The following is a 131976-nucleotide window of genomic DNA, read 5'->3' as shown; positions in this document are numbered from 1 at the left end:
TAAAGATAGCATTGGCAATGACATTAGATGCTGTCTACTGAAGATAGCATTGGTAATGACATCAGATGCTGTCTACTGAAGATAGCATTGGTAATGACATCAGATGCAGTCCACTGAAGATAGCATTGGAAATGACATCAGATGCTGTCTACTGATTAAAGGATTGTGATATATTCTACCCTAAAACCACCATTATTTTGGTAGTTGAGTGGCTCGATTTTTAGCAGTGGTGCATTAAACATGATGTAAACCATACCAAAACCTACATCTCAGCGCCTCTATGCTGTGACGTCATTTTTTGCATGGAACTAAAAAATCTTCCTAAAATGTCAGAATTGTAATATTTTTTATTATTTTATGCTTGGATGATAAGAAAAACATCCAAAGAGCACAACTATCACCAAAAAATAGGCACATCAGCCTTCATTTTAAACTTGTTTTCCCATTAAAATGCACCTGGTATGGTCAGCGAATAAAAACACTGGTTGTTATATCTGCAGTCAGATTGGGTTGAAACTGATTTAGTGGTGTGATCTCTTAAGGGAGCAAAAATTGTTTAAAAAGACCATTTTACATGATATTCAGTCTTTCGTAGCATATCTTGACCAATTAAAAGTGAAATAATTCAAGTTTAAATATAATTCTGAGTCAAATTAATGCAGTATGTGCATTGCTAATCATGCGCTATCTACTGAAGATAGCAACATTAAGATATGATAATCAGGCAGGGCCTAAGTTTTTGCTTCTCAACCTTTCAGATGTTTTTAATTTAGTCACAGGACGCATGTAAAAGTTGAGACAAATGCTTATATATCCAGATCTATTGTCAAGTAGGCAATGCCATGTAGTTGAAATTACTAATGAAACCCAGCATCCCTTTTAAAGGCTTTTCTTGTTTGCTGTTTTCTTGATTAATCTTGCTTGTAAATAGTCAAAAATGCTTGAAGGGTGCCTTCTTTTACTCCATCCATGATACCATGATGGTCAGACAACTGAAAGAAAACCCACAAAATTGAAATCAGACGTTACTGCAACTGCCACGCCTAACCGAACTCGGTCTTAAGGTGTCACACCACTAAATCAAGTTCCTATTGTTTTATGTGTTAAGAGGTACCTAAGAAATCGTCATTTTCTCATTGTTAGAACGTGCTAGGGCATTCAAAACCAAAAATGTCTAAAAGATTGTGATATATTCTACCCTAAAACAACCATTATTTTGGTAGTTGAGTGGCTCGATTTTTAGCAGTGGTGCATTGAACATGATGTGAACCATACCAAAACCTACATCTCAGCGCGTCTATGCTGTGACGTCATTTGGTGCATGGAACTAAAAAATCTTCCTAAAATGTCAGAATTGTAATATTTTTTATTATTTTATGCTTGGATGATAAGAAAAACATCCAAAGAGCACAACTATCACCAAAAAATAGGCACATCAGCCTTCATTTTAAACTTTTTTCCCATTAAAATGCACCTGGTATGGTCAGCGAATAAAAACACTGGTTGTTATTTCTGCAGTCAGATAGGGTTGAAACTGATTTAGTGGTGTGATCTCTTAAGGAGCAAAAATTGTTTAAAAGACCATTTTACATGATATTCAGTCTTTCTCAGCATATCTTGACCAATTAAAAGTGAAATAATTCATGTTTAAATATAATTCTGAGTCAAATTAATGCAGTATGTGCATTGTTAATCATGCGCTATCTACTGAAGATAGCAACATTAAGATATGATAATCAGGCAGGGCCTAAGTTTTTGCTTCTCAACCTTTCAGATGTTTTTAATTTAATCACAGGACGCATGTAAAAGTTGAGACAAATGTTTATATATCCAGATCTATTATCAAGTAGGCAATGCCATGTAATTGAAATTACTAATGAAACCCCGCATCCCTTTTTAAAGGCTTTTCTTGTTTGCTGTTTTCTTGATTAATCTTGCTTGTAAATAGTCAAAAATGCTTGAAGGGTGCCTTCTTTTACTCCATCCATGATACCATGATGGTCAGACAACTGAAAAAAAACCCCACAAAATTGAAATCAGACGTTACTGCAACAACTGCCACGCCTAACCGAACTCGGTCTTAAGGGGTCACACCACTAAATCAAGTTCCTATTCTTTTATGTGTTAAGAGGTACCTAAGAAATCGTCATTTTCTCATGGTTAGAACGTGCTATAGGCATTCAAAACAAAAATTTTCTAAAAGATTGTGATATATTCTACCCTAAAACTATCATTATTTTGGTAGTTGAGTGGCTCGATTTTTAGCAGTGGTGCATTGAACATGATGTAAACCATACCAAAACCTACATCTCAGCGCCTCTATGCTGTGACGTCATTAGGTGCATGGAACTAAAAAATCTTCCTAAAATGTCAGAATTGTAATATTTTTTATTATTTTATGCTTGGATGATAAGAAAAACATCCAAAGAGCACAACTATCACCAAAAAATAAGCACATCAGCCTTCATTTTAAACTTTTTTCCCATTAAAATGCACCTGGTATGGTCAGCGAATAAAATCACTGGTTGTTATTTCTGCAGTCAGATAGGGTTGAAACTGATTTAGTGGTGTGATCTCTTAGGGAGCAAAAATTGTTTAAAAAACCATTTTACATGATATTCAGTCTTTCTTAGCATATCTTGACCAATTAAAAGTGAAATAATTCAAGTTTAAATATAATTCTGAGTCAAATTAATGCAGTATGTGCATTGCTAATCATGCGCTATCTACTGAAGATAGCAACATTAAGATATGATAATCAGGCAGGGCCTAAGTTTTTGCTTCTCAACCTTTCAGATGTTTTTAATTTAGTCACAGGACGCATGTAAAAGTTGAGACAAATGTTTATATATCCAGATCTATTGTCAAGTAGGCAATGCCATGTAGTTGAAATTACTAATGAAACCCAGGATCCCTTTTTAAAGGCTTTTCTTGTTTGCTGTTTTCTTGATTAATCTTGCTTGTAAATAGTCAAAAATGCTTGAAGGGTGCCATCTTTTACTCCATCCATGATACCATGATGGTCAGACAACTGAAAAAAAAACCCACAAAATTGAAATCAGACGTTACTGCAACTGCCACGCCTAACCGAACTCGGTCTTAAGGGGTCACACCACTAAATCAAGTTCTTATTCTTTGTTTATGTGTTAAGAGGTACCTAAGAAATCGTCATTTTCTCATGGTTAGAACGTGCTAGGGCATTCAAAACAAAATTTTTCTAAAAGATTGTGATATATTCTACCCTAAAACCACCATTATTTTGGTAGTTGAGTGGCTCGATTTTTAGCAGTGGTGCATTGAACATGATGTAAACCATACCAAAACCTACATCTCAACGCCTCTATGCTGTGACGTCATTTGGTGCATGGAACTAAAAAATCTTCCTAAAATGTCAGAATTGTAATATTTTTTTATTATTTTATGCTTGGATGATAAGAAAAACATCCAAAGAGCACAACTATCACCAAAAAATAAGCACATCAGCCTTCATTTTAAACTTTTTCCCATTAAAATGCACCTGGTATGGTCAGCGAATAAAATCACTGGTTGTTATTTCTGCAGTCAGATAGGGTTGAAACTGATTTAGTGGTGTGATCTCTTAAGGGAGCAAAAATTGTTTAAAAAAACATTTTACATGATATTTAGTCTTTCTTAGCATATCTTGACCAATTAAAAGTGAAATAATTCAAGTTTAAATATAATTCTGAGTCAAATTAATGCAGTATGTGCATTGCTAATCATGCGCTATCTACTGAAGATAGCAACATTAAGATATGATAATCAGGCAGGGCCAAAGTTTTTGCTTCTCAACCTTTCAGATGTTTTTAATCTAGTCACAGGACGCATGTAAAAGTTGAGACAAATGTTTATATATCCAGATCTATAATTGTCAAGTAGGCAATGCCATGTAGTTGAAATTACTAATGAAACCCAGCATCCCTTTTTAATGGCTTTTCTTGTTTGCTGTTTTCTTGATTAATCTTGCTTGTAAATAATCAAAAATGCTTGAAGGGTGCCTTCTTTTACTCCATCCATGATACCATGATGGTCAGACAACTGAAAAGAAACCCCGCAAAATTGAAATCAGACGTTACTGCAACTGCCACGCCTAACCGAACTCGGTCTTAAGGGGTCACACCACTAAATCAAGTTCCTATTGTTTTATGCGTTAAGAGGTACCTAAGAAATCGTCATTTTCTCATGGTTAGAACGTGCTAGGGCATTCAAAACAAAAATTTCTAAAAGATTGTGATATATTCTACCCTAAAACCACCATTATTTTGGTAGTTGAGTGGCTCGATTTTTCGCAGTGGTGCATTGAACATGATGTAAACCATACCAAAACCTACATCTCAACGCCTCTATGCTGTGACGTCATTTGGTGCATGGAACTAAAAATTTTTCCTAAAATGTCAGAATTGTAATATTTTTTATTATTTTATGCTTGGATGATAAGAAAAACATCCAATGAGCACAACTATCAGCAAAAAATAAGCACATCAGCCTTCATTTTAAACTTTTTTCCCATTAAAATGCACCTGGTATGGTCAGCGAATAAAATCACTGGTTGTTATTTCTGCAGTCAGATAGGGTTGAAACTGATTTAGTGGTGTGATCTCTTAAGGGAGCAAAAATTGTTAAAAAAACCATTTTACATGATATTCAGTCTTTCTTAGCATATCTTGACCAATTAAAAGTGAAATAATTCAAGTTTAAATATAATTCTGAGTCAAATTAATGCAGTATGTGCATTGCTAATCATGCGCTATCTACTGAAGATAGCAACATTAAGATATGATAATCAGGCAGGGCCTAAGTGTTTGCTTCTCAACCTTTCAGATGTTTTTCATTTAGTCACAGGACGCATGTAAAAGTTGAGACAAATGTTTATATATCCAGATCTATTGTCAAGTAGGCAATGCCATGTAGTTGAAATTAGTAATGAAACCCAGCATCCCTTTTTAAAGGCTTTTCTTGTTTGCTGTTTTCTTGATTAATCTTGCTTGTAAATAGTCAAAAATGCTTGAAGGGTGCCTTCTTTTACTCCATCCATGATACCATGATGGTCAGACAACTGAAAAAACCCCCCACAAAATTGAAATCAGACGTTACTGCAACTGCCACGCCTAACCGAACTCGGTCTTAAGGGGTCACACCACTAAATCAAGTTCCTATTGTTTTATGCGTTAAGAGGTACCTAAGAAATCGTCATTTTCTCATGGTTAGAACGTGCTAGGGCATTCAAAACAAAAATGTTCTAAAAGATTGTGATATATTCTACCCTAAAACCACCATTATTTTGGTAGTTAAGTGGCTCGATTTTTAGCAGTGGTGCATTGAACATGATGTAAACCATACCAAAACCTACATCTCAACGCCTCTATGCTGTGACGTCATTTGGTGCATGGAACTAAAAAAATCTTCCTAAAATGTCAGAATTGTAATATTTTTTATTATTTTATGCTTGGATGATAAGAAAAACATCCAAAGAGCACAACTATCACCAAAAAATAAGCACATCAGCCTTCATTTTAAACTTTTTTTTTTTTAAAATGCACCTGGTATGGTCAGCGAATAAAATCACTGGTTGTTATTTCTGCAGTCAGATAGGGTTGAAACTGATTTAGTGGTGTGATCTCTTAAGGGAGCAAAAATTGTTTAAAAAAACATTTTACATGATATTCAGTCTTTCTTAGCATATCTTGACTAATTAAAAGTGAAATAATTCAAGTTTAAATATAATTCTGAGTCAAATTAATGCAGTATGTGCATTGCTAATCATGCGCTATCTACTGAAGATAGCAACATTAAGATATGATAATCAGGCAGGCCCTAAGTTTTTGCTTCTCAACCTTTCAGCTGTTTTTAATTTAGTCACAGGACGCATGTAAAAGTTGAGACAAATGTTTATATATCCAGATCTATTGTCAAGTAGGCAATGTCATGTAGTTGAAATTACTAATGAAACCCAGCATCCCTTTTTAAAGGCTTTTCTTGTTTGCTGTTTTCTTGATTAATCTTGCTTGTAAATAGTCAAAAATGCTTGAAGGTTGCCTTCTTTTACTCCATCCATGATACCATGATGGTCAGACAACTGAAAAGAAACCCCACACAATTGAAATCAGACGTTACTGCAACTGCCACGCCTAACCGAACTCGGTCTTAAGGGGTCACACCACTAAATCAAGTTCCTATTGTTTTATGCGTTAAGAGGTACCTAAGAAATCGTCATTTTCTCATGGTTAGAACGTGCTAGGGCATTCAAAACAAAAATTTTCTAAAAGATTGTGATATATTCTACCCTAAAACCACCATCATTTTGGTAGTTGAGTTTCTCGATTTTTAGCAGTGGTGCATTGAACATGATGTAAACCATACCAAAACCTACATCTCAGCGCCTCTATGCTGTGACGTCATTTGGTGCGTGGAACTAAAATATCTTCCTAAAATGTCAGAATTGTAATATTTTTTATTATTTTATGCTTGGATGATAAGAAAAAACATCCAAAGAGCACAACTATCACCAAAAAATAAGCACATAAGCCTTCATTTTAAACTTTTTTCCCATTAAAATGCACCTGGTATGGTCAGCGAATAAAATCACTGGCTGTTATTTCTGCAGTCAGATAGGGTTGAAACTGATTTAGTGGTGTGATCTCTTAAGGGAGCAAAAATTGTTAAAAAAACCCATTTTACATGATATTCAGTCTTTCTTAGCATATCTTGACCAATTAAAAGTGAAATAATTCAAGTTTAAATATAATTCTGAGTCAATTTAATGCAGTATGTGCATTGCTAATCATGCGCTATCTACTGAAGATAGCAACATTAAGATATGATAATCAGGCAGGGCCTAAGTTTTTGCTTCTCAACCTTTCAGATGTTTTTAATTTAGTCACAGGACGCATGTAAAAGTTGAGACAAATGTTTATACATCCAGTTCTATTGTCAAGTAGGCAATGCCATGTAGTTGAAATTACTAATGAAACCCAGCATCCCTTTTTAAAGGCTTTTCTTGTTTGCTGTTTTCTTGATTAATCTTACTTGTAAATAGTCAAAAATGCTTGAAGGGTGCCTTCTTTTACTCCATCCATGATACCATGATGGTCAGACAACTGAAAAAAAAAACCCACAAAATTGAAATCAGACGTTACTGCAACAACTGCCACGCCTAACCGAACTCGGTCTTAAGGGGTCACACCACTAAATCAAGTTCCTATTCTTTTATGTGTTAAGAGGTACCTAAGAAATCGTCATTTTCTCATGGTTAGAACGTGCTATAGGCATTCAAAACAAAAAATTTCTAAAAGATTGTGATATATTCTACCCTAAAACCATCATTATTTTGGTAGTTGAGTGGCTCGATTTTTAGCAGTGGTGCATTGAACATGATGTAAACCATACCAAAACCTACATCTCAGCGCCTCTATGCTGTGACGTAATTTTTTGCATGGAACTAAAAAATCTTCCTAAAATGTCAGAATTGTAATATTTTTTATTATTTTATGCTTGGATGATAAGAAAAACATCCAAAGAGCACAACTATCACCAAAAAATAAGCACATCAGCCTTCATTTTAAACTTTTTCCCATTAAAATGCACCTGGTATGGTCAGCGAATAAAATCACTGGTTGTTATTTCTGCAGTCAGATAGGGTTGAAACTGATTTAGTGGTGTGATCTCTTAAGGGAGCAAAAATTGTTTAAAAAACCATTTTACATGATATTCAGTCTTTCTTAGCATATCTTGACCAATTAAAAGTGAAATAATTCAAGTTTAAATATAATTCTGAGTCAATTTAATGCAGTATGTGCATTGCTAATCATGCGCTATCTACTGAAGATAGCAACATTAAGATATGATAATCAGGCAGGGCCTAAGTGTTTGCTTCTCAACCTTTCAGATGTTTTTAATTTAGTCACAGGACGCATGTAAAAGTTGAGACAAATGTTTATATATCCAGATCTATTGTCAAGTAGGCAATGCCATGTAGTTGAAATTACTAATGAAACCCAGCATCCCTTTTAAAGGCTTTTCTTGTTTGCTGTTTTCTTGATTAATCTTACTTATAAATAAGAAAAAATGCTTGAAGCGTGCCTTCTTTTCCTCCATCCATAAAACCATGACGGTCAAACAACTGAAAAAAACCCCACAAAATTGAAATCAGACGTTACTGCAACTGCCACGCCTAACCGAACTCGGTCTTAAGGGGTCACACCACTAAATCAAGTTCCTATTCTTTGTTTATGTGTTAAGAGGTACCTAAGAAATCGTCATTTTCTCATGGTTAGAACGTGCTAGGGCATTCAAAACAAAATTTTTCTAAAAGATTGTGATATATTCTACCCTAAAACCACCATTATTTTGGTAGTTGAGTGGCTCGATTTTTAGCAGTGGTGCATTGAACATGATGTAAACCATACCAAAACCTACATCTCAACGCCTCTATGCTGTGACGTCATTTGGTGCATGGAACTAAAAAAAACCTTCCTAAAATGTCAGAATTGTAATATTTTTTATTATTTTATGCTTGGATGATAAGAAAAACATCCAAAGAGCACAACTATCACCAAAAAATAAGCACATCAGCCTTCATTTTAAACTTTGTTCCCATTAAAATGCACCTGGTATGGTCAGCGAATAAAATCACTGGTTGTTATTTCTGCAGTCAGATAGGGTTGAAACTGATTTAGTGGTGTGATCTCTTAAGGGAGCCAAAATTGTTTAAAAAAACATTTTACATGATATTCAGTCTTTCTTAGCATATCATGACCAATTAAAAGTGAAATAATTCAAGTTTAAATATAATTCTGAGTCAAATTAATGCAGTATGTGCATTGCTAATCATGCGCTATCTACTGAAGATAGCAACATTAAGATATGATAATCAGGCAGGGCCTAAGTTTTTGCTTCTCAACCTTTCAGATGTTTTTAATTTAGTCACAGGACGCATGTAAAAGTTGAGACAAATGTTTATATATCCAGATCTATTGTCAAGTAGGCAATGTCATGTAGTTGAAATTACTAATAAAACCCAGCATCCCTTTTTAAAGGCTTATCTTGTTTGCTGTTTTCTTGATTAATCTTGCTTGTAAATAGTCAAAAATGCTTGAAGGGTGCCTTCTTTTACTCCATCCATGATACCATGATGGTCAGACAACTGAAAAGAAACCCCACAAAATTGAAATCAGACGTTACTGCAACTGCCACGCCTAACCGAACTCGGTCTTAAGGGGTCACACCACTAAATCAAGTTCCTATTGTTTTATGCGTTAAGAGGTACCTAAGAAATCGTCATTTTCTCATGGTTAGAACGTGCTAGGGCATTCAAAACAAAAATTTTCTAAAAGATTGTGATATATTCTACCCTAAAACCACCATTATTTTGGTAGTTGAGTTTCTCGATTTTTAGCAGTGGTGCATTGAACATGATGTAAACCATACCAAAACCTACATCTCAGCGCCTCTATGCTGTGACGTCATTTGGTGCGTGGAACTAAAAATCTTCCTAAAATGTCAGAATTGTAATATTTTTTATTATTTTATGCTTGGATGATAAGAAAAAACATCCAAAGAGCACAACTATATCACCAAAAAATAAGCACATCAGCCTTCATTTTAAACTTTTTTCCCATTAAAATGCACCTGGTATGGTCAGCGAATAAAATCACTGGCTGTTATTGCTGCAGTCAGATAGGGTTGAAACTGATTTAGTGGTGTGATCTCTTAAGGGAGCAAAAATTGTTTAAAAAACCCATTTTACATGATATTCAGTCTTTCTTAGCATATCTTGACCAATTAAAAGTGAAATAATTCAAGTTTAAATATAATTCTGAGTCAAATTAATGCAGTATGTGCATTGTTAATCATGCGCTATCTACTGAAGATAGCAACATTAAGATATGATAATCAGGCAGGGCCTAAGTTTTTGCTTCTCAACCTTTCAGATGTTTTTAATTTAGTCACAGGACGCATGTAAAAGTTGAGACAAATGTTTATACATCCAGATCTATTGTCAAGTAGGCAATGCCATGTAGTTGAAATTACTAATGAAACCCAGCATCCCTTTTTAAAGGCTTTTCTTGTTTGCTGTTTTCTTGATTAATCTTACTTGTAAATAGTCAAAAATGCTTGAAGGGTGCCTTCTTTTACTCCATCCATGATACCATGATGGTCACACAACTGAAAAAAAACCCCACAAAATTGAAATCAGACGTTACTGCAACTGCCACGCCTAACCGAACTCGGTCTTAAGGGGTCACACCACTAAATCAAGTTCCTATTCTTTGTTTATGTGTTAAGAGGTACCTAAGAAATCGTCATTTTCTCATGGTTAGAACGTGCTAGGGCATTCAAAACAAAAATTTTCTAAAAGATTGTGATATATTCTACCCTAAAACCACCATTATTTTGGTAGTTGAGTGGCTCGATTTTTAGCAGTGGTGCATTGAACATGATGTAAACCATACCAAAACCTACATCTCAACGCCTCTATGCTGTGACGTCATTTGGTGCATGGAACTAAAAAATCTTCCTAAAATGTCAGAATTGTAATATTTTTTATTATTTTATGCTTGGATGATAAGAAAAACATCCAAAGAGCACAACTAGCTATCACCAAAAAATAAGCACATCAGCCTTCATTTTAAACTTTGTTCCCATTAAAATGCACCTGGTATGGTCAGCGAATAAAATCACTGGTTGTTATTTCTGCAGTCAGATAGGGTTGAAACTGATTTAGTGGTGTGATCTCTTAAGGGAGCAAAAATTGTTTAAAAAAACATTTTACATGATATTCAGTCTTTCTTAGCATATCTTGACCAATTAAAAGTGAAATAATTCAAGTTTAAATATAATTCTGAGTCAAATTAATGCAGTATGTGCATTGCTAATCATGCGCTAACTACTGAAGATAGCAACATTAAGATATGATAATCAGGCAGGGCCTAAGTTTTTGCTTCTCAACCTTTCAGATGTTTTTAATTTAGTCACAGGACGCATGTAAAAGTTGAGACAAATGTTTATACATCCAGATCTATTGTCAAGTAGGCAATGCCATGTAGTTGAAATTACTAATGAAACCCAGCATCCCTTTTTAAAGGCTTTTCTTGTTTGCTGTTTTCTTGATTAATCTTGCTTGTAAATAGTCAAAAATGCTTGAAGGGTGCCTTCTTTTACTCCATCCATGATACCATGATGGTCACACAACTGAAAAAAAACCCCACAAAATTGAAATCAGACGTTACTGCAACTGCCACGCCTACACCAGCTACCAGCTACATTGGCTTCCGATCAGAGAGAGAATAGCCTACAAAATACTGCTATTGACTTTCAAAATCCTTCATAGTCAGGCGCCGGTCTATCTCTCTGATCTAATTGTCGCGTACACTCCAAGTCGGGTTTTAAGATCATCCTCACAGAACTTGCTTCGCGAGCATTCCAGCCACACAACTACTTATGGAAGGAGTTTCTCTGTGATTGCACCCAAGCTGTGGAACAGTCTTCCTTCTCATATTAAAAACTCCGGCACAATTTACCAGTTCAAAACACATCTCAAAACTCATCTTTTCAACCAGGCTTACCACGCTTACTGCTGAACTGCTCGCGAACCATGTTATTTCACATTATTTCTGATTTCTGATTATGTATTATATGATTGATTCGTGTGTTTTAAATGACCTCAGCATGTGTATATTTGGCTGATTTTAGTCGTTTTTAGCTTTAAGTGTAAATTGGCTCAGCATTATTGATGTTTGTGTATTATTATGATTGCTGGTTTCATCCTGTTGTAGATTAAGAATTGATATTGATTTTGATGGGTTTTTATGCTTCTGTAGTTTTTAAGATGTTTGTAGTTCACGGTATTTTTCCTTTTGTGCAGCGCCTAGAGACCTCTTTGTTTTGTGCGCTTTATAAATGTCCATTATTATTATTATTATTATTAACCGAACTCGGTCTTAAGGGGTCACACCACTAAATCAAGTTCCTATTCTTTGTTTATGTGTTAAGAGGTACCTAAGAAATCGTCATTTTCTCATGGTTAGAACGTGCTAGGGCATTCAAAACAAAAATTTTCTAAAAGATTGTGATATATTCTACCCTAAAACCACCATTATTTTGGTAGTTGAGTGGCTCGATTTTTAGCAGTGGTGCATTGAACATGATGTAAACCATACCAAAACCTACATCTCAGCGCCTCTATGCTGTGACGTCATTTGGTGCATGGAACTAAAAAATCTTCCTAAAATGTCAGAATTGTAATATTTGTTTTATTATTTTATGCTTGGATGATAAGAAAAACATCCAAAGAGCACAACTATTACCAAAAAATAAGCACATCAGCCTTCATTTTAAACTTTTTTCCCATTAAAATGCACCTGGTATGGTCAGCGAATAAAAACATTGGTTGTTATTTCTGCAGTCAGATAGGGTTGAAACTGATTTAGTGGTGTGATCTCTTAAGGGAGCAAAAATTGTTTAAAAAGACCATTTTACATGATATTCAGTCTTTCTTAGCATATCTTGACCAATTAAAAGTGAAATAATTCAAGTTTAAATATAATTCTGAGTCAAATTAATGCAGTATGTGCATTGCTAATCATGCGCTATCTACTGAAGATAGCAACATTAAGATATGATAATCAGGCAGGCCTAAGTTTTTGCTTCTCAACCTTTCAGGTTAAATACCACTAATTATGTATTACACGGGTTTCAATGGGAAAATGCCTAATTTCGGGTGGAATTTTCTCATATTCAGAACTCTCACAGTTCAATGCCACCAATATCAGGTGAAACTATATGATTTAGATGCCAAATGATCAAAAATTCAACATAGGTTGACCTGAGACTTTTCTTGTTTTAACGCACTGAACCGTAAACACCTTAAAATGACAGTGCGCCCTCGAAGCTGAAAGTTACAATATGATAGGGCGACTATTTACTAAAAACCGAAGCCGTGCGTATGAATATTGATATTACATCAACATATAATGAGAGAAAATGTACCATTTTGAAGCATCAAACTCTAAAAAGTATTTTTTGGCTATATAACTTGATCAATTTCAGCGATTTTAATGCAGTCTTTTCGAATGCCATGAAAACAAATAGTTACTCATCGTATTTCAATGTATCGCCCAGGCCTATTAGTGGTCTTTGGTCTTTAACCTTCAGATGTTTTTATTTTAGTCACAGGACGCAGATCTATTGCAATGTCAAGTAGGCAATGCCATGTAGTTGAAATTACTAATGAAACCCAGCATCCCTTTTTAAAGGCTTTTCTTGTTTGCTGTTTTCTTGATTAATCTTGCTTGTAAATAGTCAAAAATGCTTGAAGGGTGCCTTCTTTTACTCCATCCATGATACCATGATGGCCACACAACTGAAAAAAAACCCACAAAATTGAAATCAGACGTTACTGCAACTGCCACGCCTAACCGAACTCGGTCTTAAGGGGTCACACCACTAAATCAAGTTCCTATTCTTTTATGTGTTAAGAGGTACCTAAGAAATCGTCATTTTCTCATGGTTAGAACGTGCTAGGGCATTCAAAACAAAAAATTTCTAAAAGATTGTGATATATTCTACCCTAAAATTTCAAACTTTTTTCCCCATTATTGGGGACTTGGTCGCGTTTGGAAGAGGAGTGCCACCAAACCGTAATAGGTACAAATTTAGTACTTTTTGTCAATTAAGTACCGTTTATTGTCTACATGTCAATCTTTAAATTATTAGCATAGTCCTTATAATAACGGTGAAGTGCCTTGATGAGTAAATTATAGCAAACCAGTGAAAAATCCCCAAAACTCAGTCAGTGAAGCTCCACCCCGTACATGTCAATAGCGTCATTATCGATTGGATTAGTAATTCCAGAACTCCAAAAGTAAAAATTATTTTTTAGGAAGTTGGTCCTGGATGGACGAAGTTGCATTTTGAGGGCCCTGTAGCTTTTAAAGTAAAGAAGACAAACGTTTCCTGATGCCAGAATTGAATTCTACACAAAAAAGTACTCCAGGATACATACTTTTCAAAGTTGTTGGGGGTTCCCTTTATACATATATGGACCTCCAAACATCGTCTTTCGCGTTGCGACACATTTTTTACGCTGACCCCCCTAAATTTCAAATTGATGCCACGGGAAAACAAAATGGAGTATGAAGCTCAAATTTTTAGGATTTTACTTTCTCATTAATATCTACCACAACACAGAAAAAGAAAAAAATTGAAGAGCTGCTGCGGTGCACATCCCTGGAGTTGACATGGAATGGCTCTATAGATATTATTTTTTTACATCGAATACATCAAAATTTGCTAACTATACGGTCCTTCGAGTTCGAATAGGCCTGGGCTTGCAACTCGTTGATGGTTGAGAAAGCGAAATGTATATTGATTGCCAGCACGGTTTTACGACAAACATGACAAATGAATGACGTCATTTGGAAGTTCAATGTGTTAATATACTGCATGAATGGATCTATATAATGTAACTGATTCGATTCGGCATTCAAGTGCTGTCCCAATACAGTTAGTCTATTGCTACTGCGTAGTTTGCTCGTCAACTCATTTTACAGAAGTTGGTTCTCCGAACTACACCAGAACAGCTTCTGCATACTATCACCATCCATCAGAGATTGCACACTGCGATATCAGGACAACTACCAGACAATAATAATTACACTATATACTTTCATCCCAGCTGACCATTTTACTCAGCTGGTCGAGAATTGGACACAATGGCTCACCAAAGTCTTAATTTTAGCTTCAGACTTGCTTGCCTGCTGAGTCTTTCAACTCTAACTATTCGAGCTCAACCAGTAGTTAGAGTAGAACAGGGCCTGTTGATGGGTAAGACGGTTATGTTCTCGGAACATGAGTATATAAATCTCAACAGAGAGTTAGATGTGTATGAAGGAGTACCGTTTGCTGAGTCACCAGTAAGATTAGAACATCCAGTGAAGAAGGTGGCGTGGAATGGAACTTACAATGCAACTTATGTGAGACCTTCGTGTTATCAAGCTTGGCCATCCATAGAACGAGAAGGATTGGAAGTTGGTGAGGATTGCTTGTACATGAATATTTATGTTCCGCGTGGCGTAAGTAAAGATATTTGTACTTACTTCTTTATAATGAAAAAGAACAAAACTTTCCCATGAAACCAGGAAAGTTACCGATATTTTTAAAACGATTGCCCTTGTGATACCGCTAATTTCCAAAGAACCCTGGGCAATTCGAACCACATCTTCAATGCATGGTAAAAACAAAAAACTAATTGGTGTTATAGTAAAGCTCATTTTCAAAAATGTGACATGCTCTAGGTTCATAATTATGGGAACGGGTCACATTTTTTCTAAGCGGAATTATTGCAGGTATTGTACAGTGCAACTTATGTGGAATTATTGCAGGTATTGTACAGAAACCCAAGGTTGAAAACACAAAAGTAATACAGAGCTATGACACGGTAAATGCTTCTTTTGTTGTTTTCATTACCAGGTAAATATACATACTTCAGGGTCTGATTTGCTTTCACCTCAGGTCCACAAATGACATTATTATTATTATTATTATTATTATTATTATTATTATTATTATTACTATTACTATTATTATTATTATTATTATTATTATTATTATTATTATTATTATTATTATTATTATTATTATTATTATTATAAATAGCGAGTTAGGGCATTCAAAAATGCCCCAACTCGCGATTTGTAAGTTGACTAGCAGTTAAGGCATATGCCCTAATTTTCACTTCCGTGTATCTCACGTAATCTCTATTATTTTTCAGTCATGTTACTTCTGCCAACTAATGTCATTATATTCGAAGATTTTATATTGTATTTGTAAGGTTTTTTTTTTTTTTTTAGGGAGAAAGAATGTTTTATTAGAAAATGCGTATTAAATACTATTTACGTTCAAAGTATAGATGGCGACTTAGGGCATTCATATGAAATTCGATGATATCATTAAAAGTGGCCTTTATTATTCAGAAACTACGATACAATATATTAACTTGAGCGACTGCAAATACTAATTGTGTGTAAAAATGTCACAAAAATATCAAATTTGATTATAAAACAGTATTATTTGTCTGTCTTTGGGATGATGTTGTTATCAATAACTCCCGATATTTTGTGTCGCCAAATTGATGATTTCGAAATTCCCCGTACTGCCGTAATATTTTCATGGGGCCTAATTTTTATGTTTTTGTACAAACATTTTTTTTTTTTTCAATCATTTATGAAATTTATTTTTTTTTTTTTTTTTTTGTAGAATTTTAAACATATGCAATGGCTGTAAAAGCATCTAGAATTCATTTCAAATTAAACAGCTTAATCCTCAATCAATTAAGAACGTATACAATAGTCAACCCGCACCCGCCATGTTATTTGGATAGATCCGTTCGACGTCACGTTCTGAATCAGAAGTTGCTGCTCAGTGGCAAAAATATCTCCAGGATACATCCATATATGCATGTATGTACGGACATGGCGACTTCAAATCTGTAACCATGTACTGACAGTCGATGCACAAAACAGATTTGATTTAAGCACAGTAAGTATACACCTTGTATATTTTAGCCTATTTACACAGTAACACATGCATGACATGAACTGCACATTCTGTGCAGTGTGTACAGTCATGACAGTATACTATAAAATACAAAATAATATTGATTGTTTTCATCATTCATGGACATGGTTTTAGTTTCACCATGCATGCGTGACACTATCTATAGTCTATCTACCTCGAGACACTGGCACTAGCTTTGAAGTTAAGCGTGTTCCGGACAGAGCGTTACTTGGTGCATGTACATACTTTTTTATGCGGGCGATCAATGTGCCGCATAAAATTATGTGCACACAAGAAACCACGCTAAAGCTGGTTTCATACTACCCTGCCGCTGAGCGGCGTGGCGCACGCGCATTGCAGACAAACAGACACAATCAAGGCTTGTCATTGGTTGAAACGCCCTGCCGCTTGCCAAAGCGGCAGGAAAGTATGCTGGGGGCATAAGCCAACATAACATACGCTGAACTTCAATTTCAAAGCTAGTGCCGATGCAGTTGGCAAGCTATTTGTTTGAGGGAGTTGAGATTAAGTCAAATATCTCAAATTATTCCACTTGTTCATGTTATTGTTTACATTGGGAATTAGGCCGCGCCGCGCCGTCAGCCTTTCGCAGGGCGCAGCTTGCCATGCAACTGTTATCATGCATCATCACACATGGAGATCGAAGGACAATCGCAGCGTGTACCCACAATATGGCGGCATATGACGTCACACTGACAGCCTCTATCTAATTGAATGAATGCAGCTTTCAACAGCTGTACACAATGCAACTGCGATCATCATCCTATATTGCGTATTTCAAACTACAACACGAGCGGTCGAGCGCACAATGGATACCGGTACCATACAATAAGCCCAATCGGCATTGGAAGTTTGCAATGCATTGTGGGACAGTTTTTGCAGTTTTAGGACACTTTGTCCTTTGACCTATCGGGAAAATTGCTGTAATTATTAATAATTTATTTATTATTGTCATAATGTTATCATTAAAAATATTTAAATAATTAATTCATTTAATAATAATGTTTTTTAAGTTTGTTTTTATTCTAGTAACAAGTTTTAAATTATATTTTGTACGCACAAAACCCGAATTTTCCAGATAGGTCAAAGGGCAAAGTGTCCTAAAAAAACCGGAAGTTACAATAGCGATTTGGCTTATACCAACCAATCATGAGTGCATTGGCATGGATGGGTCCGTGTTAGGCCTGCATGAACAGTCGTACACGGTGGCGTATATCGCGCAGTGTACGCCCAAATTTGTCATTCTATGCCTATGTCAGGCTGTGTTCATTCAATTGGAATAATCTGTAAAGCACATGAAGGCCTGGGGAGGGTAAAATTGGGTGGGCAAGAAATTTTTGGCGAGTCGAAAGGGGGCAAGCAATTTTTGGCAAGCTGAGAGGGGGGCAAAGAGATTTTTGGCACGCGTTCTTGGGGGGCCTTTTAAATAAAACGCTCTAAAAAGGCGTAGCCTCCGTAGGGAAACCGTACGGAAATGCTTAAATATGCAAATTTTCCTGCTCGCTGCGCTCGCAGTTTGCAAATTGGGATCCTAAAGTTTGCAAATTGGCATGTTCAAGGGGGGGGGGGGGGCAAAAAATTTTTGGCAGGCCGAGGGGGGGGGGCAAGCAATTTTTGGCAGGCCGAGAGAGGGGGCAAGCGATTTTTGGCACGCCGTTTGGAAATCATAATTATTATACACCCGGGATTGCACAGCCCCATATGTACCAAAAAGTTCTTGCAGATTAATTTGTTTAGCCAAAATATCACCAAATTTGAATTTCCTTCGGACTGGTATACCAGAACGAAATTACAACAGTGGCCTATGGAGCAGTGCAGTATAATACACTAAATCATGCATAACTCGCAAACGCAAAATTGGAAGCAACTGAAATTTTTTCGTAGATATCTATTGCAAAATGTCATAAAAAGATCGAGGATGCTAGGATCACGAAATCCTCCTTTAATGTAAGTTGACACGCACAGTGACAATTATAAAAGACAAATATTTTTTTGCTAATTATAAGCTCTCAAATTTTGGAAGATTAAAAAAATAAATTAATTAAAAAGGCACTCATAAAGTTAGATAAAAAAAATATATAATTATTTATGTAATGGGTTTGAGCACTCTAAATTCCAAAGTTATAGTCACTTGTAAAGTAAACTTGTTATAATTATTTATAGCAATATTGTAAAATATGATGAGTTAGCCCCCCCCATTTTAAGAGTGAAAATTCCGATTTTTACATGATTTACATTATAGCAAGTTGGTGGTGCGCGCCCTTAGACATTTGGCTACGGGCTGCGGATAGCAAGGACAATTTTCAGAAAAAAAAACCATCATGTTGTCATCGAAGTTTCACCAGTTTTTCACCAGTTTTCTATAACATGGCTAAAAAGAAATTGCCCCATTTTGCACTGCAGAAGAAGAAGAGCTGAACCACTGCCCTTGTGAAGTAATTTTGTGATCTAAGATTACCGGTAATACCCAGTTATGTGAGTAAAGAACAAGAAAGACACGAGAATTCATCTGGTTTAGTTCTGACAATTCAACTTGTAAATAGGCTGAAAATAAAAAATCTGGTACATGTATCTAATGAATAGTATTAGTTTACACTTTACATCCAATTGCAACGATATGAGAGCTTGCATGTAATGGTGGTATTCAAGGTCACATATACTAAGGTCAAAGGTCATTTCAGGTCAATTTGTAAATAGTCTGAAAAGGATGATTATTAGTTGTGTTCACGTTGTCGGACGTACGCCCGGCGGACCTTGGCCGGCGCCGGGGGGGGGCTCCCATTGTGGCCTGTACACCATCCGCGATAATCAACTTTTGAATTTAAGCACCCTAAACAAGGATTTAACCCTTGGCTAAAACAATAACCTAAACAAGTGTTTTCACACCCTAACAGGGATTTTATTCCTTGCATCAAATTTCATACCCTAAATTTCATTTCCGCGTATGGGTTGTTTTACAATCAGGGTACACAGATTGTCTCACTGGGGGTGAAAAATGAAGTGTCTAGTTTGTCCTCAATTTATTTGTTTTTGTGTTGTACATGTAGATGGGTCAAATAGGAAATCTGTAAAAATTTTAGGCGTCAAGTGTTCAGAGTTTCAAGTTATGCCAGAAACATGTTTCTGATACACATGTTTCTGTATATACCGGTACCTAATTTTTCGGAGAGGACACATTTTGACGGAAACCTGACGTCCAACTTTCAAACATGTGATACATGGAAACTAAGTGTAAGTGGACTTAGTGTTTATTATGAGTTTGTAGGATATCTATATTAAAGTGTTTTTCAAGAAAATATAATTTTAGTCTTGGGTCAATTTTAACTATGGATTACGAGCTTGTATTCGGAGAGGACATTTTTTGACGGAATTTTCAACATAAATTTGAAGAAATGGTACAATTAAGGAAACAGTCGCAATCTTATGTGGTTCTCAATTTTGAACAATCATGTTTCAAACATTACTTCTGAACTGTCAAAATATGTTTTTATGTTATTGCTGGCAGTGATCATTTGCAGTGATCATTTGCAAAGTTCACAAAGGTCAAATGAGACGGTTATTTTGTCCCAAAATCATACAGAAATGTATATTTTCATCATTTGCTAAGCATTTCAAACAGTTTCTTTGTGGCTGTAGGTGGAACTAATAGGGGCCAATAATTAGGCATGGCAACTTTTAATCATAAGTTAATCTAATATTTGAAACGGGGCACAATATGGTGCTCAGCCCAAATGTACCCAGATTGTAAAACAACCCGTATTAGCAATTGCAATTTTGCTACTCGCTTATTGTGCTTACCCACAAAAACTACCCTTTTACGCGTTTTCATTATCGCGGATGGTGTACAGGCCACAATGGGAGTGACCCCCAGGGGCCCGCGAAGTTGCTGGGAGTAGCGGTAGGCGTTGCCAGGAGTACTGGCAGTGTGAACGATGGTCAGCGTAAGTTCCGCCAGGCGTACATTTTTGTACTTCCAACGATTTACTCCTGACAAAAGTCAGGAGTAGCAAGCTGGGTGTACCCTCCGCCAGGTGTAAGTTGCAATGTGAACGCTGCTACTCCTGACACCCGGTGTAAGTTTCACCTTTTGTTGGTTGGAACTAAGACATTACATATTGCATTGCATGGTTGAAAAGGTCACAGAAACACTGGAAGTGGTAGTCGATGTTTACACCGACCAGAAGTGAATGCTTGGTGGATCTGGTCGGTGTAGTGCTAGGAGTAGGCTAGGTGTGGACACGCGGTAGGAGTACCAAGGTCTTAGCCAGCCATGCGTCTACACGTCTTTAAGACGGCCTAATCTAATTTTAGACGGGTGGATTTAATGGATTTTACAGATGTGATAGCTCTAAAACAGATGATTTTAAGGTTATATGAACTTGAGACTAATTCAGAGTGACATGTAAAGGCCAAATCAGGGCATATTTGACCCCAGTGACCCTTCCATGGGTATAGACAAGTTGTTTTATATTTGAGGGTCAAATTTTGGTATCTGCTTGGACGGGTGGTTTCTGATTTCTGGCTAAGACTCTGAGGAGTACCGTAGCGAAAAAATTTGTGGAATTTTTATCAATGTTAGCGTAACTTTACGCCGGGTGTAACTCAAAATGTGAACACGACTATTGTTGAATTAGTGGACATGCTTGTAAATCCTTGTCAACTTATCAGTACAGTCCAACCTCTCTTATCTGGACCTCTTTTATCCGGATCTCTCTGTTTATATCCGGCTTAGAAATCTTCACTAGAGAACATGTTTTTGATAATTTGACACCTTAATTCCATGCTCTGAATGCCAGGAATGACATATCTATTAGTGTTGAAACAATCTTTTGTTTTCCCAATTTCAGTACTTGGTCAGTCAATGCAGAATTAGGCCTGCATGTAATTCACTTATCCGGATTTTTCACTTATCCGGACAATGCTTGGTCCCATCATGGCCGGATAAAAGAGGTTGGACTGTATAGGGATCAGCAGGAGTATTTCCTTTTTCGTAGCAGAATTGGGACTAGGATCATATGCATAGGCTCTTAAAACCTGTGACTAAAACCGTTGAACATTGCTTTAATTGCCAAGTAATAGGAATAAATCTTATTTTATTACACAGGAGTGTAAAATTTAATTCTTCATTATTCTTTGTTAATTTGTATTTTTTGATTTTACAGCTAGAAGAACCTTAATGTAGAAGGAAAGTATATAGAAATGGCGGTATATCGATCACAAGTTACAGACTTCAAGGTTTCCAGAGGTAAGAAATTGAAAAGCAAGCCAGTAATGCAGGGGGGCAATCTCTCCCCGGGCAATCTCTGTGCTCTCTCTGATACTGATATAGATTCCATATCATGTTGGAGCAATGGGAAAAGGTTAAAGGTCATTGGACCTCGACAAGGGCCTCAACCATTGTCCCAAATAGGGGACGATTGGTCATTAAGACTATTGGTCATTAAGATTTATATTATGAATTTCTGATTCGCGTCTCAAAGAAACTTGCCATGAAAGAAAAAGGAGTTAGAAAAAAATTATGTTGTTCGTACAATCAACTATAATAGTGTTGACATAATTATAGGCCTAAATCATGTACTTCACCATGTTAAAAACTTCACCATGTTATTTGAATTTTATATTGATTTGGGCAATGATAAATCAAAATTGTGCTTAGTTTATTATTTTACTATATGACTATTTTTACTTCACTACTCTATGTGCGTGTTTATAGTGAGCCAGATTATCCAGTATTTAGCGTATAAAACATAAATCAATTGTTAGGTAGGCACCCCCAAAAATAAATGTTTGTTTGTCCTCCACAGGTTTTAAAGAGAACGTGCGGGCGGGCAGATTTTTTTGTTTCTTCCAGATTTGGCGTATTCCTGGACCTAGCTAGAGCTAAATGCTACAATCATTCATGGTGACTTAAAAAAAACAAACATTTTGTGTATTTAATATGCAGTTAAAGTTATAATTTGTGTTCATGTCATAGTCTTTTAATGATTTCATATCCAATGTATTTTGAAGTCACTAAAAGTTATAACTTTGCATATTGAAGACACAAAATGTTTTAGGGGCTTTTTTACTTTCAACCATGAAAGATCTTAGTATTTAGCTCTAGCTAGGTCCAGAGATACTCCAAATCTGAAAAAATGTTGACTTTTACTTATTTTTATAAAAAATAAATTTAAAAAAAAATGGTCAGGCCTTGATCTGAGGAGCGGGCACTGGAGGACAAACAAACAACTTTTTTTTTGGCCTTATTGCAGTATAATAAATCCACTACAATTTTAACATTATTGAGCCCCTGCATTCAACAGGCTATTGAACTAGATATTGAACGTATTATAGACCGTATTTACACTATTTTTGCCCCCCACCCATCAATGCCCCATCAGTTGTTTCAACGAAACATTTGAACGGAAGTCCAAATATAGTTAGTCATTTTGGTGTGATTTTTAAGCTTACCTATTTTTTCTTGAATTACCGTTGTGAAAAAGACCTAATAATTGCCCCCTCTTTGAAAATGCAACATCACCACGAGTAAATACTGTAGTGGCTACAGCTTACAGACCCGGCCAGACCAAACACTAGAAACCCACAAAGACAAGAAAGTGCTCATATTTGGCGAGGCTAGGCGAGAAAAGGTAAAAGGCAAGGAAGCATATTAAAAAAGGCGAGGAATGGCTCAGATTAAATCTTGGCCAGATCCTGGGCAAGGAAAGGCAAGGTACATCCAGCACATCCATACCTGCCACAGACACTTGTCTGGAATATAAGATTCCACACCACCAAATCACACCATAAAGGTAAATGGCTGGTAAAAAAAATCAGTGTTTTTATTGTAAGAACCACACCGGGATTGATTTAATGGAAAAAAAGTTTCAAAAGAAGGCTCATGTGCCTATCTTTGTGATAGCTGTACTTTGTGGATGGTTTTCTCAATATCTAAGCATAAAAAGATTACATTTGTTACAATTATGAAATTTGAGGCACGTTTTTTGTTCTTCTTCACCAGATGACGTCACTACATATAATCAGTGTGCTGTAAGATTGACAGGATGTACATATTTTTCAACACGTCACTGCGAAAAATCAAGCTGGCAGCTGCTGCTTACCTACCCAATATTTGTTGGTTAATGGAAGAACATATCATAAACATTAGGTAACATGGTGTTTTGAATGAACCCACGGTTGTTTGATGGGATCATTTATTAATTTTTCAAACAAAACATCATGTACAACCAAATTTTAGGCTTTCAGCCACAAGCATTTTTGACTATTTACAAGAAAACCGCCGCAAACAAGAAAAGCCATTAAAAGGGGATGCTGTGTTTCATGGGTAAGTCCAACTCACTGAACTATTGCTTTGCCTACTTAACAATAGGTATGGCTGTATTAATGTTTGTTTCAATTTGTTCTGTGACTCAATTAAAAATATCTGAAAGGCTGAGAAACAAAAAATTAGGCCCTGCCTGATTATCATAATTATCTTAATGTTGCTATCTTCAGTAGATCATAGCACATGGTTAGCAATACACGTGCTGCATTAATTTGAGTCGGCATCAATACTAAAACTGGAATAATTTCACTTTTAATCAGGGTTTTCTTTAAGCATTTTGCTGAAGGGGTATTTTCAAATTTTTTTGACCCTTTCAATTGTGAATTTTTGTGAATGAAACATTGCCCAAGGGGTACTTTTATAATATTATTTTTGAAGACATTTTTAACAATATGTGTGTTTTTGGAGCCATAGGCGTAGATCCGGATTGGGGTGGTGGGGGAATCTCCCCAATATTTTGCCAGGGGGTGGTCCATACAATCATCCCCCAATGTTGACGCCTGTATGTGGGTTTCTGACCAAATTAACCTCATATTTGGCCATTTAGCCCCAAAAGTGCACATTTTTGCGCGCTTCTCGCGAATTTATTCCACTTTTGCACCATATTTCAAAAGTTTAGGTTGAAAATGGTAAAAATTGTTGTACCATAAACTTATTCTTTCTCCAAAAGGTGCTGGATTCACTATACTTCAAGACACACCCCACACCCCCACACCCTCCGAGAAAAAAAAAGAAATCTACACCACTGTTTGGAGCAGTGGCGGATCTAGAGCAGTCAGAAGGGGATGGGGCAATTTTGCAATTTGGTGGATTATTTTGGCAATATAATGTGTAAAATTTTAGTTGAAAAAAGCCGAACATTTGTGAAATGAGCAGTCCATGGAGTCTTTCGTGGACGGCAAGTTTTCCCTATTATGGTAGGCATTACATAAATTGGCAAATGTCGAAAGCAGAAGTGAAAGTGGCCATTTGTTTATCAACTACATGAGGGTGATGTTCCCCCTTAGAACTTGGAAAATTTTGCAAAATGAAGACCTAATTGAAGCGATTTGGTGGACCATTTTGGCACTTTTACTGTGTAAAATTTAAATTTGAACAGTTGAAAAGCTGCAAATTGTGAAATGCCGGTCCATAAAGCCTTCGTTGTCCTACATATCGGGAGTATAGGTCCTAAATGCCAAAAGCCGAGAATAAATACACAATATCAGGTGTTTCTCTATTCAATTCTTGCAATATCTGAATGCGACGTTTTCAAGATTTTATACGCATTGGACTTTGGGACTAGAGATTTGAAGGAGTCAGAAAAGTGCCTGAGCAGCGTAAATATGCGTGTTTTGTGCGTTAAAGAAAACCCTGCTTTTAATGGTCGAGATATGTTAAGAAAGGCTGCAGATCATGTAAAATGGGGTTTTAAGCAAATTTTAACCCTGTATTTGACATGTATGACAGATACTCTAGAAACACTGTGTGGGGATGCACTATATTTAGATCACCGAGCAAGATGAGATACAAATTGTGGAAGAGGATATAACCAGATTTGTCTGTTTTGGGGTAAACTTTTGCTAATTTGCAATTTGCATTACATGGGGGGGGGGGGCTAGGGATTTGGAAATATGCTCAAAAATGGCTTCAGATTGAATTTTGAAAGTTAAAAGATTTCCTTCAAATTTAAAATTTAGAAGGAAATCGTACATTAAGGCTTTAAGCTTACCTGAAAAAGTATTCTTACCATGCCCAAGTACATGTAATTATTTATCAGCTAGTCAAGACCATTCTTCTTGCACAAGATATCAATTAAGGCCTATAAGCCTAACCTGAAAAATTGGGGTTTTGTCAAGTAGGCTAGGTACTAGTTACTGACTCTGAGACATGACTGAGTTTGGTTTAATTAATGCAGTTGCAGTAATCTGTCTGATTTCAATTTTGTTTTTGTTCAGATATGACCATGTATGTGACCATCTGTGATGCTGTGTTTCATGGGTAAGTCCAACTCACTGAACTATCGCTTTGCCTACTTGACAATAGGTACGGCTATATTAATCTTTGTTTCAACTTTAACATATGTGTTCTGTGACTCAATTAAAAACATCTGAAAGGCTGAGAAGCCAAAAATTAGGCCCTGTAGTCGGGCAGCAAACTACCCAGTTTTTAAGGCCTGTGGCCTTTTGATGAAGACAATGTGCCACCTATCCTAGCATGTTGTTTGGGTCCCAAGTAACATATTTATACAAAATGTTTACAAAAATCCAAATCCAGATTTTGTTTTTCAAAATGGCGCCCATTTTGGCAAAATATTTCCAATATTTGTTAAACTGCCCCTTCCCAATGTGATTTTATTGGCACAGTAGTGATTGTTTTAGGCTTGTTATAGTAGTTTTGTCATGTTGGCATGCAGTAGCACCAATATTAATGATTTAAAAATTCAAAATGGCCTTAAAAAATTCAAAATGGCCACAGAAATCAATTTATCTCCTTCAAACATACAACAAGCCTACATCAATCTGGTAACATATGAGATTGGACACATGACATGAATATTAAAATAATAACACACACAAATCCCATACTAAATGCACACCCCACCCCACACCCTTACCCACCCCTCCACCCCCGTATATTTCGTTTATTATTTTAAAGTGCCACAAAAAATGTATCAAAAACATTTTCTTGGCTCATAATGGGTATCCTTTATACAAGAACAGTTGGTGGTGCTAGTTTGGGCTACAGGCTGTACTACTACATCCATAAGTACATGGCAGCAGGGGGTACATGGTTCTTCAAAAAAATTTGAACCATTTAAGGACAATTTTGCCCAAATGTGCCCAGTTGGTTGCACTGGTCTCCACTGAAAACCCACCCATCGATATACCAAAATCGCTGAAAAAGGTACCCCAAAACCGTGGCACCTTCCTGTACACCTTCAAACAGGAAGACCCCCCAGGGATATGGCATTGGCCAGACATTGAGAGGTATTGAGGGGTATTGAGAACAGGGTAAAAGGTACAGAGTGGTCCCAGAAATAGTTTATGGGTCCCGGGGGATGGAATTTTCAATGGTTTCTATAGGGATGGAGTTGGGATACCAGGGATGGGGTACCGTAGGTCCCAGGGACAATAGTTTATGGATCCAGGTGAAGGTTCTAGGTTCCAGGGGTGACATTAGGGGTGTCAGCAATGGGGTTTGGGGTACCAATGACAGGGTTAGGGGTTCGGGGGGATGAGGTTAGGGGTTCCAGGAATGGGGAGAGTCCCATGGTCGGTGTTAGGGCACCTAAAACAATGCCTACTGTACCAATAAATTCACAATGGGAAGGGTCAATTTGAAAAATATTGGATAGGGTGAGGGGTATTGGGATGGAGTAAAGGGTCCCAGGGTTTGGATAATGGGTACCGGGGACAGCGTTAGGTGCACTGAGGAAGTGCTAGGGGTACTGAGGACAGGGTAACGGGTTATGGGTCCCGGTGAAGGGGCTAGGGGTTTCAGAGATGACCGGTCATGGGTCCAGGAATGGGTCGCATGATCGTGAGGCGTGTTTGAGGTCCAAGGGATAGGATATGGGTGACTGGGGATTGAGTGAGGGGTACCAGGGTTGGAGAAATGGGTACCAGGAACAGAATAAGGGGTACTGGGCATTGGGTATGGTGAACCAGATGTGGGCCAACAGGTTCCGAAGATGGTATTAGGGTCCCAGGGATGTTTCATGGCCGGGTCTCAGGGACAGAGTTTGGTGTTCCATGAATTGAGTTTAAGGTCACATAGTTTGTGTTAGAGGTCCCCGGGAATAGGGTAATGGGGATGGAGGCCAAGAGTTATGGATATGAGTACCAGGAACAGGGTAAGGGGTGTAAGGCATTGAATATGGGGAACCAATCAACCAAATGTGGGGTTACAGGAGTCAAAGATGGGATATATAATTTATAATGTATTTAATTATCTGTATTTAATAATAATTTGTATATGGTCATTTTCACGGTAAAGGGTGTAACTTTGGATTTTTAACATTTTAATCCGTAGTGTTCTAATAAAGCCACAGAATTCCATGATTTTTGGCCACATAAGTCATCTAGTTAGCAGCTACCTTGGGTAGCATAATCAGCTTTGGGAGTTACTGCGTTCAGTTTTAGCAGGCTTAAATGTACTTAATATTGCCATTTTGAAAAACTATAAAAAACAGTAACATTTTTGTAAAACCCTATGTTTTCTTCAGTTAGTTCATGGATAATTTTTCTTATCCTGAAAGTACAGTCATATGTTCAGTAAACACTGCCACATTAGATTTAATTGTGAACAGCCCTGTATTTTTGAGAACCGGACTTGATATTTGTCGTTTTGGAGGCTTCATTTTCCGTTAACAATTGTTAACAAACTTTGTGGGTGTAGCTTTGGTTCATAATTCTTGGTTATTTCTTCACTTCTTCTTGATTCATAACAGTTGTTATCTTAACTTGAAATGGGTAACAAAAATTAGTAGATTTGCAAGCTTTTAAAATTTTTATAAAATCTTGACTTCAAAGAGCCGTTTTCCGTTAACTTTTTGAAGCCTCCGAAACAAACTGTTCAGCAAGCTTGTACAAATATAAATAAAAGAGCTCATCAAATCTATTTATCAAAATGTAGCAAAGTAGATCCTCAAGTCACATGTTTTTAAATCGTGGAGATATATATCACCGTTTGAAAATGGGACCCAATACAAACTTTCCGTTAACACTTGAAGCCTCCGAAACAAATGAAGCCTCCGAAACAACAATAAGATTAATTATCATCTATGCATATCTAAATTGGTGTGTTTCATACTGATATCTGCATTGTAATTATTACTTGATATGTGCAGAATGTCATAAATTAAAAAAAATTTTGACATTATGGTTAAAAGTTTGAAAAATATACTGATATCCAAAAAAGCCTGTTTCGGAGGCTTCACATGCAAAAAACACCATGCTTTTAAACAAATGGGTGAAAAAATTAACATGTGATAAATCTACAATATCTGCCGCATAGAATCATTGATTCAATATACACAAGAAAATAACAGCTTGGATGATCCCAACACTGTTGTTTTCAAAAAAACTACTTCTGCAATGTTTAACAATTGTTAACATGAAGCCTCCGAAACAAAAAAAAATGACATGCTGTGATAATTTAATTTTTGTCACAACTGAAATTCAATACTTAGAAGCAAAGCATGAAAATTGGTAATTGTGATATTTTTTACCTATTTTTTTATGTCAACTTGTAGTGGTTAGCCAAATATTTTACTTTTATGATCACCGGTGTTGTTAACTGAAGCCTCCGAAACACAAATCGCTTGAATTGCCAATTCTAAAAAATAACTCCAATTTCTGTGAAACTTAGCTGGGAGGTTCCTTTCATCAAGTAGTATTTGTACATGAAGTTAGACATTCAAATTATTTTAGGAACCCAATTAAAACTTAAAAAATATGTTTAAGGTTTGGAAATTTCCATTGTAAATGACACTTGATGTTAAAAATTTTCAAAACTGCAATTACAAACATAGCAAAACATGGTATAAAATTTAACTTATATCTGTTGACTTACTTTGGAATGGGATTTCACATGTATTCCAGCTTTCATGTCATAATTTTCTGAGGTTATGTAAAATACATTTTTTCTTAGATTTTAACCAAAATGTTATGGAAATGTCAATTTTTTTATTAGAAATCAAAAGGTTTAAGCCTTGAACATTATTTTACTGGAATTTAAGTTGCTTCTATGCATGATTTCAGTAAACAGAAACATATTTAAGTGGTTTGAAATTTTGACCCAAAAAATCAAAAGTTACACCCTTTACTGTGAAAATGACCATATATTTGAGAAGAAACCAGATAAACTTGAATTAAATTGAAAAATTAGGGTCCCAGGGATGGGTCATGGGTCTCGGGGATGGAGTTACGGGTTCCAGGAATAGAGTTAAAAGTCCCATAGTTGGTGTTAGAGGTTCCAGGGAACAGGGTAAGGGGTAATGGTGATAGAATTAGGGGTCCCAGGGTTGGGGTAGGTCATTAAATGGGTACCAAGAACAGAGTAAGGGGTGCCGGGCATTGGTTAAGGGTAAACAGGTTGTGGGGTTGCATGTACCAAAGGTGGGATTAGGATCCCAGGGACGGGTTATGGGCAGACCTGCCAACCTAGCGCAGTAAGAAAGAGAGACATTGAGGCTAAAATTGTGTACATGTACACAAACCAGGTACCGACAAATTCAAAGACTTGAGGTGTGCAATATTTTCAGAATTCAGGGAAGGTTTTGCAGGTCTAAATTTATCACAATAGACTAAAGAGAATGCTATAGCAAAATTTTAAAGTGACATTTGCATAATTTTCTTCTGTTCTTACATTTAAATTTGCCATCACTGAAATTTTCAGAAAGCAGGACTGTCCCTCTTTTTTTCTTTTGAAAACCCCAAATGAGGGACAGTCCCTCAAAATGAGGGACAGTTGGCAGGTCTGTATGGGTCTTATGAGAATTCCAGGTTCCAGGAACGGAGTTTAAAAGTCCCAAAGTTGGTGTTAGAGGTCCCAGGGAATAAGGTTAGGGGTAATGGAGATGAAGTTAGCCTAGGGGGCCCCGCGTTGAGGAACTTGCGGTAATGGGTACCAGGAAAGGGGTTAAGGGGTACCGGATGTGGGGTTACCGGTACCAAAGATGGGATTAGACTAGAGGTTCTAGGAAGAATGGAGTTAAAGGTCCCATAGTTGTTGTTAGGTGTCCTGGGAATAGGGTTAGGGGTACTGGGGATGGAGTTCCGGGTTTCCAGGTTTGGCTTTAGGAGTCCCAGGGATGGCGTTAGGGGTACCGAGGACTGTGTAAGGGTACTGGAGTAAGAGACTTAGGGTAATAAGGATATGGGTAGGGTGCCAAGGGTGTGGTTATGGGCTGGTCCGAATACATCAAATTTAGCTATAGAACATATCAGGTTATGGGCCACTGGGCAGTGGATTATGGGTTCCAGTGTTGTGTTAAGGGGTCCCTTGGCTGGGTCTATGGGCCCCAGGGATGGGTAGTGCTACTGGCCAGGGATGGGGTTAGGGGTACCAAGAATACAGGGTTATGTGAACCGAGGAGGGTATTTGGGTAGGACATTCGGGTACTAGTACGGGATACATGTTATTGGGTATAGATATCAGAGTACGATACGTTTAACAGGGTAGGCCTACAGGGTTAGGGCCTATGAGTTAGATACCAAGTTAGGGGTGATCGGGGTAAAGATTAGGCTTAAGGGTTCGGGTATGAGTATGGGCTGGCCCCGGTACATCAAACTTAGCGGGAACATAATTATTATTATCATATCCAGATGAGGAGGCATGAAGACATTTAAGGTGGAAGTTACAGATTTTAAATTCAGGAACTATTTTAAAATAAAATGTTATCATAGAGAGTGAATTATAGGTAAGCATTTGAATGGGGGGGTGGGTGGGTGGGGGGTGGGTGGTGTGTATTTGCAGTGTAGTGGAGTTTGTGTATCTGTTGGTATATTAATTAACATGTTACTTGCTTAAACTTATATTTTATAATGCTCATTGTATGTATAGAGGAAACAAGTTGAATTTGGCGGCCATTTTGAATATCAAAATCGTCAATATTAGTGCATACATGTCATAAATAATATCCTAGGCCTAAAACAATTGCTATTGTATCAATAAATTCACAATGGGAAGGTCAGTTTGAAATATATTGGAAAATTATTGAAAAAATGGCGCAATTTAGAAAAACAAGATGGCCGCCATCTGCTGCATCTGGATTTTTGTAAACATGCATAAATATGTTACTTGGGACCCAAACAACATGTTAGGATAGGTGGCACATTGTCTTAAAAAAAAGGCCACAGAATTTAGTTTGCTGCTTGACTACTGCCTGATTATCATATCTTAATGTTACTATCTTCAGTAGATAGCACATGGTTAGCAATACACATGCTGCATTAATTTGAGTCGGCATAAATACTTGAATAATTTCGCTTTTAATGGTCAAGATATGTTGAGAAAGGCTGCAGATCATGTAAAATGGGGTTTTAAGAAAAAAAATTAACCCTGTAGATTCCACACCACCAAATCACACCACCAAGGTAAATGGCTGGTAAAAAAATCAGTGTTTTTATTGTAAGAACCATTGAGCTGCTTACCTACCCAATATTTGTTGGTTATATTGTAGAAGATATCATAAACATTAGGTAAAAGGGTGTTTTGAATGAACCAGGGAGGGTTAACAATGAGAAAATGATCAATTCCTCCATACCTTTTAACACATAAATGAATAGGAAATCTATTTGGTGGTGTGCACCCATAAGTAGCACCCAATTAACACCATTGTTATCATGTTGACTCAATTGGTCATTAACAATTTTAATTTTTATAACAGTAATTCCTGCCAGACAGCCCAGGAAGGTTATGACCAATTGAGTGTGCTGGAATTAAGTACCTCACCATTTCTTGCCACTTGCCCAGGATGCCATTCCTCACCTTTTTTAAATTTAAAGAATATGTGACCCGTCACATCAATAGTTACTGATTGCTACATGTACCCGTCCCTATTTAGTATGGGGCTTGTTTGAAACAAGTTTGTTGATGTTCAAATGCCAAATTGACTGCTCAGTGCCAGAAGTGGGTAAGTGCAATAGCTGCCATGTGAAGTATGAGTACAATACTGTGTGTAAACTGCCAAAATGGTCACAGGGCAGCTATTGCGCTTACCTACTTATGGCACAGAGCAGTCAAAATACTGATGCCCTTGCACATTATTTTTTTCCATCACAATGCACTCCACCTTTGGGGTTGTATCATATAGGAAAAAATAAACAGCATTTGCATTGATATTTGTCATTTGAACTACAATAAAAATCATATCTAGTCATTAATCTCAAATCAAGAACTTAATTTTGTTAATTAAATGCAAGTTTAAACAAACAACATTACTTAAACTCTTAACGAGAGTAACAAGAGTAAAAAACCTATATTATGTATTGTGTTATTTGTGTTAAACTTGAACTGAAAGCCTGATGATTCCAAGAAAGATGGGTTAACCACTGAGCTGTTATTTTATTAATTTTAATTTCCATAAATCTTCATTTTATCACAGGTGATCATGCATATTCGCCATACCAAAATCACAATGCGTCGAACAGAAGAGGTGCAGCTGTTTGTCTCAAAAGAGGAGAATTCCATAGAGGTGATGGGCGCTTGATGACATCCACTTGCTAGCCAACCTTATACCGGAAGAAAGGAAGCGTTCCTTACGAATATTCATATAGGGCTGCTTGGTAGTTTGGTATTAATAGTCTCATGGAATTGAGACTAAAATAGTCTATAGAGAACAGAACTATAATCACTGCAAGCTCCTGTAAACTCATCTCCTCAAAATTGATTCACAATAACTTTTATCCCACTAAAAGTAGCACTTAGATAGTCTGCATGCTGTCTACTGAAGCTAATGCTAAGTATGTTTCATATGCTATCAAGATAGTCTGTATGCTATCTACTGAAGCTATGCCAAGTAGTTCATTCCACACATGCTGTCAACTGAAGATCATAGCAATATTGTAATTTGTTATTAATATGTGATGTGATCAAGCAAAATCAGTTGGAACTCGGAAATATTAAATTTTCTGTTTCTTATAGGATAGTAAAAACATTTACAAATCTGGATTTTGCAGAAAACAGCATTGAAATTGAACAACCAATTCCAAAGATATGAGCAACTAAAGAGTTTCCAAAGCAACTAGAAACAAAAGGAAATATTTACTTTGTGTGGCTATATCGCAAAATCAATATTTCCGAGTTCCGACTGATTTTGCTTGATCGCATCACATATGTTATTATTTTAACAGATTCTACCTACTTGATTGTTTTGTATTACACAGGTGCTACTGAATATAGTCCATTTTGTTTAGAGGTTAATGACAGTGCATCATTTGTCTTGAGGGTATTGTAAAATAATTTTATTTAAAACATTGTGCTTTGGAATCAAGGAATATCAGGAGCAGTGCAAAGCACAATGTTTAGATATTTTACAATACCCTCAAAATACCTGATGCAAAGTCATTAACCACATTCATAACTGCCACTTTTCACTTTGCATCATATTTTCTTCTTTTAAATTTGAAAACAAAATAAAGTTTTAACTTTATCACAAAGTTGTCACAAAGTAGCTTCTCATCAAAAATATGTAGCATCAAAACCATAGCACCTATCAAAAACAACCTTATTGGTGCAAAGTGGGGGCAATGGCTCATCTGAAATTGTAAACTTTGATAAGGTTGCACCAAGTTGATGTATCGTTATGATACACAAAATTTTCATTAGAGATGAGGACTGTACAAGAATACTGCTTGGACTGCTTAAGACTTGCCCCTACTACTGTATGTAGATACCATTTTTCCTTCCAGAAAATGTATAATCATATTATTAGTTCATGACACATGGCCTTATAGTAAACATTTCACTTGAATGAACATATCCCCGATCTTATTTCAAAACACAATGCAAATGCACAACCTTGCATACTTAATGAAAAACACTAGCTAATCACGAGTGAGTTCGATTCTCTTCCCTGTTAGACACATGCAATAATTAATCACACAGTATGCGTGGACAATCATCGCACTGTTGGCAGCTTTGTTCATTCAAATGAAATTTTTACTCTAAAGATAAGATGTTTTGTATTTAAGGTTGGTCTGAACCCTGGAATTATGGAAACTTTCGGGCCTCATAACTTCTAAATTGTTGGTCTAAAGTATATAAAAGTATACTTATTTAGAATGGCAAAGACTTGATAATTTCATCTGTGAGGTCAAATTTGGGCCAAAATGCCATTTTTGGCCCAAAATCCCCAAAATAACGGTTTTTGGCCCACTTCTTTTTCGTGAAAAAAAAAAAAAAAAAATTTGGGCCAAATTTTTTTTAAATTAATTTTAAAAACTAGATCAAAATATCTAGGACCCTTTTTTTTATTTTATTTAATTTTGACCAATTTCACCAAAAATATTTGAAATTTGGGCCAAAATCTGGCTTTTTTATGATTTTTCTTTGAAAAATCAGCATTTTTGACCATTTTTGGTGCAAATTTCTCAAAGTTGGCCCATGGTTCAGCTATGGTGTGGTAACCGCTCTAGTTACTCCATATTTTTTTTTTTTTTTTTGAAAGAAAATGTATAATTTTTGCTATTATTAGTTTTATTAGTTAGTGCTTTCTACTGAAGATACACTTCCGGGTTTTGTGGTGCAGTAGCTAGAGCATTGGACTCATGATCGTAAGGTTGTGGGTTCGAACCCCATTCTACATGTTATACAAGGATGCATTTGCTAAAGATATCACTTATCATACAAAACAATATAATTATCTACTGAAGATAACATTTTGATTGTTTTGTATTACACAGATGCCATATACTGAAGATAGCACATAGATTGTTTTGTATTAAACAGGTATTATCTACTGAAGATAGTACAGGTGCTAGCTATATAAATAGATTCATCAAGGTTATTGGTAGACAATATGAAAGGTTTCTTTTAAACAAAACCAAAACTTTCACTTGCCATTGATGGTTTCACCTATCATGGTCAGTGACAAATTTTATTGGGGGGAGGCAAAGTGAATTTCAGGGGTGGGCAAAGTGAATTTCAGTAAGAGGGGTGGGGAAAATTAACAAATTTTGTGCAAAATAGCTGCAAAAAGTGGAAATGTTCTAATTTTGGTGAAATGCCTTCCTGCCCCCTGTAGTTCCGCCACTGATCATGATCGATGGGCATCATCAAAATGATGATTGGTGCTTCCTCCAGTTGGATATATCCTGACTGAAGGTGGTGTCTTATAAGGCAGGAGTGGATCATGCACATGACTTATGAAGTGGGGCCCTTGTCCTTGTTCATGACAGTGGGTCCAAGTCTTCTGATCAAAATTGATTCTTGACGGTTTCACCTATCATGGTCAGTGACAGCACAATTAATTTTATTGGGGGAGTGAATTTCAGGGGTGGGCAAAGTGAATTTCAGTAAGAGGGTGGGCAAAATCAACCAATTTTTTGCAAAATAGCTGCAAAAAGTGGAAATGTTCTAATTTTGGATGTATCCTGACTGAAGATGGTGTCTTATTAGGCAGGAGTGGATCATTCACATGACTTAAAAAAATGGACCCCTTTGTCTTTGTTCATGACATTGGGTCCTTGTCTTCTGATCAAAATTGATTCTTTAATGTGTCCTGTATATTCTCATGTGGACTCCTTACATAGGATTTTAGCATTGCCCCAGTTGATATAATTTAATTGAACAGCAGTGTGAGCATGGTCTAAGACTGGATTGCAGACTTAGACTGCCTGCTAACCGATGGCTTTGCGAGTTTGTAGTGGCATATTTTTGTCAATGTTTACCCCCTTTAAATGTTGGCTTGCCCGCTCTTTGCCCACCCTCTCAAAAAGTGCTTGTTATACACCACTGCAAGTTTGAAACTAGCACTTAATATTAGCATCTAACTTGTTTTGTATGAAACACATGCATTCTACTAGCCCCCTACTGAAGATATCACTTAGATTGTTTTGTATTACACACATGCTTACTACTGAAGATCATAACTTAGATTGTTGCTTTGTATTTACATGCATGCTATTGCTGTCTACTGAAGACAGGTTTGACTATGAAAACGATTCTCTCATAAATGCATCTATGCAGTTTCCACATCGATACACCCAATATTTGCTTATTTGGGGATTTGATTATGATGATAAAACATTAGTCTGAAGTTAAAATTATGAAGATGATACAGTTTATGTTTTGACAAAGTCTGTACAGAATTCTTATCATCAATACCATATTGTGCTGCACATAAGGCAATATAATGCCAATTTGGCACAAAGCATGAACTTTGACCTCTATTATATCAGTGCGCCCAAGTAGCTTTTGCTTGTTTTTTGTCTACTAGTCACCAAAGAAGCTAGATCATGAAAAATGAAATTGGGATCTTATTGTTATTGGCGTATCTTTTGTAATGCAGTAAAAGCCCACATTGCTGCATGCGTCATTGTTCAAGGGAATTGAGGTCAATATTGACCTCCACAATCAGGCTAAGTCAATTTTCAAAAATCATTAAAATATGAAGATCAAGAGATCCCAAGCTAATTTTTATATTAATTGATAGAAAATTATGTCTTCTTTGATGGGACGCGCAGAAATACAGGCACTTAAAAATGCCCGAAAATAGGGAATTTTGACCTTTGACCTTTATTAACTCTGTGCGCCATCAAAATCCCAAAAAGTTTTTGCTGGAAAATGAAACTTACCATGGAGGTCTGTAATTACAAACTTGTTTGGACTTGGGGTCTCGATTGTGGCCCATTATGATGCTTTGAAGTTTGCCTGAGGCGCTTTTCATCAAAACATTGGATTTGCTGTTTTTATGTACCATCAAGAACTTTTTTTCTTGGTTTTTGTGATGTAACCATTTGGTACTTCAAAAAAAATGCAAAACGAGGTTGGGATGATGATGTTATGCCCTCCAAAGTTTGCCATTTGTAAACTAGGCTCACAGAGGCCGAAATTTCAAGATTTTTTTCAGCTGAATGAAGGCGCTGTGCATGCTCATATTGTACATGTGAGTTGTTGGTGTTAATATGTACCAATATAATTTTTAGAAAAAATTTAATTATTTTTTGTATCGCAGTTGGGTACATAATAAGGAAGACTGGCTCTTAAATTACAAATCGTGGGCAAAAGGTTACTATTTTCAATGAGCTATGACTTTGCTAAAGAGTGCTTACAAATTAATAGTAGCACATAGTTTGATTTGTATTTCAAATATGCTATCTACTAAAGCAGGCTTTGAGTTTTAAGGAGTGCGAGTGTGATCACACTCCACAACACTCCTTAAATTATCATAAGAAGTGTCCTTAATCTTTAAGCTTAACACTCATGATTCACAAAATAGCACTCCTCACAAGATTGAGGTGTGCTATTTATCACACACCTCAATTAATTTTTTTAAACTAAAAGCCTGCTAAAGGTTACACTTGGATCGTTTTGCATGCCATAAGGCTGCGTTCACATAGAAGTATACGGTATACGGTATTCGCTATACGAAATACGCTCATTCATTCAGGCTGAGTTCATATAGGAGTATACTATGTGAACTCAGCCTGATCGAATAAAGCTTAATGTTGTCAGTTTACCCATTTTCTTGGCGTCTTATCAAATGCTTGTAACTTTACTTCTTGAGGTCACATTGCATTCAATGAGGTGTCATAATGTGCAGAATTAGATAGTGCATCTATTAAAAAAATGAATTTGCCCACGTACATTTGTATGGTTTAGGTTTTTTAAATTTGGACGGTATACGCTGCACTAAAATCGAACATGCGCGATTCCCACTATACTATACTATATGCAGGTATACGGCCTTTTCAAATAGCTCTTATGTGACCCGGTACTATGAAATTACCTTGCTAGATTTAATCTATCGCGTGCAGTGCACCTGCAAAAGCGTGCATCGTATACCCGAATAGTATACTTCTATGCGGTCGTAGCCTTATGTGACCCGGTATTATGAAATTGCCTTGCTCGATTTAAGCTATACGCAAAACGTGCACCGTATACCCGAATAGTATACTTCTATGTGAACGCAGCCTAATGGTGCTGTCTACTAAAGATAGCACTTTGATTGTTTTGTATACATGTGCTATCTTCAGTAGATACAAGGGTATTATGTGCTTGGGTGTTAAGCCCTTGAGACCAAGGTAGTGGATGGCACTGCGGATTGGCTGAATTTCCCCCTGTTTTTACCTTTAATTTTCATGATTTTTTTTTCAATTCTCAGAAACCGCTAACTGTCAATGGCCCATGGTTCAGCTATGGTGTTGTAATCGCTCTAGTTACTCCATATTTTTGCCTTTTATTTTGAAAGAAAATGTATAATTTGTGCTATTATTAGTTCACGACACATGGCCTTTTTGTAAACATTTCACTTGAAATGAACATATCCCCGATCAGATTTTAAAATCATAACTTAGACTGTCGTTTTGTATTACATGCATGCTATCTACTGAAGATAGCACGTAGTTTGTTTTGTATTTTACACATGCTATCTACTGAAGATTAGTTTTGTCCTTCATTTTTGACCAATTTTGCAATCTTTTCCCCCTTAAAAGTTGGCTCCCCCTTGCCCCCTATTTGCATACCCTCTGAAAAAGTGCTTGCTACGCCACTGCTGGTTTGTCACTAGCACTTAATATTAGCATCTAAATTGTTTTGTGTGAAACCCATGCAATCTCCTACTGAAGATATCACTTACATTGTTTTATATTACACATGTGCTATCTACTGAAGATAGCACGTACCAGGTAGATTTGTATTACACACATGCTTACTACTGAAGATAGCACATACCAGGTAGATTTTGTATTACACACATGCTTACTACTGCAGATCATAACTTAGATTGTTGTTTTGTATTACATGCATGCTATCTACTAAAGAGAGCACTTCGATTGTTTTGTATTCATGTGCTATCTTCAGTAGATATGAGGGGCAATTGATAAGTTTGTGACTTAAAGTAGAAGATGAGCTATACAGTTGTAACTGATTTTCTTTGCAGTTCACTGAATGATTAAATAGAAAGTTTGAAGTAATTATTTTTTTTTAGTTTTTCTGTTGGAGACAATTGAACCTTGACACTTGACAGTCAGCTGTTTCTAAGAATTGTCAATTTAGACCCTGTGGGGATGGTGGCTGGCTTTCCTGTGGGCAGGGATCGTAATCCAGTCTCTCCTTTCCACATTTGAACATGACAGCTCACTTCATGCTGTACGAAGAGAAACCCCCAAGTGTGGTCACTACGTCTTAGTGGACCTGCTTGGGTGTTAAGCCCTTGAGATCGAGGTAGTGGATGACACTGTGGATTGGCTGATTTTCCCCCAGTTTTTCCTTCAATTTTCATGTTTTTTTTTTTTCAATTCTCAGAAACCGCTGTCAATGGCCCATGGTTTAGCTATGGTGTGGTACCCGCGCTCTAGTTGCTCCATATATTTTGCCTTTTATCTCAATTTCAGATTTGCCGTGTTTGGCCTCCATGGACCAGATCGTATCACAATTTAAGATGTTCTATAATGTGCCTTTAAGTGGCCAAGCAGGTTTGCCTGCCTTTTTTACAGGTCTACTGATATTTTTTACTGGATGAATTAAATATAACAATTCAATATTACTGTAGGGGTGTATGTGTGTATGTCATTATGTAGGCCTACATAGAAAACCGGACTTAAACACATCCTTGATGAACAATCGAAAAAAGGCATATATAGTTGAATTTCAAAGCCATTGCTAAGTATTTGAGCATCAGTGCTGCCATTGGCTCAAAATTTGTGTGGCAAATGCATGTCTGTGCCAGTAGCGTGGGCCATCACATGGGGGGGGGGGCACCGACCATGATTGGGGGGCACCGGATCTAATTGGGGGGCACAAGTCGTTTTTCAGCAATTTTCCATGGGATTTTTAAAAATGTCAGATTGATGGGGGGGGGGGACATGTGCCCCTATGACGCTACACCACTGGTCTGTGCGGTCCAGAGCTAGTTTTCGCTCTTCTGGTTGCCATTTGCTTGGCTATGGGTTTGTTCTTTGCCATGGTTTGGATTTTTGCTTTCCATGGTTTCTCACTTTTTGCTTGTAATTAGATTTTGAATTTGCTGCCTGCTCTGTGAGCTTTATGTGGCGTTCTCTGTAGTTTGTATACAGTGTGGTCCAAAAAGAACTTTACCCAATTTGAAAGCTTAATTTCTCAGAATTCATTCCCAATATTGTTACATATGTGATTGGACACTACGAATCAGCCGTAAACTCGGTCCCCGGTCAATCTTGTTTTATTTCGTGTTTAGAAAATATATATCATAAGCTTTAAAATGGTATATCATTTGACTTCAAACGATTTCCAGAAGCAAGGTTATGGTGTGTTGAACTCTGCTCCTTCAACAAAATGGTACTTTTTCGGTTCTACATGTATCTCTTTTTTCACATTGCAAGTAATAAAGTCATAATTGGCGGTCATTTCAAATCATCCCCAAGTCAACAAGCTTCGGGAATATCCTCTCATTGTTAATTGTTTGTTATACGTACCCAGACAAAATACAATGTAATTGTAACCCACCACTTAAACAGGATTTAGCCAAAGCAAATAAAGACTATTTAATGATTCTATATGTAGAAGATTATTATCCTCTTCAGCAATAGGATTATTGATTGGTTTAAACGCTATCAAATGAGAAACATGTCGCGCCTAATTGAGACACCTATGTATCTCAGAATACAATTTGCAGAGTTTACGGCTCATTCGTAGTGTCCACTCACATATTTTAAATATATATCTGTCTAAAAATGGGTCGAAAATCACTTTGTCCACACGCAATAAATCAATGGGATGTATCCGATTACTATCTGCATTGGGCTATTCCAGATGTATTCCGCACCCCCCCCCCCTATGGAAGACATTTAAAAAAAATACAATTCCAGCTGGAATTGAGATGTGTCTAGAATTCCAGCAGTCATTTTTAGCAAAGATTCCGGCTGGAGGGTATGGAAGACATTGAGATTAGGTGAAATTCCGGCTGCTAAAATAAACAAAAAAACAAGAGTGGGAATTGTGAAAGGCCATGATGTGCCTATGGAAGACATTCACAAATGGTCAAAAATGCTCCAATTCCAGCAGAATCTTCACTTATGATCACCATCTTGATTAACCTATGAAAGACATTTACTTGAATTCTGGCTGGAAAAAAAAATGTTCTAATTCCAGCTGGAACCCTATGGAAGACATTTATATTTACGTGAATTCCGGCTGGCCATATTATAGATATATTACCACAATTCCGGCAGTGTCTTCCATGGGGTTTTCCTGACATGTGAATTCGGCTGTCAATTTAGCCCTGAATTCGGAAGTGTCTTCCATAGGGGGAGGGTGCGGAATACATCTGGAATAGCCCATTGCATTAGGCATAATGGGTAAACACCCTCGGCTTGTCATTCAAAAGTAACTGTGTTTAAGTTTATATGCAGGATTGAATTACAGTCAAAGATTTTAATCCTTACTATTCATGCTAGATACAATAGTGTACCCGAACTTCAATTCCGTAATTGACAAAGAATTATGAAATTAACAAATCAATCACAATTTATTTTTTAATAACTTTTTCATCAAATACTCTCAAAAAGATTTTCATAAAATATGCAAAAACAATTTGAAATTTGAATGCGAGACAAATTCGTGATATGCTGAGACAAACTGTTGCGTATTATATAGCTGACTCTGGAGTATTAGGCAGTTAGTTCGGCCAGTTCTATTACATGTACGTCGACTCAGTCCTTCACATCTATTCACCAGCAACAAATTATTTATGACGATGCGTGAGATTTTACTACTCATTTTCCAGCTTTTTGCGTTTGCGAGCAGGGCTGTCAACTTTTTGGAATTGCTTGGCGTGAGACAGAGGCGTACCGGGATTTTATGTTCATTTTGTACCCTGATTATTTGAGCTACGGCGCTCGAGAATGTGAAAAGGGGGTGAGATTATACTACCCTGGCGTGAGACCGTGCGTGAGAAAGTGCGTGAGATTATATACCCTGGCGTGAGACCGTGAAACGGACCAATGCGTGAGAGTTGACAGCCCTGTTTGCGAGTTATGCATGATTATGTGTATTACACTGCTCCATAGACAATGCGTTGTTCTTCTGGTGCACCAGAACGAAATTCAAATTTCACGATATCTTAGCTAAACAAATTAATCTGCGAGAGATATTTTGTACATAAACATGTAGCCAGAGGTTTCCAGTGATATAAAAATCTCAACTTTTTTTGAGAAAAGTGGGGGATGAGGCTGTGGATCACGAAATGCCCTTTAAGTATATTTCTGCCAAAAATAATTTCTTGTATTGTAAATTGCCATATCTTGACACCTTGAAATCCTGTCTAGAAATCCACAGTCACAAAATGCAATCAAATTGTGAGGATTAATATCTTGGATTATAAAAATTCTCTCATGCATGTAAAATTTTGAATGACAAGCCGAGGGTGTTTACCAATATGCAATGCCTAGCGTATCCCTGTTGGTAATCAGATACATCCCTTTGAATTTCGAGTGGACAAGGTGATTTTCGACTCTGACATAAAACTGCTGCCATTTCATTACTTTGGCGTCTTTTTCTCATTTTTCCACCACATATTCTTAAAAGATATATTTTTAAAATATGTAACACTTTTGAGAATAGCTGCTAAAAACTTGAGAACTGAACCTTTCAAATTGGGTAAAGTTCTTTTTTTGGACCACCCTGTATAATTGCAGTTATAATCTAATAAAATACTTGAAATACTAAAGTATGTATGTATATCTGTTCTAATGTGTTTCCTAGTGTAAATTATAGTTACTAAATATGTACTTATTTTTTACACATGATTAGGCTACTTGTTACAAAGCCTAATGTTTACAAATAAGGAAAGGAAATAAATAAAGTATGAAGAGATTTGCTTATTTTGGGTTTTGATGATGATGATAAAACATTTGTCTGAAGTTAAAATTATGAAGATGATGTTTTGGCAAAATCTGTACAGAATTCTTATCATCTAATAGCATTTCAGTATTTCAGCTTGATTTTAATGTGCCTTGAATATAAGTAGATCAAAGCAAAAGAATGTGTCCAGTGCTTTATTTCATTAACCATAATTATATTTATTAGCTCTGAAGACCCCCATTTTTGAGTTATTGGGACATTTTTAGTTCCCAGGACCCTACTTTTTGTCTAGAAGATCAGTTCCTTAGACAGCAGCGACTTGCTATGATCCTCCTCTCAAAGCTTATCAATGTGTGCATCCAACTACACATGGATCAAACACGGAACTTTTACACATAAAATCCATACGTTGGACCATTTTTAGTGGTGAAGCCAGCTCAAGCAGTACCTGTGTCCTTCAGTTCATTCATAACAAACGCTTTGAAAATACTGCACATATTTTGAGATATTTTTTGAGATCCCAGTTTGTAAATGTTAATGTTTTTGATATACTGTAAGTGCAGCGAGCAGGAAATTTTGCATGTTTAAAGGTTTCCATACTATTTTCATAAGCTTTTTATTCAAATGGCACCCATAAGTGTGTTCCATATTATTACATACTAGACCACAAACCTAGCAGGGGCATGTTGGTGTTTTGGAGGTATCTGACCCCAGCAAAATGTTCCAAAATGTTACCCTGGTCATGAGGTTTGTTGTCACCGAGTTTGAGCCATGTGCTATATACAGATCTCCTGAAAAGGCAATTCTAAGATTTGGCCCAGATGACCTTTGATCTGACCCCTGTTCCAAAATGTATCCCTGGTCATGAGGTTTGTTGTCACCGAGTTTGAGCCCTACCTGACCTTTAACCTTGGATGACATTTGCAGTTTCATACTCCCGAAGTGTGAGGGATTATTTTGCGCAAGTTACAGCCTGATCGGGGAACTTGAATTTTGTCCTGACCTTTTGACCTCGGATGACCTTTGCGGTTTCATACTCCCCAAGTGTCAGGGATCATTTTCCGCAAGTTAGCAGCCCAATTACCTCCGATGACCTTTGCGGTTTCATACTCCCCAAGTATCAGGTATCAATTTTCTCAAGTTACAGCCCAATCGGAGCAGACCTGATCTTTGACCTTGGATACTCCCCAAGTGTCAGGGATCACCCCCCCCCACCCCCGAGTTAAGGCTGATAGGAGCTACTTAAAATTTGACCTGATATTTGACCTCAGATGACCTTTGCAGTTTCCCCAAGTGTTGGGGTCATTTTACCTGAGTTACAGGTCGATCGGAGCAACTATAAATTTAACCTGACCTTTGACCTCGGATGATCTTTGCAGTTCCCCAAAGTTACAGCCCAATCTGAGCAACTTTAAATTTGATTTGACTTGGACAACCTAACAAATGCAAACTTGCTCTGGCTTGGACCAAGTCGCACCTACCCACCAAGTTTGAGGGAAGTTTTTCAGGAATTTCCAAAAATAGGGTTGGTATTCTTTTTGCACAGTAAATAGAAAAATTAGGGTTGGTTGGTTGAGGGCAAGCCTCCAAGCTAGCTAATCTGATTATGTGCCCAAGAATAAGAGAGTAGCTAGGACATACATGTGTTTGTTCTTCTGGATTTTACCTGATTTCAGGATTTTTTTATGGCCACAATTGTTCTGATTGATTTTCAGCCCATTTTGGGGTATTTTAGCCCAATTTCACACTGTTTTCAAGTTTTTCTAGTACTTTCAGGATATTTCACGATCTTTCAATCACACCCTGGACATGGCATATACCACAGTAGTAATATTATGGCAAACATAGCATGTTAGTCAATTTAGAAAAAAGTAAGGATGAATTAGATATTTCTCAGTTATTTAAATCATTGAATTTGAAAGACATGACCTCTAAATGAGTACTCATATCCCATATGCATGTTCATAGAACAATCAAGTTACTTTATTATATAATGTAGAGTAAAATACAGACAATGATCTTATTTAGACCTTACATACAAGAAGTGGATATGCCTACTTGCTTATGCAGCGTGGAGAAGTTGGCTCAAGATTAGAAATTAAACATTCGCAATTGAATAATTCAATACGTTGAATAAATTTTTTTTGAAATTCGCTATTTTGATTAATTTTGACCTAAAAACAACTCATTTTGTACAGTCAGTCTTCTACAGTTTTTGACACTACTTGATTTTTGGACATCCAAAATATTCAACATTTTGTATCTTTGTTATTTGCCCAAATTTTGACCTAAAAACAACTCTTATGTATAGTTGAAGTCTTCTACAATCTTTTGGCACCATTTTTGGGCATTCAAAAAATTTAAAAATTTTGTAGCTTCGTTATTTGGCCAAATTTTGCCCTAAAAACAACTCTTATGTATAATTTAATCTACTACAATCTTTTGACACCATTTTTGGTCATTCAAAAAATTTGGCCAAAAATTTCAAAATTTTGTATCTTCGTTATTTGGCCAAATTTCGACCTCAAAATTTTTGAATGTCCAACAATGGTGTCAAAATACTCTACTTCACCGATACATAAAATTGGTTATTGGGTCGAAATTCTTCCAAATAACAAAGTTCAAAAATTTTGAAATTTTTAAAATTTTGGCCAAAATTTTTTAATATCCAAAAATAGTGTCAAAATACTCCAGAACACTTGATCAATGATCGATGAAAGTGGTTATTAGGTCGTAATTCGCCCAAATAACGAAGTTCAAAAATTTTGAAATTTTTGGCTCAAATATTTGAATGTTCAAAAATAGTGTCAAAATACTCCAGAAGACTTGATCGATACATAAAAGTGGTTTTTAGGTCGAAATTAGCCCAAATAACGAAGTTCAAAATTTTGAAATTTTGGCTAACATTTTGAATGTCCAAAAATGGTGTAAAAATACTCTAGAACACTTGATCGATACATGAAAGTTGTTATTAGGTTGGAATTCGCCCAAGTAACAAAGTTCAAGAATTTTGAAATTTTTGGCTAAAATTTTGTATCTTCGTTATTTGGCCAAATTTTGCCCTAAAAACAACTCTTATGACACCATTTTTAGGCATTCAAAAAATGTGGCCAAAAATTTCAAAATTTTGTATCTTCGTTATTTGGCCAAATTTCGACCTCAAAATTTTTGAATGTCCAACAATGGTGTCAAAATACTCTACTTCACCGATACATAAAATTGGTTATTGGGTCGAAATTCTTCCAAATAACAAAGTTCAAAAATTTGGAAATTTTTGGTTAAAATTTTTTAATGTCCAAAAATGGTGTCAAAATACTCTAGAACACTTGATCGATACATAAAAGTGGGATATAGGTCGAAATTCACCCAAATGACAAGTTCAAAAATTTTGAATGTCCAAAAATGTGTAAAAATATACTCAAGAACACTTGACCGATACATAAAAGTGGGATATAGGTCAAAATTCACCCAAAATAACTGAATTTCAAATTTGTGACATTTTTGGCTAAAATTTTTGGCATTTGATCGATACATGAAAGTGGTTATTAGGTCGGAAGTCGCCCAAATAACAAAGTTCAAAAATTTTGATATTTTTGGGCCAAAATTTCAGCCCAAAGTAAACAGTATTTTAAAGGTGGGTAACCTGATTGAAAATCTCATCCTCCACTTAACCTCATCCAAATGCTGATTTTGGTATCAGATGAAAGCTCATATTTTTTTTCATAAACATATTGAAATTTGGTGTATTTCCGAAGAAATCATCAAAAAACTGCCGAATTAGTCTCAACTATGGTATACCATATAGTTGCGACTAATTAGGCAGTTTTTTGATGATATCTTCGGAAATACACTGAGTTGGAACTTCTAATTTCAATATGTTTATGAGAAAAAAAGGCCTTTCACTTGAAATCAATATATTACATGATGATAATCATTAATAAAAACACTGTAGACTACCAATATCACACTGTATAAATGTCGGTAATTCCATTAGGAATTAGTCACATTTACAAAAAACATTTACATTTTCTTTTTGCATTAGTGCTTGAAAGGGATGACATTTTATGTTATACACAAGTTTTAAAGAATTTGATTTTCCAAATATATCAGGTCACCTTCCTTTAATAATCATTTTCTACTTTAACAAAAGGAAATTTTGATGGGTGTCCCTTAATCTACTTTGAACTTTCATCCAAACTTTAATCTTGGGTTTCACTACTCCTGTCCGTGTACATGCATATTTTCTCACATTAATGTAGTGTGCACGTTAAAGAACGTCACAGGCTATTCGAAAAGAGCAGGGGATCATCCCGGTCATGTTGACTGTACTTCAAAATACACTCATCTACTCTAGGTTCCAGAGTAAAAAATAAGTACAGCTTGTCTGTACGCAGTGCGATAATACTCATACATATGAGGGAGGCACTTATAAGGAAGAAGGAAGAAGGACTCAATGCAGCACTCATAACTCATCTAGACCAAATGTGAAACAGACTCAACGCAGCACTCATAACTCATCTAGACCCGATGTGAAACAGACTCAACGCAGCACTCATAACTCATCTAGACTAGACATATTTTAACACTCCATGTAAAAGCAGCTTTATACATTTTCAAACATCAGTTTTCAATTTGGTAGCTTAACCCTAATCTGCTAGGGGCTTTTAGAGGACGGGAAGGGAAAGAAGGAAGGAATAAAGAGAGAAAACAAAGGAAGATTTTGTTTGCTCTGGGTGGGATTAAAACCAGAGACCCCCTCACATGCCAATCACTTCGCTGGCCAGCGAAACCATGCCTATATCATAGGGTGATATTGCATCATCACACTACATGGGATGCACGCACAAACAGCGCATATATCAAGTAATATTTTGTAGTACTCAGACGTGTTAGAGTTAAGCAAAGGGCGGAGGGGGGGGGGCTCCTGGCTACCAGTTTTTTATTTACCAGCTCATGCAGTTAATTACAAAAAGTCTGCAAAAATTTTGCACGTAAATGTGGAAATGCAGACAAAACAATTAAACATGGCCCTCATCTTCCTCATTAGCTATTTATTGTTTTAATACAAACTATAAAGATGGCTTAATTATGAAGAAATCCATACAAGGTGTATCAAAATGATTGGGACCCATCAGATTGTTAGTCTATTCAAATACCTGCTTCTTCCACATTCAGCATTAGATCCTCTTGAAATTACTACAATTTATTGTTTAATGACACAAATCTACAAACAAGGTACATGTACATGTAAACTGGCCTCAAAAAGAAACTTATAATTTTTTTCACAAAGTCATATCTTAATATCCTCTCCATAAAAATGAATAAAAATTGCACACAGGATAACTTCAATACTCTACTCTAAACACTTGTCAGTAACCAAGCAGTTGTCCAACTGACACAACAGTAAAATGCACTGACACGGAACAGCTTCCGGGACCACATTCACAGGCGAATAATTGGAACCCAACAACAGAAATCTGTTGGGATGTGAATTTTGGTCCAGAAAGGTGTTCCATGTCAGTGCATTTTGCTGTTGTGTCAGTTGGACAACTGCTTGGTTACTGACATGTGTTTAGAAGAGTATTGAAGTAATCCTGTGTGCAATTTTTGTTCATTTTTATGGAGAGGATTTTAAGATATGACCTTTCTATTTGAGGCCAGTTTAGATGCATTTTGATGAAGCAGACTTGGCCATGTTCACTGGATATTGATATGGGTACCAATCATTTTGATACACCCTGTACCATATTTTTGCTGAACCATTAAATGGTATCAGCCTACATTAGTGTATCTTACTTACTGACTGATTAACCTTTTGGTCTGAAATGGATATATCTCTAAATGCCACAAAGGTATGACCCCCTCCCCAAGTGGTGTCAAATTAAAAAGAAAAAAGTAAAGAATATAATAAAAATATTTTCCCATCTGGGGTGGCACTCAACACAAGACCCGGGTCAATATTCATATGGGTCCTTTTCCTAGCCTAGAAGCCTAGAAGATATGAACCCCCAAGTGGTGTAAAATGAAAGAGAACATAGTAAAGAATATAATAAAATTATTATCCCACCTGGGGTAACACTCCTCATAGGACCTGGGTCAATGATCATATTTTGGGCCCGGGGGGATCACTCCCATTGTGGCCTGTACACCATCCGCGATAATAAAATGTGTAAAAAGGGTAGTTTTTCATGGGTAAGCATGATACGCGCGTAACGTGTTTAGGGTGTCAAAAACATGAAATATTGGAAGAAGGGTAGCAAAATTGCAATTGCTAATACGCGGAAATGGAATTTAGGGTATGAAATTTGATGCAAGGAATAAAATCCCCGTTTAGGGTACGTGTGAAAACACCTGTTTAGGGTATCGATTTAGCCAAGCGTTAAATCCTTTTTTAGGGTGCTTTCCAAAGTTGATTATCACGGATAGTGTACAGGCCACAATGGCAGTGACCCCCGGATTTTGGGTCCTTCTCATATCTCGAAATGCCAAGGTGGTATGAGCTCCAGAGTGGTGTCAAATGCAAGAGAAAGAAGTAAAGAATGTATATGTCAAATAAAAGAGAAAAAAGTAAAGAATATGAAAATAATTTCTGTGGGGAGACACTCATAATTAGACTGGGGTCAATATTCCTATTTTGGGTCCTTTTCATATCTAGATAATATTAGATATCCAAAGAATGTATGACCCCCGGGTGACAGTGGTATACTGCAAAGGCCTGTGGTTCAGCTGTGGTGCCGTAACCGCTCTGGTTTTATATATTAATAATTAATGAATCTGGCATTTTAGACTGCATTATATTCAGATTTAAATTTTTCACAATACCCTCAAACAGTTGATGCACACTGCACAGTCATTGACCTCTGAATAGGTCATCTTCCAAAGTTAGACTTAAGGGGACTCGATCTTTTGTGCGTAATTATAGAGGGCCAGGGGATTCACTCTATCATTAAAAAAATTATTTGAAGAAGTCAAAGTGCCCTAGGAATAAAAACTGTAGTGTAATTCACGCCAGACACAATTTCTTTATACAACAAAAATTAATTTTTGTAATCGATCAAAAAACAAACGTTTTATATCAATTTTAAATTTAGCCTGAATCAGTAAATATGGTACCTCTCGCCTTTTTTAGGTCAAGGCTATTTTTACCATTATGCAGCGAACCATTGTTGAAGCTATTTCACATACATGTAATCATGATACGTTTAGAATCGCTGGTTCGAGTCCCAACGAAGCCTGTGGAAACATTTTTTTCAAAAAATTCATGATCGCTATTATTGAAATGAGTCACTTGTCATTGTAAATCATGTATCGATCCAATGCAGTGTGTATAATTTTCGGGTGCTCAATGAAGTTTCTCAGTTTTTTCAGACCATGATGTCATAATGATATGTTTCTGATGTAGTTTACTGAATGATCATCCATTGCCATTGTGCAGAGCCGATCATTTTCTTCCTTAGTCTGAGGCACTGCAATAAAATACAGAAAAAAATGCAGTTATGAAATTATATTGTTCACATAATACATTCACATGATTTTACCAGTCAGTGGACCTTGAATGAAATCAGATCAAAATAGTCCTCATCATCCAAGAAGTATTTTGAGCCCTGCTTGATCCACAGAACTGAAACAAAACTTGGGCAGAAATTTATCATTATCTCAGATTGGATCAATTCCCTGCATTGCTTGGCAGACACACATAGCAACCTTCCTTCTTTCCCTCGATGTGCAAACCTTTTGCAAAAGCACTTTTGTATTGATCTGCTATGTATATTGAACTAGAGTGGTTGTTCATTGTTGCACCGCAAATTTGAAACGGCTATCATTGAGTACAAAAAAAAAAACACGAGTGCTCAATGCAATATGTTCACAAGTTACACAAAATAGATTGTATGAGTATAATACTATGTTCATGATGCAAAGTCAAAAACATTCAACAAAACATGATACAATTCTCAGCGCATTGTGCAGAGCCACCATCTCGGCGCTGGCAACCAGATATGAGATCTCGTGTGCTATACAGGGTGTCCCAGAAAAAAATTATCGGGCTAATAAATTTGGACATAAGTTGACAAAAATAGACATCAGAACTCAATATCTAAAAATTGATTTTCGGAAAAATTATAACCCTTTTGTGGTAGTACACCTGAGAAAACGTCATTTGCAGTAACGATGTTCGATAAACCTTTATATAATCGGCGCAGACAGCGTGATGTTATTAAAAACGAAGTTCTTATGTAGGTGTACCAAAAGCCAAAATATAATTTATTAAAAGGTCAATTAGCGTTGTAGCCCATCTTATTCCCCACATCTTATACGCTAATTTTACTGGAATCGGTTGACTGATTGCGAAGAAATTACATAATGTATGCCTCAATTCACTTCATTCCAAGTTTGAAAGAGAGATCATTCAACACAATGTGCACTAGTGGTTAACACTGTCAGTGGCCTTCATATTTTGTTCAGTGAAATCCTTTTCGTTCTTTTTAAACAATCTGTTTCTTTCAAAACATCTAATTAGGTTTTGTTCAAATTTGAAAACCTGCATGATATTGAAAAGCTTTGCATGGTACTTGTAAATGTCTTTTTTCGTTAATGTTGATATTAATGTTGCATAAAGAATTATTGTAAAAAGAATTCCAGCTGGCTTTAAAAATTTTCTCACACACATTAATGTTTTTGGAATATTTCCAAGAAATATCAAAAATCACACGTAAAACTGTAAGCACTTTATCATTGTCATTCTTGGCACAAATATTCTTTGGAAAGTTAAAATATAACATATTTGCACAACCTAAAAAATTCAAGTTGGAAAGCTTCCAATTGCAGAAATCAAAGTTTTTTTCGACACACTGTTATTTATCTTCAGTGAAAGCATGAAAAACATAACACTGTCAATTTATAAAATAGATAATGTGGACTAAATATAATGAGATACACAAACTTTAGGAAGCGGTGAGCGAGTATGAAAAAGCGCCTGCTGATCAAACTTGGAATGAACTGCATTGATGCGCGCATTATGTAATCGTTAATTTCTTCGACCATACACATGTAGCCAGGACATGTAGTAGGCCTGGCCTACATGTAGTTTACATGTTGAATTCCCAGGTGTCACCTATATTTGGTACCTGTGGCTGTACGCATGGGCGGCTTTACATGGTTTTTTTTTTTGTGAAAGAAAACAGGAAGAAATTGCGAAGCAATTCCAGATCCAATATTTTCAACATGAAACTGTGGAAATGGTGTAGAAGATATTGAAATTCCAACCAAATTATAATGGTATTTCCATCCAACCATTATTTGATTTTGAAATTTCAAATCCAATTATTTTCATCCAAATATATGGCATGAAAATCACCAACTAAAAGTGCTGAGCATTTCCCAGTGGGGTGACGCATATCTAAGGCTGTTAAGACCCCCTTTTTCAGCATTGCTGTCACCCAAAGACCCCATTTCCCCATTTATCACTGATTTTGTTACTTATTTTGAAATAACAAAGCCATTTAGAACTAGAAATTCAATGTTTCAGGCTTCTTTTGGCTCTCACACAAAGACCCCATTTTAAAAAGGTTTCACATAATAAAGTCTAAAAAGTCTGACTCACTCAATCAATGACTCAACGGTTTTGTACATTTTGCTCTTTTTGGACATGATAAGCTTGGTAGTTGAGCACTTATTTGCTGGAACAGCCCAATGCTTATGGTTTAGGCATGAATTCTACATTTATGTACATTCCACCAGACCCTAGTAAATCCCTGTCATGGTCAGATAACAATGAAAGAAGATGAGAGAAAATAAAAAGAAACTTGAGCTTGTTTTGCCTCACAAAACATTTTTAACATAGGTTTCGGAACCATGGGGAAGGCGGCTTGGGGGGATCAGCCACGTTAATAACTTTGGTCTGCGCGCGCATGCCCTCCTATAATTTCAGATAAAGTAAAAAAATATGACCAGATAACGGGAAAATGGGTGTTTTTGACCTATTTTTTGCAAAATTTCCTGACACCAAGGGCACCCCAGTATAGGTCACCAATTTTTTTGTCAGCCCCCCTCCCCCCATGTTGAAAATCTTCCTAAGCCTAGATGTTTAATGTATCTGATTTCAACAAGGTGTCATTTAAAAATTGAAGTTTATCCTATAGTGTTTAAGGCAGCTGTGTACTCTAGACATTGTTTCTTTCGCAAAATTGAGTTTTTTTGATATGTTTGTACTTTGTCATGTTTTTTATAAATACAAGGAATGAAAATCCAGATTTATAAACTCCAACTGCAATATTTTAAGGATTTTATTTCACTATTCCACTCGTGTTTGAAATTGGAAAGGAAAGAAAATCTTTGTTGTACCAGCAGGGTACACGCGCACAACAACGCATCGCGTTGCGTATCGCGCAATTTGTTAACGCACAAATACGCTACGCGTATGCGACGCTTATCTGCATGCGCGGCGCATCTTATGGAAACACCACGGAAGCACAAAAACCTAGTGGTCAAATGGCTCTGTTTTAGCTGATAAAATGTCGGTTTTTCAAGTCCTTTCCCCCGATTTAAATATCAAGTTATGAATGGATTTCGCTCAAACTTCTCAAGGGGCCGTGGATTTACCCGATGTTAATGTAATGTAAGGTAGAAAAATAAAAACTGCCGCATTCTCCTGCGAGATTCGATGAAAGTGTAAAATGTGACCACTTTAAACTTCAACGGCCATTATTTCAATGTTCATTTTCTCGGCAAAATGACGGTTTAGGTACACGATAACTCAATAAATACAGCATCTATAGGAAAGCAAATTGATCATCGTAAAAAGCATGATCGACTCAAGAAACAGTTCTCTCATTTTTTATATTTTGGCCTATTTCTGATTTTAGGCATCATTTTGTGCAAATAGGCGTTTGTGAATTTAAAAAGTTCAATTTGATGCCTGGGGAGAGCGGGAGTGTTCGCCTATATTTTTCTGACCAGCCTAGCGATGTTAATTTTAAGGTTAGGGATGACCTGATTAGCCCATGTGAAAGCCCTATGTCTTATAGCTATATACGGCCACAATCCCAGAACTATAGGTCTTACAATGACAACAGGATAGAGCAAACAAAAAAGTTTTGCAAAGTGGCGAACTTGCCCCATATTGGGGCAGGTTCGCCCATATGGTGGGGTAAGTTCATCCTAATCACAAAAATGGTTTAAACATTGCATAACAATAACATATTAAATGCAAACATTTAGCAAGAGTATACAGGGCATTCATTCTCTTCTGGGAAGTGACTAAATTTGTTGCAGGGGTCGGGTCAGGGTAAAATGTAGGGGTCCAAAGTAAAAACGTATCATGATTACAACTTCGGGGAGATTATGGATTAGGACATAAATGGTGGTATGAGTAATACTGATACCACATAACTTTAAAAAACATGCTTTTCAGTAGTTTTACCTTGTTTAATGGTATAATTATAAATATTTTGCATAATACGCTGATGGGGCAGGTCCGCCCTCCAGTTTGGGGTAAGGTCCGCCCGGGGAAGATATAGGGCGAACATGCCCCATCATCAAAAGGGCGAACGTGCCCCTTGTGCACATTTGTGTATTTTCTTCAGGGTATGCAAAATACAAATCGAATAAGGAACGAGTTTATAACTGCATTAAATCTTTGACAAATCCCATATATTCCCAATATAGATTTCCATTAAAACCATTATGTATCAATGATAATACAACATTATTAATGCAAGAAAAAATTACGTTTTGGTGTAATTTTTTGTTTTGGCTGCAGTTCGATGAACACGTCCCTAAATGTCGCGTAGCTAATATGAGAAGTTTATAATGACATATGTCACCTAATTTTGCCATCACCAAATTCCCTGATAGCCGTAGTGCTGAGAAACAAGGGGTGGGCTGAACCTGCCCCTAGGGCGAACACTCCCCGCTCTCCCCTATATGGTCAATATCTCAAATAATAAGGCCAATATCAAAAAAATAAAAAAAAACGTTTTTGGAATGGAGCCTCAAGATTGAGCTAAAAACAAAATAAAATATTTTGGAAAGAGTGTTTTTTTGTTATGATGTACCTAACAAATATTGCCAAAAACTCACTTTTTTGTGATTTTCTTCATAATTGTTGTTTTTACCCCAAATCTGTATTTATATTTAGATTTATTGATGTCTTGCCTTCATAAAAATGTATACTTTTATATGTCTTGCGCGACGAATTACAAAGTTATTGCACTTTTACTACATGCATGTCTGAGAGTACACAGCCTCCTTAAATCTCCTTTTTCATTTCTGAAGCCAAGTGGTTGCTTTTATATGTGATGGGTCACATATACCCTTGTGTAGAATATGTGGTTGGAATTCCGCAATTTCAAGATGAAAGTGGTTAAAATTTCTGGGATGTTTGCACCTTTAACAAAGCCTTTGGATTTCCGGGTTTTTGCAGTGGTTGTTCGTGACTAGAAATTAAGACTTTTGTGGAGGGATAAGCTTGGGAGGTGTGCACTTATTTGCTGGAATAGCCCAATGCTCTCAAACTATTTGCTTTCTTTATTTTCCCCATTTTTTTAATTATGGTATTTCACCGTAAATTACCAACCCTTAAATTTACTTACAGATTCAGCACACTCAGTTATCTGGTATTGCACAGTTTAGTCCTGAGGCCATCACTTGAGTGAAATGAGTGAAATCGAGGTGTTTGTTTTTTGTCCTCATTAACTTCTCAGATGCCGCAAAACAAACAAGGCTGTTTTCACCTGTAGTCTTGACTTTTCTACAAAAACAATACAGTAAAATACCGTATCATAAATGAAACTAAACCTAAATGTAAAGGATAAACTGTAAAGCAAGGTACATATTCTCCATGCATATGTAACAGAGTATAAGTAATTATGCTCTGTTAATTAAACTGAACCTGCTAACAACATCAAAGACAAGATTAATCTGGCCAACATTTCTTGTAAATCTTGAATCTTCTAATATCTAACTTAAAATACATAATTTACTGCTTGAAATATGAAATGAAATGATTAAACAATACAGAGAATACATACAGAGAAATCATCAATACATGAAAGTTCCCATAATGCAGCTATTGCCCAAATTTGGTTGCAACATAAGATTTGAATTGTTTCTAAATCCAAAATTCAGATTAGAATGTGTGGAATAAGATTTGTGTATATCCTTGACACCTTCAAGTGAATATCCAATTAAAATTGAACTTCTCTATACAATTTAAGGTTTATCCTCTTTGTACAGTCATACCACTTTTCTTAGCATATATCAATAAATGATGTACTATTTATTTACAAACATGTCAAATTGGTTCACTGTGATGTGACACATTTTGGGTGCATCTCATATAAGATACGCTGCATCACATTCCAATTTGTGTGTTTAAGAGAAATTATGATATCACTTTTTCTGCATGACACTTTATTTTCTGCACAACAATTAAAGGGGGTAAAAACAATTGCATGTTCTAATTGGGTAAACAAAATCCACTGATTTTTCCCATTTTTTGAAAATTCCCTGATTGGCTAGAAACCCTGTTTTTATATCAAACATCTCTTTGGTTACATTTACAGGCATTTTATGGTGTCATTCACCAGAAAATACCATGGCGCTTACAAGAAATATACACAAAAAGTCAAAAAACAAGAAAACAGTTCAAGAAAACAGAGATGTGGTCGTGGCAGATTTATGTTCACATGTTGCGAATTTCATGCCGTAGCAGCTGCAATGTCAAATCTGCTTTTGCCAGTGATTCTGTGGCTATGTCTTTGAATAGCGAGCCCGTTACTGTCAGAAAACGAGCTCAAGGTATGAGCAGGAACGTAAACGGTATAGTCCAAAATTTAGTTTGGACTTGGGTGTTGCAAGGACCTATCTACATACAGAGGGATTTAAAACAGTACTAATGAGTACTTATTGGCAAACTGGAAGCCAGTGCAAGGTTGTCAGGAGTCCTCCAACACTGTCGCATATGGGTAAAGTCAAAAATAATGGCACCGTTAGGTTGCTGATGTCTGCTGTGCAAATGAAAAAGACCAGCAAAGATATTCATCTTTTAAAATGTGTTTTATGATTGGCCCTTTAACCACAGCAATTTGTAGTGTCACAGCTGTCATGTAAAAAATAATATGCCCAATTTTCTTTCCCATATGGTCAGGAGTGTTACATGTTAGCATGACAAAAAAAGAGGTACTTGTATAATTTTAATCATGTATGTAAAAAATCTACAAGTTAAAAAGTTTTGCATCGGTTTTCATGGCATTTTGTGAAGTGTCAGCTATTATTAAGTTGCAAATTCTTTCATATTAGTCACTTACTTATGAACATGTGAAGACCACATGGTGCGAAAAATAAAATATGTTCCAAAAATCACTCGTCACCAGATTGTGTAGCATTGTAAGGTAATGATGACAGTAATTATCTATTTCAGTCTGTTTTTAGTAAAAACAACATTTGGGCCAAACTTGGAAAAAATAAAACTTGCATGATATCAAAACCGTTTTCTTTTTAGAGCGGGTTGAAAAGAGAAATTCTGTCTCGTCAGGAGGGTTACATCAGAATTCAACTTGATTTTTTTCATACACCAAGGTGGCAATATTCATGTTTTACTTTTTATTTTATTAGTGCATTGTGATAGGAACTCAAAAACAAGAAAAATATTCACCATTGCTTGAACATGTTTGCTACAGCTATCTAAATAGTCAATGTCAGGAGTGTTACACAGAATTAATTCTCGCTATTCACAATCAGGGCGCCGCCAGTGGTTTGCGATGTAATCGTGATGTATCATGGGTAAAGGTCAACATCCAAGTCCGCGCAATACAAATATTACCATGCTATTACATAGGAACACGTGACAATATTTTTTAGTCTGTCAATATAACGGTATTACACGCAAATCAATAGAGAAAAAAATTAATTGTGCACATTTCAAATCACATTATTAAGTATTATTGAGTATCGATTCGCGTGTAACACCTTTATTTTGACAAACTAAAAAAATATTATAATAGCATGGTAATATTCGTATTGCGCGGACTTGGATGTCGACCTTTTCCCATGATACATCACGATTACATCGCAAACCGCTGGCGGCGCCCTTATTGTGAATAGCGAGAATTAATTGGCAATAATTTCTGAAGAAATTACCAGTCTGTTGGTGTTCTTTTAGCACTGAAAATTTATTCCTGAAGCCAAACTGCTGCAATCATGATGTAAAGACCTTCATATTCAAGAAATATGTACATAAAAACATGGTTTTCATAGCTCGACCAAAATGTTACACTCCTGACAATCAATTGTAAGTAATATAGGCTCAACAATAAAATTGAACTAATGTAATTCAATTTTTTGCCCCTTTTTGAGATAGCCATAGATAGTGTTACCAAAAAATTACAAAAACTATGTTCGAAAATGTGATGTGCAAATTTATATATATTTGAGGCTTACGGTAGGCCTACTGTAGCAAAGTGTCAGGAGTGTTACAACAACATGCAAGCTGGGCTCAAAAAATAAAATTGAACATAAATCACCTAAATTCTGTGCCTTTTTGAGAGGGCCATAGATGTTGTCAACAAAAAAATACAAACACTGTTTTAGAAAATGTAGTTTATAAAATATTTCAGGCCATACAGGTATTATACAGTGTCAGGAGTGTTACACAATAGCACTAGTTTGATGGATCCTTACATCAATTTGAAGAAGAAAGTGATGCTAAAAACTTCAACACAGTTTTTGCACATCATATTGCATTATACAAACTTAAACAGAAAATAGTTTAAGATGTTTTTTTTGACAAATGTGACCATCCACCACAACTGAGCCCGGATGTCTCCAGTGCCACTATTGAGATATGCTCAAAACAATAAACAATAGGAAACAAAGGATTTTTTGACTGTTTTATTGATTTTTCACTACTTAAATGTCAAGTACTATAGACATGATATACATCATATTAAAGCTAATTTCAAGCAGAATATTTTGGTTGAATGTCTCAAAAATGATCATTGGCGACTTCAGGGCTCAGTTGTGCTGGATGGTCACAAATAAAAACTTTTATTCCAGATTTCCACAAATTTTTAGGTGTTTTAATGAATTTTTTTTCCAAAACTTTGTTTCCATGAGAAAAATTCTACATGACTATCTTAGTTTAGTGTCTAAGTAAAATTAAAACTCAAAGAATTACATATTTGCATAATTTTGTCAAAATATAACAAGGAATGGCATGGATCTTTTGTGTTATGTTTCTAAAAATTTTGGACTACTTTTGTCAATAAACCAGTTGAAAAAATACATTTAGTAACATTACTGAAGTAATTTTTTTATTTTTTCTTGACTTTAGATAGGTTGTGCTTAAAATAAGACAACAATTACATCTCTGAACACTGTTTGTATTTTTGACCCTTTTGTCACACTTTGGTGCCATTATTTCTGATTATACCCATATGGCACTAGTTACTAGTTGGTGATATAATATGTCACTTATTAATAATATGTCACTTGTTGATGGTAATTTGTCACTTCTATCTGGTACCAATCCGAGAAAATGAATCACAGAGAATGGCAAAATAGTATGTACTCTTTCAAGGCAGATAGCAACTTTTCTAGGCGTTGTTGACATGGTACCTTCAGGAAAGAAAGTTCCTACTATGAAGACCTAACTTTTGAGTGAGAACTTTGTTAGTGTTTAGTAGTGTATATTTGTACTTTAATGAATGTATAATGCTCTTACCTCCCATTTTCTCCAATCTTCTCTTTAAAATGTTTGGCTCTTGCACCCAAATGGCTTGCAGAAAAGCTGGGACATCACCTTCAATTTCTTCACTAACATATTTGTCCTTGGCTTTAGTTCACTGTCAAAATCAAGCATAAATAATATATAAATAATATTCTTTATGAACAAATGCTGTGTTCAAATTGTTTTGTTTTTACCAGACGACGGTGGCCGACAGTAATTTAATACGGCAACAGCCAATAGCGTAAACAAAATGACAATATGATGGCAACACTGCCTGCACGTTGGACGCCCCGTACGTGCCGTGGTGCATTTTTAGCTTTATTGGCCCGTTACAGAAAAAAATGCACGAAATATATTTCCCAGTGCAATGTATAGATTTTCACATGAAAATAAATAATTTGGATTCAAAATTAATGTGAAGAAAAAAAAAATATTATAGCCGGTAGTGGAAATCGATCTCGGGACCTTCTGCGTGGCAGGCGGAGACGTTAACCGCTACACCACGCATACATTGATACATGTGGGGGAATTTTTTTGTACATAACATATATCGTGCGTTATTCATACAAAAAATTCAAAAAACAGTACTTAAAATGAGGTTCACTGTCGAACCTCAACGGATTAATTCTGATAAAATAGTGCTTGATAACATGCATACACTTTTGGAATTATTTGAGACTTTTTCGTGTTTACGTGTAAAACCAATGATGACGTCAAAATTCAGTCAATCTTTGCCGGCCCCTGTTTTTTACCTTTAGGTGCACTTTTGTACCTCATTTTATAAGTTGCCCACCCCCACACAGTAGGCCTAACAATGAATAAATTTTTCTCAAAAATTATGGCGCATTGGTGACAAGTAAGATGTATATTATTGGGGCAAGGACTACAACTACTGCACTGGAAATTTTATTTCAGCAGACAACAGTTGTAGAGTTACAGTCAAAAATGAGGGAAAACCAATATTTGATCAATAAATTAATAACTATGGTACTTGCCTTGAGTTGCTGAATTTTCAGTGCAGTAGTTAACTTATAGTACCGGTACTTGCCCCTATAATATACATATCTTACTTGTCACCTATGCGCTATAATTTTTGAGAAAAATGCAAAAATAGGCATAAAATTGGCCAGGGTGTAGTACCCTTAATGCATTTGAAAATTTACAATGATTAAAAAGGGCATTTCGTGACCCACTTTTCTCAAAAAAAGTTGAGATTTTTATACCACTTGAAGTCTTGAACCGTCTGGCTACATAATGTTTATGTACCAAAATTTCTTGCAGATTATTTCGTTTAGCAAAAATATCGTCAATTAACAGTGGCCTATATCATAAAGCAGTACTTGTAATACACATATTCATGCGTAACTCACAAGCGCAAAATCTGAATCAACTGAAATTTTGGGAATAAGCCTTTTTCATGGTTATCTGCTGAAAAATGTCATAAAAATAGGATGCTTGGATCACGAAATACTCCTTTAAGTGACTGAAGTAGTTTATAGTTCCATGCTCTATCTCTGTCCACACAGACACAGTAACTATCGTCATAATCGTGTCATCGTGGATAGCAAATTTCTCGATCAAATGACACACAGACAGTAAGCTTACTTCAACCCAACAAATATAGCCAGCTGCTCAGTCTGATATTGAATATTGTGATCTCTATGCAATATGGTTCTACATGCATAGGCCTACCCATTTACATGGCATGCGCGCATAGCACTCACTGACTCAGAGACATGTATGGCCGTACATGCATGGCCGGTCTCGTTTTATTTACTTGCATACGAGACCAGATATAAAAGAATGTGTACCAAGTGCCCAAAATTCTGAAAACTTCAGAAAGATTTGAAACTCATACCGGTACTGCCTTGCCCTTGCCCTTCAGTGTTGCAGGACGGTCAGTCAATGCAGAGCTATACGCCTACTATGGGGGAAACAAGTCAGAATTTGGGTGCAAAGTAATGTACAATTTCATGAAATATTCATCGCTGATGATGAAACCGAATTCATTTCAAGAATATTTTAGATCAAATAATTACCTTCGATTCGAAACTTTAGTTGCTCTTGCAATATTAACACCTTTTTGCAGCATTATTATTCCATCACGGTTAATGTTTACGTGTGGGTTCGCGAGCATCCATCTTTAAATAATTGCCTCTTTACCAGTCGTTTCTCTAAATCCATGAAATTTTCCTGTCGGGTTGTTAGCGGTTACCGCACCATAGCTGAACCATGTTATTGTATTATACCAGGGAAGAATAGATTATACCACTGTCCCCCGGGGGTCAAACCTTCTTGGGATTCTGAAATATAGACCCAAAATAGGCATTTTGAACAGAGTTTTATGAGGAGTGTCACCGTGTGAAATTTATAAAGTAATTTTAATACCGGGAGGGGGCGGGGTACCGGTACATTCTTTATTTTTATTTCTCTTTTATTTGACACCACTCGAGATACAAAAATGGACATAAAATATGTATATTTACCCAGGCATTATGGGGATTTTATATAGGGCCCATTCTTTACTTTGTCCTCTTTCATTTGACACGTACCTCCTTGGGCAGACATTCGATTGGAAATGCCCCGAATGTGAAGTCCTTGATTTTTGAGACTTGTTCTTCGATTTAGGGGACACAAGTTGCGCCGATGAAGATGACTTCATTCAAAAGGAAGGGAAGAACAGACATCAGACTAGTAATTGAAATCACCTCAACTCGCTGAAAATCCTCGTGATAAACTTCCAAAGCATCATGAATAAAGTGGCTGAAGTGGAAGCATTAATCCAGGAATATAACCCTGACATCATACAGGGTACAGAGACGTGGCTCTCTCCAGACATACAGAACTCTGAGTTTCTCCAAAGCAATTACATTGCCTACAGGAAAGACAGAAAAGGTGACAGGCATGGGGTGTTCTTTTTGCTTGTAAAAGGGACCTTATAGTCACGCATAGAACCGAGTTTGACTCTGCATGTGAATATTTGTGGAGCCAAGTGGAAGTAAAGGAAGGAGAAACCTACTGTTGGGCACCTACTACAAGCCCCACCAAAACGACATGGACGCAGTTAAAGGTCTCCAAAATTTACTTGCAACCATCAGTTCCAAACATAAAGAGTTTGACCTTATTCTGAGTGGCGATGCAAATCAACCAAATGTTAACTGGATAAATCAGACCATTAATCCAGACAGTTATGCTTCAAAGGAGGAACCGGTAGCTGAAGAACTCCTTGACACAGTCTTTGAAAATGGGCTGGACCAGGTGGTTCACAAACCAATTAGGGGAGATAACATACTTGACGTGGTTTGGACAAACAACAAAGGAATTATTGTAACCGTTGATGTAGTACCTGGTATGAGTGATCACAGCGTGGTATTACTTGAATTGGATTTAGCTGGGAAAAGGAAGAAGAAATCCACCCGCAGAAAAACAAAGCTGACGAAGACCAAATTAAAGAGGACCTGACTCATTTCCAAGAAACTTACGAGAAACTGACTGCATGGGTCAACTTTCCAAGAGAATGGGATGCCATTGAGAATCAAATCAAATCTGTCATGGACAAACATGTTCCATCAAAAATGGTCTCTAACAGGCATAGTCTGCCTTGGTTCACGAGGGAGCACAGAAGGTTGTGTAGAAAGAAACAAAGGGCCTACAACAAGGCAAAGTGTTCTGGAAAATCAACCGACTGGGAGAAGTACAAACTTTGCTCGAAAGATCTTAGACGCAGTCTCAATTATGCCAGGAGGGAACATGTTAAAGATTACATTGAAAGCTCTCTTAAGGACAATACCAAAGAATTCTGGTCATTTATCAAGAAGCTTCGCCAGGATGGAGGAGTACCAGATCTCAAAGTGAACAACAAAATCCTTAGCACGAACAAAGAGAAGGCTGAGGCGCTCAGCGACCAATTCAGCAGTGTTTTCACTAAGGAGGATTCTACTATACCAAATCTTGCCAGTAGCACCATTCCTCCCATCAAGAAGCTGATCATACGAGAAGAAGGGGTACTCAAGCAACTTCAGAACCTTAATCCAAATAAGGTATCTGGGCCTGACGGCATTCCAACATGGCTACTCAAGATGGCGGCGACGGAATTTACACCGATATTCACCAAATTTTTGCAAGAGACCCTTGATAAAGGGGAGATTCCACATCAATGGGGTGAAGCCAACGTCAGTGCAATCTACAAAAAGGGTGAAAAATCAAGGCCTGAAAACTACAGGCCTGTCTCATTGACCAGCGTTCCGTGCAAGGAGGTGATGGAGCACATCATCCATTCTCATGTAATGGGACACTTGGAACAGAACAGTATTCTTGTTGACAAGCAGCATGGGTTCCGTGCAAAGCACTCGACGGAAATTCAACTTATCCTGACATTAAATGACCTGACCAAGAGCATCGAAAGAGGTGAAGTCACGCATATGGCCATCTTAGACTTCGCCAAAGCGTTCGACAAAGTGCCACATCAACGCCTCCTCAAGAAACTTGAGTCTGGCATCAGGGGTGACATTCACAAATGGGTAACAAACTTCCTTACTAGACGTACACAGAGAGTGGTCTGTGAAGGGACACCTTCAGAGCCGAAAAATGTGACTTCAGGGGTTCCACAAGGCACAGTCACTGGACCATTGTGGTTCTTACTTTTCATCAATGACCTTCCTGCAAACCTCACAAGTACAGCAAGGTTGTTTGCAGATGATTGTGTGCTTTATACATCTATCAGTTCACCTGAGGAGCTGACAGTCTTGCAGGACGACCTGACAAAACTTCAGGAGTGGCAAGACAAATGGGGCATGAAATTCAATCCCAGCAAGTGCTCTGTTATGCAGATCACCCTCAAGAAAGAAAGACCACAGATGAACTACACATTCTGTGGAGAAGAACTCAATGAAGTGACTAGCCATCCATATTTAGGAGTTCAAATCGACAATCGTCTTCAGTGGAAGGGGCACATCAAGATGTCAGCCTCAAAAGCAAGCAGGATCCTGGGCTTCCTTAAGAGAAACATCTGGTTTGCATCACAGGAAACTAAAGTAGCAGCCTATACAGCGCTGTGATGGTTAGACCCGTATTAGAATATGCTTCCTGTGTATGGGATCCATACAGAAGAGGATCTAGGAGATAAGATACTTCTGGAGAGAATCCAGCGGAAAGCAGCCAGATTCTGTTTGAAAGACTACGAGCAGCGCAGCAGTGTAACAAAAATGCTGGAGAAACTTGAGTGGGAGACCTTAGAAGACCGACGCAGAACAAACAGACTGACCATGATGTACAAAATCATGAACGACTTGGTCGCAATCGACAGGGACGACATGATCACCATGTCAACGGAAACCAGAACCAGGGTAGTCACCAACATAAAATCCTCAAGATGCAAGGAACAAAGGACATCTATTTGAACTCCTTCCTTCCTCACACTGTGACAGACTGGAACAAGCTCCAGGGGGACACCACTTCAGCAGCCACACTTGATATCTTCAAAAATAGAGTCCAAAAGTAATTTAGGTAGTATCAATATCAGCTTGAGCAGCATCAAAGTTGGCGAAAGTACAGCAAGACTGAACCTGCCGACTTACCCAGCAAACACAAAAACGTTTTTAAAACGTTTTAAATAAGTTATATTTTGGGTTTTGGTGTAGGTAAAACCTATTTAATAACATTAAAAGGTCGGGTCAGATAAAGGTCATGAAATCGTGTAAAACGTTTTGTATGAAAACACACTACAACAATATTTTTAAAATGTTTTCGAAATGTCATTGTAAATTATTTTTGCAAACATTTTTGGCAAAATATTTTGTCAACACTTAAATAACATTATGTTAAAATATTTGCACCCAGCAAACACAGAAATGTTCTTAAAATGTTTTTTACAAAACGTTTTAATAACATTTAAATGTCGGGTTATATAAAGGTCGTGAAAACATTTTAAAAACGTTATTGTAAATATTTTGGGCAAACATTTTTGCAAAATATTTTTTCAACCCCAAAATAACATTCTGTTTATAATGGTTTGTACCAAGTTTTCAAAAATATTTTTGGAATGTTATTAAAACGTTTTTATACCCTTTATATAACCCGACATTTAAATGTTTTCTGTAAAACATTTGTGTTTGCTGTGCAGTATATTACCAACAAATGTTATTTAATGTTAAGAAAACGTTTTATACCATTGATGTACACTTTATATAACCCGACATTTAAACGTTTTCTGACAACCTTTTATAATATTTTGCGAATGATGTCGAAAACGTTTTGTGTTTGCTGGGTAAGCAAGACAAGACAAGACACCACTCGGGGGGGTAATACCTTCTTGGCATTTTGAGATATGAAGAGGAACCAAAATATGAATATTGACCCAGGTCTTATGAAGAATTTCACCCCGGTTGGGAAATTGTTTTATTATATTCCTTACATTTATCACTTTCATTTGACACCACTCGGGGGGGTCATACCTTTTCGCATTTTGAGATATGAATAGGACCCGTGTGGATATTGACCCGGGTCTTATGATGAGTGTCACCCCGGGCGGGAAAATATTTCTATTGTAATTATTATTCTTTACTTTCTTCTTTTTCATTTGACACACTTGGGGTCATACCCTTGTGGTATTTCAAAATATGTCAAGTTCAGACCAAAAGGTAGAGTCAGTAAGTAACGTTAACAAGTTAGTAAGCAAGTAACATTACTATTATAGACTGATACCATTTTACGCTACCTCCTCACAGTTGAACCAGAAATATCTGAACGCACAATGTTCTAATATCTGTGGTTGTGATAAACAAGACTACAGGAGCATGGGCCAAATAAAAAAAAATAGCTTCATGCCCCTCCCCCCGCCTCATCACTTTCTGGGATCAGTCCATATTTTTTCTTCAATTTTCAGTTTTAATATACTAAAATAGTAAAATGTTAATGCTAATAAACCAGTTTATTAATCAGCATGAATCCCGCAAGTGCTGTTTTTTGTGGAACTCTAAAACTCCTCATAATATTAAATACAAAAGGGTCTCATCATTTTCCTAGCAGATGCTGAAAACTGCTCGCAATGTCAATTTTACGTGAAAAATGCTGTATTTTGCACAATTTAGCACACACATACTCACCCCACACACACAACACCCTTTCTGCTCCCTTTCCAAAAAGTTATGGACATGAAACGAATGTTTAATTTTATGTGGCCATATCACAGAGCTGTAGGCCTATATATAACAGATTAAGGGGGTACTACACCCATTGGTTTTTGGTTTTTTTGCATTTTTTTTGTTGCATTTTGTGAAGAAAGTAGTGGTATGCAAAATGACGGGGCAAATTTTCTCGTTTTATTGGTGGCATCGGTATCAACGTAGCTTACATGCTTTTAAAGGAAGAAGCCAAAAGGTGGAACATCACTGATGATTTAAATTCACTTCATTTTGGACAGCTTACTATCAACGGATTTCGTTAAAGTTTTGGAATGGGAATAGGGCCTAAGTGGTTCCTGATTTCTTTTATGACTTCATGAACACCTATCAAAAAACGAACTGGTTAAAATGCTTCTATTTACAATGTTGAGCTATATTTTGTATTTTTAACTTGCGACATTATTTCACTGAAACTTAATTAAGCCATAGGTAACAGGTTACCACAACCACACTACAGCAATGTTGAAAAATTGTATTTCTTGTCACCTATACCACCATATTTAGGTCGTTTTCCGTAAGCTTCAGTTTTGTGATTTTGGTAACTATTCTAAATTGTACTTACCATTTACATCCCAAGGTATTTTAGTATATCCACCTTGCACTTTTCAATATCCAGTAAAAGACAGAATATCAAAATTGATGCCTCATTGGGATATCACAGACTCTCACATGTATTCAAAATGGATGCTTAAATTTGACCTGAACCAAGTGACCTATAACCTGACCTATGATGACCTCTTTTTAAATCTCTTTTCCTAACAACACATTATAGAAGGTACATATAGTAATTAAATTGACTATGCATCCATTGGGTAAGAGTTTATTTAATGTATTCAGTGTTATTTTGCATGCACCGCCGCGCTGAATAAATTTTCTATAGAGAGTATAACAAAGGATTTAATGTATTCTACTCATGTACTCTACTTGAACATGTTGAATAGAATAAATTATGGTTTGTTATGAAACACACATCTGAGTTACTAGGATAAAGTTCAGGACATGAGGTGATGAACATATTTATGTACTTCATAAATTTGCAAGAAAAAAAGAAGAGGGGTACTGATGAAAATCAGGGTATTATACCCCCTTAAACAACAATGATCAACATGATGAAAGAAATAATTGAACATGTTAAAGAATTTATTGAATTTTTACACCAAGATATACAGTATTGATTGCTAAAAAACTTTTTGGTTGGCCGTAAGTTAATCTATTAAATTAACCACTGCAGAGACCTGAATGAAACCCCGACCACCACCCCGCCCACCGGAACACACCCACGGGCGAGTTACCCACCCACCCTACGCCACTGGTTAAACACGATCAAGTTAACGGAATCACTTAGTTCTTCTGAGGAGGAGTATACACTCTAAGAAATAAATGTGAAATAGAACCTTTTTTGTCCTCTCAGGAGAACCCTCTCTCTTGAACCTTTCAAAAAGGTTCTTTAATTTGGAGAACCTTTAAAGGTTCTCTGAAGGATCGAAAACGGTACTGTATCACATTTTTGGGGCAATTTTCGAGTATAGTAGAAAAAATTATGAATTTAATTATACCTAAATTAATTTAAAAAAATAAGCTCATCCCACAGATTAAAGAACACTAAAGTAAAAAATAAAGTAAAAAAACCAAAAAAAACAGCCCTAAAAACCGTACGCGCATTCCGCTTTCACTTTGGGAAGGGTTTTGAGACGAACTATTAAATTAAGGTGACCTTATATATTTTGATGAGGAGGTGCAAGGGAGACCCCAGGGAGAAATAGGCCCATAGGCCCTAAAGGAGAATTCCTACATGCTAATATGTAACAAAAAGTGAATGTCACAAAATAATGAACCAATTTGACATTATCGTTGATAACTCTTATATAAATAACTATAATAGCAAACACGGTAAAAAGAGCATAATGCGTGTGGATGTTTGTGGGGGGGTGTTTCTTGTTATTTCATGTATAGTTGAAAACGTGGCATCTTTGTCACTACCATAATATAGGCCTATCAGAAAAGATAATACAAAAAGTGCTGGGGACAATTGGGGGGGGGGGAGAATTTGAGCTCCTGAGTCGAACATAATAAATTTGAATTTGAATAGCAACTTTCATTTATCCCTTATCTTTTACCTATTCTTTATAACAAAGCCATTTTAGAGTTCATTCAGCGATTCTTCTTGCAGACTGTTTAAACTATTGCTGTTTAAACCACTAACACGTATGAACATTCACTCGAATATTATTATTTATTCTTGTCCCGTTTTAGCGTGCCAATATCAGAAAATATTACCAAAATATTCATAACGTAAGTTCCCGGGACTGGAAAGCGTACACGCAAGCACTGATGCACACAGTGTAAAATGTGCTGGGGTTTTAATGGGGTTTTCTATACTACTAATAAAAGCCAAGCCAAGCCTCTCATTCGTTTTAACATGCATTTTCTTCGTCCTCAGTAAAACGATTTTGCAGGCTAAAAAATAGCCTCACTCTCCCGTGACATATTATATCATGTATTCATTCAGTTACCGTATTATATTCAGCAGATTGGTGACCAAAACCGGTGACATAAAGAAATTTGTAAATTCAGCCGATGTTGTTTAAAAAGACTGGTTCTTTATCGATTTTTGATACAAAACGCTATAGCTGCCTGAAATTACGGTATGTATTTGAGCACAAACACACTCCGCCATAGCACCGCTTCGACTCGTAGCCAGCACTGTCTACCAGGGCGGGCAATCTAAAAAAAATTCTTGGCATTTTGAGATAAGAAAAGGGCCCATAATTATGAATATTGACCCGGGTTTTATGATGAGTGTCACCCCCGGTTGGGGAAATACAGGATGCGTCAAAAAAGTGCAATAGAGAAAGAATCCATTCTTATTTAAGAACCGAGTTGAACTTTTTAGGTTTTAAAACATTTTATAAATAACATATCCATTAGTGATCTTGTGTGAAAAAATCAAGGCATTATCATTTACCGCTTTGTTTTTATGACACATTTTATAGCGATACCCAATTTTAGTGTTTGTCCAAGAGACATCTAAAAATGTCAGCCCACTCTGTGTAAGGTAGATTTGGAACAACACCTAAACTCAAAAATAAAGTATCGAAACGATTATAGATGGTCAGATATATCGGAAAATGAAATATATAGCAAAAACTTATTTAATGTAGATAAAGCACAGCTTTCTCCTGCGCATTTTGATACCTCTTTCGTTGCTCTACGATATCATTTGGTCGAGTTATGGGCGCTTGAGTGGCTTCAAGTCGGATTTTGAAAGTTGCACTTAGCAGCTCCTATTCAAGCCAAATGCGTTCGTCGTGTACACACACACACACACAAAATCAAGACAAAGATGTGCTCTGTTTACTTAACCATGAACTTTACTCCTTCGACTTCCAACTTCAATACTTGCTACCCTTTACTTATCTCTGACTTATTTCATGAACTCTTTCTGCTGACATATCAATACTTGGTGTGCCCACCATCACACACACACCCCTTGTGAATTTGGCGGACAAAAGCAATGGTCATTTATTGGTTACAGTACAACGCATTTGGCTTGAATAGGAGCTAAGTGCAACTTTTAAAATCTGACTTGAAGCCACTCAGGCGCCCATAACTCGACTAAATGATATCATAGAGCAACAAAAGAGGTATCAAAATGCGCAGGAGAAAGTTGCGCTTTATATACATTAAATAAGGTTTTGCTATATATTTCAGTTCCCGATATATCTGACCATCTATTATCGTTTCGATACTTTATTGGTTGAGTTTATTTTCTTAACCTCATTGGCATTGAAATAAAATGGAGCACCCAAAGTGTTACTGTTCTTGGTCTTGTTTAAGGAGAAGATTTATTTGTTGTTATTTCCATTTTCCCTTTACTTTAAAGATGTTTATTCTCTATCAAAAACATATAAATTTGTAAGCGGGTTTTTCAAATGTCGAAATGAAATGCGCGCAAATTGAAGTGGAGTCAATTACAAAATATCCAGGAAGTTGGACATATTGGGGTTTTTAAAAACTGGAGTTGGAGTCGAGTGATGTATAGGAAAGACTTAAATTAATGTTAGAAAGTTTGTTTGAACAGAAAAAACAATTAAAGTAACGCACGCAGCAAAAGGACTCATAAAAATTAAACGGTAGGCCTAGTACTATATAGTAGCGAGTCACTTCATTTTTTCACAGAAGGTAACTATTGAATGTGGCATTTATAAAAACTTTCAATGATGGGAAACTTGGTAGTCTGGTTCGTATATAAATATCGATTCTTTGCTCTATTGCACTTTTTTTTTACTTACCCTGTATATTTAAACAGTTTTTACTTTTTTCTCTTTCATGTGACACCACTCAGGGGGTCATACCTTCTTGGTATTTGGAAATATGTCCATTTTAGACCAAAAGGTTGCTGAGTAAGGAAGTGAGAAAGACTACGACCATTTCATGGTTTAGCAAAAACTAAAGTAAAAAAAAAGAAAAAGAAAAAAAAAAAGAAGGGGTTTGAGACGCACTTTTAAATCAAGATAGAATTATGAGAAGGTGAAATGGAGACCCCAGTAGGCTAATTCCTACATGCTTTCATGAAATAGGCCTATGTAACAAAAAAAGTGAATGGGGGGGGGGTCAAGAACAATTGTAAGGGGGGGTGTAAACATTGACAAAAATGGTCATAATTCAAAATGGGCTAAAAAGTACAACAAAGGGCTTGGCTACGCCACTGCTCCTATAAGTCGAACATAATTTGCATCTTGATAGCAACTTTCATTTATCACTTATTGTTTTACCTATTCATAAAAACAAAGTCATTTTATGTTTAGGGTTCATTCGGCGACTTTACTTGCAGATTCATTTAGGCCTTCTAAGCAAAATAACGTCAAAGAAACTTACAGCACAGTGGCCTATGTATAGGAATAATGATCCATCATGGGCCTACTCATCATGCATAATTCAACTGAAATTTCAGGGAATAAACGTTTTTGTGGATATAGGGTAAATTGGGGTAAATGGAACGCTTAAGCAATAAATCACTTTCTGTGGTCAGGAGGGTATCCATATGATTTTTGTTTGTTTCAATAAGTAGATAATATGTTTTTACAACTTGTTTTAACAGATAAACTACCATTTTATGGCTTTGTTTCTTGTATCGGTCCAAATACATGTATGGTCATGGTGTTCCAGTTACCCCAACAAATTGGGGTAAATGGAACAGTGGGATGGGTAATTGGAACAAGGGGCATTACTTGCAAGGAGCCTACATTAATAGCTATATTTACATTGAAAAGACATCAGAATATTTTATTTAACATATATTTTGTGACTAAACAAAAGATTAACAAAAATAATTTTGTTTTCATGTTTTTTTATAAACATGGTAAAATACCACGTAAAAATACACTTTCTCTCTGTACATAACAAAAAAAATGGTTTTCAGATTTTTTAAAAATCAATAGGAGGCCTAATCTACCATGAATTAGTTATTTGTAGCATATAATTTCATAATAATTAAATCAATTAGTAAAAAAAATATTAACATGTTATATATATTTGAAGTCAGTCAACCGTGTTCCATTTACCTCAAGTGGATCTGTTGTGGGGTAAATGGAACACCAAACTAATTAATTAGCATATTAATTTGCATAATTTCATCATTAAAATCTGCTATTTTATTGTTTAAAACATTTATGTTATTGTAGATAACAAACATATCGCCAATATTGTAAGACAACTTTCAGCACAACATTCAAATATTTAGGAATCAATACCCTTAAATTAGTAATGTTCACTGAACCGTAGCACCACTTCATGGTCAGTGACAACATTTGAGATTTTCTTCCACTCAAATACCGAGTAAACCCACGCTTGGGGTATGAAACGAAAGCAGAACGTATGGCGTTTAGGTAAATGGAACACTCGGTAGGCCTATGTTGTTGCCCAATTTTTTTCTTGATTGAGGGAATTCTATTCTCAGCGTTCCATTTACCCCCAACGTTCCATTTACCCCCAATTTACCCTATAGGCCTATTCAAACATTAAGAGGATGCTAGAATCACAAAAATAGGCCTACTCCTGGTACACGCGTTATGAAATGAACGCAGGGGCGGCGCCAGGGTATTTTGATAGGGGGGGCGGTGCAATTGCAAAATGTTGATGATTGTTCATGGGGCGCGACAGCGCCGCCCGTCGCGCTTGCGCGAGCAGGGGGGTGTCTGAGGGGGGATGTGGCCCCTCATAATTTGGAAAAAATTTCAAAATGAAAGTACAAATGAAGCCATTTGATGCTCCGTTTTCACCCTTTTATTGGTTATTTATATATTTTCCAACCGCATATTTTTATGGATTTCATTAACGGGCATGGACCTACTCATTAGGCCTATACGTTCAATTTGGGAGTCTTACTTTTTTCCCATGCTTTCCCAGTCCAATTTCACCTTGAAATAAAATTTCTTTCTTTTGACCATGTTTACCCCATTCCTTTCAAATTTTTCTTCTCATGTCATCCTTATATATACAAACGATCGGGCATTAAGTACAATTCTTTGAGCGTCCCGGTTAATTAACATGAATAATATGCAAAGTTTTAAAGTCGCAACGCGGTGTATGTTTTAAAGTTGCATTGTATATGATATGCCTTATATTAATTACGTAATAAATAGGCCTAGGCACGATATAAATGATATGAATAGGGGTGTCTGGAAGTCGGAAAATATTTTAAAATGAAAGCCGTTATCAGGGGGCGTAGGCGGGGGTGGTCGGTCCCCAATCATCGAAAGCCAAAACGGTTCAATTTGCGAGCGTAGCGAGCGGGAAAAAAACAGGTTTTTTATGCTTTTTCGGTCAAAAGAGTCCACAATTTTAGGAAAAGGCCCAAAACAGGTCCACCTTTTCAAAATCAGCCCCATAAATCCTGGCTATAGGCCTACCCCTAGCCGTATATGAAGCCAATTGCTTATTATTGCTAAATAATTTTGATACTATTTCAGAGAGGTAGCATATTCAAACAATGTGATAAAAGTAAAAATTGTGTGTTACAGATATCAGACTGAAAGTAAACTTTATAATGATTAAATACATGTAGGCTATAGCTGGCATGACACAGACCGTTGCGTGTGTTGCCGCGCCAGGACAGTGGCGTAGCCAGGATTTTTCCAAAGTGGTTGGGAGAAAAGGCAGGAGAGGCCAGGTGACTTTCATGGGGGAAAATGTGCGGAAAATCGGCCCAAAATACAAAAACCAACAACTTAAAAACCGTGTCGGTCAGCATTCCACAGTGGGCAAGATGTCCGAAGGGGGTGGGGGATTCCCCCTTCGCCTAACCATGGCAATGGCTCCTTTTCTTCTTCTTCCCCTCCTCTCTTTCTCTCCCTTCCTTTTCTCTCTCCTCCTCTTCTCTTTCTCTTTTCCTTCCTTCTACCTCTTTTTTGCAAATAATAGGGGGGCGGCCCCCTGCCCCCCCTGTGGCGCCGCTGAATGAACGTGCCTAGGACCTATATATCCCGTATTATGCAACACGACAAGATACCCTAAACGAGCCGTAAGCCTACATCCCGTATGCTATGCTACGTATTGAACGCACAACAATTTCTCTGTACTTTTAATGCAGCGCGAGCGCGAATAAACCGTTGTCGGGTTTAAAAGTTTAGATTATGTTGCATTTAGGCCTATCCCAGCAAACACAAAACATTTTCGACCAGGGAGGTATATAAGGATAACTTACTGCAATTTAATATATTTTTGCCCTCAAATCAGGGACAATAATTTACTGGGTGGGCAGCGATAATGGCATCCAGGCGTTGGATTTTCAGAAATGTAGACCTGGTTTACAATGGTTTTGCGTGCATGGAAGTTGACTTTGATGTAAAAAGTGGACTTTGCCCTTCCCCTTAAAATGCATCTATAGATAGGCCTATTAGCATATACCTATTGCAACTTAAGAAAAATTGTATAATATTTCACTTTGGACATTTAAAAATCTTGCACTAGTATAATTATCACTCACTATTAGTCCTAGGTAGGGGAAAAGCAGTAAAGTTACATGGGGAGGATAATGTTTTTATTTGATATTACAGCGAAATAATGTTTTGATTTTTACTTCTTGTCATAGATGCATATCACTCACAGATTAAAGAAATGTAAATTAAATTATACCTGTTTTGGACGGGTGATTTTCTAAAGTGTATTGAAATGTTTTGATAAGAAATGAAAATGTGTTAAAAACATGAACAAAACTATATTTCTAACATTTATAAAAAATGTTTGCCAAGCAGTATTTGACCAGGTATTTTCTAGTGATTTTAATGTTTACAAGTATTTCTCTGTAATTTCCAGTATCAGAGATGCCACTTTTCCTTCTGATACCTGAATTCCTTCTTTTATTAAGTCAAAATGTCAGCATATTTTGGAGACTTTTTATCCAAATTTACACATTATTACAGGCAATTTTTCACAAAGTTTCAGGGTTTTCGAGTGGCCCAAAGTGACCTCTTTGCGGTATATGTTGGTATTCCCTGATATTTCCAAGCCCGTAAATGAATTTACTAGAATTTGGCAATATATGGACAACTCTGAATTATATTGACCAACTAGAATTAAAATGTTGATTTTGCAAATTCTTATATTTTTTATAGGCCCAATGTTGCACAAAATAATTAAGCCCAATATAGAATCACAGTCGAAAGGTGTAAAAAGTAATGAACAAAAAGAATAACATATCAAAAGAATTTGGCAATTATAGGCCTATTGACCTATTTCCCAGCTATAATTTAAATGGGTTTTTTTGTCAATTATTAAATTAATTAAATAAATAGGCCCCAATGTTGCACAAAACAATTAAGACCCATGTAGAATTACAGTCGAAAAGTGTAAAAAGTAATGATAATGTCAGATAAGATGTTTTCTTTCAACATTTAAAGTTTAGGTTGATAGGAAATCATTTTTGTAATATTATTACCTAGTGCATGCTCAAAGACTAGAAATGAGCAATGTATATCTGGATTAAGTTTCAAAAAATAAAAATAAAATCACGCCTTTTTCAAGAATATCCAAATTTATGGGCTCCTAAGAATTATTTCAGGTTTTGTGTGGAAATTGCTCAAAATAATATTTTAAATAATTTTTGGCTTCCTAGACCATTTTGTACTGTGTGACAGTTATTCCTACTCCGAAGTTGCATACATGTTAAATGAAACGAGGACTGGACTAAAGTCTAGCAAGTTGCACCCTATTCGGTAATTGTACCAAATTTGCAGATGTTAAGAAAAGATGCATCACTTTCATAGTATTCAACATCACTTTCAAAATGTTGATTTCAAGAGATGCACGTTGGTACTAGTTTTATGATAATTATTATATGGTGCCCATTTTTTTGCGGGCAAAATAATTTACTGGGTGGACACTTTTGGGCAATGGGCAAGTTGAATTTACTGGGTGGGCAAAATAATTTACTGGGTGGGCATTTGCCCACCCAGTTAACATGTTATTTACCTACCTGTTTGCGACTTCATCCGCAAAAGGTTAGAAAAATGTTATTTAATTAAGTGTTGGCAAAATATTTGGCAACAAATGTTTGCAAAACTATTCTGCAATAACATAACATTTTGAAAACATTGTTGTATATAGGTCTAGTGTATCATCGGAATTTCAAACGAAACGTTTCATGACCCCTGGTCCGACATTATATAAATGTTATTAAAACGTTTTTATCTAATAAACCAAACCCCCCAAAATATAACTTGTTTAAAACGTTTTGAAACGCTTTTGTGTTTGCTGGGACAACATTGTAATTTTTGAGACGATGTTTTGTAGCGTATCATCTGGCATAGGTCCCACTTGCCATACAGCTGGCGAATAGAGAAAGTGGGCATTTCAAGTAGCCATGCCAATTTGAAAATAAGACCAAAGGTTAAAAATGGTGACTGTGTGCTATTTTCTAAATAGCATCAGGCATGGTTAAAACATAGGAGACTGTTTTTTTTAATTCGCGACATAATACAAATTTTATGGCAAATTATATATTTTTTATTTTGAGATTTAAACAGTCCTCGAAGTATAAAACTTTATCAATCTATCGATATAGGCCTGTGTAGCTGGGAGGAAAAGTTCCATTTCTCGTCATTTTTTAGTTTCGAATTGGTCATGGTAATAAGTATGTGCGCATTTGTTTGTAAAGTTAGGCTATGAGCGAAAACACTTGATTCACCGTACTTAAGGGATCGAATAGCAACGTTTGCACATAATACTTCAATATGAAATGTCAAGATTTTTGAAGTATTTTAAGTACATATTATTAAATTTGTAGTTTACTTCGAGGACTGTTAGGCTAAATATCAATAAAAATTCCCTTTAAAAGGGAAGGCCAGCCTCAATGCAGAAGAGGTCTTGTAAATAGTTTGGGTCACCGTGAAAGGCATTTTTTAGGATCACGCTTACTTCCATGTTACATGACAGTTCACCAAACCATCAATGGTGAGAACATGCACACTGAAACAGCAAAAAGCATTAACTCCTATAACTCCTGTCAACTCTTTAATTCATTACCCCAAATTGTTCTGTATTTTTGTCTTTACTGCTTTTTACCCATGCTTATTATTAAAATCAAGAAATACACTGCAGTTGTTAGTTAATTCGCTATGTAAACTCAACTTACATGCACATTTTATTTTAAAATGATTTTATATTATTTCGCAATGTATAGTTTACTATAAAGTAGATAGTGGCAAGCACATGATAAAAGGACTGATCATTCACTACAATCTTCACTTTTAAACTGTATTTTTGAATGTGTTGATTGTTAGTCCGAAACTCCTGCAAAGCTATGGACATGGCATCTTACCTACTCTGTACTTCTGTAGTCTGCATTGTGTGTTTTCTCAGTCTTCAATCATTTTGTTGAATGTAATTTTATGAATCAAATAAAAAAAGATAGAAAGTGGCCTCACTTTAGGTATGTGTTATTTTACAGTATTTATAATTTATAAAGTAAGACAATAATTTATTTATTTTCTATAAGTGCATGCCAAAATATGGGATATATTGTTCAATATTATAGCTAACCCCTAAAAACTTTATTTTCCATCGGATTTTTCCCGTTGAAAAGACAAAACTAATGTTAAAGATAGCAATAATATCATCAATAACATTTTGAGTCAATTTTATCCATAAAACGATACAGGATAGGATAAATAATTACTTTTGACTTCAATGTGGTCCATATAATGAAGATTTTGATTCTACAACATTATTAGATCTGTTATCAACATCAATTATGCACTCACAGGCAACCAAACATCATGCTATGCTCAGTAGTCCACTGATATGACCTTGTTCCAGTGATCATTCCCCGCTAATTACTAATTGTTGACCATGTCATTTTTTTGATATGCTGATTGCTGAACAAGTTTATGTTTATATGTGTAGGCCTAACCTATGATAACTTTTTAAGTCATAATTAATTCAAACATAACTTTGGCAATACTCAATCGTTTTCGTTCGTTGAAACGGCAAAACATACTTTCTTTTCCTTGCAAATCAAATTAGCAGACATCAAAAACATTTCCGCCACAAGAAGTAAAAAAAAAAATTCATACCAATAGAAGAAGGCTATAATTTTAGCTAATCTTTAGTGTACACAAATCCCATCTCAGAATTAGGTACCAGCCCTATGGGCTGGCGAAAATGAAAAAATATCAATATTTATTTTGAGACACCAGTGATTAGAATAGATGTGCTTTTAAAAGAATTAAGTATAATAGTACTATAGTATTGTGTTTGTCGGGTGTTCTACGCTCTTGAAATAGGCCTAAATAATTATGCAGGTTTTTTTCTATAAAAATGTTGGGCGATCTACATGAGAAAACTAGAGCGGTTACCGCACAATAGCTGAACCATGGGGCTTCCGCAGTATATTGTTGTATACCACTGCACTTTCACACGTTTCCTCTTGTGACACCACCCGGGTCACACTTTTGTTTTGTTTTCGAGATATTTGATGTAGAAAAGACCCAAAATATGAATATTGACCTCTTTTAAAGGAATGTTATTGACCCAGGTCTTATGAGGAGCGTCACTTCTGATGGTGAAAATATTTTTATTATATTTTTTACTTTTTTCTAGTGTGACAGCACTCGGGGGTCATACATGAAAAGAACCCAAAATATGAACATAGTTAACCCGGGTCTTATGATGACTGTCACCCCGGCCGGTGATATAGTTTTTATTATATTCTTTACTTTTTCTCTTTCATTTGACACACCTTGGGTGTCAAATTTGACTCAATTCTTGGCCGCATTTGGAGATATCAAAAGGACCCATAGGCCTATGAATACTGACTCGGGGTGTTTGGGTGACAGCGATGCTGAAAAAGAGGCTCTTAACAGGCCTACATACGCGTCACCTCCAAAGTGGGAGTGCTCCCCTCCCGGATTTGGAGATATGTCCATTTCAGACCATTGTTGACTACGTCAGTAAGGAAGAACGTAAATAAGAATAATAGGCTGAGACCATTTCATGGTTCTGCAACAAAAACCATTTTGAATTTGATGTGTCCAGTGGTGGCACCAGGATTATTATTTTTTTTGGGGGGGTGAGGTGAATCCAAAAACATTCGAAATGTCCCTTCCCCATCTGAAAAAGTCCTGGCTAATTCGCTGCTGCTTGCTTGGTGGCAAAGCCCATGATTGAGGGAAATGCTCACTCCGTAGCCGTCTAGCGTCTCTGGATCATTGTGTCCATTCCGCCTGACACCTTGACAATTTTATTGGACCAATCATTTTCGAATTTGGATATTTTCCTAAAAACTTGCCACCCCGGCCCCCAACCCCCATCAGAACAAACCTTCACTGAAAACTACACAATTTCGGGCAAAAAAATTGCTGAATTTTACACCCATGCCTCCACAGAAAAAGATCCTTCTATCAATTTTCAATTTGCGTTTTCTTTCATGTTTGATCACACCTTTCCAGTGAAAAAAAAAGCTCACCCATAAAATTGTCTAATAATTGATCAGTCCTGTAGGCCGTATGCAGACTTTTTATTAGACGTAAAATATTTGACGTAACATATCGGCATTCTATTTCCAGTAATGTTTAACGAATGTTTGATGACGTAAAAGCGATAATATATTTCTACCAGATATTATACGTAACATATTATCGATTTTACGTCATCAAACATTCGTTAGAATTTAAACATTACTGGAAATATGAATGGGACTAGATTAAATAACGTAGATACATCAAATATTATACGTCTAATACTCGGAGTCTGCATACTGCCTAAACACCAGTCACCATGAAAACAAACACATACATACATGCGGGCATACATGCTCCTTTGTATTCTATTCAATGTCATTTTATTTTTCTAACATACAAAAACACACACAAAAGTAACTATTCCAAAATTGTAGTCAGTGTATAATTCAGACACAAAATACACAAGTTTGCCAAACCTAAAACAAGTGATACATTTTTATATTAAAAATGTTATTTTTAAAATCAGTGTCAATAGGAAACTAGGAAATATGCACTTTCCGCTGATACAAACATCTCCATTTTGATGGGGAGAAGTGGAGATGCCGTTGATTATACCATCCTTTTTTAATTCACAGGACTAGAGGAACAAAGGAGGATATTTTGACCACTATACGCTGACGAATTTACGTAATTAATCGGATTACGGATTACCATAGCAATAGATGCAAACAATTTTGAACATATTGCGCTGCACTACAAGCAGGTTACACTCATCACTGAATACAATACTGGTCTTTTCAAAGATACTAATCTTACAGGTGCATGTGATCAGCATGATGTGGTTCAATGCAGAGGTACCATGTGAATGTATCAGTGCATCGCGGTATATTCAAAAATTGTTTTAACCTATTGCTATGGTAGTTAATCCGATTATTACGTAACTTCGCCAGCATATACAATTGAATACCTGAGTGGAAGAAGGGCCCAACTCCATCAAAACTGTTTTGGAGATATTAAGAAAAAACTTAATATTTGGAAAAGTTTTATAGATAGAATGTTTTCATCTTCAGGGGACCTTTAATACATGAACATACAATATTACATACATTCGAATGATGTTTCCATGGCAACGGTACAGGTCTTAATACGAGCTGGAGTTGGGCCCTTCTTCCACTAATATACTGCAAGTGCCAGTTCTGTAAGCAGATGTGTTATAAATAGCTACAGAAATTTGGTAATTATCCATTAATTGCACAAGTAGAAGCATGTAATAGGTTAGCAAGAAAGTTTATTGCAGTGAAAAGCAGATTTCATGGATGAACAAAATTCCTGTTTAACCCAATATTTATGGAAGAAGGGCCCAACTCCATGGAGTTGGGCCTTTCTTCCATGAAAACCATGATTAAGTGTACGTGGAAGACTATTTAGAGAGTGGATTTTGGCTCATCTTTCACACACATGGAAGAACAGTCTGCTGGCAATAAAATGCTGGGTCTAACTCATTTTTGTAAAAAATTGGAGTTGGGCCCTTCTTCCACTCAGGTATTCAATTTTTTCCCCAACTTAACCCAGGGGTCTAACCAGCTTGGTTGATTGGTTTCTATCCTGAAAATATTCTTTGTGGTCTTGACTACTATTATGCCAAAGTAGAGATTTTTAGCAGTGTGCACAACTGTTGCAATTTTCCTGTATGCACTACCATCAGACCATTTTAAAACTTCATGTCCAGGGTCATGAGAACACATTTAAAAACTTTCTTGATACTAATATTAATATTGCTGGCAAAAAAAACCCCCAAATAAACATTTGATTTTTGAAAACAAATTTTGAAAATGTTCGGAATTATTTTCAGTCAAAATCAATACATTTTGGCCAAAAAATTAATTGAGTAACTCAGCAAGATTAAAAATAAAAATCTTTCGAAACGCAAAATCTAGGTCGGGCAACCTAAAACATGGTCACATCCGCAACTTTTGTCACATACGCAACCCTAAAAAATTATGACCAAAGAGGGCTATAGCCATTTTTTAAAAATTTGATGGTGGGCCAAAGATGTACATTGTATTTCTAATTAAAGCTTTCAAAGATGTTAAATCTCAAAATAATAACAGAAATAGCATTTTTTTGGTTGCGGATGTGGCATACGTGGTGGGGTGGCCTCAAAATGAGCTCTTGCTTACATACATGTTGTTATTTTAAGGTCATTTCTGCATTATATCAAACATCAGTATATTTGTACATTTTATAATTAATATTGTCCAGCATCCACTGTTACATACATTACAGGTTCGTGAATAACCTACAACACATCTATCTCTGCTAGACCTAATAAGTTCCTTGTATAGACCCTATCGAACAACCTCACCTGGAAGGGTATAACAATTGAAATAGCAGACATGTTGGTGGACAGAGGGAAAGGTCTTTAGTTTGATTCCGCAACCATTCTTTCGAATTGCCCTATGCCTATGGTACCTTATGGTTGACAAAATTTTATTTAAATGAGGACACAACGTAGTTATTTGAATTCTTCTACACGCCTCGCCCTATGAATTGAGCAATGCATTTTTTGTAAAGCTCACTACCATTCGCAAGATGCTGTGAACTACATTTTTTTTGCTGCTTCGACCAACAATACACCATATACCCTTAAATGAAGCAACAGAATTTGTGGATCTAATAATTAATACTAGCGAGCTGGTTCCAAATGGGCACAATATGCTGTAAATTAAAAGCCCATCTTGTAGCACTCAGTTTTAGAAAGCTGATTTACCAGTAACGAAGGATAAATGAAAATCTGGTGGTACGGTGGGACGGTCTTTGTTAATTCCATTAAAAAACTACATAATCATCTAGATTATAAATGTCATATAATCTCAGATTGCACTTATACATGTATATTATTGAGATCAGCATGATTCTCTTATAAATGGAAGAAGAGTTATAATAGTTCTGTTAACGTTTCTTTGTACTCAGCCTTGGGTTAAAAGTTTAACAGCAGGTGACTACGTACTACTAGCTATAGTCCTCTAAGCCTAATTGATAGGTAGGCCTACCGTACATGTACATGTTTACATGTAGGTCCTACCAGCCATTTTGTTGACAAGTTGTCTATTTCTGTCAATTGTTTTCCCCGAATTTTAATTCGCTTGAAGTTGAAGTGCCAACATGCTATATGGCACAGGTGTTTGCATTTACTTTACACATCGTCATCACTCATCACTACAGTATGATCATCTCGATCCATCTCTTGATTTAGCTTGTTGGTGCAGATGATTCCTTCAAGTACAAGTTCAAATTTCATCTGTAAAGAAATAAACCAAAATATAAATATTAATTATATATAAAATTAAATTTTTAAAAATCAGATTGTTCAAAATTTAAATCAGATTTTTTAAAATTTAAATCTGATTCTTTTTTTATTTATATTGATTTGTTTAATTTTTTTTATTCCAAGAACTATACCCGATGATAAAGTCAAAAGAGACCAGTGGAAAGCTAGACATAATACGCAATCCTATCAGGTATTTACAAATATTCGAAACATGTTTTTACATGCGAAAATTTCAAAGAAAATATTTGGTAAAATTATGGGAAAAACCTGTTGCATTTTACATCTTGAAGGTGAATTTTTAGCAATAGATAAAATGACATCATAGAGGTATTTTAATTGTATCCAAAAGTTGTAGAAGCATTAGGAATGAGGTAAAACCATCAATTTAAGAAAGAAATTAACTTACGTTTATCAAAAATTGTTTTTTTGAAACAAGCCATGTGATTTAAATTGCGATTTGATTCAACATGATTTAAATCACGAAACCCAGAATGATTCCATGAAATTTGATTTGTTTTATGATTCTCAATTATCCAGTAGCTGAAATTTACATAGTAGTTGATTTACAGAGCTACAATTCATCTGTAAGAAGGTAGCTGCAAGTGTAACTTGAAAAGGCATTAAAGACAAAGTTCATGGATCAGGTATACAGGCTGTAGCAAAATGATTATGGACATGACTGGACATAACAGGATGCGTTATGTGTCATAGGTCAGACAACGGGCGTGTTATGTGTCATAGGTCACATAAACGGGCGCATTATGTGTCAGGTCACATAACAGGGTGCATTATGTGTCATAGGTCATATAACAGGGCGCGTTGTGACATGTCATAGGTCACATGTGATAGGTCACATTATACTGGGCGCATTATGTGTCATAGGCACAGAATTAAAGACAGAGAATAGGGACTTGACCATATTAATACAGGCATGGAGCAATTGGGGGTATTCGGTTTCCCTCGGAATGCACTCGAGGCATTCGTTGTCATGCAAGCGCGACATGGATGAAGCTAGGGCGCATTTGAGGGACGCACTTGATGCGACCTGCACACGAGTACCAAGATGCTTCAGGTGAGATGCCACAAACAGAGCCTGTACCACCAGTCAAAGTCTCCGCATCATCCAATAATGAGGGCCGATTGTTCCATGAAATGCGACAGGCGAGACTGCTATGCAATTAACGCATATTTTCATGGTCTATTGCATAATCGCAAAAGCATGCAACGTATCATAAGTCATATATCTGTCATAGAACGGGTGCATTATGTGTCATAGGTCATACACCGGGGCGCGTTATGTGTCATAGGTCATATAATGGGGCACGTTATGTGTCATAGGTCACATAACGGGGTGTATTGTGTCATAGGTCACATAACGGGCACGTTATGTGTCATAGGTAACATAACAGGGAGCGTTATGTGTCATAGGTCACGTAACGGGGAGCAATATGTGACGTACATTACATAACGGGTGCGTTATGTGCCATAGGTCATATAACGGGGCATGTTATGTGTCATAGGTCATATAACGAGGCACGTTATGTGTCATAGGTCACATAACGGGGCATGTTATGTGTCACAGGTCACATAACCGGGTGCGTTATGTGTCATATGTCGCATAACAGGGCGCATTATGTGTCATACATGTAGGTTACATAATGGGGTGCGTTATGTGTCATAGGTCATATAACAGGCACGTTATGTGTCATAGGTCACATAACAGGGCGTGTTATGTGTCATTGGTCACATAACAGAGCATGTTATGTGTCATAGGTCATATAACGAGGCACATGTGTCATAGGTCACATAACGGGGCGTGTTATGTCACAGGTCACATAACTGGGCGCGTTATGTGTCATAGGTCGCATAACAGGGCGCATTATGTGTCATAGGTCACATAACAGGGTGTGTTATGTGTCATTGGTCACATAACAGAGCATGTTATGTGTCATATGTCACATGTGTCATAGGTCATATAATGGAACAACTATCATACTATAGCCTAACCTAACCAGGGGAAGATGAAAGAATTTAATGTCCAAATTTGTCATTATATAGTGCCCCAATTATTAACAGAAAATATAAGCAAACATTTCTGGGTAGATGTATCAATTTCTATGAAGCATGAAGGTTATGGTTTAATCATGTTCAAGAATATAAACTAATTTTTATTTGGCCCCGCCTCACAGTGGCCCCGGCTTTTGGTAGTAAATTGGCTTAGTGAAAAGTCCAGTGTATTTCTCCTACATGCCCTGCCTCATTACTTTGTAAATAATTACTCACCAATCAGTAAAGCCTGTTATAATCATGTGATGGCCACAATCCAATAGTAAATATGATTAGAAAAAAGGCTATTTCATACACTGTACAGTCACATTGCTAGATTAAATGGGCTAAATTGTTCTTGACATGTGAGGCAGGATTAGAAAAAGACATTCAAACAAGGGTATGAGATATTAGGAAATATTTCCTAGTCTCTTAACCACAGGGTTAGTGGGCAACAATAGCTATTCAAAGACACATGGTAAGGGAAAAATTGTGCATAGGAGATGTGAGTGGAAGTGAAATTAGAAGTTCACTCCGTGAACAAAAACTAGGTATTATTCCGGACCATTGTTTGAGGTATCATTTATTAATCATTCTGGACCATTTTGAGGTATACATTTATGAAGTCTATTTGCCGTGTGACCTAATCCTTTATATCATCCAATAAAGCAATTGCATGTACATACCAGACTTTTGATGTTCAGTTGAGTTTATCACTAAAACAGTAAACATTCTGATTTGTAAGCCAGTTGCTGCATTACCAAACAGTTCACTTCAAGTTGACATCACTGATATCACCTAGTGTGGAAATTCAAGAAATAAGATTTTATAAAATGGAGCAACCTTTTACAAGAACAAGCATTTATCCTCCAGGTTTCTGAAATAGGGATTCTCCATTCTGCACTTAAAAGGCATTTCGTGATCCACAGCCTCATCCCCCACTTTTTTTAAAAAAGTTGAGATTTTTATACCACTGCAAACCTCTGGCTACATAATGTTTATGTACCAAAATTTCTTGCATATTAATTTGTTTAGCAAAAATATCGTCAAATTTGAATTTTGTTCTGGTATTACAACAGTGGCCAATGGAGCAGTGTAATACACATAATCATGCATAACTCGCCAACGCAAAATCGCAATCAACTGAAATTTTGGGAATAAGCTTTTTTCGTGGATATCTACTGAAAAATGTCATAAAAAGAGGATGCTATAGGATCATGAAATCCTCCTTTAATACATGTAAAAGAATCCTAGCTTCAAAGTTACATGGGAGGTGGGTCTGATCAAATTCAAAATGTATTAGTGAATTGTTTGGCTAATTATTTGCACCCTAAAGTAAACTGCGCAGTGAACACCCTTTCATGCTTTGGATAAGTGCTGCAAATTTCTTGATCATTTCTTGAACATGCATCACTCATGCACTGCCACTGTGGCGCACTACTTTTGAGAAGTGCCACACGTTACTCATTTGCCTTCTTCGTGAGTTGTGTTGGAGATCAATGGGGGTACGACAGTAGCACGCACATTTCAATTAAGCTTTTTGCAAAATTCATGCCTTTAAAGCCAAACTATTAAGACAGTGTTCAAGATCTTGGCAACATGGCCAAAAGTTTGTAAAAAGTATTTAGGGGTGAAAACAGTGATAAAGTTTATGTTTATCATATAGGTTAAATTATGTGTAGAATCATTTTTAGAGCTAAAAACCTGACATCTCATGTGTTTTTAGAGAAAAAAATGGTTTTGGGGTCTTTTTTTGCTGAAAATTGGCATATTTTTGGTGACAATTTTTTTCACAGTAGATTTCAAATATGCTCACTGTACCTATTAAACTATTAAATATTGTTAATTTTGTAATCTAAATTATTAGACAATAGTATGTTTATTCCATTAAAACAATTACTTTAAGTATAACTTGTTTATTTTTGCCCTTATTTTGTTAACAATTTAAAAACTATTTTTATCATTTTTAGGTAATCAACTAAAGCGTGTAAAAAGTATTGGTATTTTGAAAAAAAAAAATCAAAACTCAAAACCAAACAAGCTTTTGAGATAAAAATGCAAACTTGTTGTGCCCACGTTTTTTTTCAAATCCTAATTTATAATAGGCCCCCCTATTAGGGTGTTATTTGCTGGCATTATAGCATAGACAAGCACAGGGGAAAAAAGTAAATTTTTGTCATTTTGGGTGCCACCATTGTCTGTGCTGTTGTGACTACATGAATGAACATTGCAATCTGAGAATGTTTTAATTACACAATTTAATGAGTTATCTAAGATCTTTGTGGATTGAAATACTGTTTTTCACATATAATTTCTTGAATCGCTATGTTATTGCAAGAAAGTAAGTTGTATCGGCACTTTTGTTTCATTTTACTAGACAAGACCAGCTAATAATTAAAAAAACATGAAAGTGTTTTCGGACACGTTCATTTTTTTTTCGGGTGGATGCATTTATATTTGTTTGCATTTTCCAACATTTTTACTGACAATTTTGTTATAAGAATTGCAAAAATCACAGGTTTCTTTAGTCATGTATGAAATAGGTTTTAATAAATAAGTATATCACATTACTCGAGAAATTGTAAAAAACAATGCACTACTGAGATGTTGATGCGTCTAATGCACTCCCCCATTTGGGGATCGTGCCCGGTAGGTTCAGTTTGTATTTAAAGGTAGGTCGTATGACCGTTCCAGGATTTGAAAATGACCCCCCCCCCTTTTCACGGGAATCGAGGACATTTGCAGCAATTTTACCCCCTATTTTTGCGAAATCAAGGACAATTTGCCCCCAAATACCTCCCCTATTTTTATCATTTTGAGGACGCATTTTCATTTCACCCCCTTATCACGAGGAATCAAGGACATTTTTCCGAAATAAATACCCCTATTTTTACCATTTCAAGGACGCTTTTGAATTTTTCCCCTATTTCACAGGGAAATGAGGACAATTTTTATCGGAAAAAATACCCTATAAATTTTTGTGTGGAACTACTAAAAAACGGACAGAAAAAATACAAAAAATGAAAACTGTAGCGGTAAAACACGGACGAAAGTCCTAGAAATACACCCTATTTCAAGGACAATTTTGCTCCAAAACACCCCTAATTTGGACAATCGCGAACAATTTTGTCCTCGAAAATTCCGCGGACATTTCTTGAAAAGTACCCCTAATTGGAACCATCATGCGTACACATCGTCAGTGAGACCGGGGGATCGTGCATTAGACGCATCAACATCTCAGTACGCGTGCATTATTTTGTACAATTTCACTCCCAACAAGTGATATGCGTTTATTAACCTATAATTAAGTCCCTGGGATTAAGTCCCACTTTTGGCACTGATCTACATACTATAGATAATGGGGTTCAGACTAGAGCTGTTTAGACATCTATTTTAAGAGTTACAAGTATATACAATCACGGTACATCATTTTGTCTCCTACAGTTGTCCACTCTGAAGTACAAAGTGACAATGCACATGTATACCGCGTGTTAACAGTGCATAGTGCTGCGTCTCTGCTGCAGGTATGCGTGCCTTCAACGTCGGCACAATGTGTGCGTCCGCGTCGGTACTTTTGTACTTCAGAGTAGACTGACTATAAAAGGTGAAGGAAGTGTTTGATATTTGCATAGAAGTAGTGATGTTATACACATTACGTTTTGTAACCTGGAGAGATTTGATCATGTCTCACCTCAAATTTTCAACCAAATCGATGGTAATAACACTTGTAGTGAGGGATCAACATTTAACCATAAATTGCCTCAGGCAAAACTCACATCCTGGGAACTAAATACCACACAAGGTCATTTTTATGCAACTCATTGACCCATGTGTGCCATATACTGCCTTTAGCTATAACTGCTATAATGACAGCCAATCAGCCATGGTGATGTGGTCAACTCACTGACAGATACCAACCTCAGGAGGGAATTAATTTTTTGATCAATTCTCTTTGTGATACTTGCCATCTTGTCATCCGTGCCCTCATCTTGTCTAAAATTGACTATGGCAATGGTCTACCTCCAATAGGGTCAAACAAAACTGACATTCAGTGTATATTCAACGAATCGCCGAACTGGGCTGCGAAGATGATACATCAAGTCCGTAAACATACAAGATCATGCCACTCCATGTTTGGAAGAACTGCATTGGTTGCCTGTGGAAAAAAGAATTTGTTTTAAAGTAGTTTTAATCATTTACAAATGCATGAATCATATGGCTCCTAATTACATCTCCTCTTGTATCACTCTCAATCAACCTGGTAGAGCTGGACTGTGCTCAGCATCTGACACAACATGACTGACAGAGCACAATACATTGTACATCTAAACTGCTGAAGTTCTGGAGCGCAGGGCCTTCTACTATAATGCTCCCGGAATATGTGGAATCGTTTACCAATCAATATCCGTGAATCTATGTCACTTGCTGTTTTTAAGAATGCTCTTAAGGATACATACTCTTGAATTCCATCCAACTTGTCCATGTTTTACATTTTTGCATATTTATGAAGTACATAAATGTATTCAACACTTCAGATATTCAATTTGCAAAATTTGTGCCTAAAAAGTGCTTTTAAAAATGATTGTAGTATATTCATTTTTACCCTACATATATGTTGTTTACAGTTGCTAGGTGATGGCAATTGGGATTGCCAGACCCAGCCATAAACATTTCTAAGACAGCTGGGCATAAAAATCCCTCTCATTCACAATATATATTATCACAAGGCAGAGAAAATCCATAAAAATCAATATATTCAGACAATGACATAACACCAGCCCTGTTTCAGCATTATTGAACACCATCCCACAATTCACCTGCTTTTGACAACTCTTGATCTAAATGTATTATAATACATGTTAGTTTGTCACACATCAGCACACATGTATTGACTGCATTGATTTGTGGGAAGTGCTTTGACTTGAAAGATTAGGCTCTTCACCAACCTTCAAAAGAATTCATTACTATACTGTTGTATGCATGGCTAGTTGTCAATAGTGTGACTTGTAAATGAGGCTTTTGTGTGGGTCAAATACTTGAGGTCAATTCTGGGCACCATTTTGAAAAGAATGTGCTTTTTATATGACTGGAGACACTTGAGATTTGGTCTATTTAACCTAGTGTTCTTGGACCTGAATTTGGATATAATATAAAGGATGTATACATTTTGCTTGGTGAGTAAAATTGAGATAGTAAACTTAGAACTGATTGGACACATAATGGCAAAACAGGTACCTGAATCACAAAAATTATTGAAACAGAAGCTTTTGAGAAAGTGTGTGATTTGGCAGAATGGTGGCAAGAAATGTTACTATTTTTCATCACTGCTGTAGTTTGGACATACAATCTTTGTACCTATGGCTTAAGTAGGATTCAGTGATATATTGCAGCTAGTTTAAAATAAAAAAATATGGGTCAAGAAAGAAAATAGAAGAACTTTAATGAATAAGCTTATGGCCAAATGTGGAGCACTGAAAATTTACGTTTTCTAGAACTTGTAAATTATATTTCGGAGGTTCATATACCACAGTTTGATAGCAAGAATGTAATTCTGGAATGTTTGACATATGCCTACAATTTGGTAGAGAAATCGGTGTGAAGTATATGGTATGATATCAACGGTCCAAAAATAAAGTAGCGAGTGGTGAGAGCGACCCAAGTCATAGGCTTCCAGTGAAAATCTGATTAAGGCTATAAAAATAACAATGGGAAAATAATAATATATAAGCCTTTGCCTTTAAGATGAGGTATAACTTTTATTTTTCCGATGATTATTTCTGGGCTAAATTTGATACTTAATGTGGCAAATTCATCACATTTTTTTGCTCAAAACCTTGAAAGAGGCAGTAACCTTAAGACACATTTGTATAATTCTTTCTAATTGCTCTATATATATTTTGCTTTTGTATTTTGGCCTTTTGCCACCTTCAATATTGTGTACAGCACTACGCTCTTAATGTAGCAGCACTTTATAAATGCTAAATGTGTATGTATGCATGTAGGTATACATTGTAGGTAGTGAAACATAATGAGGATTAATTACCATAGCAAAGTTACACTATTTTTGAATGTAATAATTGTCCTTCACTATAATCAGGCCACACTCACCACCTAGTGTATTTGCTCAATCATTGATTGAATATAATACCGCTTTTTGAAACCTAGCTACAGTGGACTCGGCATAACTTGATCAGGGGTAGCGCTAAAACTAAACACTGCTGTGTCCGTAGGGACCCCAGAACTTGCAGAAAATGAAAAAGTAGGGGGTCCGGATTAGAGTTTGGCGAGTCCCAGTTGCACAAATGCAGCATAATAGTATGTCTGCAATAGCGCTAGATTGAAAAACTGGGGGTCTGCAGGGACCCCTGAACTTGCAGAAAATTTAAAAACAGGGGGTCCGAACTCTGATTTTGGTGGGTCCGGGACCCCAAAAAGCAACCTAGCGCTACCCTTACCGAAATGAAAGCCTTCATTAGGCAGTTATTAGGCAGTCTGTTAAGCAGTTAATACAGGCAGTCACTTGAAGCTGTTGATATATGAAGCTCTATATAGACCTGAAAGCACATAGGCAGTACCTAGACCTGTAAAATGGGCAAAATGAAGCACTATAGGCAGTTCTTAGACCTTCACCTTCAGCTCTAATTTAGGCAGTTCACCTCAAATGAAGCTCTAATTTAGGCAGTCGTCGACCTCAAAAGAAGCACTAATTATGGCAGTTGACTGCCTAAAATGAAGCTCTAATTTAGGCAGTCGACAGTCTCTAATGAAGCTCTAATTTAGGCAGTCAAATGAAGCTCTAAATTAAGCAGTTGCAGGGACATGCCTTTTGAGGAGAGTGAGAGCAATCACTCTAGCTGCTCTCCTTAAATCCGATATAGGAGAGTGATTTTAGCTCTCCTTAGTTTACCATTTTCTCCTTACATTCTATTGTAAATGCACTATAAAACAGCTCTCCTTGAAGGCTCCATCAGACCTAAAACGTTCTCCAGCAATTCCAAAAAGACAGTCCTTGCAGTCGTCAACTGCCTCAAATAAAACGGAAGCTTAAATTTTAAGGAAGATCGCTGGACGTCTCCCGATTTGCTGTGGAAACTTGTTTTCATGAATCAAAGTACTTATACTTTCCATTTTAGTTATTAATTATTGGGGAATGTTTATGCCCTCAGCTGACAATCAATCATGCCATAATTTCTTTCAATGAATTAGCCTCAATCAGCAGGCAGCCAACAATTAAAGCAATTTGCAGTCTTTTCTTGGTCAACATGACATCTTTTCACCATATTTTGACAGTGTACACTTCAATCTGTGTTATTCAAAGTAATACAAGCATCATACAATCATGTATTCATTATTTCAGACCCCCCCGGTTCTGGAGCCACAGCCCTTAACTTGATCAAGTGGCATCCAACAAAGCATATGAGCATCCCGTGGCATGCCTCTAGCTCAGTCTGTATTTTTTGCCGGTAGGCCAGCAGATCTCGATCAGTCCCCTGAGCCCAATACAGTACATGGAAATTTACTTGTTAACACAAACTGTAAAGAGAAATGAGATTTTACTCATTTTCCAGCGTTTTCGTGAGATTTACTACCTAGGAGTGAGATTATACTACCCTGGCGTGAGACCGTGAGAGAGTGACCCAATGCGTGAGACTCGCGGCCAACGCAGCGTGTGCACTGCGTATGAAACCAGGAGTTGAGTGGTTACAAACACAGGAATTCGAGGAGGTTAGACCCAAAAAGCAGTAATTCAAGGATCTTCTGAAAGTGGAGAACCCTAGGGGGGTTAGGACGTCTTTTCCGGCATTTCCTTCAATTCGAGGAGATCCATAATTGTATTTGTGCTAATTAAGTTCTCCTCACATTCCTGTGAAAACTCCTTGTTTTGTATGTAAAGTGTGCACAGTTTAATACACTTCACACACTATATGCTTTTCTGTCTCCTCGTTTAGACTGCGCTATGAGTATAGGTGTGAGAGTTGACAGCCCATCTGTTCCGAAACACTAAATGATTTTGAGTCCCAAGCATAAATTGAACACCATATAATGACATGATAACACAAAGTAAAATGCAAATCTAAAATCCAAGGCCCGAACAATTTTGTTTAACAATTAAAGTTTCAGATTCCTAGCCCGATTCCTAGGTGCCAACCCGGGCCCATCAGTACACCACATGCTATATACTTTGCGGCATATCGTACCACTATACCTCCGATCCCCAACCTTTTAGATGTATCAGTTATTGCCAATGATATGAATCCAATTTGCAGTTGCTAGAAAGCAAGGTTATCACAGAAAACTAATTTTGGATACATGCAAGTGCATAGGCCTACTGCAAAATTCAGCAGCCTGTGCACACATTATCTGTACATGCAGTTGATAAGCTTACAACATTTATACTGCTTGCAATACAACCCTGCAAACCTTTAATTTACCTGTGCATCAACAGGTGTATCAGTGGCGTGTCCAGGGGGGGAGCTTTGGGTGCTGAAGCCCCCCGCACTTTGTTAAAAATCATGTAAAATCAGCCGTTTTTTGGCGATTTTAGCCATCAAGCCCCCCACATAAATCTGAAAGAGGGGCTGAGCCCCCCGCAGGAAAAGATCCTGGACACGCCGGTGTGTATAGTCATCTGTAGTATAAAATTCCCCATAAAGAATGAATGATTTGTGTGAAGAGACCATTAAAACACCACCATCTAAAGCACAGCTTGTTGAATCCAACAGCAAATTTGAAATGGCAGTTGGTGATCATGTGACCGGTCATGACTTATGCAAATTAGCTTCTGACTGTCTATTAGGTCTGACTGCCTATTAGAGCTTCATTTAGAGCTTCATTTTCATGATGAAAAAATCATAAGTATTAGAGCTTCATTTTGATTGGAGAAAAAGATCAAAGTATTAGAGCTTCATATAGTGACTGCCTATTATAGACCTTCATATCTGTCAAGCTCTTTGACTGCCTAAGTCACAGGCCTTCAACTGCCTAATTTTCCAGCAACTTCTTGTTGATAGTTTGATTAGGCAGTCATTTGTCTTCAACTGCCTATGAACTGCCTATTAACTGTCTATTAGGCAGTTGTGTTTGGTAAGGGTACCCCTGAACTTGATGTGAAATTACTATTCGTAGTGTAGTAATAATCGGATTAACTAGCTACCATAGCAATAGGTGCACAATTTTTTAATATATGCGCCGCACTAGTACGCTCATGCGGTACGTACTGCATTGAACCACAGATGTCAAAGAGCACATAAATCATATGCTTAAGAACTGGGGGGGGGGGAATATTAATTTTGGTGTGGGAGCCTGAATACCTTTCAGCCACCCTCCCTCCCACCCCAATAATCCTAGGTGGAGTTAACAAAAGAGGGAAGAGTGTTTGTGACCTATATTTTGCAAAAAAACTCTGGGGGTGGAAAACCCTGTCTGCCACCCCAGGGTGGCCCACTAAAGAGTTTTAAACTTTCAGCTCCCCAAATGTAAAAAAATCTTCCTAAGCCAATGCAAATGTTGATTTACCTTGTTTTGCAGATGCAATCAAAATTCAGTATCTCTTGTCGCTGTCATAATTCCCATTCAAAAAATTGGTGGACCAGTACAATAGATTTCTCAGCCATTCTAAGTGTAAGGCAAACATAATGCAAAACATACAAAATAAATAAAAGCATATTACTATTGTATCATGGGCTGGACAATGGTCTATCTTTGGAACTAAGCAAGAAAAGTAGTACTATTTTTATTAATTCAAATTAATCAATTAATTGAGATCGGCATTGGTGGATGCCCTTCCTGCTAGACAGGGAGTGGGGAAGATATTTGGAGAGTTTTTATGTTTGATGTCACATTAGGAGTTACACAAACATATTTGATGAGATTTGGTCATATAATTTTTGAGAAAAATGCAAAAATTGGCACAAAATTGAGCAGGGGTGTAGTACCCCCTTAACCAAGTAAAATCTTTCAGGCAATGTGTGACTGCTAATTTTCCATAGGACCTCTGTAGAATTTTGTCTGAAAATTTAGGTACAACAATGAAACTTGCCTAGCATCAAAGGATTAACATTGACCATAATAAACCAATGGAATTGTTTTTTTTGTGTTTTTATCACATTTTTAGAAGAAACCTTACCTCTGTCTCAGAATTACTAAACCAACAGTAGGTCTAATAATTGCAAGATGTTTGCACCACAAATTTGTGTTCATCAAGGAACTCTTGATACACCAGCAACTTTGCGGGTAGCAAATTCACATGCATACAGCGCAACTGCAACATTTTCAGAACTGTGTTGATTGCGTTTGAGCAATAACATTGTGTTTGAATTTTTTCCGGGGGGCATTGAGCGGGCAAAGTGAATTATTTGGTGGGGGGGCAAAACCAAAAAAGGTGACATTTTCGTAATTTTGCCTTTTTACGGGGAGTGGGGGTGGCAACGGGTGGGGTTGGGAGTTGGCAAGAGTGTTGCTTACCGTATGAGAGACGACAGGCAAGACCAATATTTTGCGTAGTGGATGCCACACACTACGATAAAAATATTGGACCTGCCTGTCGTCTATCATAGGTAGAGGATAGTAACCAAAAACAAATATTTCTATCATTTGTTCTCATTCTTTAGTCAGTTACCATAAATTATTATTTTGATTTTAACTAAAACTAGTTTTATTTAGGGAAAAATTAATTAACTATAAAACTAACAGCCATGAAAACTCCCTTATTCTAAAATGAAAAAAAAATTCAGTTCTTGGCGCATACTGTGGCGTGACATTACTTGGCGGTACTTCACGCAGCTAGTGCGCATCTCTTGACAAGCGTGTTGCGTAACGATGCATGTACGCGCACCATATCCTCTACCGTGTTTTAAACGACATACAGGAACTCAATGAAATGCAGTGCTTATACAAGCTAGACCACAGCCACTGACTAAGATCAGAATTAACAATTTTATATCTAGGCCTATGCCTTTGCAGAAACTATACGCCTAATCTAGTCCGTTATACTAAGACATAGAGTTGCAGCTAAAATATACGCCTATTATCCAAGTATTAAATTCTTGGCCAAGCTGGAACATAGTGCGCTAAGTGAGGTTCCAGACATGAGTAGAAAGCATGCACTCGTGTTACATGATTGCGTACGGTACACGATAGTACGCTACATGGATGCAACAGGTATGTTCGAGCTTGGCCAAGAAATAGTTTCTTGGAACTGAGATTACGTACCGCGTGGTGCAATTTATGTGGTGTAACGGCACAAATATCGCGATTGATTGGGCACGCATAGGTTACTGTTGCATTACTGTAAGCCTGACAGTCACAGTTGTCATGACATGGTTGTCATTGCATTATATGATTATCAATATCATTGCATGCCAAATGGTGCCAGGATCGGAAACTTCTATAGTTTTTGCTATAGTCAAATGCAGCAAACCTTTGATGAGCGCGACTACCGTGATGTTGCAAATTCGGCGCTAACAACGCGCACGGCGCACAGTTCATTCATAAATTTCCACTCAGCAACAACATATCGCCTTAGCAGCCAATCAGAGACAAGTGCGTGCAACGCAGTAAATACGTGATGTATCCTTACAATACGCGCTCGTCAAAGGTTTACTTTACTGCATTTTAGTATAGATTGCAAAATGCAGGGGCAAAATGTTAACACACATGCACAGCCCAGGCTGCAAAGCCTGCAACTGAATACCGATTAAAGTTTTTATTTTCATCAAGACCTTGCAAATGATCCACAGTAGCGCACAGTTATACATGAGAAGATTAAGCCTAGTACCAATACAACATCATCATGCAGCATTAAAGAAAATTTAAGCTTACCTGAATTGCAATGAATGTAGAATTGTAACATCATTCAACTTGCACCTCGTCTATTATACATTACGAATTAGATCGATTGAAGACGTTCCTAAACATGTAAACTGTCATGACGATTCATTTTCCACGAACCACGGACGCGGGTTTTTGTCGAAATTGAAACACCAGATATAAATAAGTAGGGCCAAAAATAGAGCTACACCATGTACACAGCGGTGACACAGCTGATGAAATCGATTGATTGATAAACAAGGTCTTCGGCCCGGAAGTCAGAAGTTGCCAGTCATATAGCTGGGTTTGAGGCAATGGAACTTTTAACACAGGTGACCCTGGGTCATTTGGATGCCCTAAGTCCTAATTTATACTAATAATCTCATCCCCACAAAGTTAGGGCATTTTGAAAAAACATGCATGATAAAAATTTAAATTAACTTCACAAAAAATACTTATATTACACAATAGTTATCTGTATGACACTAAAATACCTTTAGCGTACTTAATCTCTGAAATTAGCTAATATGAAACAGTTTTGAGTACAGTGTTGCCTGCCCATTTAGGGCGTATGCCCTAACTCGCTATTTGTAATTATTATTATTGTTATTGTTATTGTTATTATTATTATTACTATTATTATTATTACTATTATTATTATTATTAGTGTTATTATTATTACTATTATTATTATTATTATTATAATTATTATTATTATTATTATTATTATTATTATTATTATATTATTATTATTATTTATTATTATTATTATTATTATTATTATTATTATTATTATTATTATTATTATTATTATTATTACTATTATTATTATACTAGATTATATAAAATAGTCAGTGATATTTGCTAAATGATAAATAGTTCAGTTTTAAGTTCAATCTTAAAGACATTTTGATTGCACTACAGAGGTATTAATGTCATTCGCGATACTAATTTATCCTTTTTCTTGCTATTTGCTTGCTTGCTTGCTTGCTTGCTTGCTTGTTTGCTTGCTTGTTTATTTGTTTTGTTTAGATAAAAAACGCAGCTGTAATGGTATGGATTCATGGTAGTGGTTTTATAAGAGGCTCGGGATCACTGTCCAACTACAACGGGGTGCCAATGAGTGCGATTGGTGAAGTCATACGCGTCAATATTAATTACCGTCTGGCAACGTTTGGCTTTCTCACCACAGGTATTTCCATTTCAAATGAAACAAAATATGCAAAAACAAGAACTGTTTCACCAAATTGGCGGTAAACCATTAAAAAAGCTGTACCTTTTCTTGTTTTATTTCTCTAAGCCAGATTTTTCTTAAATGTGTAATCGCAAGTCTCTTACGCTTAAAATACATCCCTTCTCATCTGCACATAGCGACCTTCCATTATGTCCCCGCTAGTGGCAAAACACCAAAATTAAGAGCACTCTAGTTTCTCTACTTGGGTGACAAAGAATAAAATTAAGAACATCCTGTTTTTAACAGTTGATGACAAAGAGCAAAAATTAAGAACACCCTGACTTTTAATAGTTGGTGACAATGAACCAAAATAAAGAACACCGCAGTTTCTATGCTTAGTGAGTGACAAAGAACCAAGATTAAGAACAACTTGGTTTTAAAAGCTAGTGACAAAGAACCAAATAAAGAACACCGTAGTTTCTATGCTTAGTGAGTGCAGTGATGTGAGATCTACTCTCACATCCCTGGTGAGTGACAACGAACCAAGATTAAGAACAACTTGGTTTTAAAAGCTATTGACAAAGAACCAAATAAAGAACATCGTGGTTTCTATGCTTAGTGAGTGACAAAGAACCAAGATTAAGAACAACTTGGTTTTAAAAGCTAGTGACAAAGAACCAAATAAAGGACACCGTAGTTTCTATGCTTAGTGAGTGACAAAGAACCAAGATTAAGAACAACTTGGTTTTAAAAGCTAGTGACAAAGAACCAAATAAAAAACACCGTAGTTTCTATGCTTAGTGAGCGACAACGAACCAAGATTAAGAACAACTTGGTTTTAAAAGCTAGTGACAAAGAACCAAATAAAGAACATCGTAGTTTCTATGCTTAGTGAGTGACAAAGAACCAAGATTAAGAACAACTTGGTTTTAAAAGCTAGTGACAAAGAACCAAATAAAAAACACCGTAGTTTCTATGCTTAGTGAGCGACAACGAACCAAGATTAAGAACAACTTGGTTTTAAAAGCTAGTGACAAAGAACCAAATAAAGAACACCGTAGTTTCTATGCTTAGTGAGTGCAGGGATGTGAGATCTACTCTCACATCCCTGGTGAGTGACAAAGAACCAAGATTAAGAACAACTTGGTTTTAAAAGCTAGTGACAAAGAACCAAATAAAGATCATCGTGGTTTCTATGCTTAGTGAGTGACAACGAACCAAGATTAAGAACAACTTGGTTTTAAAAGCTAGTGACAAAGAACCAAATAAAGAACACCGTAGTTTCTATGCTTAGTGAGTGACAAAGAACCAAGATTAAGAACAACTTGGTTTTAAAAGCTAGTGACAAAGAACCAAATAAAGAACACCGTAGTTTCTATGCTTAGTGAGTGACAAAGAACCAAGATTAAGAACAAAGAACCAAGATTAAGAACAACTTGGTTTTAAAAGCTAGTGACAAAGAACCAAAAAAAGAACACCGTAGTTTCTATGCTTAGTGAGTGACAAAGAACCAAGATTAAGAACAACTTGGTTTTAAAAGCTAGTGACAAAGAACCAAATAAAGAACACCGTAGTTTCTATGCTTAGTGAGTGACAACGAACCAAGATTAAGAACAACTTGGTTTTAAAAGCTAGTGACAAAGAACCAAATAAAGAACATCGTAGTTTCTATGCTTAGTGAGTGACAAAGAACCAAGATTAAGAACAACTTGGTTTTAAAAGTTAGTGACAACGAACCAAATAAAGAACACCGTAGTTTCTATGCTTAGTGAGTGACAAAGAACCAAGATTAAGAACAACTTGGTTTTAAAAGCTAGTGACAAAGAACCAAATAAAGAACACCGTAGTTTCTATGCTTAGTGAGTGACAAAGAACCAAGATTAAGAACAACTTGGTTTTAAAAGCTAGTGACAAAGAACCAAATAAAGAACACCGTGGTTTCTATGCTTAGTGAGTGACAAAGAACCAAGATTAAGAACAACTTGGTTTTAAAAGCTAGTGACAAAGAACCAAATAAAGAACACCGTGGTTTCTATGCTTAGTGAGTGACAAAGAACCAAGATTAAGAACAACTTGGTTTTAAAAGCTAGTGACAAAGAACCAAATAAAGAACACCGTAGTTTTTATGCTTAGTGAGTGACAAAGAACTAAGATTAAGAACAACTTGGTTTTAAAAGTTAGTGACAACGAACCAAATAAAGAACACCGTAGTTTCTATGCTTAGTGAGTGACAAAGAACCAAGATTAAGAACAACTTGGTTTTAAAAGCTAGTGACAAAGAACCAAATAAAGAACACCGTAGTTTCTATGCTTAGTGAGTGCAGGGATGTGAGATCTACTCTCACATCCCTGGTGAGTGACAAAGAACCAAGATTAAGAACAACTTGGTTTTAAAAGTTAGTGACAACGAACCAAATAAAGAACACCGTAGTTTCTATGCTTAGTGAGTGACAAAGAACCAAGATTAAGAACAACTTGGTTTTAAAAGCTAGTGACAAAGAACCAAATAAAGAACACCGTAGTTTCTATGCTTAGTGAGTGACAAAGAACCAAGATTAAGAACAACTTGGTTTTAAAAGCTAGTGACAAAGAACCAAATAAAGAACACCGTGGTTTCTATGCTTAGTGAGTGACAAAGAACCAAGATTAAGAACAACTTGGTTTTAAAAGCTAGTGACAAAGAACCAAATAAAGAACACCGTAGTATCTATGCTTAGTGAGTGACAAAGAACCAAGATTAAGAACAACTTGGTTTTAAAAGCTAGTGACAAAGAACCAAATAAAGAACACCGTAGTTTCTATGCTTAGTGAGTGACAACGAACCAAGATTAAGAACAACTTGGTTTTAAAAGCTAGTGACAAAGAACCAAATAAAGAACACCGTAGTTTCTATGCTTAGTGAGTGACAAAGAACTAAGATTAAGAACAACTTGGTTTTAAAAGCTAGTGACAAAGAACCAAATAAAGAACACCGTGGTTTCTATGCTTAGTGAGCGACAATGAACCAAGATTAAGAACAACTTGGTTTTAAAAGCTAGTGACAAAGAACCAAATAAAAAACACCGTAGTTTCTATGCTTAGTGAGTGACAACGAACCAAGATTAAGAACAACTTGGTTTTAAAAGCTAGTGACAAAGAACCAAATAAAGAACACCGTGGTTTCTATGCTTAGTGAGTGACAAAGAACCAAGATTAAGAACAACTTGGTTTTAAAAGCTAGTGACAAAGAACCAAATAAAGAACACCGTAGTTTCTATGCTTAGTGAGCGACAACGAACCAAGATTAAGAACAACTTGGTTTTAAAAGCTAGTGACAAAGAACCAAATAAAGAACACCGTGGTTTCTATGCTTAGTGAGTGACAAAGAACTAAGATTAAGAACAACTTGGTTTTAAAAGCTAGTGACAAAGAACCAAATAAAGAACACCGTGGTTTCTATGCTTAGTGAGTGACAAAGAACCAAGATTAAGAACAACTTGGTTTTAAAAGCTAGTGACAAAGAACCAAATAAAGAACACCGTGGTTTCTATGCTTAGTGAGTGACAAAGAACCAAGATTAAGAACAACTTGGTTTTAAAAGCTAGTGACAAAGAACCAAATAAAGAACACCGTGGTTTCTATGCTTAGTGAGTGACAAAGAACCAAGATTAAGAACAACTTGGTTTTAAAAGCTAGTGACAAAGAACCAAATAAAGAACACCGTGGTTTCTATGCTTAGTGAGTGACAAAGAACCAAGATTAAGAACAACTTGGTTTTAAAAGTTAGTGACAAAGAACCAAATAAAGAACACCGTGGTTTCTATGCTTAGTGAGTGACAAAGAACAAAAATTAAGAACACCCTGGATTGGTAGTTGGTGAAAAAGAAACAAAAAACGGTCTATTTTCTATACTTGGAGCCTGACAAAGAACCAACATTAAGAACTCCATAATTGTTTCCCTACATTAATCAGAACATTTCTATTCGAATAGGCCTGTGTCACATAACGCCAATGTCTTTACTTGTCATTGTGTTGTAACAGGTGACGATATTTTACCAGGCAACTATGGAATGATGGATCAAGTTGAATCCCTCAAATGGATCCAAACTAATATCCACGGTAACAGTTTTTCTCAAGAAATAAAATAAAGAAAACAGTAATTAAATTCTTCTTATTCTTATTATTGTTATTATTATTTTTATTATTATTATTATTATTATTATTATTATTATTATTATTATTATTATTATTATTATTATTAGTGTTATTATTATTATTATTATTATTATTACTTTATTTTTCTTTGTATTAAGCATTTGGTGGTAATAGAGACAAAGTTACGATATTTGGCCAAAGTGCAGGGGCTGTCAGTAGCAACTACCACATACTCTCCAAGCAGAGTAGGGGCCTCTTCAACCAAGTTATAATGCAGGTATTTCATTTATACGGTGTGTCCCAGAATACACACAACATATGTTTCTTGTTGCATAATTCCACGTTCAAGGTAAGGGTAATTCACAGAGCACAGTGCATTTTTTATAGTCCCGATAATCGCACGAGAGAAGAATCCATAACGGTGAATAGAAATAGGTACTAGAAGTACAGGCTGAATCAAAAAGAAGTAAACTCATGTTTGAGGGGCTGTAACTCAAGATCTGCAAAGAATCTGCTAAAAATAAAAATACCACTGGAAAGAGCAATTCTACACATCTAAATAAAAAAAGAATTCTTGTAATTGTTTACAGCAAACTAAAGTTATACTCATTTGAATACAACCTCCCATTTTTGTAGTTGCACACGGCTGATTGATTTCCATCCATTTCAATTTCGACGAATCAGCAAAGTGCTAACAGGATTTATTGTTGAAAAGACAACTGTTGCTTTTAGTTAATATTCAACAAAGTCCATGACGGTACTATAGTTTGTAGGGATACCAATTCAAGTCTTTACAAACGATCTGGCAGATGCTTGATCGGGGAACGTTGGGTAAAGGATTGAGCTGATCGTTGGTCTTGCTGTAACGCATGTCTAACTCTAGCAATGTTCACTTGTGATCTAGCAGTTCGTGGTCTGCCTGAAGCTTCCGTCTGTCTGTTCCTTAGTGTCCCATGCACATTGAGCTTGTTCACATTCTTATATACTGCTCCCTTACATGAAACCCGGTTAGCTGTAGGAAATTGGAGACGAAAAAGACGCTGAACTTCAGTGGTACTCTTAGTTTCATGATACTTCGTCTACAGAAACGTGCGCTCCCTTGCGGTAAATTGTGGTGCCATGTTGTTATTTGGCCCGTTTTATTATAATGTAGTGCAATGAGGTAAAATTCATATTGAAAAGAGCCCTTTAACATGTATATTGTTGATCGAAACCACACCTGCCACAGAACTTTATTTGCATTTGAACATCGCGCCTTACCAATCAATATAATAGGTAGGCCCCTACTTGGGAAGTGAAACCGTGTGCAGCTACAAAAATGGGTGGTTGTATTCAAATGAGTATAACTTAAATTTGTTGTAAGCAATTGCAACAATTCTTTTTTTAATTAGACGTGTAGAATTTGCTCTTTCCAGTGGTATTTACAAATTTAGCAGATTCCTTACAGATCTCGAGTTACAGCCCCTCAAACATGAGCTTACTTCTTTTTGACTCAGCCTGTATATTTTAGAACAATGTTGTAACATTCCTATATTACATAATGTCTTGACTCTTGTAGTTCTATCTGCTCAACATCCTTTTCAAATGGGAAGAACTAGTTTACAAGTTATTTCGTGATTACACAATACATGTTAGGCAAAACTTCAACCAATTTACGGTAACTCTGCCGAATCAGTACAATAACAATTACATAATGCTTGCAGCATGCATGTGCAGTAGAAATTGAGAAAAAGTTAAAAATCATTGGACCGCCGACCATTGCCTGAAGTTAGAAGCATAGTTAACTAAAGCAATCATCTCTTCCTAACGTATGACTTACTAAACTTAAACCATATATTTTTGGATTCTTTTGACAGAGTGGAGCTGCTGTAGCGCCAAGAAATTTCCAAGAAACCAGTGTAGGACGAGAGATAGCGTTTAAAATTGGAGCTGAATTAGGATGCACTGCCACTGATACTACTCAGCTACGTCAATGTCTGCGAGATGCTACAGCAGAGGAACTTAATGATGCTGGAGTAGCTGTAAGCCGGGCTGTAAGCAAATAACACACTTGGCATTTAGTATGGAATTTTTCTTCACAAAGTGTCAAGACTAATCTGAAAGGTGTCTGCATACCGGACGGGTTAAATGTTTATTGGGGTGTGTCCGGGGATGGTGTAAAATGATTTTTGATAAAACAAATGTGCTTTCCACGATGTTTTATTGAAGTTTGAGGTGATATGTACTGGACCTAAATACCAATACTGCAATGAACTTGTAAGGTACCAATTGGGAAAGTGGGAGGAGCTTTTGAAAACAAATTGCTCTTAAAAGTGGTACATATACTCATCAAGTTTAAATTTTTAAATATTAACAGTGTGAGTTCATTGGACAACCAGTAATCCGCACAGTTGTTTTTGTACCGTAATTCTATAACATTTGACTCCTGTGGCGAACTTTCTGAGTTGGTACCACTATAAGAGCCATTATTTAAGCTCCTCCCATTTGCAACAAAATGGTACATTGCAAGTGCATTTCAGCTCTGACGAATAGCTATTATTGCTGACGAAGTTTAGGAAATATCACCTCAAACCCAAATAAATTTAATAATAAAAGACTTAGATCAATGTTGCATAAAGTCTGAAATTGTGTTCCCCCAAAGCTCAAATTCAGCCTCTTTTCAATCCGCCTTTTTAGGCAAATACACTGCATTGAGCACCATATTTTAAACTTGTGAAAAGCACAATTTCTATTAAACTATTATTTTAAACCATCTCCCGACACACCCCAATTAATAATTAGCCTGTGCGGTTTATGCAGAGCCCTTCCAGAAGAGTCTTGGCACTGCGTGAAGATTTATTCCATATTAAATGCCAGGTCTGTAGCATACACCTGTAATTTATTACTTGAAGAATTAGAAAGAGGATTGCGTGATTACCACCCCAACTACAGCCTGTCTAAAAAAAATTGTACAAGTAAAAAGCGCCCTCTATGGCAATTATAAAATACCGTTTTGACATGATGCTTACATTAACGTCAAGGGCGCAGTCTTAGCTCTCAAATACCGTTTGATCTGTTCAATTTGCTTGTTTTAAATTTAAAAAAAATCACAATTGTGCCACTTTTACTAGGGAAGAGAGCTGTACATGTAAATCAATGATAGCTGATGTTGATGCGTCTAATGCACTCCCCCTTCGGGGCTCGTGCATTAGACGCCTCAACATCAGCGCGCGTGCATTATTTTGTCTAATTTCTCTTCCAGCAAGTAATACGCGTTCATTGACCTATAAGTGTGCAATATTTGTTTGTAATTTAACATGTCTTAAGTGACTAAGAGAACAGTATTTACCATGATAAAATCATTGACATGCACATGTATTTAATTTTACAGCAGAATGTGAAATATTTATTTATCTTTTAATCTGTTTTAAGTGGAAAAGGAGAATCATTATTCCCGCATCATGATAAAACAGTAAAAACAGTAAAAACAAATTGATACTATCACTGATATACATGTAAAGCCCTCTTCCCTAGTAAATGGCACAATTGTGATTTTACACTTTCGTCGTTAACTAAACATATCTTGAGATTAAAACGAGCAAATTGAACAGAACAAACGATATTTGAGAGCTAAGACTACGCCCTTGACGTTGATGCAAGCATTATGTCACAACGATATTTTCTAATTACCAAAGAGGGCGCTTTTCACTTGCACAATTATTTTTGAGACAGGCTGTATAATCTGACTCTAACCATAATATCTTAATCCTGAGCCTAATTTATAATCATAATCCTATAACTCTACAACCTAAAAATGGCCTAACCAGATTTTTTGAGCGGGAAAATGGCCTAACCAGATTTTTTGAGCGGGAAAATGGCCTAACCAGATTTTTTAAGCGGGAAACTGATGGTGCACACTCTTGCGAACACCGCGGTTCAATAATGATTAAAATCATTTAAAAGACTTGACCATCAACACATTTTAATATGCTACTTTGCATGAAAAATATCATATCAAATCTGAAGGAGCCAAAGCTTTTTAAAAAATGACGCTTGAAAACAAATGGATTGTCTGAAACAGGAAATACGTGGATCATGGGAAGAAAAATTGTCATGGAATTATGCTCAGAGCACAGAGCAATCGGTGTATTTTTAGTTGCTTGCTGCATTGTTAGGTTAATTTAGACTATAGCGTTATTTATCTCCGTAAGATGTGGTTTCATTGTCCACGCTGCACGTCAATAGGAGAAAATAGTCCAAATTTTAAAACCAAATCCGACAGACCGATCCTCTTAATATTTTTCCCTAATTGCGACAACCCCCGCAAAATATTCCGACGGGATCGTGATTTATGAGGGCACACGTGACACATATCCCTACCTACACTTCACCATAATCTCCACCAACTGGCTACGTCACGAAAACCGAGCCCTTATTCTGATCTAAAACACAATCCTAATATCTTTGGCGGTTACATTTATTCGCAAGTCTTGTTGATGAATTTTCATGAATTCACATTGTTCCAGTAATTTAGTTTCAGTAATTTAAATATATTTAAAAATGTCTTTTCTACAGTCTGGATTCATGTGGGCTCCTTGTATCGATAACCAGATTGATAACAACTTCTTGGATGATTCTCCTCGGAATCTGATACAAAGGCAAGACTTTCAGAGGACTACATTGATGTTAGGATCCAATGCTGATGAAGGGACACAGAGGATACTACGCCTGTTTCCACCATACGCTACTAGGGAAGATCCGCCATTCGTTAGTGAACAGGTGTACAAGTCGGTAAGGGGTATGTTTTTATACAGCGTACACACAACAATCTGGGATAAGCGTTATAAAGAGTGTGGGTCTGATATATAACTCACCTTAGGTGTAGGCTGTACGGAGTTATTTTTCAGAGAAGAGCAGATAACTCACATCAAAATATATAGGTATCTGGATAGTCTCGGATACTAATACCGGAATTGTAACCGCTAACTAGTGGGATATATCTAAACTGAGCTCAAAAAGAAACTTATAATTTTTCACAAGGTCATATCTTGAAATCCCGTCCATCAAATTGAACCAAAATTACACACAGGTTTACTTCAATACTCTACTTAGTAACCAAGCAGTTATCCAACTGACACAACAGCAAAATGCACTGACATGGAACAGCTTCCTGGACCACATTCACATGGGCTGTGAAAGTCCAGGAAGCTGTCCCATGACAGTGCATTTTGCTGTTGTGTCAGTTGGACAACTGCTTGGTTACTGACATGTGTTTTGAGTAGAGTATTAAAGTAATCCTGTGTGTAATTTTGGTTCATTTTGATTGACACTATTTTAAGATATGACCTTGTGATTCACAAGTTGTAAAAATTATAAGTTTCTTTTTGAGCTCAGTTTATATAGCTCATAAAGAGCTCATTCTTTGACAAGTTGGCTCCAAGCAGAATGGTAGTTATTCTAATTAAGTCATGTGACAGGGTGTAGGAGGGCAGGTTTTGGGAAATGTCCTGGTACTATAATCCCATTGGCTACTGTTTAGGACAATCCCACTATAGCGGCTTCTTAGTGAAACCTGTCCAACTAAGTAACCGTAAGTGGTGCTATTCCGAAACTACATTAGTATAAGACTAGCGCATATTATTTGATACCAGGTCCCCCACTGTAAAAAACGGACCAGCCAAATTTGCACGCTACAGAGCCTGAAAATAAAATCCCGCGAATCACACGTATGGGAGCCACAGAGGAGTAAGATAAAACAGAGCGCGTACCACCAGTCAAAGTCCCCGTGTATTGTATGCTACCAGTTCTCGCATATTCATGAGGGCCGATTGTTCGATCATGCCGTGTCAAACAATCACGCCAGCGCTGCGTGCCTTCGCGTATACGCGACAGAGCGTTGCGTGCTTTCGCGATTACGCAATAGACAATGAAAATACGCGGTAATTGCGTAGCAGTCTCGCCTGTCGCATTTCATGGAACAATCGGCCCTCATTATCGGATGAGGCGGAGACTTTGACTGGTGGTACGCGCTCTGTTAGTCTTACTCCTCTGTGATGGGAGCTGCCATAGGGTGCTAACGGGTGCTAACGGCAACGCGGGGGTCGCCGGGGTCGCCGGGGTGCTAACGAACGCGTCGCCAGCACAAGCGTCCTACGCGATCAATAACGTGTATAGGGCGCATTCAAGTGCGCCGTCCGCAACCGGTAGTTCCTGATACGCGATGACAGGGTCAATGGCCGCTTCCACGCAGTAACATACTTCTGAACTCACTGTCAGGGTCCTGTTGATACCTGCACCAATACCGACACTATCAATTTACTGAGGCAACTAGGCCTATTTGATGATTTCTAGCAATGTCATACTATATAGTGCTCTCTCCATAGAACATGTAAACACCACAACAATGAACATGAAATTAAAGCGCCCTTTGTTTTTTGCTCAAGTTATGTCGTTGCTTCATTTCTAAATTCATTTCCCCCCGGCCAAGCTGTACTGCATACAATGTTCATTTCGAATACTGCATGCAGTTTGCAGAACCTGCTTCTCAAAATATCATTAAGGTAACATCTGAGTTGATATGAATTAATGTTTTTTTTTTGTACTTAAGGTGGTACTACATACCCCTGATAAACATTGGGACTAATTTTGCATTTTTCTCAAAAAATAACTACACACTGGTAGCAAAAGGTATGTGTATTATAGGGGCAAGGAATCCAATTACTTCACTGAAATTTGTGGTTCATTATATATGTTAAAAAATGAGGTACATTCTAGCGGTACCTCTGTTCTTATCATAAATAATGTACCGCTTGTCTTGAGTAACTGAAATTCCAGTGTAGTAACTAGATTCTATGCCCCTATAATATACATAACTTTAGCTACCAGTGTGTTATTATTTACTGAGAAAAATGCAAAAATAGTCACAAATTTATCAGGGGTGTAGTACCACCATAAGGTTAGATATTTGGGCTTGAGAGAGACTTACTTCCATTGTATATGGAAACCTGTTCAGATACGGATTTTGATCCCATTACTTACAAAATTCTCAACTCCCGGAGGGGAAGCATACTGCAGTTACTGTCCGTTTTCCTATACACAATACACAGTGCTCTCACCATTGACGCGTGACCCCTACAAATGATCTACGTTGGAAGAATGGGCACTTGCCTAGTTAACATCACTGTGTGAAAAATAACCAGCCAATATGTTAGCTATTCTCCAAACTTCTAGCAAATATATTTCTCTAACATGACCTAAAATTACAGCTAGGTTAGATGTTCAGAAATAGTCGCACTTTTGTAAAATATGAGTGAGGGCAAGGCATAGCTAGCCAACTCCCCGTGTTAATTGAATGGAGATTTGACCGAAAATATTGGTATCGGACCGCTCACTTCTGAAGGATGCCACAAAAAACGGTACAAGCTACATTTTAACTATTCTCTGGCAATCATCATGATGAGTTTCTTATATAGTATGCCGAAATTGGGTACTGTAGGTGATTGACAAATGGTCGCACTTTTCTGATAAATAAGTGACAGTGAACATGAAATATCAGCGCCCATAAACCCAAGTTAGTAGCTAGTTAGTGGAGGCCGTCACGGGACTGATTATTGATTATTGAAGTGCCTTATTAATAGATACGCACGATTTAGGGCAAGAAAAACAAACCGGGACACTTTTGGAGACATCATCATCATCATCATCATCATCATCATCATCATCATCATCATCATCATCATCATCATCGACATCATCATCATCATCACTTTCTACATTTTTTCTAAACAACATAGGGCCTACCGTTTTAATAAGATTTTTTTCTTGAAATGCATGTAACTATAATTATTGTTTAGAGCGTGATGAAATAAAACATCACGATTTTCATCACAAAACAAATATAATGCATAAGAAATCGTTTGTTTTAGAGCGTGATGATGAAATAAAACATCACGATTTTCATCCCGAAACAAAGTAATACATAAGAAATCAATTTTTCGTGAGTGATGAAATAAAACATCAAAATTGTCATCACGAAACAAAGTAATACATGAGAAATCGTTTGTTTTAAAGCGTGATGAAATAAAACATCACGATTTTCATCACAAAACGAAGTAATAGGCCTACAAAAGAAATACATTTTTCAAGAGTGATTGAATAAAACATCACGATTTTCATCACGGAACAAAGTAATACATAAGACATCGTTTGTTTGATTGCAATCAACCGCGACAGTTCGTCTCACACACATAACAATGCACTGCGATCAAATAGGTTGATGACAACATTTGATTGAATGGACTGCACTGCGCCATGATTACGTGCACCGGTTCAAATCCTTTGTTTGGAGCCAATCAATAATTTCACGTACAGCCTCTATGCAAATTAGAGTTTACACACGCTGCAGCTGGGGTAATCGACCGAAGCTTGTTGCCGTTAGTGATCGAATGCATGAGCTTATTTGCTTTACTGAATCGATTTACTGGATTAATTTCCTGTTAACTGAGCTTAACTGGGTTTAATGCCACAAAGGTCGAATCGCCTTTGCCATAGACCATGACTGCATCATGGTGCGTCGGACTCCCCACAGAATGGATGCCAATACACATACGACTCTACCATTTAGGCGCTGGAGGCGACCTTAAAATGTTTGAAGCTTCCCTCTTTCATAAACCTGGACCGTAACTTAATTTAATGATGATATTGCTTCATATTTGTCACCTATTTGTATGACAACTTTAATTTAGCGAGACCCTGTTTGTACCATGTTTACTGGTTATATTGCGGACCCAAGACCTTTCCTTCGACTGACGTTGATATTTTTATATTTTTCAAACGGTATTTCTTAATAAAACGTCTTATTAATAAATTGTTCTTCTTGTTTCATTAAATTCAAATTTCTGGTATTACCATCTCATTATAACTTTAGTTTGTAAGTGAAGCAATAGGAAATCCCATCATTGAAGATTCAATCTACCAGCACTACTTAGATTGGACTATCCAGGATCAAGACAACGTGGATTTCTTCAGACCTTATGTTGACTTCGTCACAGATCCCTTTGCCGCGAATAATGACATCGTCGCTAGAGCTCATTCAATGGCAGGGGACCAGGTTTACCGTTATCAGGTACGTTGCTAGAGCTCATTCAATGGCAGGGGACCAGGTTAACCGTTATCAGGTACGTTGCTAGAGCTCATTCAATGGCAGGGGACCAGGTTTGCCGTTATCAGGTACGTTGCTAGAGCTCATTCAATTAGGGATTCAATACCGGCGCGTCTGCGTGGTTTACTTCGCTCGGGCAGCTAAAGCTGCCCTCGCGAAGTAAACCACGCAGACGACGCGGACGCATCGTTGTTAATCGGTGATGAACAACGGTGAAACATGATTGAATCCCTTTCAACAACGAAACAAGCTAAAGATGTCTAATCTACATAATTCTTTCATTCGGAATGTCTGTTTGTCATTGCCACTCAACCTTACAAGAAGATCGCGGTATTTCTCTAAAGAATAAAGCGGTAATATTTAGCTGCTTCCGCCAACATAACTGAGTTTATGTTTACACATACGTTCCAGGCATGACGAATTTTACCCGCTCATGCGTAACGCGTACGCGTAACCTTGCGTTCGCGTATACGCTATACGCTTACTGCAAAAGTGTGTGTTCATCACGGATTAACAACGGTTGGCTCCTGTACAAAAGTATAGGAAGAGTTGTTGAATGGCAGGGGACCAGGTTTACCGTTATCAGGTACGTTGCTAGAGCTCATTCAATGGCAGGGGACCAGGTTTACCGTTATCAGGTACGTTGCTAGAGCTCATTCAATGGCAGGGGACCAGGTTTACCGTTATCAGGTACGTTGCTAGAGCTCATTCAATGGCAGGGGACCAGGTTTACCGTTATCAGGTACGTAGCTAGAGCTCATTCAATGGCAGGGGACCAGGTTAACCGTTATCAGGTACGTTGCTAGAGCTCATTCAATGGCAGGGGACCAGGTTTACCGTTATCAGGTACGTAGCTAGAGCTCATTCAATGGCAGGGGACCAGGTTAACCGTTATCAGGTACGTTGCTAGAGCTCATTCAATGGCAGGGGACCAGGTTTACCGTTATCAGGTACGTTGCTAGAGCTCATTCAATGGCAGGGGACCAGGTTTACCGTTATCAGGTACGTTGCTAGAGCTCATTCAATGGCAGGGGACCAGGTTTGCCGTTATCAGGTACGTTGCTAGAGCTCATTCAATGGCAGGGGACCAGGTTTACCGTTATCAGGTACGTTGCTAGAGCTCATTCAATGGCAGGGGACCAGGTTTACCGTTATCAGGTACGTTGCTAGAGCTCATTCAATGGCAGGGGACCAGGTTTACCGTTATCAGGTACGTAGCTAGAGCTCATTCAATGGCAGGGGACCAGGTTTACCGTTATCAGGTACGTTGCAACGGTTTATTAATTGCTAAGCAACTTGTGTTTTATTTATTTTAACTTCACTTTGATACTTTGGATTGAGCAACCACGATCAAGACAACTTAATCTTCATTTAATCTAACTTCAATAATATCATTCAAAATGATAAATGTACATTATATGCAGGAAACCCGGCCTTGAGTTATATTGTACGTGTAATGATAATTAAAACAAAGACACGTGGAAGCAAATTAAACATAAAATTGATTAAGTGTGCTTGCAGCTGGGGTACCAATGTAATCCATTGTCCCACTGACGACTCTAACAAGAGTCAAACAACTATTTGATAAAGAGCTATCAAAGAAAACTGGGAGTTTACAGGTATTTCCATACTGCATTACTATATACATGTACGTTCTATTGTCAGATGACACATGCGCCAACAGTTTCTATTCGCTGGACTCCACGTGGGAATCCCACGTGGCTCGAAAGTGGACATAGTGAGGATATTCAATTTGTATTTGGCTTTCCATTCATTGAAGGAAAGCCGGAGCTGAGTGGACCGGAAATAGAATTGAGCGTCAAGATCATTCGTTTTTGGACTGAATTTGCCAAGACAGGGTAAATATATCAAGATCTAGTTGTTTCCTTTACCGTAGTATGTGTTCACTTAATGAAGGGTTCATTGTTTATATTTGAATCCAATAATGGCTGTTATGAAGTGCAAATATAATCAAATTGAATAGAGGGGACATTAAAGGAGTGTTTCGTGATCCTAGCATCCTCTTTCTATGACAGTTTTCAGTACATATCCACGAAAAAAGCCTATTCCCAAAATTTCAGTTGATTCCGATTTTGCGTTTGTGAGTTATGCATGATTATGTGTCTTACACTGCTCCGTAGACAATGCGTTGTAATTTCGTTCTGGTGCACCAGAACGAAATTCAAATTTCACGATATCTTTGCAAAACGAATTAATCTGCAAGAAATATTTTGTACATAAACATTATGTAGCCAGAGGTTTCCAGTGATATAAAAATCTCAACTTTTTTGAGAAAAGTGGGGGATGAGGCTGTGGATCACGAAATGCCCTTTAAAGGCCACTTTTAGTAATCTCGGTAAGAGTGTAAAAAAATAAAAGTGTGTATAAACTGCCAAAAGGATAGTTTGTCATAGGTCATTGTGAAATGAAAATATGTGGCAATTGATAAAACTTGTAAAACTGCAGTATTGAAGAAGTTGAAATCCCATTGAAATAAATTCCTCAACAAATGTTTGGAAAGTTTTATCAAACATCTATTTTGTCAGATTATTTGTGACATGTTCATATCGTGTTGCATTTCAAGGGATAGGTACTTTCAATATCATTATTCCCTTCACAATGACACCACATTTGAAACAATCACTTTTTCTTTGCGCGGATAATATGAAAATCTTCCCTTCTGCTAGTGTTGTCAAAATAATACACTTATTATTTTATTTATACTTTGTAATTAAACAGAACACCAAGTATGTCAAGTGACCCAGAGAATGAGATGTATTGGCCTACGTTTACCGTTCCTGAACTCAACTACAAAGTATTGGCTCTCAATTTGACTACAGACAGAGCTCTTAAAGCAGACTCTGTACGATTTTGGAATGATCTTGTACCAAAGTTGGAAATTTTCACTGGTAATTACAATTATTGTTTGTAAAAGTTTCTTATGTACGTTGAAGCCGTTACTCAACCTTAGGCCTCGCCTGAGCTGGCGTTTGTTGTTGTTGTTGTTGTTGTTTTGTTTTGTTTTTAGAGATAAAATACTGAGATAAAAAAATCTTTTCATCATTTTCAGAGGATCTGCCGGAAGTTGAACGTGAATGGAGAAATGCATTTTTCAACTGGAAATACACTGCTATGACAGACTGGTGGGATGCGTTCAACGCATATAAACGCACTACATGTGATGAAAATGAATGCAATGAATGACTGGTTCGAAACTGAAGTAATCTGTCATGTCAGTCATGTTGGCCATTCGTTTAGACTCAAAGGTCCGATTTCTCGAAGCTTGGCTAGTGGTCAGGCTTCCTAAGCCAGTAGGCTAGCCCTATCAATGTGGATCCATTTTATTGATTCATCTTTCTAGGTGATGTACAATGTGAAATTGTAAGCACTGATATATGATAAGTTGGGTTTAAGCTTGAAGGTTTAGGAAGCCTGATCACTAGCCATGCTTCGAGAAACCGGCCCTAAACGAATTACCACAATCAGACAATAGAGAGGTTGCGATTACAATACTCATTGATGGTGCGCACATCTAACTATTCACTCTCCTGTGAGGTTGCGATTACAATACTCATTGATGGTGCGCACGTCTAACTATTCATTCTCCTGTGAGGTTGCTTTTTATCAACGAGCTATGCAAAGGGCAACATGGTCGACAGGGCCTGGGCTTTATCAAGGGTCAGAAACGCCAAGAGTAGATGTCTAAGCCAGATCATCCATTCTACGCTAGCATGCATTACCAAAGATGTCTCAGAAGAGTACCTACTTGTATCCTTATATGGAATGGCAAAACAAGGTCGCTTCCTCGGATGGGAAACAGCCAAGATGGAATAGCCTCCTCTACTCCTGGTCACCTGAGATGCTGAAAATTTACCTCAACATTTGTATGCATCATCTTTTCATAAAGTATTTTGACCCACGCATCATCGTTGTATACACACCTTTTTAATGTTCACACTTTTCTCAACTCTCTTTTTGCATCATTTAACTGTAGATACAATATACACCTATGAAAACAAATGCAAGTAATCCTTAAATCTGTAAATCACCTAATTTTGCTATCTTGCCTAATGTTTCTTATACCACTTACTATCTTAATTTATCTTTGTAAGTACCGGTACATGTGTTCTTTTTTATTACTTAAAATGAGCAGAACAGCTTTATATACAGCCTACAACCCTTTAAGAATACCATACTAATAAACTATGCAAATACTGACAGCAAAAGAATTAAGGTACTAGTTATGTTCACCCCTGTATATCCTAAACAACGACAAATATGTCAAAATTAAAACAATCAGTTAATACCTGAAACCTTTAGCTCTGATTTAAGACTTCATTTGTTGCAATAGGTTGAGAAATGCTGATTGAAAACCCAATGAAGGAACGGTACCAAAAGTTACATTTTTAAAAATGTTTTAATCAATGGAAAGCATGGTACTACTTTTTGTACAAATCACACTTTTGAAGTTGCATCTTCCTTGTGATTTTGGATCACATGTCTTTATTTTCTTGAACAATTTCAATGAATGGGGTCTTAAAGCCGAGCTAAATGATGCAGCTGTTGGCTGCTGGTTCTACTATGACATATCTGTCTTTGTTTAGGATATACAGGGTGACAATAACTGGTACGGTGGTACCTGAATGATATAATGTAACCCTTTTTTGGACACACGGTAAATTCTTTTCCTTAATTCTTTTGCTGTGAATGCTGTCTATATTAATGAAATGGACTACAACATTGTCTCCATTTCATTGTAACAATTTGGTCGTAACCGATTTACAAAATGATTTGAAACACGATCTACAGTAGCATACAGAAATGGATTAAGTACAGAATTAATTGGTAAAATAAATGCTGTGATCCATGGAAACAATTCAGGAGGGAGTTCCTCTACTCCAGTCTGTGCCAGAATACCTAATGTAACTATAGGAAGCCAACACATGAGGTCAGTCAATGCGACCGCGCCCATTTTAATGGCCATTTTCAAATCAGTTTTGAGCAAGGAGAATCCTGATTTACAAATATATACAAATAGGAGTAGATAACATATTGCAATCAACAAACACAACAGAAAGTTGAGCCCAAGGAAAAGTCCAATTGAGAAATAGTTTCCCAGTTTTGAGCCAATTTCTGTAAATGTCTGTAACTGAAGATGGTCATCATATCTGTCAAAGTCATATAGAATTGTAATGTTTTCATAATTGTCCTCATATATTTTAGTTTTAGCCAATGGTAACCCAATACACACATCAGAAAATTGATACAATTTATCATCTTGAAGGGTAATAGTTACAATACTTAAAGCAAAAACAATAGCCCATGCAATTATTGTCATTAATACTTGTGTCAATTTGCCAAATAGCTTGCGTGTTATAAAGATTTTTCTAAATGTCCAAAGTCTATCTACAGCTATGAGGGTTAGAAAGAGAAGGGATGCTTCACTTGATAAGACTGACAGGAAACCTGCAATTTTGCAAAGTACGCTGTTTCTCCAATGTTCAGCAAATGACGGAAAATACTCACTATAATATTGATCTACAGATGCAATAACTAACAAATACACACCCATAAGTAAGTCTGCCAGAGCTAAATTGGTTATAAAAACAACTTGTTTCACTTGCTTTTCATCTGTTGATGTAGACTTCATTTTTTCACATCCCCAAATGAATACCACAATGTTGGCAAACAAAGCACAAAATCCAAAAATTCATGTACAGCATTTAACTGTTGTAGATGGGAGGAGCTGCTTACACGTTTGATTTTGATTTGTGAAATCTTTATTGAGGGATTTAAACTACTTCAGTGGCAAGCACTGCTTTCCAAGCAGGCCCTCATACAACAATATTTACAACATTTTTACAGAATATTTACAAAATAACATGATGTTTAAAATATATACAAGAACATGAATAATAATGTGAAAGAAAGAAACAAGAGCTATATAGAAATTGTCATGCGAGACATGACACACAAGCCGACCTGTTGATGGGTCAAGTTTGAGCAATTTAGAAATTTGACCTTTGACCCCTAAACTTTGACCTTTGGGGTCATAAATATTTTTAACATGTTTAGAATGTCGTAAGAATAATTCCTGTTGAATTTGAGCTCGATTGGACCAATTTCGAAATTTGACCTTTGACCCCTATAACTTGACCCTTGGGTCACGGATGGGGTCAACTGCTCTTGCATTGTGCTTAGGATGTCATAAGCAAGATTCCTGGTGAATTTCAGCTTAATCGGAACTTATACATGGATTTTGATTTTTTTTTAAAATTTTTGATTGACCTTTTGACCCCCTTAATGACCTTTGACTTCAATGGAAAAAAACCTTACGTACACCGACAAAATGCATTGTTCCAATTTTAATTAAAAAATTTTAGCATGTTTAGTTCTTGAGATAAAAATTCTTGAAGTTATTCAGCTAAAAACAAAAAGTGACCCCTTAATGACCTTTGACCCCCAAAATTAAAATACCATGCATACATCAGGTAACACTGATTCATATATGATGGTTATATTATTCTGGTCTGTTTATCTTTTGAGATAAAAATATTTTGAACATTTTTGATAATTTTGGTTTTTGACCGGAAGTGACCCCTTAATGACCCTTGACCCCAAAACTGTAGGCATCCTAAAGACCCTGGCTAGTAGCGATGCATGTGTGCTAATGGCGACTCTCTGCTATGTAATTTGTAAAGACAGTGATTTTTTGAATATTTTTAGCTTTCAGACCGAAATGACCCTTTAATGACCTTTGACCCCTTATCTGTGAACACCCTATAGACACCGACCAAAGTCAAGTCACATGACCTAAGCATGTCACCATCACATGTTATTTGTGGAAGAAGATACATTTTATAGTAAAAATCGCATTTTAGCCATTGTGAGCAGGTCAAAGGTCAAATGGAGTTCAATGTCATGTAACATGTGGGGACATGGTCAGTGGTGTTTGTGACCAAGTATGATCAAAATCGGTCAAAGCATAGCAGAGCTAGGGCGAAACGTGGCAAATCACGCAAAATGTCACGTTTTGCTAAGAAAAAGCAAAAAATCACGTTTTTGACCATTGTAGCTAGGTCAAAGGTCAGATGCAAGTCAAAGTCATATGACATGTGCGGGCAATGCCAACGGTCCTTCTGACAACGTTTAGTTAAAATACGTCAACCCGTGACTGAGTTATACGTACGAATGTGGTCGACAGAAAGAAGAAGAAGAAGAAGAAGAAGAACGCCAAGAAGACAGTACAAGCCGACGTTTGTCGTCGGCTTGTAAATAATGCATCTCAAGTACATGAACGATATAAATCAAAAATACATACAATATGATAATAAATGATTATGATTTAGCAGAAATAATGATGCTCGTCTTGAATTGATGCAAAGACAGAGTTTCAAGGTTTATACGATATGATGGTGGTAAGTTATTCCATACATTTGCAGCTCTTACAATAAATGTACGTTTACCACTATTAGAATTATATTTAGGCATGATCAATGTGTTAGAAGAATGACTCCTTGTTTTGTGATCATGAGCATTATGGACAAAGTCAAATTGATTACATAAATAGTCAGGACACATATTTTGATACATTTAAAGGTAAGAATAATCATGTGATTAGACCATCTATCACAAAGTTTAATCCAATTTAAAGAATTTAACATGTCATCTACTGGTGTTCTAATATCAGCAAAGAGAATTGTTCTAGCTAATCTGTTATGAAGCACTTGAAGCTGATATTGATTGGTTGCAGAACAATTAGACCAAACACTGCTGGCATAGTCGAAATGTGGAATTACAAGAGCATTAGAGAGCATAACTAGGGTTTTATGAGGAAGGAAATACTTAGCACGTTTTACAACACCAATTCTCTTGGAGATATTTCCAGATACATAATCAATGTGTGATGACCAAGACATATTACTATCAAACTTAATACGTTAAGTAAGGAGATTTATCATTTCTTGGAACACACTGAGGCTGACTTACTATTTCAAGAAAACAGCATGTGGCTGGGTTGTCTACTTTGATGTAACTATTATTTTGCAAATTCAATCCCACAAAAGATTTTTTTGTAATTTTTGTTAGATTATTATATTCAAAGTTTATGTATTTTAATTTGGTTAAACCTGACAGTGCTTTATTAGGAATGTGTGTCAATTCATTACTTGACATTTCCAAAAACATCAAATCTGTCAAATTTGCAAACTGATATGGATAAAGTCTGACCAGTTTGTTTGCACTGATAGTTAAAATCTCTAAAGGCATTCCATAAAATTGGTGAAAAACATCTTTTGGTATTTCAGTCAACCTGTTTTCATAGAGATGAAGACCCTTTAAGCTTTCAAGGTCTTTAAAAACAGCAGAAGGCAAAGATTCAATTTCATTGGCACTAAGTCTTAATTCCTCTAACTTGGTCAACCCACTGAAAAGGTCAATTGGAATTACACTGAGTTTGTTTCCAGTCAACCAAAGCTTTTGCAATCGCTGGAGATCTCTGAATACGCCTGATGGTAATGATTCAATGTTATTGTTTTCCAGACTCAATAAACCTATCTTTGTCAAACTATTGAAAAGGTTACTTTGTATCACACTGATTTTGTTCCTATTCAGGTAAAGCTGTTGTAATTGATGAAGATCCCTGAATACACCTGGTGGTAATGATTTGATGTCATTTTCATTCAGAACTAATCCCGCTAGCTTGGTCAAATTGTTGAAAATGTCAATTTGTATCACATTGAGTTTGTTCGCATTCAGTAAAAGCCATCCTAATTGATGGAGATCTCTTAATACACCTGATGGTAATGAACCAATGCTAGTATTACCTAAATCTAATAGCTCTAACTTTGTCAAGTTATTGAAAAGAGGTCACTTTGCATCACATTGAGTTTGTTCCCATACAGTGCAAGCACTCGTAATTGATGGAGATCTCTGAATATACCTGATGGTAATGAATCAATGCTATTATTACCCAACTGTAATAGCTCTAACTTTGTCAAGTTATTGAAAAGGTCACTTTGTATCACATTGACTTTGTTCCCATACAGATAAAGCTTTTGTAATTGATGAAGATCTCTGAATACACCTGATGGCAATGATTTGATGTTATTTTCATGCAGAGCTAATATCTCTAGCTTTGTCAAACTATTGAAAATGCTACTTTTCATCACATTGAGTTTGTTACCATACAATTCAAGCACTCGTAATCGATAGAGATCTCTGAATATACCTGATGGTAATGATTCAATGCTATTATTACTAAACTTTAATATCTCTATCTTTGTCAAGTTATTGAAAAGGTCACTTTGTATCACATTGAGTTTGTTCCCATACAGATAAAGTACCTTTAATTGCTGAATATCTCTGAATATACCTGATGGTAATGATTCAATGCTATTGTCACTCAGATCTATTAGCTCTAGCCTTTTCAAATTATCGAAAAGGTTACTTTGTATCACATTGAGTTTGTTCCCATAAATGGAAAATACTCGTAATTGATGCAGATCTCTGAATACACCTGATGGTAATGAATCAATGCTATTATTACCCATATTTAATCTCTGTAAAGTGTACAGATGACTGAATAAGTCATTTGGAATGACAGATAAATTATTGTGTGATAGGACTAGTGTTATCAATGTAGGTTTACCATATACTATTGTTCGGTTCAGAAAGGATAGATGGTTGTTATATATGGACAAATGGGTTAAATTCCTTGGCAGACTTGTGGGAATGTGTGAGAAAATATTTGATGCAATATCCAACAACAACAGTTTAGTCGGAAGGTTTCCAATTTGAGATAAATGGCAATCAGGTAAAGACAAGACCTTTAACATTAGCATCTCTGAAAATATATCTTCTACTTCCTTAATAGTATTTCCACCTAAATACAGTACATGTACATTGACCAACCCATCTATCCAACTATGTGAAATATACTGTAGCTTATTTACATTTAATATTAGCTGTTTTAATTTATACAAATGTGAAAACGAACCAGCTTCTATACTTGATATTTGGTTGAAAGACAAGTCCAATGTATGAATGTTTTCTAAACCATCAAAAATACCAGGTCCGATTCTTGACATTTTATTCTGGCTCAACAATAAAATGATAACATCTGATTGATTGAGGAAGCATTGAGGTTCAATGTGAGTGATTTTTCTCTCAGAGAGGTCCATTGCAGCTGAGTTTGCATGAATAAAAACAGAAGATCCGCGTACTAAAAGAATGTTCTTGCTGACATACATATCTGGACAGTCAATAAAAAATGTCTGGAAGCGCAGGGTACAGACACACTTCTTAGGCTTAGGACATTCTGGGAATTCAGCTAAAAGTATATAATCTGGAAGGTCAAGGTCAAATGCAGGTAGTTCATCTGGTTTGAAATATGGATCACCTTCTAATGTTATCTTGAGAGATGGGTGTAACTCTTGTAGTGTGTCATAGGGAACTATATGATATGGCATCTGATAAAACTCATCAACAATATGAACATTTTTACACTGGTGGAACTTGAAATTTTCAAATGTACGAAGGTTACCTGTCTCAAACCATTTGACATCTCCAAGGTTGTTTGTTGATGCAATCATACTGCTCTCCTGTATTTCCAAGATAGACAAAACTTGCATGTTAATATGAATTGTACTACAATTAAGAACTATTGCACATGGGTCTGCTGCCGTAAATCCAATCCAGCCAAAAGATTGATTCAAGCATTCTGCTCCCGATTCTACCAGGGTAAAATAGTCATAGATGGACCATGACGTCATCCAAATAACATTGACAGTAATTCCCTGGTTATTGGAGGAGGATACCACAGTATTGCATGTTTCATTCTGATATGTCTGAATTGTAAGCGTATCATTCTGGGATAGAATGAAATGTTGATTTTGACATCTTATAGTATCATTGGCTTCAATCACTTCAGATGATGCTAAATCAAAACAGATCATCACAAGTGAAAACAGGAGAAGGAACAAATACAATGTGTATGCCATCATGAAAAACTGTACGAATCACAAACAAGATGAATTTAGATCAATGGTTTCAAGAATTAAGTTCAATATAGCATCAATCAAGTTTATTTCTTACTGTAGCAAAGTTATTTTTATGCTTATAGTTCTCTCTTTCACATTTATGCAGTGCCAATAGCTTTATTCAGATGATGAGGTGGTATATTCACTCCAATCCAATATATGTTGGACAAGTTAACTTCTACGCTTCCAGCAAAAACACATTTAATGACTACACCTCACAAAGTATGTCATTAATTCCAAAATCATTAGTGGCTTCGTACAGTTGTTAGATATTTTCTGAAAAATATGTGAAATAAAACCGAATTTCACGATAACAGTTCCACCATATCCAGTGCGCAAAATTGTACTTCCTCCTCAAATTTAGTGGTGCATAGTAGTACACAATGTTCTGCAATGTCCTTTAGTCTTGCCAGCCTTTCAACTCCAATTTTAATTTGTGTAGAAACTTTGACTTACAAAATGTATGTCCTATTATCTTTTCAGTACTCATTCTATTGATGCAGTTGACTCTACTAAGGTTTACACCCTTCTTACAATACCAGTTGAGATTCAATGTTGAAACAAATTCATGCGTACAGTACCTTCATACAGTAGAAGATAGTGTACGTGTTTCATGCCTGTACAGCCTGTCTCAAAAAAAAAATTGTGCAAGTGAAAAGCGCCCTCTTTGGCAATTAGAAAATACCGTTGTGACATAATGCTTACATCAACGTCAAGGGCACAGTCTTAGCTCTCGAATACCGTTTGTTCTGTTCAATTTGCTCTTTTTAATCTCGAGATATGTTTAGTTAACAACGAAAGGGTAAAATCGCAATTGTGCCACTTTTACTAGGGAATGGGTCTGGTACATGTAAATCAATGATAGCTGATGTTGATGCGTCTAATGCACTCCCCCTTTGCATTAGACGCATCAACACCAGCGCGCGTGCATTATTTTGTCTAATTTCATTAATTTGTCTAATTTCATGAACTTGTTAAAGTTCATTAACCTATAAGTGTGCAATATTTGTTTGTCTTTTAACATGTCTTGAATGACAAATGAGAACAGTATACCATGGTAAAATCATTGACATGCAGATGTATTTAATTTTACAGCAGAATGTGAAATATTTATTTATCTTTTAATTTGTCGTAAGTGGAAAAAGAGAACCATTATACCTTTATCATGATAAAACATTAAAAAAAATTATGTATTGTTGTGTAATTGATGCATTCTTTTGATTTCACGAAGGAACTCTTGATAAACTTGATGCTATCATTGATTGATGTACAGCCCTCTTCCCTAGTAAAAGTGGCACAATTGTGATTTTACCCTTTCGTTGTTAAGTAAGCATATCTCAAGATTAAAACAAGCAAATTGAACAGACTAAACGGCATTTGAGAGCTAAGACTATGCCCTTGACGTTGATATAAGCATTATGTCACATCGGTATTTTCTAATTGTCACAGAGGGCGCTTTTCACTTGCACAATTTTTTTTGAGACAGGCTGTAGTTTCAATAATCATATACCAATGCTGGAAAGTCGCAAATATATCTGGCCTTTCCACTTAGCTGGTACAATTAGCAAGGTTCACTAATCATAGATAATACTTAATAGTAAATGGCCAAATTCTAAGGCCAAACAAGGGATTTCAAGGGGAACTCCAATTCAATTTTAAATTTGCTTATATTTCACAATAGTTTAAAGGGATTAATAGAGATTTCATGTATGATTGAAATTGTCTAAAAATGATCAACAATCATAATTAGGCCAATTTGATCATTATGATTGTTTATTTCATAAAACATGGCAATTAGTTGCTCTATTCCTCTAAGTTTAAATTGATATCCACAGTGCAACTGCTGTCAGACATATATAAAATATAATTTAGTTTAAATTTGGAGATATATATCTTAGCCATGGTTTCTGAATTTGACAACTCTCTCCCACAATATAAAAGTACATGCATACGTTAACCTTTTAACACTTCCTTCATTGCATACATACACACATACCTTCATTTTAACACTTTAACCCTACTTCAATTTAACATTTTAACACTACTTAAATTTTGAATGCCAGATTTTGAATTTACCATATTGCTTTCACCATTGCTATTTGTTTGATTTATTGGCACATCTATGCTTATTCCAAAATGCAAAATGTGAATTTCATGGTGTTTTGGTGTACCAAAAATGTGAATTTTCAGGTGTTCTAGCTTATCAAAACACTGATACTCCCTGTATCTGTATATTGTCTGTAGCTAACTCATGCATTCATTTCTTTATATTGCACAATAAGTTTACCTGTTGCCTCTTGTCTATCTTGTCCAAAGGAACAATCATGATTGTGATTGTTATGAATTCCCCAAACTGGAAGTGGTAATGAACTTGCAAAGTGCGTGCGTGCGTCAACCATGCATGCATGAACGCCAGCAGCCAGGTAGCTTATTTTGAAACTTGTACAGATGGGGTTATTTTGTGTCATGCTGTTTTTTGCTTCAATAATCACGAATGATTAATGGTGGAAAGTCCCGATATCAGTATTACTCTGGTACAAGTTGCAAGGTCTATAATACCAACAGTGGGCACTACTGGTTTTCTCACAGAGCCCCTGATTGGTTAGTTACATGATATTGTCATCTGAGTAACCAATCATATTGCAGTTATACTGCACAGCAAACATGATTCGACGTTTGCAGTACTTAAACCTGGTTAAAGGAGTATTTCGTGATCCTAGCATCCTCTATTTATGTCATTTTTCATTAGATATCCACGAAAACAACCTATTCCCAAAATGTCAGTTGATTCCGATTTTGCGTTCACGAGTTATGCATGATTATGTGTATTACACTGCTCCATAGACAATGCGTTGTAATTTCGTTCTGGTGCACCAGAACGAAATTCAAATTTCACGATATCTCTGCTAAACGAATTAATCTGCAAGAAATATTTTGTACATAAACATTATGTAGCCAGAGGTTTCCAGTGATATAAAAATCTCAACTTTTTTTGAGAAAAGCGGGGGGATGACGTGGATCACGAAATGCCCTTTTAACAGGAAACTATTCCAGCAAAATCAATCGATAAAGTCTAGTCTATCCTCCACATTGAATGGTGGACTGCACTTATGCTCAAATATGGCACTTGCCAATCAATAATCACCCACTTGAAATCCCCTGACTCGCTGCACAGACAAAAGTTATGGGCAGACATGGGAGCTGTTTTTGCTGTTATCTGTCATTTAGATATCAGGGAGGTAAAAACATTTGCAGATGTCCCACATACTCAGTTTTTAGCCTACATGTAATGTATACATTATTCTTGATTGGCAGCAAGTACAAAATATATCCGTCAAGTGGTTTAGCTTTAATGCCCTTCTACAAGTGAGTGATAGTCACTAAAAGTTGCATTCGATTTACATAGGGAATTTTGCAGGCCATGCCTTGCCCTACTTACTAAAACACCAAAGTGCGAATATTTATTATCTAAATTAGCTACAAATTTAGGACATGTTACAAAACTATATTTCCTAGAATTTCAGAGAGTACAAAACATATTGGCCGGATATTTTTCACACAGTGACGTTGACTAGAAATGGCCTATACCTCTAACATACAATGTTTGTAGAGGTCATACCTCAATGGTGAAAGCACTGTGTATTGTGTATAGGAAAATTTTTAACGTGTGTAATTTTTCGCGGTTTGCCGAGTTTGAACTACATTGCTTGTTTTTGATTTCGCGATTTTGAGTTTTCTTACATAGACCTATACATTAAAAGAACATATTCGCGTGTTTTTATTTTTGCGGTAGCTGTATTACGCACGAAAATTAATATACCGCGAAAGTATCCACTTTTACAGTATTCTTATCATATCTATGATTGGGTCAATACATGGTACAACCCTCTTTGTAACCAATCAAAATAGTTCTTAGAGGCTGATAAATTCGCCTCAATGACGAGTAAAAAACAACTTCTTCCACCCATCTCTGTATAAAGGGCGTGGGTCTGATTATTACTCACCTGAGGTGTAGGCTGTACTGAGTTATATTTCAGAGAAGAGCAGATAACTCACATCAAGATAGGAATCTGGATAGTCTCGGATACTGGAATAGTAACCGCTAACTAGTGGGATATATCTATATATATAGCTCATAAAGAGCTCATTCTTTGACAAGTTGGCTCCAAGCAGAATGGTAGTTATTCTAATTAAGTCATGTGACAGGGTGTAGGAGGGCAGGTTTGGGGAAATGTCCTGGTACTATAATTCCATTGGCTAATGTTCAGGACAATCCCACTATAGCGGCTTCCTAGTGAAACCTGTCCAACTAAGTAACCGTAAGTGGTGCTATTCCGAAACTACATTAGTATAAGACTAGCGCATATTTGATACCAGGTCCCCCACTGTAAAAAACGGACCAGCCAAATTTGCACGCTACAGAGCCTGAAAATAAAATCCCGCGAATCACACGTATGGGAGCTGCCATAGGGTGCTAACGAGTGCTAACGGCAACGCGGGGGTCGCCGGGGTGCTAACGAACGCGTCGCCAGCACAAGCGTCCTACGCGATCAATAACGCGTATAGGGCGCATTCAAGTGCGCCGTCCGCAACCGGTAGTTACTGATACGCGATGACAGGGTCAATGGCCGCTTCCACGCAGTAACATACTTCTGAACTCACTGTCAGGGTCCTGTTGATACCTGCACCAATACCGACACTATCAATTTACTGAGGCAACTAGGCCTATTTGATGATTTCTAGCAATGTCATACTACATAGTGCTCTCTCCATAGAACATGTAAACACCACAACATTGAACATGAAATAAAAGCACCCTTTGCTTTTTGCTCAAGTGATGTCGTTGCTACATTTCTAAATTCATTTCCCCCGGGCCAAGCTGTACTCCATACAATGTTCGTTTCGAATACTGCAGTTTGCATCCTGGTTGATATGAATTAATATGTTTTTTGTACTTAAGGTGGTACTACATACCCCCTGATAAACATTGTGACTAATTTTGCATGTTTCTCAAAAAATAACTACACACTGGTAGCAAAATGTGTATTATAGGGGCAAGGAATCAATTACTTCACTGAAATTTCAGTGATTCAAGACAAGTGGTTCATTATATATGTTTAAAAATGAGGTACACTCTAGCGGTACCTCTGTTCTTATCATAAATAATGTACCGCTTGTCTTGAGTCACTGAAATTCCAGTGTAGTAACTAGATTCTTTGCCCCTATAATATACATAACTTTAGCTACCAGTGTGTTATTACTTAATGAGAAAAATGCAAAAATAGTCACAAATTTATCAAGGGGTGTAGTACCACCATAAGGTTAGATATTTGGGCTTGAGAGAGACTTACTTCCATTATATATAGAAACCTGTTCAAATACGGATTTTGATCCCATTACTTACAAATTCTCAAATGCCGGAGGGGGAAGTGCGTCGGACTCCCCACAGAATGGATGCCAATACACATACGACTCTACCATTTAGGCGCTGGAGGCGACCTTAAAATGTTTGAAGCTTCCCTCTTTCATAAACCTGGACCGTAACTTAATTTAATGACAATATTGCTTCATATTTGTCACCTATTTGTATGACAACTTTAATTTAGCGAGACCCTGTTTGTACCATGTTTACTGGTTATATTTCGGACCTAAGATAAGGACTTTTCCTTCGACTGACGTTGATATTTTTATATTTTTCAAACGGTATTTCTTAATAAAACGTCTTATTAATCAATTGTTCTTCTTGTTTCATTAAATTCAAATTTCTGGTATTACCATCTCATTATAACTTTAGTTTGTAAGTGAAGCAATAGGAAATCCCCTCATTGAAGATTCAATCTACCAGCACTACTTAGATTGGACCATCCAGGATCAAGACAACGTGGATTTCTTCAGACCTTATGTTGACTTCGTCACAGATTCCTTTGCCGCGAATAATGACATCGTAGCTAGAGCTCATTCAATGGCAGGGGACCAGGTTTACCGTTATCAGGTACGTAGCTAGAGCTCATTCAATGGCAGGGGACCAGGTTTACCGTTATCAGGTACGTTGCTAGAGCTCATTCAATGGCAGGGGACCAGGTTTACCGTTATCAGGTACGTAGCTAGAGCTCATTCAATGGCAGGGGATCAGGTTTACCGTTATCAGGTACGTAGCTAGAGCTCATTCAATGGCAGGGGACCAGGTTTACCGTTATCAGGTACGTAGCTAGAGCTCATTCAATGGCAGGGGACCAGGTTTACCGTTATCAGGTACGTTGCTAGAGCTCATGCAATGGCAGGGGACCAGGTTTACCGTTATCAGGTACGTAGCTAGAGCTCATGCAATGGCAGGGGACCAGGTTTACCGTTATCAGGTACGTTGCAACGTTTTATTAATTGCTAAGCAACTTGTGTTTTATTTATTTTAACTTCACTTTGATACCTTGGATTGAGCAACCACGATCAAGATAACTTAACTTTCATTTAATCTAACCTCAATAATATCATTCAAAATGATAAATGTACATTATATGCAGGAAACCCGGCCGTGAGTTATATTGTACGTGTAATGATAATTAAAACAAAGACATGTGGAAGCAAATTAAACATAAAATTGATTAAGTGTGCTTGCAGCTGTGGTACCAATGTAATCCATTGTCCCACTGACGACTCTAACAAGTACAAAGTCAAACCACTATTTGATAAAGAGCTATCAAAGAAAAATTGGAGTTGACTTTTATAGGTATTTCCATTACTGCATTACTATATACATGTACGTTCTATTGTTTTTAACAGATGACACATGCGCCAACAGTTTCTATTCGCTGGACTCCACGTGGGAATCCCACGTGGCTCGAAAGTGGACATAGTGAGGATATTCAATTGGTCTTTGGCTTTCCTTTCATTGAAGGAAAGCCGGAGCTGAGTGGACCGGAGATAGAATTGAGCGTCAAGATCATTCGTTTTTGGACTGAATTTGCCAAGACAGGGTAAATATATCAAGATCTAGTTGTTTCCTTTACCGTAGTATGTGTTCACTTAACGAAGGGTTCATTGTTTATTTGAATCCAATAATGGCTGTTATGAAGTTCAAATAGAATCAAATTGAATAGTGGGGACATTAAAGGCCACTTTTAGTAATCTCGGTGAGAGTGTAAAAAAATAAAGTGTGTATAAACTGCCAAAAGGATAGTTTGTCATTAGGTCATTGTGAAATGAAAAGTATTTGGCAATGCATAAAACTTGTAAAACTGCAGTATTGAAGAAGTTGAAATCCCATTGAAATAAATTCCTCAACAAAAGTTTGGAAAGTTTTATCAAACATCTATTTATTTATGACATGTTCATATCGTGTTGCATTTCAAGGGATAGCTACTTTCAATATCATTATTCCCCTTCACAATGACACCACATTTGAAGCAATCACTTTTTCTTTGCGCGGATAATACGAAACTCTTCCCTTCTGCCAGTGTTTATTTATACTTTGTAATTAAACAGGACACCGAGTATGTCAAGTGACCCAGATAATGAGATGTATTGGCCTACGTTTACCGTTCCTGAACTCAACTACAAAGCATTGGCTCTCAATTTGACTACAGACAGAGCTCTTAAAGCAGACTCTGTACGATTTTGGAATGATCTTGTACCAAAGTTGGATATTTTCACTGGTAATTACAATTATTGTTTGTAAAAGTTTCTTATGTACGATGAAGCCGTTACTCAACCTTAGGCCTCGCCTGAGCTGGCGTTTGTTTTTGTTGTTGTTGTTGTTTTGTTTTGTTTTTAGAGATAAAATACTGAGATAAAAAAATCTTTTCATCATTTTCAGAGGATCTGCCGGAAGTTGAACGTGAATGGAGAAATGCATTTTTCAACTGGAAATACACTGCTATGACAGACTGGTGGGATGCGTTCAACGCATATAAACGCACTACATGTGATGAAAATGAATGCAATGAATGACTGGTTCGAAACTGAAGTAATCTGTCATGTCAGTCATGTTGGCCATTCGTTTAGACTCAAAGGTCCGATTTCTCGAAGCTTGGCTAGTGGTCAGGCTTCCTAAGCCAGTAGGCTAGCCCTATCAAGGTGGATCCATTTTATTGATTCATCTTTCTAGGTGATGTACAATGTGAAATTGTAAGCACTGATATATGATAAGTTGGGTTTAAGCTTGAAGGTTTAGGAAGCCTGATCACTAGCCATGCTTCGAGAAACCGGCCCTAAACGAATTGCCACAATCAGACAATAGAGAGGTTGCGATTACAATACTCATTGATGGTGCGCACATCTAACTATTCACTCTCCTGTGAGGTTGCGATTACAATACTCATTGATGGTGCGCACGTCTAACTATTCACTCTCCTGTGAGGTTGCTTTTTATCAACGAGCTATGCAAAGGGCAACATGGTCGACAGGGCCTGGGCTTTATCAAGGGTCAGAAACGCCAAGAGTAGATGTTTAAGCCAGATCATCCATTCTACGCTAGCATGCATTACCAAAGATGTCTCAGAAGAGTACCTACTTGTATCCTTATATGGAATGGCAAAACAAGGTCGCTTCCTCGGATGGGAAACAGCCAAGATGGAATAGCCTCCTCTACTCCTGGTCACCTGAGATGTTGAAAATTTACCTCAACATTTGTATGCATCATCTTTTCATAAAGTATTTTGACCCACGCATCATCGTTGTATACACACCTTTTTAATGTTCTCACTTTTCTCAACTCTCTTTTTGCATCATTTAACTGTAGATACAATATACACCTATGAAAACAAATGCAAGTAATCCTTAAATCTGTAAATCACCTACTTTTGCTATCTTGCCTAATGTTTCTTATACCACTTACTATCTTAATTTATCTTTGTAAGTACCGGTACATGTGTTCTTTTTTATTACTTAAAATGAGCAGAACAGCTTTATATACAGCCTACAACCCTTTAAGAATACCATACTAATAAACTATGCAAATACTGACAGCAAAAGAATTAAGGTACTAGTTATGTTCACCCCTGTATATCCTAAACAACGACAAATATGTCAAAATTAAAAC

At 36.7% G+C, this 131976-nt stretch overlaps 2 protein-coding genes and 3 long non-coding RNA genes across 6 annotated transcripts in view; 3 read left to right on the top strand and 2 right to left on the bottom strand.

The window, feature by feature from the left end:
* The first annotated feature begins 14431 nt into the window (after positions 1-14431).
* On the top strand, positions 14432-116559 carry LOC140144765 (acetylcholinesterase-like). Of its 2 annotated transcripts, none has more exons than XM_072166569.1 (10): positions 14432-15089; positions 98489-98648; positions 102651-102728; positions 102923-103041; positions 104621-104785; positions 107319-107534; positions 111670-111867; positions 113569-113762; positions 114643-114812; positions 114974-116559. In XM_072166569.1, the coding sequence occupies exons 1-10, from the start codon at positions 14730-14732 to the stop codon at positions 115105-115107; spliced, it is 1794 nt and encodes a 597-aa protein (XP_072022670.1). In that variant the 5' UTR covers positions 14432-14729; the 3' UTR covers positions 115108-116559. The 2 variants fall into 2 exon arrangements, with proteins under 2 accessions (XP_072022670.1, XP_072022669.1); XM_072166568.1 differs by having other exon boundaries at positions 14433-15089; positions 104621-104797; positions 114974-116557.
* Positions 16487-34785, top strand: LOC140144769 (uncharacterized). Its single transcript, XR_011857932.1, has 5 exons — positions 16487-16554; positions 21756-21838; positions 23594-23917; positions 25855-25897; positions 33009-34785. It is a non-coding gene; the product is annotated as an uncharacterized lncRNA (long non-coding RNA).
* On the bottom strand, positions 50846-62369 carry LOC140144766 (uncharacterized). Its single transcript, XR_011857930.1, has 4 exons — positions 62171-62369; positions 60126-60246; positions 55996-56153; positions 50846-50871 (listed from the first exon to the last, which is right to left on the bottom strand). It is a non-coding gene; the product is annotated as an uncharacterized lncRNA (long non-coding RNA).
* Positions 88397-97685, bottom strand: LOC140144767 (uncharacterized). Its single transcript, XR_011857931.1, has 3 exons — positions 97469-97685; positions 95165-95263; positions 88397-89804 (listed from the first exon to the last, which is right to left on the bottom strand). It is a non-coding gene; the product is annotated as an uncharacterized lncRNA (long non-coding RNA).
* A 9577-nt stretch (positions 116560-126136) lies between the features above and the next one.
* Positions 126137-131976, top strand: part of LOC140144772 (acetylcholinesterase-like) — a 6017-nt gene continuing 177 nt past the window's right edge. Inside the window, exons 1-5 of the mRNA XM_072166574.1 lie at positions 126137-126181; positions 128737-128934; positions 129720-129913; positions 130422-130591; positions 130753-131976. The exon at positions 130753-131976 is cut by the window's right edge and continues 177 nt beyond it. Of these exons, the coding sequence (XP_072022675.1) occupies positions 126137-126181; positions 128737-128934; positions 129720-129913; positions 130422-130591; positions 130753-130886 (741 nt within the window). The 3' untranslated portion in view covers positions 130887-131976. The remainder of the gene's footprint in view (positions 126182-128736; positions 128935-129719; positions 129914-130421; positions 130592-130752) is intronic.

The sequence above is a fragment of the Amphiura filiformis genome, unplaced genomic scaffold, assembly GCF_039555335.1.
Source record: "Amphiura filiformis unplaced genomic scaffold, Afil_fr2py scaffold_79, whole genome shotgun sequence".
NCBI classification, from domain to species: Eukaryota; Metazoa; Echinodermata; class Ophiuroidea; order Amphilepidida; family Amphiuridae; genus Amphiura; species Amphiura filiformis.
The sequence above is the reverse complement of the archived record's forward strand: the minus strand, read 5'-3'. Positions and strand labels throughout refer to the sequence as shown.

Coding starts and splice junctions, on each gene's coding strand:
- LOC140144765 (XM_072166568.1), top strand. CDS start 14,730: ATGGCTCACCAAAGTCTTAATTTTAGCTTCAGACTTGCTTGCCTGCTG. Junction 111,868..113,568: donor ACCAGGTTTACCGTTATCAG/GTACGTTGCTAG, acceptor TTCTATTGTCAG/ATGACACATGCGCCAACAGT. Junction 114,813..114,973: donor AAAGTTGGAAATTTTCACTG/GTAATTACAATT, acceptor CATCATTTTCAG/AGGATCTGCCGGAAGTTGAA.